The sequence below is a fragment of the Ambystoma mexicanum genome, chromosome 5p (genome assembly GCF_040938575.1).
Source record: "Ambystoma mexicanum isolate Mex_15411 chromosome 5p, UKY_AmexF1_1, whole genome shotgun sequence".
Lineage (NCBI taxonomy): Eukaryota > Metazoa > Chordata > Amphibia > Caudata > Ambystomatidae > Ambystoma > Ambystoma mexicanum.
Genome location: NC_090930.1, coordinates 87,886,809 through 88,030,987, shown reverse-complemented (window position 1 = coordinate 88,030,987; position 144,179 = coordinate 87,886,809). Strand labels below are relative to the sequence as shown.

Genomic DNA, 144,179 nt, shown 5'->3' with positions numbered 1-144,179 from the left:
CTCTAAACACATCTACAGAACAGCGTAGAGGTGCCCAGTGGAAGACACTTTTGAATAAGCAGAATTCCACCTTTGCCTTCATGTACTAGAGGATAGACACAGGTGAGCAGCTGGTAACCTCCGCTTGTATAACTCGTGCATACATGTTGCTGCAAATGTCTGTCTCACTGTGGTTCAATGGTGGATTATGTCAAAATCAGGTTATTCCATTCCACTGAAATTGAATCCTTGGTTGACCGTGTATAGGCAATAAATCCATTGCTGTTCTATTTTGTGCAACTGAACTGACATGTTGCCACCCTGTGGATGAGGTTTCAATGTTTGTAAGATGAACCAACAAAGATCTTTATCAGGATGGCCCATCTTGGTGTAGTGTTCCACTAGGGGTTTGTCGCATACTTTATTTCTAAAGCATCAGAAGTGTCTCAGAAGTGGCTGTTGGCCTTGGAAGACTGCGTGTTTGCTCCTACTGCGGACCCTCCTTCGGACCCTCCTTGTGGTTTCTGAATCTTTTGGATCCTTTGGAACATCGCCATCAGCAAGCAGAAGCTTTCTTGGTGCCATAACACGGTACAAAACTAACAAGTAATAACTTTATTTCGCTGGACTTTGTAGTGTAATCCTGCAAGTGATTTCCTTTCTTTATTTTTATTTCTGTTTGTCTCTGATTCTCCCACAGCTCTATCGCTCTCGCACGCCCCTCTGCCCGCCCCCATCTCCACGTCATCAACTATATCAGGGAGGTGCGCATGCATCGCTCGCGCACATCGGAAGTGCCTCAGAAGTGGCTGTTGGGCTGTTTAGCGAGGGGCGAGTGGTGAAGCAACCCCGATTCCCACTCTGTCACACACTCGTTCACCTCTGTTGTGACTACCTGAGTGTATTACATCAGTTTTTCTGTGTTTTGTGTGACTTATATTGCAGAATATTTTAGTGCTGACTTGTTTGCATACAATTGCATACACCTTGTAGGCACTCTATTTTCTACTGTTATATTGTAGAGTTCACAATGGAAATTACATTGAGGAATTGGAAGCTTTTTAGTGACCCTCCTAAAAAAGCACTTTGTAGTAAACTGCCTGCTCCACATGATTATTCCAAGAATGTTCTTCTCAGCTGCAAACAATCACTACTATCAGTCTCTGTACAGGATGATGTGTCCTTAGCACCCAAAGCCACTTCTCCCCTAACCTCTCCCGCACTTCGAACACAAGCACTTGATGTACAGATAGAGGCAAAACAAGTTCAATTGAACTTGCCATTTTCTCTAAAAGCAGCCAATGAATCAGAAATAACATGTAGAACTACTGCTACCGGTGTAATGCCTGATGCTCATAACAAGGAACAAGGAGCAAATGATGTTACATGTGCGCCTGTTTCAGACACCGCTATGCTCGCGCCTGGTATAATAGCAGCACTAGAATGACGCATAAGACTCTCGCTTGGGCCTTCGACTCCAGCTTCGTCCTCAAGTGCATTTCGTGAACAGGTGCACTTTCATCCTGTATCTCTGCCTCCTCCTTCCTCCCTAGCTTTACCCGCTAACCGCACTAAACTTACCTCTTCATTCCGTCCTTCCCGCAGGTCTGCAAGTTCGCCCTCAAGAGAACTTTTTACACAATAGGACATACTTTCTCTCGATAGTATAGTGCTTGAATCTTCTTCTAAACACAACAATTGTGATTCATGATCTGATCCCACTTCGCCCCACTCTCCTGTCTCCTCTATTCTTCAAGATGGGGATTCGTCTCAAGCACTGAAACAAGAGCTACATAATTTTCCGGTCCTCACTAGAATCCTCACCCTTTTGGATAAAGGACATGAATATACACATCACTTGCTTAAAGAACTGGGAGGCATTTTTACACTCAATACAGAAAAGCTCTCCAGATTGGAAGGCTTTATTCTCGCACAGGAAGCATGCCACACATTTCATTTAGCATGTCCAGAAAGAGCAGCTGTTGTAAGCAGGAGTCACATTCCAATGACTCCCCATGCAGTGCTGTTTACCTCAGGCACGCAAACCTGTGATGATCTCTTACTGGCAAATGGTATTCCTACCTCCTTTGCCAAAATAATATCTCAAAACAATGGTTCAGGTGAAGTACTGCCCTGATCACCTTCCATAGATCTCTTAGCACTCGCAAAACTGCAACATGAGAGAATATTGCAAGTGGAACAAATTTTGTTCAATGCAAAGCTAGTCCCTCCAGTTTTTCTCCCAATTCCTTCGTTGGCTCCTGAAGACGCTCAAGATGTTGACTCGCCATATAGTCCATCTGCCATCACAGATATTATAGATCAAGTAGTTTCAGCCCCTGTGACAAATAGTGAGTTGCCAGGGACTGAAAATGCAACATCAAATGTCTATTACACATCTCGTAGAATTAAGAAAGCTTATCAAAAAGCTTTAAAAAGAAGACACAGAGCGAAAATCAATAACAAAGTGTCTAACAAGGAATCAAATGCCGGTTCCTTTTTCAATCGGTCGACAAATACACATAATTTGAAAACTTGTTCTGATAAAGTTGGTCTGTCTACTTCTGAAGACCACCATCTGAATCTCAGTCAACTTAACGAAGAAAGTACAAATGCACTACAAATTAAGACGAAGAAAGTGGTCCAGAGTGGTGCTTCGGTAAACAATTCCATTCCTTCACATTCGACAATACATACTGTTGTTACTGAAGTTGAGCCTGAAAGAACTGCACTTTTCCTGTGATACCTACAAATCTAGTTCAAGAAGCACCTACTACACTAGTACAGGCAAACACGAGTACTTATTTTTCCATCATAGAGAACAAAAAAACCTTGCTGCTGACTCATACAATTCCATCTAAGGTGACTAATATGGGATCGGTTCAACCCACCCCTATTTCAGCGTAGGTAGTCCTTCATGCGCCCCCTTCTTTTACTATTACTGAACGCGTTGGTCCTTTACCTCTCTTAGTACCATCTCTTCCAGTCCAGAACTTCAATGCAATTTGAATTTCAATGACAACATCTCTACACATGATGCTCCAAGAGGTCCTCATGTAATGTTTGCACAACCCTCTGTCATAGCTAAAGTTGAGAATATTGCCTCTATTACATCACCTTACTTTCCTTTGGTTATACATAATGCTACACTTCTAGCTTTCCATGAAATTCCGTGTGAAATGCAAACTACCATCGGATGATTTAGCAATTCTCAAATTAATGGCTTGCCCCGCATAAACCGTGCATTCTTAATGAACTTGCTTTATACATTTTCATCCTTGCAGAATCTTATTTCTCAAGATGTGGAATGGTTCCAACGTGCTAATACCAACAACAATCAAATGCTATGTAAAGTACAATCACCAATCATAGCAAAACTACTTTGGGAGTTTAAATCGGACTTAGGGCCTCATTACAACCTTGGCAGAGGACCATGGTGCTATTAGCACCATGGTCCATGCCGCTAAGGTTATGATTCCGCCATGGTGGATGGCGGAATTACCGCCCCATTCCAAGGTGAGTGGGGCGGTAATTCCCCATTCACCATTTGCCCTTCCCCATTCCCATTTTTGCCCACATAGGGCATAATGGGAATGGGGAAGGTGCTAATTACGGCACCGTAAATTACGGTGCCGTAATTAGCTCCAAAGTCCCTTTGCGGGTTGGATTTTTAACGCCTGCTAAAAGCAGCCGTTAAACACCAACTCGCAAAGGGACACTTGTAATCAGGCGTTAAGGGTTAACGGTGCCGACGGCGCCGTTAAACCCTTAACGCCTGAATTGTAATGAGGGCCTTAGCCTTATTAGGGCTTGAACTTCAGGCATTCTATTCTCTTGAAACTGCTTGGTCGTTCTTGGAATTTCAACCTCCGGTTGCAGATATTTATCCTCCTGAAACAGAATCTTCTTCCTCTAAATTGAACGATAACTCTCAGATTCTTGTACAATTGGCTTCCCTCACGACCGCACTTAATGGTTTAATAGGGCTAGCTCCCTCTATGAAAACAGTAGCTACAAATTCATTAGCTACAACTTCTTCACAATCGCAACAATTGTGCATTCAGTCTTGGAATTGATGCGGTTTTAAAAACCTTAGCACATGGCTTTCTTCTACTGCTGCTCATATAGTCCCTGCTATTCTATTCATACAGGAACCCATGACTATAAACGACATTCGGCTTGATGGCTTCACCTCTTTTCACAATCCAGCTATTCAAAAAAAGCATTGGGCGACCCTCTGGAGGTCTCACAATACTTCTCAACAATAACCTGCATTTTACAATAAATCACACTTCCTGTCTTTCTTGGTTGCTTTTGGTTGATTTCAGTCTATTTACTTTTCTTCCTAAAAATCGTATACTCATTTCCCTCTATTAGAATCATTTTACTCTACCTATTGATTCTGCGATCAATGCACTTAATAACATTTTCCTTGAACTTTTGATAAGTAGTCCTCACACAGAAATCCTAATAGGTGGTGATGTCAATGCCTTTCTTAATTCAGTACCACTCTTTGACATTTTACCTCTTTTGTATGCACATAATAAGCGCTCTTTCTCTAATGGAATAATATGGTCTTCTTTCCTCAAAGACTGGGACTTATATCCTATACCTCCTAAATCATTTGTATCATTCCACACTTGGCAGAGAGGATCTGCATGTTCTATGATTGATTTTATAGTGGCCTCAAGAAATCTATTGCGTCTATTCTCGCCTGTTGCCATCTTTCCATGCCTGACCATCGATCATTTTCCGATTAGAATGGTGATCACGTTAACTGTCCAGAAATGCTCTTCCTCATCTAACCTAGCTTTAGCTCAAATTTATTGTGCTACATTGTCAACACACTGGAATGCATCAACATGTAGACGACTAACCTTTCTTGTTAACCGTGATCTCTGGTCTTATTCACATGAGGAAGCCTGTCTTTCTGGAAAAATTCTTACATGAAATCTCAATATGATTCAGACTCATCTTGTTTCTTTATTCTCACTACCTAAACCTTGCTCATTAGCGTATGCTTATTGTGCACCTTTTTCTATTACCATTGCAAATTTAAAAGCAAAGAAGAATCTTGAAATTAGAAAATTAAAGAAAAGGTTTCCTTTACTTAAATATGAGGTCTAAATTGGCGCTAAGAAATCTCTCATACAAAAATATAACAACAAAGCAAAAAGATTATGCTTCCTTGTATCTCTCGACATCAATCAGAAAATGGTTTGACGTATATGCAACCATAATGCCAGTGAAATCTGGAGGATTTTACTACAACAAGTGGCGTGGAACCTGCCACCTTGGACTCTTCCATCGACAACACTACTTGGTTCTCTTTCTTTGAGCAGAAATACTCTCTACCACCCATGTTTCCTTCATTTGAGATCTTTAAGATACTTCATCATATTCGGCTGAACTATTTAAAATCTCCAAGGAACTGGCTAATCCTGCCGCAGTCTCTACCTATCCTGTACCTTTCCAGGCCTTCTGTATGGCACTGTCTTCCCATTTCATTTAAAAAACACACGACATCCTGTCCTCACTCTCCTCCAATCGCCTCCCTCCCTCCATCCCCTGCTCTTCCTCTGGCCCTTCTGCAGCTCCCCTCCCTCCTTCTCTCCCTTTCCCCTTTTCTCTGCTGACAAGTTTTCTAGACAAAGTCTGATCTATGAAAGTCTTATCAAAACAGGTTCACCCCTGTTCCTCCAAAACTATCAAGGACCACATTGGCTCCCTGCCTCCTGCCCTGGCTGATTTCTGCAATCACTCCCTCGACACTGGAGTCTTCCCATCCACCCTGAAGCACTCCCTTGTGGACCCCCTTCTTTAGAAACCCGCTGCCGACCTCTCCTGCCCGGCTAACTATCACCCAATCTCCATCACTCCTTTCCTGGCCAAGCTCCTGGAGAAACTGGCCATCTCCCAGCTTAATCTCCATAATGAATCTGTTGGTTGTCTTCATGTCATGACCATAAGTCTGGCTTCAGAGCTGCCAGAAGCATGGAAACTGCTCTCCTGAACATCCATGAAGACCTGCTCTCCAACCTTGACTCCAACTCCCTGTGTGTACTCATCTTGCTTGATCTCTCTTCTGCCTTTGACACTGTCAAACATGGCATCCTGCTCAACCGTCTCCGTGATAACCTGGGTATCACTGGTCAGGCTCTGGCGTGGCTGTCCTCTTTCCTCTCTGACTGACCCTCCCCGGTCCAACTTGGGTCCTTCCTCTCTGATATCATCTTCTCTACCTTTGGTGTCCCCTAGTGATCTAACCTCTCTCTTTGGCTGTTCAACCAATACCTGGCACTCCTAGCCCACCGCATCACTGCTCTCTGCTCCAATTTTCAGTGCTATGTGATGATACCCAGCTCAATGTTTAAGGCTACCCTCGGCCTCCTCCTCTCCTTCCCTCATCTCTGACTGTCTGTCTGCTATACAGGATTGGTGTGCCACCAATGACCTCTGCCTTAATGCCAGTAAGACTGAGATTTTACTCATTGGCACACCCAATCCCTCCTTCTCTGCAGCTCTCTGGACGGCCTCTCTTGGCCCTCTTTCTGTTCCCACCTACAAGGCTAAAAACCTCAGGGTCATCTTCAACTCCACACTCTCCTTCTCTCCTCACATCTCTGACGTCTCTAAGAAGTCACACTACCAGCTACACCTCCTCAGAGGTATTCTTCCTTTCCACTCCTTCCCCCAGAAGCTCACAGTCTCCAGAGCCCTGGTTCTCTCTAGGCTGGACTATTGTAACAGCCTCTATCTAAATCTGCCTGCCTCTATTCTCCGCCCCCTGCTACTTATCCAGGACAGGACTGCGAGTTTTGTCCTTGGCCTCAAGCCCAGGGATCAGATCTCTACAGGACTGAAATCTCTGCACTTCCACCCAGCGGCTGTGAGGATTAAGTTCAAAACCCTCTGCATTCGCCACAAGGCCTCCTGGGGCCTGGGGCCGCAGTACCTTGAACTCTCTCTTCCCAAATATCTTCCTTCTCGAGCTCTTTGCTCATCTGCCTCCAACTCCCTCAGGGTCAGTCGCTTCTCCAAGCAACGAGTTGGTGGTAGATCTCTCTCTTCGGCAGGGGCCTCCCTCTGGAACAGCCTTCCTGTCCCCTGAAACTTGAGGAGAACCATCTCTGGTTCCGGAAGCACCTCAAAACCTTCCTCTTTGCTTCTGCTTTCTCTCCACCTCTCCCCTGCTGAATTCCTGGTTGAAACTGCACTGCTTACCTGGCCACCCTTTCTGATCTCCGGCCCAGGTCCCTCCAATTGCACACCTGTACTGCCTCCCTGGCAACCACCGCACCTGGGGACTGTTGTTTTGTAGCCCTACAGTCCCCCTACCATTACTTATGTCTGCTCTTACCTTGCACTTGCCACCATCTTGCCGTTCTATTATCGTATTTATTCTATTATCCCATGTACTGCACTTTCCCCTCTCCCTTCCCCCACGCACGTTTCCCTTTCCCCCTTCTAATGCACTTGCGCAATCTGAATGACACCTGGCCTAATAAGATCATTGTCTGTCTTCCCTCTGTTCCCCCTCTTTTGCCTCATCACGCCTCCAAACACTTGTGTGTAGGCACATTATAAATGCCATATCATATCATATCATTCCTAATATATGTCCTTGGTCACAGGCTGATACTGTCTTTGCTATCACCAAGTTTAAACCATCAAAATGTGCAGGGCCTGATGGTATTCCGCCATGTGTGATCAAAGATGATCCTTTATTCTGGGTGAATATTTTTCTAAAACAATATCAATCTATCTTTAAAACCAAATGAATTCCGAGATCATGGTTAACATCCATCATTATACCCCTTCACAAAAAGAGTCAGCTGAATGACTCTCTGAACTTTTGCCCTATTACGCTCATTGACGTAGCAGCCAAAGTTTTCGGACTCTTTATTCTTCATGAGGTAGACATTTTCATAACTAAGCAATCTATACTTGGTAAAGCAAACATAGGTTTCTCAAATCAATGGCGACTCAATTGAACGCTACAATTTTGGCTCATTTGACTGCTTCTTCGCGCTCTTCCTCTTGTGGTCCTATTTATATCACCTCGTTGGACCTCTCGTCCGCTTTTGATAGCATAATCAGAGGAACACTTTGGAAAAAAATGTTGGACTATACATTTCCTCCGTATTTGGTTGCACTTATAGCATTACTGCACCACAATACTAACTTAAAAGTGCGGATCTCAAGAGAGGGTCATTTGACTGAAGCCATTCCAACTTCCATTGGTGTCAAAAAGGGGTGCAACCTCGCCGCAGTATTGTTTAATCTGTACTTAGCGGACATCGATTGAATTTGGGATGCTAACAAGTCATTCGCTGTCTGAATAGGCAACTTACATTTATCTTGGTTGGCATATGCCGACAACGTTCTTCTTTTGGACCGCACTTATGTAGGCCTTCAAAACAAGCGTGGATGCTTTTTTCGCTACTGTATTGAAAACAACCTTTCTGTGAATTCCTTAAAATCTAATATCTTAATCTTATCCTCACGTAAAAAATTGTGCACCTTTTATTGTTCAATTGACTCAAAGGAAATCCACTTGGTCACACATCTAACATATCTGGGGTATAATCTTTCCAATAACACCTGGGCTTTGCGCTGGCAGACATTTCTTGCTGGGAAAGTTGCCCCCCCTTATTGGACAAATTAAACACATTTTTCACAAATATTGTAGATGTTCTCTTTTTCCCTTACTTGAATTCTATGCCAAGAAAGTGGAGGCCATTATTCTTTATGGATATAGAAAATGCAAACACTGACAGGCGATCCAAAAGAACATTTCTTTATTAGTCTCTGTTTTCTCCACAGTTTAGTGACATCATTTGCTCAACGTGTTAAATAATCTCAATGGCCCCCAACATGTGTTTCCCCACTTATCATCAGTGGTTCAGAAGGAGGGATAATAGAATCAATCTTTTGATTTACTGCAAAAATAAAGTGAACAAAAAAAGACTCTTGATTTATTTGATTACTCTTCTAGTATGCCTAATAACAACCAAAACATTTGTTTAAATGTGTTAAATAACATCAAACAAACACAATTTTATTGAAGCATATGTTAGTTGTGCTAAATAACATTTAATAAACAAAAGTAATTCATATTTGAAAATCTGCTAGTGCCTTAATAGTGAAAAGGGTAATAAAATAACCGTTTGGTGTTATTTAATATTGTTTAAATGTGGTCCTCACATATTTGTTTAGTCACATTTCCTTGAAATAAAATTATAGGTTGCCTTCATGTTTCTGGTTTATTTCCGGTTGTTTGTTTGGTTTACGTTATGGATTCTTGTAAGTTTGTAATCTTTTGCACAGTTCCTAGGGTAAAAGACCATGGATAGTATTAATGGTTCTAAGTTAAATTCAAATTGAATGCTATTTCTCTCATATTTTTGTTCATAGCTCTTAAAGCATACTATGCCTAACTTAATAGTACCTGGTTTTCCACTTTTCTTCCTAGCGTTGCTCTCGATTCTGGTTGATGCTGCTTTCACTGCTACCCCGATTCTGGAACTGCTGCCATTGATCCAAAATGGCTGCGTTTTATTTTCACGTTGCAATGTGATGATGTGTACGTGACATCACGTTTGCGGCTGTCATTTTGGATCAGGAAAGTGTCTATTACCTGCCGTTCATTAGGATTAGATTAATTAAATCAACTGTTTTCAATGAGTTGATGTTTTGTTTAGGTAAAATTACGATTTGTAGAGATTTGTTGCTTTGAGACTTAAGCTGCATTTATTGGTTGTTCCACTGAATTTAATTTGGCATCCAAGCAGATTACCTTTTGTAGAAAAGGTATCTACTTTTTAATGCTCTATACACAACATTTCATTTAAAATGTAATGATCCTATTTTTTTTTATATATTGATCCTATTTTTTTCTATTATGGAAACATAACAACATACTGCCTGAATCGGATTTTTTATGATTAAGAAGCATATCAGTGAACATCATTAGGTATACATTGTAATTACAAATGAAGAAATAAATGCTAGAATACATAAATGAAATAATTTAAAGTAATTGCAAACAAAATAAGATGAAATTATGAAATTATGAGAGGGGTTGCTCGCTAATGTATCCTAATATATTGAAAAAGCTATTCTGGTGATAAAAAACCCAAACTGAGAACAAAATTGACAAAGAAATGACAAAAAATGTTTTTGTATAGTCAATAACATGCAATAACATGCATAGATACTGCTTCATAAGAAATGACCCAATTTGTGATCCAAATGTAATCCTGTTGTGCAGCTGTCCATAGAATAAATCCAATTAGCTTCTGTTTGTCGTAAATGTTTTCCTCTGTTGCCTCCTCTTTTGGGAGTTGTCACGGTTTCTATACCAAAGTATTTGATCAATTTTATCTGTTCTTTAGTGTGGTTTTCCAAAAAGTGTTACACACTTAATGGCATAAACATTACATTTTTTATTGCAATTGAGGAAGTCTTTGATGGTATGTTTCATGCCATTTGGTTTGATGATTTCTTTTAAACCATTATCTGAATAGGGACACATGTTGCAATTTCCACATTTGTAATATCCTTTCAATGTGTCTGTTGACCATAGTTGTTCCTTGCCTCCAAGTGTTTTACTTTTTGAAAAATGTGAGGACAAAGAATATTCTTGAGATTAGGTGCTCTTCTGTAGGTAATAAACAGAGTATTTGTGAGAAAGGGCATTAGGTCTTGGTCCATCATTAACAGATTCCAATGTTTGTTTAGCATGTTTTTCAAAGTGTTAGCTTCCATGTTGAATCTACCATCCAGCACATATTAAAAATAAAATCCCATACGGGGAGTACCTGAAGATTAAAAGGAACTGTACCGAGGAAGATGAAATGAAAAGACATTCAAACTTCGCAAAAGAAAAATTTCTCATGAGCAGGTATAAGTATCAACACCTGAACCTGTCTAAAAACAAAAGCAATGAACAAACCAGAAAAGATGTGCTGAAAACAAAATCAAGCAAAGACAAAGAAGAGAGGAGGAATGTGATATCAAAAATCAGATTTATAACATCTTTCAACACGGAGGTTAACACTTTGAAATAAATTCTAAACAAACATTGGAATCTGTTAATGATGGACCAAGACCTTATGCTGTTTCTCACAAATACTCAGTGTATTACCTACAGAAGAGCGCCTAATCTCAAGAATATTCTTTGTCCTTCACATTTTTCAAAATGTAAAACACTTGGAGGCAAGGAACAACTATGGTCAACAGACACATTGAAAGGATATTACAAATGTGGAAATTGCAACATGTGTCCCTATTCAGATAATGGCTTAAAAGAAATCATCAAACCAAATGGCATGAAACATATCATCAAAGACTTCCTCAATTGAAATACAAAATGTATTGTTTATGCCATTAAGTGTGTATGTTCAAAACTTTACATAGGAAGCACTATAAGGTCATTGAAAATCAGAATTGCAGAACATATTCGGATGATTAAACAGCATGATATACGTTATCTTTAAGTAAACACTTTTTGGAAAACCACAATGAAGAACAGATAAAACTGAACAAATACTTTGGTATAGAACACGTGACACCTCCCAAAAGAGGAGGCAACAGAGAACAATATTAACGAAAAACAGAAGCTAATTGGATTTATTCCATGGACAGCTGCACAACAGGATTAAATCTGGATCCCATATTGGGTCATTTCTTATGAAGCAGTATCTATGCATGTTATAGACTAAACCAAAAAAATAAAAAATGTGTTTCTTTGTCAATTTTGTTCTCAGTTTGGGTTTTTTATCACAAGAATAGCGTTTTCAATATATTAGGACACATTAGGGAGCAACCCCTCTCATAATTTCATCTTATTTTGTTTGCAATTACTTTACATTTTTTCATTTATGTAGTCTAGCATTTATTTCTTCATTTGCTATTACAATTTATACCTCATGATGTTCACTAATACACTACTTAATCATAAAGAATCTGATTCAGGTAGTATTTAGTTTCGTTTCCATGACAGAAAAAATGTAGGATCAATATATAAAAAAATTAGGATAATTAAATTTTAAATGAAATGTTGTGTGTAGCGCATTAAAAAGTATATACCTTTTCTACAAAAGGTAATCCACTTAGATGCCAAATTAAAGTCAGTGGAACAACCAATAAATACAGCTTAAGTCTCAAAGCAACACATCTCTACAAATCATAATTTTACCTAAACAGATAAAACATCAACTCATTGACAACAGTTGATTTAATTAATCTAATCCTAATGAACAGCAGGTAATAGACACTTTCCTGATCCAAAATGGCGTCCAAAAACGTGATGACGCGTACATGTCATCACATTGCAACACAGAAATAAAACACAGCCATTTTGGATCAATGGCAAAAGTTCCAGAATCGGGGTAGCAGCGAAAACAGCATCCACCAGAATCGAGAGCAAAGCTAAGAAGAAAAGGAGAAATCCATGTACTATTAAGTTAGGCATAGTATGCTTTAAGAGCTATTCTCAAAATTATTAGAGAAATAGCATTCAATTTGAATTTAACTTAGAACCACTAATACTATCCTTGATTTTTTTTACCTAGGAACTGTGCAAAAGATTACAAACTTACAAGAATCCATAACTTAAACCAAACAAACAACTGGAATTAAACCGGAAACATGAAGGCAACCTATAATATTATTTCAAGACAATTTGAATAAACCAAATATATGAGGACCACATTTAAACAATAGTAAGTAACAGCAAAACGTTATTTTATCGTCTCTTTTCACTGTTAAGGCACAAGCGGATGTCCTAATATGAATTACTTTTGTTTATTAAATGTTATTTAGCACAACTAACATATGTTTCAGTAACATTTTGTTTGTTTGGTGTTATTTAGCACATTTAAACAAATGTTTTGGTTGTTATTAGGCATACTAGAAGAGTAATCAAATAAATCAAGAGTCTTTTTTTTGTTCACTTTCTTTTTGCAGTAAATAAAAAGATTGATTCTATTATCCCTCCTGATGAACCACTGATGATAAGTGGGGAAACACGTTTTGGGGGCCATTGAGATTGTTTAACACGTTGAGCAAATGATGTCACTAAACTGTGGAGAAAACAGAGACAAATAAAGACATTTTCTTTTGGAGCGCCTGTCAACAGTGTTTGTATTTTCTATATACATGTATGAGCTCTGTGCAGCCATTAGAGCAACAAATCAAAAATGAAGGCAGCACCAACTAATTAAACCACAAGTAACAATTTATACTTCTAGAAAATACTTGCATCAGTTTGTCATTTAAGGCTGCAAGTTTTGATATTTAGTTATTTGTTATGGGTTGGATCTTTGCCTCACAGATTTGGACTCGTTTTTGAACAGGCTCCAAGGGAAAATCTGGAAGTCAAACCATGGTCTGCCAAATTATCTCCCTAACGCATTATTGAGACATGAACTAGGTCTTAATTCTTTACCATCTCGCTTTCATTGGAGAATGCTAAATACATATATGAAAAAGCTATTTCCACCTTTGAATTCCTTATACGAGGATTTCTCAATCATGCTTACCAAATCTAAGCCAATCGCGATTGAGCTTTTTCAGAAACGAGTTCATACACTGTTAGGGCAAATTAATATTTTCCCAGAAGAATTGCAATGGAAGATAGGTCTTGCAAAAAAAAAAGATTCTTTTTGAATGAGTGGGCTGTAACTCTGCCTTAATTTCGACTTATTCTTCCTTTTCCGAATATTCCAATTTCAGGCATAGTCAATGTCCTTGATTGCCATACTTAAACCTATGCCCCACTCCTGATTCTCGTAAACTATATATGAGATTTAGACTCGACCTGTTTCACACCAAATTGCGAACCAAGCATTGGTTTTCGAACGCAACGCTAACTTGTGATCTGTCCTGTCATTTTTGCTGTAATGTAGAGGCAGAGGAAACGTTAAAACATCTCTTCCTCTTTTGCCCTCATTTTGAACAAAACAGATTATATACATTGAAAGATTTTCAAAATGCAAATACAGCATTAGGAGACAATCTCATATGGGCCAGGTGCATGTGGGGAACTTGCAATGCTATACTATTGGAAACTGTTGAATTCTTACAGATCATCGAAACAGCTCTTTCTGCAAAATGGCAGAATGAAGATGACATAAACAGTCCAAACTAATGTTGTGAAACCTACAGGAAACCTTTTTTGTGTATTTTTACAGGTTTTAGAATTGTGAAAGCTAAATGCTATAGATACATGATATTTCACTGAAGTTTCAGGGAAATATGTTTGTTAGAGCTATTATTATTGATGTATTTTTCTCTTTTTTTCTGTTCTGATTAATGATGCTTTGCAAAGATACTATGTTGTGTTATGTTTTAATGATGTTTTACTCTATGTATATTGTTGTATCTTCAATACGTCTTATCGTTGTTGCATAACAAGCACATGTTTTTAATCTGTAAACAATATTTTTTTTGTTCTTGTTTCTTTTTTGTAAAGGTGCGTAAGTGTCAAAAACAAAAATATAAATGTTTAAAAAAATCTAATGCACGATCTGTGTTCATATTTACACGTACATTGTTTTATGGGGCGGATAGCCTTCCCGACATATATCAAATTACTTGGAGACATGACAATGTATATGGCATTCTTTGTTTGACAATTGGTGTGGTGCCTAAGCTCCCACTTGTTGTGCCAATGTTTGAACCTGTGTTTGGTATTGGTGTACTTCTACAGGCTACACAGTTACCACACTTATAGAGGCCTGTTATCGGTGGAAGCCCCCATTGGTTCAGAACTGTCTGCTTGCTTTTGATGTCAACAAACTTATGCACCAGATTCTGTTTCAAACTCACGTTTTGCTTAAGTGAAAACATTGTTTTTGTGCTAAAGTTTTTGTTCGCAAACTTCTTGATGGCATTGCTTATGCGACGGAATGTTGTTACACAGATCAGTCTTTGTGTCTCTGTTTCGCTCTGGTCATAAGGCACATGTCTCTGTTGGTATTTGCTGCACTTTTATAGTTGTTCCTGACCATTGTTTATGAATACCCTCTGTCCAATAGTCTGATCTTGATTTGATCAGCATGTAGTTCAAAATCCATTTTGTCCGAGAAGTTCCTGCGAATGCGCGAAATCTGCTTGTATGAAAGTTTCATTTTCAGACTGGTTGGATGAAAACTGGTGAAGTGGAGGAGACTTGTGATCAGTAAGCTTCCTGTAGAGAGTTGTGCTGAGTCCTTCTGTATCTTTAAAGATTTTTAAATCAAGAAAATTCACAAATTCAAAATTTCATTCTATAGTAAATTTGATGTTTGGATCGCATCTGTTCAACCATCTATGGAATTCAATAAGTGATTGTGCTGTTACTTTCCACACCATGAAGACAACATTTATCTATCTTCTTGTTGATCTAGAATCCACTCAAGTACTTCCAGACTCTCCATTTGGGGAATGGAGGTGTATAATGCTTCAACTTTCATGTTGACTAATATTCCAAATAGAAAGCCTGGCAGTACTTAAGCAGATTTTAGATCAATGAGAAGCTCCAAATACCCCCCATCCCCCGACAGGGTTTGTTCTGGAGTGTGCAGGGTTAGCCATGATGGAATTCCTTTTCCTGTTTTAGAACCAAATGTACAAACAACAGAAACGGGTAACCATGGGGGCTACTTTTGCCCCGGACATAGCAAACCTACACATGTCCAATGTTCATGAAATATTTGTATCCATAGCAACCAATCTATTTGGTAATTACAACACTACATGTAAAACATATATAGATGATGTCTTCAATATAATCAGTTCTGTCCATTACTTAATGTTTTGATGTATTTTGTGTTTAAATATATCAATTTCCAGGGTGATCACAACTGTACCAGGTATCCTTAGAGACTTTAACAACTTCTTATGACAGAGTAACGAAGCCAGAAGCTAATAGTTCATGCAATCAGAAAAGCACCTGGTTTAAGAAGAGTGCTTCTATTGCTCAATGATGTAGGTTTGTGGGCAGTCGACCCATGTGGATATCTGATGAATAAGGCGCCAGTCTCTGCTATGATCCTAAAGGACAATTGTTGCATAAAGCATACGACACAGCGTGACATACCAAACCTGAGAGCGCATAATATTTCAAAGCAGGGAAGGGGAATGGGAAGATAGTAAAGTGTGCACACATAGAAAACAAGCATTGGCAATGCCAATAGTTTTGGCAATTAGTGTTTATTGCATTTTCGATTTAGCATGGAGGAAGGAATGGGGAATGACAGCACAGTGAGGAAGACATGACAGCATGGGAGGGAATAAAGGGCAGCACCAGATGTTGAGGGAAGTACTGTGGGGAAGGAATACAAACTTAATGCCAGGACTGGGGAGAATAAAACATAATAATAATAAATGAAATCTAGGCCAGCAACAGTACACAGAAGCATTTTACAGCATTTGAAGGAAGGAGTGACAGCCCAAATGCGGGCAGCAGCGACAAGACAAATGGGTTGTCATATTTCGGCACCATCAGGGTTAACTGATGCTGTACGGCCAGCGTGCTGTACGGCCTACGTGCTATGATGCTACGGCTGGGGGAGAGAACTGAGCAGGTGCCAGGTGCGGCCGTTATAGAGAGAGGGAATGAAGATGTATTTCATACAACCTTTGTCTCGGTGGGCTATTGTTCTTAAAAGGGATGCACTATTCATGCCAATATGCAACATACCCACAAAGGGTGGAGCAACAGCAGAAAGGAAGGGGTATCAACAGCGCTAAAGGGGGCAAGGGCCGACAGCGCAAGGGGAATACGGTTGGCTTCAATGACATTTAACAATGGTGGGTGCTCCTAAAGAGGTCTCCTATAGCCCCGCCCCAAAGCATACATCTCGAACACGTCACGTACTATACATTTTCTTCAATGGTGGCAACAGGCCCTCGGGATAACATATTTCTGCAATATTATATGATATTTGGGTAGATACTGAATTAACAGAGAAATCCGTTTTTGCAAAATAGAATGAGCAAATCTTCCCAACCCCTCTGGGAATGTTTTTCAATAAACCAGAAACAGAAACCTGACTTATGTTATGAAAATATTTCTATCGGCTGACTAAGAGATACAAGCTGTGGATCTTTGTGATCTGATTGGTGCTTAGCAGTATCAGGGTAAAGCAGAGTAACAAATGTTATGGAAGACAGACCATAACCGTGTATAAACATGCAGTTTCAACAGAACAGCCCAATGTTGTGAAATATATGGTGGGTTATATGTGATATAATCGATAGAAAAAACATCAAAGGTGACTCAATGTTTTTTTTAAAGGCACTAAACACCCTTCCCAATATATTTTAGGACTCGTGCAATTATATAAACAAACTCCAGTGCTAGAATATTTGGTTAAAGTGTTGGATAGTGTCTTAAAAAAAAATATTGAGTCACCCTTAATGTTTTTTTCTAGCGATTATATCACTGGGTACCGTATGATGCCGTTTAGGCAACACACCAAAATCGAGTGAAATAATTATGCAGGGTGCAGGGGAATGGGCGCTGGAAGAGTCCAGGTCTGGGCCACGCCCTAAATCAGGAGTGGCAATGGGGAGCCTGTCTGCACCTTGTACATCCCGACCGGCAAAGAGCAATATACCCCCATTTCAATAAAGTAATGCGTTTCTGACAAACTTGGAAACGATCACACCCAAATTCATGTATTCCCACACCTTCATTCACTGAGAAAATAAAGACAAGGCACTCGTTGAAAAACAAACAGGAGGTGGGTCGCAGCACGTCTCGTCATATGTTGGTGAATGAATTAAGTGTGCACTTCATACTTCTTCCATCATGAACAGAAGCCCACAATAAAATTCATCAGCTTAACAACCACTAAAGAAAGCAATGCATTTTCAGCCATCCATCTCCCAATTTCAACAAGACAAGGAGGGAAGACAGAGGGAGGTCAAAACAAACAATCTTAATTGTATTTGTGTCATTCAGATTGTGCAAGTGGGAGAACGAGAAGTGCAAGGGGAAAGGGAGAGAGGGATGTGCAAGCGGGAGAGGAAAACAGGGTAGGATTACAGTTACAGCCCCTAATGGGTAGTAGACCTGGAGGCAGTGCAAGGGTGACTGATCAAGAAAGAGCCTGGTACCCAGTGAGACTTTGAAGGTCGCCAAGCAACCAGTTGGTACAGCAGACAGGTAGGTCAGCAGGGGGGAAGAAAGCTGAGGAGAAGAGGAACATTTTGAGCTGCTTCCGGAACTTCAGGTGGTCCGGTTCAAGTTTGAGATGAGCAGGGAAGCCACCTCAAGGGAGGCATCTGCAGAGGAGAGAGATCTACCCCCGCAATCTTTGCCTGGAGTAGCATCTGACCCTTAAAGAGTTGAAGGTAGCTGAGTGAGGGGCTTGAAAAAGAAGGTATTTTGGGAGAGAACGTTGGATGTAGTGCAGACCCCCAGAAGGCATTGTGGATGATTGATTCAAAGGGTCTTGAACTTGATCCTTGCAGCCACCGGGATCCAGTTGAGAATTGTCAGGGCTGGAGAGATACGGTCCCTGGGCTTGAGTCCAAGGATAATTCTAGCAGTCCTGTTCTAGATTAGTTGCAGTGGGCAGAAAGTAGAGATGCAGAGGGCAGATTAATTCACAAACCTTCTGGGCAGGCCCTTCCCTTTCCCACTATTGAGGCCTCATCTATCATTTGATTTGATACATGTGCTTTAATTACACTTGCCCACTGTCCCCTCGAATGTGTTACAGCAAACTGCAAAAACTACAAGAGCTGTACTGTGTATTTCACTTGCTTAATGCGTGTACTAGCGTGAAAACCAAACGCATTCCAATAATTAATTGTGGCCGGTTCAAAGAATTAGAATAAGATCACACAATGTTAAGGTGTGGTACTGCCATTATTGTTATTTTATTGTTCATTTATAACACGCTTAATACCAGTAAGTAGCTTCTAAGCACAGGATTGGCATTCAAACCTGTGGTGCATTCGAACCTGTGGCGCGCCGTGTTTCCTTTCTTCAAGCCAAACGCATTGCCACTGGGCTATCCATATGACTGAATGCAGAACACATATTGCAGCCATCTGAGCTACCCGATCCTGCAATCACAGCCAGTGGTATAATTTCAGCAAAGAAATACCATGCTTCTACACAACTGAGATCAAAGCATGGCATACTTCTGAACGTGAAAAGGCCCCTGGGCCTGGTGATTCTTCCGTTCAGCACGGTAAAACATATTGTGCCAATGTCTGCAAGAAACATGTAATCTCCCATCTCACGACTGCAATGTTATAGTCATTTGAGGGGCTTGGGCGAAATCACACAAAACAACTGTCGGCAAATCACGAACCAAGAATATAGATTGTAAGATTACAATGCTTAGATGTGGAATCAGGCCATCGGACTTCCACTGACATTAACAAACAAATAAGAACTTTTGCTGCGCAACAAACCTGATGATGATGCGCATAGATAATGCCCTCCACGTCGGTCGCCACATACAATGACAACATTAAGTTGGACAGAGTAGCCCGACCAGGCATGTTCGAAAATAATTTGCCTGTTAGAATTTGTGTCCCTGCCCTCTGCAACCCCTAACTAGTGCCAACATGTTTCCTGAGGAAAGAATATACCCAAGCATAGATCCCCACTGCAACGGCATGAACATATTTAAAAATAAATAAATTGGTCCCGCATTTACAAAACTCTGGCTTGCGTCTCTCCTGCGGCACTGCTACTCATCTTTACGTAACAATTCACTGGCAAATCACCTAACTCTTATCTCCTAGCCGCAAGCACTGTACACAACGCAGATAGAAACGGGCGGTTTGACTCCGGATCCCCTTTTTCCTCTGCCTAAACCAACACAATGTGGTCCGACCATCTGTTAGGAAAGATTTCATAATTGTATGTAATTTTCCCTCCATGTGTCAACCCCCAAAATTGTTGCTGCTGTTTAGACACCATTGACTGACTTTGCCAGAGAAGCACAGACTTCATCTGCACTTCTCTGGGCTTTTGCTCACTTTTTATAGGGAAACTGACATGCCCTTAAGACAGTCAGTACAGGGAGACTTTGTTTCCCTTAGTCCTTTCCTCATGTTACAAGTTTTGTGCAACATGTAAGAAGTGTGCAATGTATCTTACCATACAGCACACTTGGGTCTATAGTAATTTCCAAAGGCCCTAGAAACTCTCACCGGACTTTTTATGAACTGTGCAGATGTGTCATAGACAGGACTGGTGGCAGTATTTATTTGCTTTTTTTAACCCTTTCCTGCCATGTTAACCGCGTTAACCGCGTTTGGCACTGTGGGATGTATTTACCCATGCATCCGAGCCATACCTCAAAACTGTGCAGTACTGACATGGAAAACATCATGATGGCCAGAGCTTCCCAGAAAATGCACAGGGAAGTGCATGAAGAATAGGCTGCCATTCATTTTTGCCGATGTTATGGGCACAGATGGAAACTGCCTAAAACCACCATTGGACTACCCACACAGTAGTCTGAAACCATTGGGAATGGCAATGCTGATTGCCAAATGCAACCTGGAATTGTTGGGAATTCATTTTCTTAAATCCCAAAAATGGGTGCAGTACCAGTACTCACCACTATCCAAAAGCCGGCAGTTTAAAACCACCCTGTGTTTCTCTGAAGGCAAGCCAAAGTGCCTATTTCAAACATTGCAATATGTGCAAAATATTCACTGAACACCAGCAGACATTTGGTAGAATGGAGTTTTGTGTGCCTACAAAATCTGGGAAATGAAGAGCCCAGAACAATGCTTATAACAAAACTGGCTGAGCTATGGAGTCAGCAGTTTAAGTTGCACTGGATTTAAAGACACTAAAATCGAAAATGTTAGATTAAATGAGTGACCTATGTTTGGTGTCACATGCCTTTGTAACTGCTTAAATGTCATAGTTTTAAACTTAGAATCAGCATTCTAGCTGCATGTGTAAAATTGCAAGTTAAGTTAAAAAGCAACAAAAAACCTGCCAGTTAGCTGAAGGTCTGGCTTAAGGAACTTGATTTTGCTTGGCAGCTACCCCCATCAGGAGTGAAACTTGAGTCACCACTGTGTTCCCAGGCCAACCTTCCTTTTGCTGCCCACACTAAGGATATGCCATCTATCTGATAATTGAATTACCTGTGCTCTGCAGGAGAGTGAACAAAGCCCTCTTCACTCAGGCAAAGGTTTTTATTACCGCAGTCGTAAAATGTAGCTTCCTCTTGGCAGGAGCTGGGAGGGGCACTGCCTGTGAGAGCAAGCTGGCTTGGCAGAACTGGAAAAAAACCAGAAATTCAACCTTATGCTGAGGGTAAACCACACCCCTTTGGAGCCAGAACATAACTTTAAAAAGATGAATAACTCATAGAGCGGACATGTGAAAATTTTATAAATGATACCATAATTCTTGTGATTTTTCTGCCCACAGTTTAAGAGGTTTTTAGAACCGGTGGTATGTTCAGGGGGGTGTCAGCGGAAAAGTGGGGATAACTCTAAATGTATGCATGTTAAAAATCTGAAACTTCATCAGTGAATGTCCGTACTCCCTGCGCACATGTATGTAAAGTTGGGTCAATGTCAGAAATTGCAAAATCAGTTAAAAAGTGAAATATGTGCCATTTCTGAATGCAAGCTCCCAGGAAGAGCAGAGTTTGAACAGGGGATACCTCCTGTAATGCATGATGGGTGCATATGATTTTAAAACAATATGTACCTCTGCAAACATGTATTTGTTTCAAATCTAGATTTGTGTGTAAGTTGACAGGAGGAGTGGACTTTCTGCAGGCTGTAAAATGACATCACTCTGACTCACAGTTCATTCCCCAATCAAATGTTGAATGGAAGTTTGACCAATTAGAAGCTGAGAGAGAGGTAGGGTCAGTGATGCTAGAACACACCCACATTCTAAACACATAAAAGCAGACAGACAGGACAGATAGGGACCTTCAAATTCCATCTGCAGCGGGACGCTCTGCCGGAAAAATACATACTTTACCTCCATCAAACCTCCAGAGAGCCAAACTAGAGACTTCAATCTATCCAGAACTAAGAGACCAGACCAGAGAGAAAGCAGTGCTGTACCCAGAGAGACCCAGACCAGCAGAGAGAGCTGACCCAGATCACTGTGAAGTGCAGAGGCCAGACCAGACCAGACCAGAGTCCAGTTTAAAACCCTGACCAGATCCGTGATGAGGCCCATTTCACTCAAGAATATAGTGTGAGTACATAGCAAACTGTGCAGAACCAATCTCTTAGTTAAAATAATATAATTCAATCCTATTTTAATCTAAGTAGAACTGCAGCTAAGAAATTGTGTTATTCTGCCATCATTTTTCAAGCTGAAAAAGTGTTGCGTTTAAAATTTGCAAAACTAAAAACGACCTCTACTAAATCGCTCATATCTCCGCAACCGTTTGTGCTAGAGACTTGCAGTAACTTTCATTTTGAAGCTGAGATCCCAGGCTTTCCTAGGACCCCAAAACGACAGAGATAGTCCTTGTGGTTCCTCTGTAATAGCGCTCGGCGCATCCGCGAATTTTGCCGCGATTTGCAAATTTCTTCACATGTAAAAACTGCTGCTGCTTGCCTTCCATTTGCCAGAAATTCGTTTAACCTGCTAACTATCCCTGCATCATTGCTAGTGTGAGCCTGGACTAATATTAACTAGATACCACTCACCCTGAACCTCTGAAAGGGAATCAAAAGCATTTCCAGCATATTTCTCATCCATTGCTAGCACATATCAAAGCATTTGCCTGTGTTTTCAAACTTCTGTAGTCTAAGCTTGCTGGGGTGAACTGAATCACATTTGATTGCATTTCTGAGAACTGTGTGTTTCCTTCTATTTCCTTGCCTTGCATCAAGGGGGGGAGGGGATTGCCAGAGAAAAGTGATTACATTGTTTTGCTGAAATCATATCAAGTTGTTTTCTATACTACATTTCATTCATTCAACCTTGCATCCATTTGAACTCTATAAAGCATTTTGTACCACCTTCTTCTTTTGTTCCTATTCACCTGTGTGCTACCTTATCCATTTCATGTCAACTCCTTATTGATTATAGAGAAGCGTGTTAGTGCCAGATTCTCCGTTGTTAATCTTTATCATATCAGATTAAGTGTGCTATTCAATTATTAATTTATTATAAGGTGTGATATATACATCTCTTGTTTAAATTATCAAATAAACCTTTTAACTTGCAAAACAGAACTACTTCTTGGCTCAGTGGGGTCAGGGGGATTCCAAGAGAGGGGTGTTATATAGGGGTAGTCATCCAGAACGCATGAACTGGACCTAAAGATATATCAATAAGGGTTTTCATTCAGTATTATAGACTAGGCGTTGACTTAGCTGTAGTGTTGAATTGAATCCTCTTACAGCACAAATAGGTGGCCTGGCTCCAATATGGCCATGCCACAAGGTTCTTTGTCCTGTCCTTTGGCCATCTTGCCCCTTCACCTTCCCCAGGTTGAGTCAGTCCTTATTTGGTCATCCACTTTCCTGCAAATCCCACTGATTTTGTGGGCTTCTGCATGCCTTGTGTGTGTGCCTCCAGGATGTGGGCTAGAATGTCTGGTTCCAGTACACATCCTGGGTGCCAGAGAATCTGGAGTGCCATGAATGACTGGGACCACCGTGGTCCGTGATGGGTCCACGTGTGGAGTGTGTGTTTGTGAGCAGATTTCCCATTGGGCCCTCTCCGTTTTGGCACAAAGGGAACTTTGGATAAGAGGAGGCTGAAAACACCACTACCATGTCGATTTCCTGAGTTCTCACTGAACAAAGAATAGGATCCAAGTATCTTGCAACAGAAAGCCGAGTTGAGGAACCGCTGGTGACCCGTTGGAAGGTTTGGCACCCTGAGCCAGCTGTCGTCCCGTAGGATCCCTCTGCATCTGGTCGTCCTAAAAGGTCTGCGAAGACGCTTCGACCCATTGGAATAGTGGGACCAACTAATCTTGGCAACTTCATCAAACCCTGCAAGTAAGCTTTCTCAGAAGTGTCCTTGGGCCAATCAGTGGACTGACCAGTTTACCCAGTTGCTTTGCTCTGTCACTGCTGCCGTTTCGAGGAGGCCCTTGAAACTTGCTATACTGCTAGCTCTGTATCCCCAGCACCCTCACACCGAATTTCATACACTTGGCATTCTCAGGTCTGAAGTGAGACGAGTGCACCAGTACCGAAGTAAACGCGGTTACCGTGGTGCCCTGCTGTGGCAATGTCCTTTGCAAGTCCTCTGCATTTGTGACCCTCTTGCCCCTGAAGCCGGCTGCAGTGAAACTGGGTCGATCCATCCACCCAGAGCGGAGAAATTGTCACTGTCCCATTTGGGAATCATCGCTGTATCTCAGGAACTGAAAGGTGCTGAGACGTTCTTTTTGCCGCATTCGAACCTGCAAGCAAAGTGGACTGAACTGATGAAGTTAGGGTCCACTTGCTTTGGTGACCAGTGGGTACTCCATACCCCAACCGGTGGCCCCTAGATTTTAAGTTTGGTAGGCTGGTGGTTTGCGGCTTACAAGCTGGGAATGAAAAGCATTTGTACAGGGCAATGCCTAGAACTCAAAACCTGATGGACTCTACCCATCACACATTTGTTTATTACACCCTGTAGCAAATTGCTTTTTCCCCAGAAAAAAAGATCCATTATGGTCAATAAATGTAAAATGCAATTGGACAGAAAGCGTAAAAACATTCCCCTGGTTTTACATCAGCTATAGGTCAAAGATTCTGAAAGATGTTGCCCTAATTGTCGTTTTCAGAATATTATGGTCGAATACTTGTCTGTGGTTGGCTAAGTCGTTTGATAGTGCATTGTCGGTGTTCAGCAGTGTTGTATCATGACACTATGAAAGGCTGAGTGATGCTGCGGTTGGAGTGTCGATTATATGCCATTAGGCAGGCGGAAGGGAGGCCTGGACAATTCTTAACAAATTAAGAACCCTTAATTCATGCTCTGCTATAGCGGAACGTGGTTTAACCATCCTTCTATATATCATGATGCTATTAATCAATTAGCATTCGGGGAAGGGCCATCAGCCAATCAGGTGGCTGGAACAGAGGGTGAGAATAAGCATTCTCTGTCCGCTACTTCCAGACACGAGAGGCCGTTCCCTAGGTTGCAGTATTTTGCATTCTATTTAGTGTGGAAAGGCAATAGGGAGCTTCTCCCTGTTGAATCCCCACCTGCACCAAAACAAACCCTTCCTCATTTTGTCCCCTCCCTTCACCCCCTGGGAGTGTAGTGGTTTAGAGTAGACACAAGTTGATTTTCTTGCCCATAAGGCGATGACAACCACTGATTGTTTTTTATATCTTTTAGATAGCAAGAGCAAATGTTTGATTGTGTGTGTGTGGCTGTGTTTATTCTTAAAAATGTGCAAGTGCAAGTGTGGAAAACAAGTACAACAAAGCCAACAGTGTTGATGTGCATATAGTGATGTTTTCTTTGTAAGCTACTCTCTATATGGATATCACATGCCCATGTACTCTTGTTTATTTATTGTTTATTTATTTATTGTGCATTCATAACGCACTTATACATCAAATACATTGTGTTACAAAGCACCCACAGGGCAAACGGGAGGGAACATGGGAGAGAAAGGCAGATATAATAATGAAAGAGAGAGGTGGCCCTACTAGGCCTTGTGAGCATTAAGTAAGTGTAGTGCGTGTAAGTGCAGAGAGAGAGGGATGAGGGGGTAAGTTCTAGGGGTAACAAGGAGGGAAGTGCTAGGGAGTAAGTTACAAGCTGTTAAGTGACTGGCAGAGATCATTTGGTGAGTGGTCAGCATCCAATAAATAAGTGCAGGCCTGTGAAAGCACAGGCCAGTGGGCTCCTAAAGCAAGTGGAGGCTGAGAGTGATTGGGGTTGTTAGGCCAGGGCCCAGGTGGACACATAAGGGACCTGGTCACCAACCTCTGTGACTGTGGGATTTAGCAAAGGAAGGAGGAGGTGAAAAGGAAATCATTGAGGAGCTTCTGGAATTTGTGTAGATCTGGCTCAAGACATATAGGAAAGGGGGAGCCAGCAAAGGAAAGAGATCGTCAACCAGCTCACTGTTTAGCAAATCGCTTGACAGAAAGGAAGTTGGGCCAGGGGAGCGTAAAGATCTGTAGGTATTGTATTTAGTGAGAGCCAGTGGTATAAAGCGTGCTCCCTGGCCCCAGACAGCATTATGGATGATGCAGAAGGTTTTGAATGTAATTCTTGCAGCAACCGGGAGCCACTGCAGGGTTTTTAGGGCTTGCAGCTCTATTCTGGGTTATCTGGAAGGGACTTAGACAGGAAGAGAGTAGATTAAGGAAGAGGCTACTGCAGTAGTCCAGCCCAGAGAGTCCCAGAGCTCTAGAGACATTGGGCTTACTGGGAAAAGCGAGGTAAGGAAGGATACCCTTGAGGAGATGGAGTTGAAAGTGGGTTTCTTGGCAAGGTCCTGGATGTGAGGGAGGAAGGATAGAGAGGAATTGAAGATGACTCCAAGGTTTGTGGCTTCAGATGAAGGAGAAAGGGGGAACCCATAGAGGGTGGCTAGAGTGAGGGGAAGAAAGAGGGAGTGGGAGTCCCAATAGGAAGGATCTCAGTCTTGCTGGCACTGAGGCAGAGATCATTGGATGCACATCAGCACTGCATGGCAGATAGGCAGTCACGAATGATGGAGAGATAAGGAGTGGATCAGAGGGAAGTGTGAAGAAGAGTTGTGTTTCATCTGCATAACAATGGAAGTGAGGTGGGTGGGTGCAAAGTAGGTCTGCAGGCAGGGCAGGATAGGTGTTAAAAAGCCAGGGAGAAAGGTTGGAGCCCTGTGGGATGCCACAGGTGGAGATAGAGGTGGGAGATGAGGAGGATCCCAGGATAACCTGGGAGGGATGGTCAGTGAGGAAGGAGGTCAGCCAATACAGTGCCCACTTCGAGATACCTAGGGTATTGTTGAGCCGTTTTTATTAGGATAAAGTGGTTAACCCTGTCAAATGCAGAGGAGAGATCAAGAGAAGAGCAGTTTCCATGCCTGTGGGTGTTTGGAATCCAGATTGATGGTTGTGTAAGCAACCAACATGCTCAGTATGCTGGTTCAGTTGGGGGAAGACAAGCTTATCCAAGAGTTTCCCAAGGAACGAGGCAATAGAGATGGGATTTTAGTTAGCCAGACAGGAGGGGTCTGCAGAAGGTTTTTTCAGTGGGTTTCACACAAGAGACTGCTTGAGGGAAGAGGGGAAAGACCCAGTAGCAAAAGGGTGATTGCAGATATCAGCAATTGCAGGGGCAAGAGAGTCAATGCTGTCCTTAATAGATCTGGAACAGCAGGGGGCGGTCTGTTTGGAGGAGACCTTCATAGAGCGGACGACTCTAGTGACCTCATCAGATGTGCTAAGCGAAAAGGAGGAGAGAATGGCAGAGGGGGGATGGGAAGTCATAGGTTGCACAAGGGTGGGGGTAGGGGAAGGGGAAGGAGTAGCGAGGAGGATCAGGATGTCCTGAGTTTTAGTAGTGAAGTGTGTGGCCAGTGCATTGCAGAGGGCATGAGAGGAAAGAGGTGAGGTGGAGACTGTGGAAGGGTTGGCTAGTTCCTTGCAGATTTTAAAGAGACACAAGTCTGGATGCTGGCCCTTTTCTTGGAGCGAATGGAGAGTCAGTGTTGCCTTTGGAGCATGCGACAGGCCAGTTTTTTTCTCAGGGTGAGCCTGAGGTCTTCCACTTCTGTTCCGCATCCCTGCACTTCCGTTTCATTGCTGCAAGTTCAGAGTTATGACAGATGTTACGCTTGGAGGCATGTTTCAGGCAAATCCTTGTGATTGGGGAAAGAATCTCAGGAGTGTTAGTTATGGCAAGATGGAGGTTGCTGAGAGGAGAGTTAGTGGTAGAGTCTCCAAAAGGGTAGAGGGGGGATGAAGGTAGATGCAAAGGCAGCAGCTGACACTCATTTCATTGGACAGATGTTCGTGAATGAGGTTGGCATGGCTGGGGGAGGTGCAGTAGGATGGCAGAGAGGGCCAGCAGAGAGGAAAGGAGAGAGTGGTGTGACCAGGAGAAAGGGGTGGTGAGTTGGGAGGAGAGCAAGAGATCAGTGTGGATGATGGCATCAAGAGGGTGAGAACAGAAATCCACCAGTTATTTCATAAGATCAATTTGAAACAGTTTTTCCATGAACATACTTATGACAAAGAGTTAAACAACAGTGGTCTTAAGAACCATTCAAGTTTTTGCCCCCCTACAACAAGTCAGACACCGGAAGCACAGGTCTTTGAGAAACGAGTTCTGTCAGAATTGAAACTGTTGGAACAGAATAATACCACTGTACAACAGTTTCAAAATTTAACAGGAGCAGAACGCTCAGCCCTAAAATGTTTGAAGGACAATACTGAGATAGTAGTGCGAAAAGCAGTCAAAGGCACTGCCATAGTACTTTTAGATCGTGATGCTTATATTTCAGAATGTAAACGCCAACTTGAAGACCAGACATTCTATAAGAAAGTTCAAGAAGATCCAACACCACGATTGAAGTCTATGATAAAAATCAATAAAGCACTCGCTAGAGGTTGGATATGTAAACAAGAACATTAATTTTTACCGACCATACCACAGTTTTATATTTTACCCAAAGTTCATAAATCATTATCCAACCCACTTGGACGCCCAATTGTGTCCGGTTTAGGTTCACTTTTAGAACCTTTGTCTAAATTTGCCGATGCCTACTTTAAACCTTTTGTGCGAGAAATGTATTCCTATATGCAGGATACCACAGAGGTCATTACACTAATTGAGAATTATCCATTTGATAACCAGACTCTCGACATTGTGTCATTATACACATGTATTCCTCAAGATCTTACTTTAGAGGTACTTGAAGATGTTCTTTTAACTAAAAGAACAGAAGGTGAGTGTCCCAACAGCTTCATCTTATGGTACGCTTCTATGGCCTTGAAAGAAAATTCTTTAGTTTTAATCAAGAATTGTTCCATCAAATCCACGGGACAGCGATGGGGTCATCGGTGGCACCGTCGGCAGCTAACCTGTTTGTGGAGCATTTTGAGAAAAATGTCATGTGCGACCTCTCCAATCCGTTTTTTTCTCATCTACAGATTTGGCGAAGGTTCATAGATGACATTTTACTAATTTGGGATGGGAGCGCTTCAGAATTGGAAGCCTTGTTGAACTGGCTCAACAGACAGAACAAATTCCTGCAATTTACAGCTACAAGCAGTGCAAGTGAGATCAACTTTCTTGATTTAACCATTTGGGCTAACACCACAGACAACAACTTAAAGGTTAAACCATACCACAAAGCAACGGACCGTAACTCTTTGCTCCAGTTTGACAGTTGTCACCCGAGACATACAAGAGAAAATCTCCCTGTAGGACAATTTTTTAGATTAAAGCGTAACAGTTCTGATACCAGCATGTTTGAAAAAGAAGCAGCAGTCCTAGGCACTAAATTAACAGCAAGAGGATACCCTAAAAAAATCGTAAAGACAGCTTGGAAACGCGCAAGGAATAATAACAGAGAAGCCCTCTTAGAGTACAGAAAAAAGGTGAAAACAGAAGATCAAACAGTTTTCGTGAGTACTTTTAATCCACTTTCTAACAAGGTTAATGCCATTATTAATCGGAATTGGCATATACTTAGTGGAGGCGGATGTTCTCTTCAATGCCCGTTATGTGCGTTTAAAAGAGGTCCAAATATTAAAGATCTTGTGACAAAGAATGACATCTCCGTCAAACAAGTCCAGAAGACACTCACTGAATCTTGGGGCATGATCAAACCCATAGGTCATATTCCTTGTGGCACATGCAGTTGCTGTGCCAGTACTCAACGCATTAAAGAGGTAGATTTGGGCCTGAAGAAACCGTGGGTGCAACGCCAATTCACGAATTGTAACTCTAAAATGGTCATTTATGTTATTTAGTGCCCTTGCCGGAAAATCTATATTGGGATGACAGAAAGAAAAGTAAAGCAGAGGATCATAGAGCATAAAAGTTACATACGCAATCGTAACTTAACAGCTCCAATGGTAGGCCATTTTTTAACTATAGATCACACACCCAAGTCACTCACGTGGAGTGTACCTCTACAGTTGAATTCAACATAATCAACATCAGTTAATAAGAAAAAACTATTAAACCAAGAACAAAGACTAATCTACATTTGTAATTCAGTAGAAACCGGTCTAAACAAATTGATAGACTGGAAATCTTTGTAAGTGAGGCGAAGTAGAGTTTCCATACACTGTAGAGTAACATGCCAAAACAAGCGTAAAAAATATTTTTCCTTGTTCAGATATTTTGATAAATACTACTACCGGATCATATCAGCAACTCGCAGAATCCATTATGCTGAATGAGGCAGTTTGTTGATAGTTTTCAAATTTTGGTAGAGAACATAAAAGAGTGTCTCAGGTAGATATGCCACATGTCCAATAGTAAAGTAGTTTCAATACTACATCCATTTGAAAGAACATAGCAAGTTTAAGTATTTTTAGTACATTAACATATCCTTACCACGTTACGATTGGTGACAAACTGAGATGCAGACCTTGTTTCCACCAGGTCTTGCTACATTCACCTTATACTAGGTGTATACTTTTACCGTTTTCCATATGGAGACCTGGAAAGCACAAACGCGCATTGGGTTGCACATTCTAGTGTTTATGCCCGCACGGCCGTCACGTGAGCTCCACTCCCCACTTCCGGTAGGGAGAGTGTTTTACGATGCAGCGTTGCAGAGGGAGCCATCAGATTAGATTTGACTGCAAGCATGGTGTAACAGAGAACACCAGGAGTCAGCAGTAATAACAACCAGCTGCGAGGTAAGAAACTGCATGCAACACACGTCCGCATGAAGGTAGTTGCAAAGCCTGAGTTTAAACTCTCGTACGAGCACAATGTAACAGCTCGGTATTGGAAAACTAAAGCAGCATGATATTCTACCAGCACACATGCTGGCATTCGATCTATCCAGCACAGCTGCAAGTACCCGTGCTGGCCGTGTTACTGTTACTGTTTAGACCGTGCAGAGTGTCTACATAACAAAGGCACCTTAAATATATTAAGTAACAGATACCAGTACTGGAAAGTAGATATGCAGACACGCTATTTTTATTCAGAGGTAGTGTTCATTTTGCCTCATTTCGTTTTTTCAACAGCTTGATTGAAAAAGCTTGTTAAAAGGACCAGCCTAGAAGAGTTCCACTACAAGTCTTAACTCCATGGAAAATGGCCATAGGGACCAGTAGGAAGACTTTACTAAGACGGGATCCCTTTTCACGACCATCCAGGTATGATTATAACACACTACCCCATTTTGCGAGGAATGACATGCACCAGTTGCACCCGAATTCAATTAGACAACTGGGTATCACTGTTATTACAGTAACATATTGATGGCAGTAGAGATTGCAAACCACTTGCTATATTGGCTTTCAAGACTCTTATTAGACCCTTTCACTGCCTAGGAGTGCACGTATGGCGAATGAGTTCCTGAAATATAAAGTAATCTGCATCATCTTGATTCTCATTGGTCCTGTTTACGATCTGGGCCACCCCCACGGCACTCCATTAACAATTCAACCATTATTCTTTGCCCCTTTTATGGCTCTAATTTTAGTCTTAGAAGGACAAGTCCTATTGGTGTACTTCAGTACATCATATGTACAACCGATAGTTGTCCGGATGACATTTACATCCTGAGCTGTATGCAGAAGTACATTTCAACTTGGTAAATGGTACTGCAGAATAAGACCACCTTGTCCATCCATACAAAACACTGACCGTGTGTTATTTTCTTTTTTTCCCTTTTAGGGAATCAGCACCTTACTTATAAGAAGCGCACCCTACACCTCTTACTATTTATCAAGTTTGCAGCGTGGTAATCCTCACCGAGTCAATTATATACTCAGGTTGAGATGATTGCTCAGTCATGTTTTGAGCCCAACACAACCGACTTTATATGTTGTGTTCATTTCTTTCCCCCGTTTTTTCCATCAGGTTATAGTTAATTCATAACAAGAAGGAATCCCCCGAGGGCTGCAACACCGGCCAAACCAAAACGTTTTTTAAAGGGAATCGACATTATACAAGTTTGATTAATGTTATACTGTTTGTATATTGAAGCAATACCCCTGAATCATTTCCCTGCAAAAGATTTACAGATTTAGGGAATGAAACATGTTGGGACAATGATACCGTGTGATCCAGACACTTCCACAAAGAGCACTTATAGCTTGTATTTATTAAAATAATACTGAGTAATCCTAACCCATATAAGGATTAAGTACTAGACGGTTGTAGGTTATTTGGTCGAAAACCAAATGATCGAATGCCATTGATCGAGAGTCAAATAGTTGAAAAAATGGTCCATTTTTTTATTTTTTATTTTTTTAAAAAAAATGTATGGGTTTTATGGGGGGGTTGCCCTCCCAAACACCCTTTTTCTATATTAATTTTCTTTTTTTTACCAAACAAAACTAAAAAAATATATAAATGAAAAAATTCGACCATTTTTTTTTCGACCATTTGACTTTCGATCAAATGGTCATTCGATCTTTTATTTTCGACCATTTGACCGGACACCGTACTAGACAGCTAAATGTGTTACCAATATAGCTTTACTAGTAGGGAAAATTGCTTTTCTCTGAATTGTATAGTGGGTTCTTAATGTGTTTTTATGAAATCAAAGTGTATTATCTTGCTTCTTTGTGATTTTGTAAATGTGTTGATGAATTTTGTTAGTGGCAGAATTTAGGTGGAGGTTGTTCTGTGTTAAATTTGGTATAATCAGTTTATCTATTCACCACACCACTCTCTTTTTCATTTTCATAATTTGTGTTGACATTTTGTTGTTTTTTATGTTAGTAATTAATGTGAAATTTGTTTTAAAAAAAGATTCCATTGTACACCTATTGAGGTTATACGATATTTAAGAATAGAAGGAAATTTGGTACTATTAAATAAAATAAAATATATATATTGTTTCTAATTCTATGGTCCAGAACTGTGATTTGGTCTGAGCCGTGAAGTTGCACACCCTTAAGGGGACTTTGTGAGTATTTATCTCACCAGAAAGGGGTGAAATGTGAGACACAGGATCTCTTCTGTAACCTTTTCATATCTGGTGCGAGGGGTGCGGGCTGGCCTCAGTTCCAAAAAAAACCCAGTCCTCATCTAGTTGTATGGGCATCAAGAGGGTGTCCAGCCGAGTGGATAGTTTAGAGGTGGACACGAGGAGAGAGCAGGAGAAGTCATCCCATGCAGAGAGGAACAGGGTGGTAGAGCCAGGTGGCCTATAGATAGTGGCAATAGTCAGGGAGGAGGTGGGAGAGATGACCAGTTTACAATCCAGTCTCTCAAAGGAAGAGTAAGGCTGGGTGGGTATGAGGGAAGAAGGAACACACTCAGGGGATATTAAGGCAACCCCAACGTCTGCATTGTTAGGGCGAGGCTTAGAGATGATTTTGTAGCCATCAGGGAGAAGCAAGTCAAAAGCAGCAAAAGCAGTGACCGAGCTGGCATTGAACCACATCTCGGTAAGAGCAAGGATATTCAGGGCAAGGGATTCAAGGAGGAGACAGATGGCGGCCGAGCTCTTGATAGCAGAGTGAGCATTAAGTGTGGCTAAATGCAAGAGGGCACTGCTTTTGAAGGTTTTCCAAGATGGGTTACAGGAGCATGGTCCACCATTTGGAGGAGGGGGTACAGAGAGAGTGGGAGAAGGAGTAGCAGGTGTGGGAAGGAAGTTGAAGAGGGACTACAAACGCCAGTCAAAGAGGAGGAGGTTGGGTTGAGGACCCAGAACCAAGATAGTGCCATTGTGATATACATTAATGATACATCAGGATGATGAGAAGCCCGCCAAGAGTACTTCCCATCTATTGCCATCATTAATGGGTGAAGATGTGAGAGGAGAGAGAGTAGAGATAAGATGAGGAGTACATTGATCTGGAAAGGGGACAGAAAAGAGGATATCAGTGAAAATCTGTATGGAAGTTGTGCTGACATAAATGTCTGCGATAGGTAGTCCAGAGTTAATGGTCATGATGTATTTTTTAAGCTGTTTTCTTCCAGACGTTGTGAGAGACGAAGGATAGGTGATACTATAGCAGTTAGAAAAGATAAGGGAGATGGTGAGTGCCATAGGGGTGGCAGAGGAAAGTAGGAAGATCGACGGGGGGCTGCACAGCACAGTACAAACACATCCTATTAGGCATGGGAAGCAAGAAAACAATGCAATGGAAACACTTTAGTAACGACAATGGGGTGCAGAGATATTAAAAGCACACCAGGATTTGAATTGGCATACTGTCACAGAATGCAATGCAAAAGGGGGTGCAGAGATGTAAAGAAACACACCAGGATTCAAATTTGCTCAAGGGCACACAATGGAATGCAAAATGGGGTACAGAGATATAAAAAACACACCAGGATTCAAATTTGCACAAGGGCACAAAATGCATTGAAAGAAGGATTAGGTTGGAAGGCAGAATGGCATTGGCACACCTTGGTTCAACAACTGTTTAGGTTAGTGGAAAAAAAATAACAGTGTCCAGTCATGACTCGCAGGTATTCTTAAGGGGTGCACAATGTTCTGTGTGCCTTGGCTCATGGGGTAACAGGCTACATGCCTCATGGATGTTCCATGAAGTGCTTGGGGTTGAAGGAAGGGCCCTCCAAGTCCCGGACAGGCAGAGATATGGGCATTTGATGTGGGCATTTGGGGGGTGGTTCGGTATGCAGGTCTGCCGGCTCTCCTATTGTTTGTTTGTTTGTTTCATTATTTATAATGCGCGATCATACCCGCGGGTAACAGGGCGCAGCAGTTACATGAATATGTGAAACTTAGTTACAACAGCAGGAATATATACATACACAAAGTAGTAGCAGGCTTATAGACAAATAAACACAGTAATAGCAGGCTTATAGACAAATATACAAGTATATACATGAGGGTACATTGTATGTGGGGGGGAGGAGTACGAGAGACTTAACACCAGATTGTGTTTAAGCCTATGTGTTCAACCATAGTACAACCTCGGATCAGAATTTTTAATAAGGCAGGTCCATTCTAAGAGTTGGAGGTAAGGAGTTCCACAGTTTAGCAGCTTTCACTGGGAAGCTGTTGCCCCCTATGGTGGCACGTTTGAAATTGGGGACAGAGAGGCAGTCTTTGTATACTGTTCTAGTGGGTCTCAGGGAGGTCTGTCTATGGAATCTATCAACCATGTAAGTAGGAGCAGCGTTATTGAGAGATTTATGAGTAAGTGACACTGTTTTTAAGAAAATGTTATCTTTGATAGAGAGCCAGTTATTTTGTTGGCTATATGGTGTGATGTGGACTAAAGCCACTCTCAGAGCATTATTTTAAAGAGTTTGTATTTTGCTAGTGGTGGCTTTGGAGGACCCAAGATAAAGAGCATTACAATAGTCTAGGCGGGACAATATAAGGGCTCTGTTAATAGTCAAGCAGCTAGTATCAGAGAGAAAGGGTTTGGCTGCACGAATCAGTTTACATGTGTAGGCTGTGGAAGGTTGCTAAGGAGTTCACCTGTTTGTTAAAGGAGAAGTTTGAGTCTAGGTAAAAGCCCATTGTTTTGACCTCATGTCCTACTTTGATACTATTGCCATCAATTATGAACGAGGAATAGACAGGGCCTAGTTTCTTTAGGCTAGAGGTAGTGCCCAAGATGATAACTTCAATTTTATCATCATTCAGGCATAGTCCATGTGTGGCCATCCATGCCTGGATGATCATGTACACTCTATTCACCAAGGCCAAATCCTTTCCATAATCCCCAGAAAGCGGAAGGAGGATCTGGGTATCATCTGCATAGTTGGTGTAGGTGATACCGAGATGATCCAGATCATCAAAAAGGGGCTTGGTAAAAATTTTGTACAGTGTGGGCTAGACGCAGGAGTCCTGTGGCACACCGCAAGTGATGGGTATAGGGTATGCTGCTGCTGTGGGTGAGAAGACCCTCATAGTTCTACCGTTTAGGAATGATCTAATCCAAGTGATAGCCTCAGCAGAGAAGTGAGCAGATGTATTAAGGTGGTTGCATAGGATAGAATGATCGACCAGGTCAAAAGCCGCAGAGAGGTCTAGGAGGAGGAGTAAGGCAGCTTGGCCGTTGTCTCTAAGCTCATCGACCTGTGTCTTAAGGTCAATGAGAGCAGTCTCAGTCCCATGTTGGGGACGGAAGCCTGATTGTCTTGCTCCTAATAGGTGGTGTGCTTCCAAGTACTTCTGTATTTGTACGTAGGCAACCTTGTCCAAGATTTTTAGGAGAAATGGTACGGTCGTGATGGGTATATAATTTGGAGGCGTGGCTGGGTCGAGTGTGGTTTTTTTTAATAGTGGAAGTACCCGAGATTGTTTGAGTTTAGTTGGGATAGTGCCAGAGGAGAAGGAAGCATGGATTAACTTTGTGATGAAGGGGGAAAGGTCTCGGGCAGCATCCTTAATGAGCTGTGCGGGGCACAGATCACCCTGACAGTTAGAGGGTTTCAGTGACAAAATGATTCTTTTTATTTCAAGTATGGTGACTTTGGAGAAGTTGAAGCGGGTGGATTCAGTAATAATGGGGTTCTCTATAGGATTAGAAGGGAGGGGGTCATTCAAGGAGGCTTTTTTGCAAGAAATTTTGTTTTGTAAAGGTGGTAATCTTGTTTGCTAGAGCATTTTGGAACTCTGAGCACCCATTGATATCTTTAGAGCACGTATCAGGTAGTTCTAACGGGGTCTCTATTTCTTTGAGGATGGAAAATAATTCCTTCATATTTGATTTGGCTTGGGATATGCGGGAGTCGAAGGAGGTACGTTTTGCTAGGCAAATTTCTTTTTTGTAGAGGGCTGAGAGTTTAGTAAATTTAAGTTTATTGGCTGCTGAAGGGAGTTTTTTCCAGGTGGCTTCACAGTTTCTTTTTTGCTGCCTTAAGTCATTAAGGACTGTTGTGAACCATTTATTCCAGTGCGTTTTGGGCTTACTTGATCTAAGTTTAAGGGGGGCAATCAGGTCCAGCGAGGTGGACATGATTTTGTTGTATTCCTCGTCCAAAGTCTCAGGATCAGAATTGTCAGGGAGTGTGTTAAGTTTAGGGAGTAGGTTTGGGATGAGTCTCTCCACAGTGATACTCTTTTTATTTCTCCTAAGTGTGGGCGGAGTCCTAGTGACTGGTAGGGATGAGGGTCGGATAGTGGAAAGTGTGAGGATACCAATTGGTGGTCAGTCCAAGCTAGGGGTGAGATGGCAGTGATATTAGCTAGACAATTGTAGTCAGCCACCCAATCGAGTATTATACCCTTGGCATGAGTGGGCTCAGTACTTCTTTGGGTAAATCCTAATTCAGAGAGGGTATTGAACGCGGTACTGGCAAGCTGGTCCGACGGGTCATTGAAGCCCATATTAAAGTCCCCAAGAGTAAATACCTGTGTGAAACCTTTGAGATTACTAGACAAAATTATGTTAATGTCCTCATTAAATGTGCCTATTGGGCCAGGGAGACGGTAGATCAAGTTGATGTTGAGTGTTTGGGCATTAGTAAGTGGAACTTTGACAGAGAGTAATTCCCATGAGAGGACATTAATAGGGGTAGCTAATCTCATGGTGAGGCTACATTTGTGGATAATACCAACACCCCCTCCTCTGAAGTTAGGTCTGTCTTGTCTCAAGATGGAGTCATTATCTGGGACTGCTAGCATGAGCATAGGGCCTGCTGGCGGGTGTAGTCAAGTCTCTGTGATGGCAAGGAGGTCAAGGTCTTCTTTAAGGATTAGGTGTGCAATTTCTGTTGCGTGAGCTAGTAACGATCTGGCGTTGATTAGGGCTCCCTTGATCTGGGGACTCACGGTGGTTGTTTTGGGGTGGTGGGCTTGTGTTATTTCAGGTTTGCTCTGATTGGGGGGGCTATGTGGAAGTCTAGGGTCGGAGTTCTGAGGTGGGTTAGATTTAAAGGTAGTTTGGTGAGGCCAGGCTGACATGGTTCTTAGTCTATTATGTAGTAGGCATAGAGCGGGCGGGAGGGTCATGGATTTTAGCTAATCTAGCCTTAAATTCCTATCAAGAGTAGGGCAAGGGTTGCAAGTAGGTGGCATTGGTTGTGAGTCGTTTATATCTAGAAGTGAACTAATAGACGACTTGTTCTGAGGTGTGGATAAGTACATGGTGGTGGGTGAGTGCGGTGACATGCTGAGCAGTGAGATGCTACTTAAAAAGAGCAAGCGGCAGGCGAGCTGGCTAGTGGCCAAGGGGAACATGCTAAGTAGTAGTGGCAAGTGTGTCTAGGTGTCTAGGTGGTAAGCCTATCACTTGGATATGTGATCAGGACCTAGGCAGGTACGGGTTGTACTTTCCTAGGGCAGACTGGGTCAAGGCACATCCTTGCACAGAGGGGCGCGGGCTGCGTGGTAATATACAGCACTGGAACTTAAGCGTTGGGTAAATAGGAGCCAGGCAATAACGAGGCAGACAGTGTGGCAGAACAGAGGCACTAGCCTCAGTCAATATACAGAGGAGTATTAGTGCAATACCATTTCCCTAACAGTGTGGGCCTAATGCTTGAGCAATAAGGATGGGGCGGTCAGACATTTGGAGGTCCTAACCATGCTTTAACAATATTATACCAACATGACACAGTGAGGCTCATGTCATTGATTGATTAAAGCCCGTAGTATGGGGGCACAAGGGACTTTAGCCGCATATTCATATGCAGTATTGGCCGGTGAGCATCAGGCAGTTTAAATACAGGGAATCATAGGTTAGAAAGAAGCAATGCAATCAGGCAGAGGGAGACAGTAAAGGGACTGGGCATTGGATATGTGGGCTAGTGCCCCAAACTCTGATACAGGTCTTGGCCACCATAGGAGGAGCTGTGCAGGCTAGATATAACATTATAGTCAACTGGTAGTGTGAGCAGACTAGCGGCATGACCAAGCACTGTTGGGTGGGCAGATAGTATTCATTCAATATATAATTAAACATAGGGCATCAGCATATTATGGATGAAGCTGACCAATATATAGTAGGCAAGTTTAGGCAGGACTAGGCAAATGCATACAGGGAGCATACATACAGGTTAGTTAGAGCAAAGTTTGATACCGACATGTAAATGTCTTATAATCAAAGACTGAGTTGAGTCGTAAAGGCACCATAATATTATACTACCACATAGTGGACAATAAGTAGCAAGCTGTGCAGGGTTAAGGAGTGGCAGTTAGGAGGGGTTAGAGAGCACACAAATGCAATACAATACAACTGGTACATATATGGTAAAATCCGGTGCTACTATACTACAGAAGCTAAAGCTATAGAGCATCCAAGGCTATTGCAATGTGACGGGCGCGGGTAGGTGAACAGAAGTATATGGGGGTAGATGCTGCAGTTTCCTGTAAGCGGGGGCACGGTAGGTCAATAGAGGTGTACTAGATTTACTGGGAGAGTCTGGAACGGCCTGGGCGTAAGGCCGCTCTGCGCATTTTCGGTAGGTGAAGAAGGAGGGGCACTCCAGTGCCTGGATGACGAGCAATGGCAGTGGCCATGATGAAACAAAAAGAGTGCCCAATGATGGTAAAGCCCAAGCGGGCACCATGGGCACTCTGCCGCAGCAAATGGACAAACACACTAAGGCGCCTTAATGCAAGTGCCCAGTGTTATAATTGCATATCCAAGTTGCCATCAATAGCTAGTTATTTCCATGATGCATTTACATATTGGTACTATATATTACAGCTATTGCCATATGACAAGGTACTGGAATCCTTACCAGCTACTGAAAGTAATTGCCTTTAATATCAGACGACAGCAAATTGCTTTGCAAAATAGAATAATTTCCCCTCATATTATTAGGGGATTGATTGGGTGTGGACCTACCTTCTTGAAGCAACGTCAAGTCATAGTGGGGAGCACAAAGTGAGGGAATAAGATTGCAATGGATCAATACAAGCTGGGAATGGAAAGCTCATACTTGCATCACATAATAATTATTAATGATTTGTACAGAGCTTCATGAAGACAGGCCATTGGTGTTCTGGAAAAATAAATCAGTGTTATTATTACCCACTCGTGAAACTCAATTTATCAACTTGGGAAGGGTGAACAATTTAATCTACTGGGCCGGGGTTTCAAATCATTTCATTCCTGAAGACCTTGTTGCACATGTACTTCCTCCATTCACCAGAGGAATAACACTTTAAGCCTGCCATTAAAACAAACATGCTACTAGTTCTGGGATTGGGATTTGATATGTGTGTAGCAGCTATAAATTAATTTGCTCTCAAAGAGGAAATGTCAGAAAATATCAATGTACCATTGATTTTCTGAGGTTATTTATGTTTGAGATCATTCATTTGCACACGGAATAGTCTGATCTTTAGACATTGTCTTTGTGAACTAATTTATGAGTCTCACATCATATGTGTGTTTGTGGATTTTGACATGTTTTCCAATATTTTCTCTTTGAGGGCAAATTAAATTAGAGTCTGTGAATATGTATAGTTTTCAATTGAGTCCTTCCTTTATGTCATTAACATATATGTCTGCTTTGTTTTTGTTGTGTAATTCTATGCTATCTCCAATAAAATAGCTGGATAGCCTGGGAACCCGTTACTAATTAATTTGAAAAAGTGTGTTATTGTTTCCTATGCAACACCATTTTATGGCATATTTATATATTCATCCCCTGGGTGTCCATGAGTTTAAGGGATTACCTACTTCATGTATCATTGAGTATAGTATACCATGACACAGTACACAAGTGCTCTTAAATGGGCATACTGGCCTACATTGCATCCAGTCTAGACATGTTTTGACAATTACCAGACTGGCTACAACAAAGTTGGCTTTATCCTTGATAACAGTAAATAATGTCCTATAAGACACCTCTTCAGACTGTAAGCACACATGTGGCCAGTATGGCCTCTTAAGAATGCTCATTACATTGGCTTTACAGTTGATGCCAGTAAAACAAATGCTATTCCACAGTTAAAAAAGTGTACAATGTAGGCCAGTGCAGCCACATAAGAACACTCATCATGTTGGCATTGCCTTTAACGCCAGTATAAAATGCTATGCCACAATGAGGCATGATGTCTTTGATGGCTGCAAAAATGTTCACATGCCTCATGGAAAACCACACATCATATTTTCTTTGCCATTAATTACTGTATATAATGTCATGCCACAGTAATAACACATGTCTATACTGGTTGAAGCAATGTAGGCCAGTATAGTCATGCAATAAAAATAATTATGCTGGCTTTTCCCTTAGCGTCAATTACAAATGTCATGCCTCAGTAAGAAAACATATTTTTGCTGGCTGCACAAATGTATCCAATGTAAAATCGCTCATCATACTGGCTTTGCCCATATGCCATAGAAAGAAAATCTGTCCAGATTTGTTGCACCAATAAAGGCCAGTATGGCCATCTGAGAACACTAGTCATATTGGCTTTACCTTTACCGCCAGTATAACATTGTGCACCAAAGTAAGAACACATGTCTTTGCTGGCTACACAAATACTCTGCCATGTAATAACACTCATCGTGTTGTTTTTACTCTTAATACCAGTATAAAATGCCCTAACAATGTAAGAAAACATGCCGCTGCTGGCTGCACAAATGTCCCCCTTCATGTGAATGAACACTCATCATGTTGGCTTTGACCTTAGCAGGAGGATAACATGTCATGAAATCATGAACTTGTTGGGCATAAGCGTCGCACCCCCTCAGTGCTACACACATACAAAAACACACACACCTATTATTCAAACCCATTCACACAGTCATGCACACTTACAGGTTCTCGCTGAATCGTTCACATGTGCACCTAAAATGTTCACACTCTATTATTATTCAGAAACACACTCACAAACATTCATACACACCATTTACACTGGTAAGTCATACGCTTGCATACAAAGAAAAACCTGTGCATATATGCCTACATAAATACATACATACAGACACATCTTCATATGCTTGCACTCACACACACATGTGTTTTTACCTGCTGTGCTGTAACTCCGGACATGAGGCCACCTTCTCAGCTGCTCTCCAGGCCTCCAGCTCACAAGCACGATGCAGACAGGAACTAGGAAGAGTTTGCTGGTTCCTGAAATGGGCGGTGGAGCTGGTAGATAGATTCTGTCTCACTGCCCCAGGAGAACCTAATGTGTGTGGAGGTTCAGCAGTGCCCCTCCACACATGTGGGCTTGCAATTCTCCAGAATGCTCCCCCAACGGGCCATGCAAGGCTAGGAAAGCAAAACACTCCAGCCTCCCTTTGCCCATTGAGCATGCATCCTGGGGAATTGAAATGTAAAGGGAATCCCCATGTCCATGCTTTTGGAGGCTCCTCCGCAATAGGAAGTTGGTTGGCACCATCTTTCATTATGGGCAAGCCAACACTGGCTTTAGAGTAGCACAGTTTGATGCAAACCAGAGGCACCCTTTTCACCCTCACTGTCAAAACTAAACTTGTACACTCACCGGAAGATGCATCACCACCTTAAGCATCAAGAGCCTGATCATTCCCCGGCCCAACATCATCAACTCCTGTCTCTCAAATGATACTATCCCCTTCACATTCAAGACTAGACAAAACCCGCTTCATCTCCTAACTACCGCTCCATCACTATCCTGCCATACCTCACAGGGATCAGGCAACACTTCATCACAACCCAACCACAGACAACCTCCTCAATCCCTTCCAGTCTTTCTTGTGGCCTGGCCACAGCACCAAGACTACCGTACTTTACAACCTTGATGACCTCCACAACATCAATGACAAACCACACAAAGCCTTACTTGTAGTCCGCAAGCTCTGCAGCCTTTAAAACCATTGACCACACAATTGTTTTCAACATCCTATCCCATAGGATAGGATGTTGAAAACATGCACAACCCTCAACTGGTCCACCTCATTCCTCACTGGCAAAACACACTTTTTCCCCAAGCCCTTTTATTGATCCAAACCCCATACGAGTCAGGTAGGGAACCACCAGAATCCCATCTGTAGTGTTTCTCAGACAGACCCTTACAAATGAAAATATCAATTTCTATCAATAATCAGATGGCATGTAAATATAATTCTGAATCTCATAACCCTTCAAATCCTTCTCTCCACTGTCACAACGTGATGACCACTCACTTACTCAAACGCAACCCTTCCAAAACAGAATACCTCCTCATCTATCCCACAGGCACGAACCTGACCTCACCCTTTGGTACAAGGAACTTGTCACAGACAACCAACACACATCTCTCAATACACCGCTCCACTGGCTCCCCGTACCATAAAGGATTGCCTTCAAATGACTCTGCAATGTATTTATAGCCGCCCACTCCACAAACTAACATGCACACAACAACAAGCATTTACCCATTGGGCAGCCAGAACATGGAACACACTACCACTTCACCTCTGCACTGCACCCTCCAACACCACTTTCCGAAAAAGACTGAAAACATACCCGTTTCCCGAAACCTTTAACCAATCTCTCCATTTCACCTGCAGTCATCTGTCTATCGTAATCTTCCGATCCTATCCGGAAAACATTTCAGCTTCACCTCCCACCTCTTGCACTTTTGTACCTTGTAAAGCCATCTTGTCTAGGACCAACGCTGAACAAATATTTAAATAAATAAATAAACCATGTACCCTGCATTTATTTAAAGGAGCTCGAAATTGACACTTTTTCCCCATCACCTAACTCCTTCCCTTTCATTCACACACCACTACCATCCTCCTCTGGAGAATTTGAAACTGCTTCTGAGCGCTGTGTTCACCAGCTGAAGCCAGCTATTGGCTCTTGCTGCACATTTGACTGAGACCAGAATTATTGGTAAAATAGATTACGCTGCACCAATAGGAGCTTTTGCGACAGCTGCCTCTAGGAGATTGCCCTTTATTTAGAGAATTACCATGGACATGGTATAAAGGAAATTAATTTATGTTTGTAATATTGTTGTGTACGCTATCTACTTCCTACTTTTAAGTACAAGCCAATGAAACTTTATTTAAATATAGCGTTCATGCCCTGCCTGGGGGCTGACATGGGCTTTAACGGACTGCCAGCTCAAGCTTTGGTAGGTGGGCCTCAGCTCGTGTCATGAACCGTCGACTGCGTCCCTTCTGGACTTCCTGGCCCCTGGCCCATAGGGGATTGAATACAGTGATCCTTCCAACATGGCCGCTTGAAACGGAATGCTTCTCTATGCTCCACACTGTACGCTCTAAAAAACAGACACGCCCCGCGTCTCAACGCTACCGCTTGCTGTAGTTGGACGTGTGTTGCCAGAGTTCGCTCGGGGCTTTCTTCTGATTCCTGGTTCCCAGTTCCTTGAATTCCCCTTCCTCCCTCCCATTCCTCTACCTTACCTCCGAACTTCCTGTATTTTCTTCCGCGCTCAGGTCACGGCGTTCCGTGCCTCCGAGTGCGAGCATCATTCCTTCCTGGTATCCGCCCTGGACTTCTGAACGTTCCTGGAAGTTGGATTGCAAACCTCACGCTGGAATCCGAGGACCAGCGCTCGGATTTGTACAAATCCCAGACTGTGAGAAAGAAGACATCACAGAAGGTCGCAAGCAAACAACAAAAACAGGTGAGAAGGGGAGAGACTTGTGACAGCTCGGGCTGTGGGCCGTTAAAGCCCATATCTGCCCCTCAGCCGGGCCGTGAAAGTTATTTGCACCCTGGGTAGAGAGTGCAATGTAGTGGTTCCCCCTGGGAATAACATTGTCTAAACAAGCCCTGGTCATGGAACCACCCTATGGCATTCGCTGTGTTGAAGTTTACTGGGGATACCTATTCACTAGTCCTTGCCAATTGTTCTCGAAGAAAGAAAGAAAGAAAGAAAGAAAGAAAGAAAGAAAGAAAGAAAGAAAGAAAGAAAGAAAGAAAGAAAGAGAGAAAGAAAGAAAGAAAGAAAGAACAATGCATTAAAAGTGGGTAATCCTGTTCACTTGAATGCCCACACATGCCACCACGGACGACAGAAAAGAGGCAAAATATCATAAAAGAGTGAGGCAGGGAATGGGTTGGTAGGTTTCCCCAGAATTCGAGCATGCGCCATTAAGCATTGGGCACGAGCAGACGGTTTGACAAATAGCCTGGAAGTCCCTCTTAATAAAGTCATCAATGGCTCCTCGCACTTGGAGCGCCACCGTTCACATGGTGGGCAGGACGGCAGCCAGATCCCCTCGGCCAGCTTGACGGCTTTATCCTCTCCTGGGCTCGAGAAGGAGACAAGTGTTTCCCAGCTGGCAACAACGTCTGCATTCATTGGCTCTTTGCCAGTCCTGAGGCAGCTGATTGGAGGAGTTGGAGAATGTGAGATGGATTTTGAGGACCGAGATGTAGTGGAGCCGCAACGTCTGGGAAGACAATGTCGGTATGACAGTCCTTAGTGACCCTATCCCAACTATTGAAAAGGTCAAATGGAGTATAATTTGGCACTGAATTAATTTTGCATCAGATGCTGCTCAGTGGTACTATGTCTGCTACTATCGACTTAAAAGGCATTCCTAGTGACATCAATCCCTAGCGATACTCATATTTTTTCTCCATTTACATTTTAGGAAAAAAAGAAGAAAGGATTTTCCTATTTTCCTAAGCATAGACCAGGGCACTATTGTGGGAATTTTAGTTGACAAATGGAAATTGTTTCTTCTTGATCAGTTGCACCTTAGTGATCTGAATAAAAATAAAAAAAAATAAAAAAAACAAGCTAACTCTTACTGGTTAATTTCAAATTCCTGCTCAAACTGACAGACACAATTCACTCCTAGTAACTAGTTACACGAGGTGGAAGGTTTCTTATAGAATTTCTCTATTGAATTTCTTCGAAATGCGAAAGCAGTTTTGGGACTACTGGATTTAGGAGAGACCCTTTGTAACATCACAGCAGCAGGCAAGTGTGTGCCCCTGTTTCCAACTGTTTACATGTAGACACTTGAAGTATCCATGATTTACCATCACCTGTACATTTACTTGTTTAAAAGTATAATTATGAGTTGAAAGGGGCCATTGTGAAAGACTGCTCAAAAGAGACCAACGTGTTTTGTTGTGTTATTGTAGAGGAGCAGGTGGACACATCATCCCTAGCTCCCGCCCCCTCACCTCTGTCATACTGTACCAGCGAAAGAGCCCTATGCGGGACACCAGGTATCATCCCAATACCACATTGAGTGTATGAGAGAAAACATGCACTCAGACAACCGTCTCAAATGTACCCTCACATTTAAAGGGTGGAAGGATGCCGGCAAACACCATTGGACATCATGGAGCTGTAAGTGAAATCTGATGAGGGCAGAATGACGTCATGAAGGAAAGATACTGAGACACACTGAAACAATTTGCAAATACTTAAAGAATGAAGATGCACAACACAAGAAACAATTAATCGAACATGAAGAAATCATATATGCTGATTAATAACTGTATATATGCAGAAACGCAAGGCAGATTAAATGTATAGAAGCTTGCTGCAGAAGAAAATGTAACGTGGCTAGAGCGGCCACGATGTAAAGTTGGACGTCGGACTCATATTAAAAACCAATCAAGCTACCTCAGAGACAGACCACGGTGGCTATTTATTCATCACACAAACAGCTTTGTGTGATGAATAAATAGGAGTCTATTAGCCTTGGAACAAGGATGCTACTTCAAGGAATAGTTGCAAGGCACAAGGGGAGTCAAAATTATAAGCCATGTGCGTCAGACTTATTTCTCTTAGATTAAGTAAGAAGAAAACATCTACAAGAGCCAGGTATTGGACAATTAAAGATGTGAAAAGCCTATGTGAGGTGCAGTGAGCAAGCCCCTAGAGGCCAAGGGGAGTAATGACACCCAGCACAATTGAATCAAATATCAGTAAACAGAAAGTCGAAATTGACAAATCCGTTTTCTCCTCACATGTGATTCAGAAGTCAAAAACAAGGATATTCATTAAGCTCCTGATGAAGATAATGGTGTACCTACACTTCCTTAAAAGTCCTAGAATCAGGAACAGGCTGCAAGGTCCACTACAAAGGAGAAAACTTGGCTTAGTGCCGGACCGGTGACAGATGATGTGTGAAGGATTCCAATCGGGCATCACACACCGGACCAGGATCCTTGGATTAGCCTAGGATGTAGCGCTCACTGAGAATACTTTTTCTTTAGTTTCTACAAATTCGAATTGAGCTGATACCCAACCCGTCTCACACCCCCTTTTACAAATACCCCGGGTCACAATGGACCATGAACCACGCCAGTGGGAGGTAATAAAATATTTATTTATTTTAAATTCAAAGAACAGTCACACAATTTTTATATTGGGCAGCAATCACCAATGGGTTGATACTTACAATGAAAACCACTGAAATACACCTGGGTAACCTTCTACAAGAACATATCCAAAGCACACATGATTAGGAACACTTATTTCTATTTGGGCAGATAGCACCCGAGTTAAGGTTTCACCCTGCAATGTTCATTCAAACCCCAATTAATGGAATTCTGAGTGGATAGAAAGAAGCAGCAGGGAGTCAGGGAGCACACATAATTAAAATCTGACCTTCCCTCACAAAATAAGAGGCAAAAACAGATTTCAAAACCCTTTGCAATGGCATAAAATGACACTTGGACTTTGAGAAATAATTAATTATATGTGTGGTTAAATAATAAGGTACATATGTATTATCACAGAATCAGGGATGCAATATCACTAGCAACTATAAAGCAATGTATCACAAATGGCATACGGTTCAAAAGCAACTTGAAAGTGAGAACACAGTGCAGTCAAATCACACGTGGAAAAGTTGCATTTCCACCTGTTTGCAGTTTTAAATGTCAAACGGTTTTAAAAAAAGAAACAGGTGAAATATACAGAATCGGAATGTGGTTTTTAGGCTGGGGAATAGAGGCACATCACATGGACAATATAGAAGTGAAAGAGTGACTCTAGATAAATAATTGGATGAGATTTTCAAGGTGAAAGAAATTCGGTTTTGGTGAAATAAAGCAGTTAAAATGGGAAAATCGGTTTGGAAAGAAAAAGGACACGCTTTACTTAAACTAGATTATCAAGAAGATAGCGCTGCCCATGAAAACAGGTTAAGCAGCCACATTAACCTGCTTCATGCTGCATATCTCTTATTGTGGAAATTAATTAAATTATTCAAAATATTGCTAAGGAGTTACAAAATGGGATGAATGGAAGTATGGCGCTAACAGTAGGAAAGCAAGGACAGGATGCACAGAAAATTGTAACAGTCTTAAAGAAGTTACCAGGGTATGGATAGGATTACTTAGAGAATAGGACAAAGACAAAGGGTTAAGATGGGGTAGGCTATGTGTCGCTATGGGATGGGGAAATACAATCCGCACTTGAGTTTGGGATTTGGGACAGTCAACCGGGTTCTGGACTCAAAGGGCTCTGGTCACAGCACTGTGGGCACCCCTTACAGCAAACAGCTTGGCAAGTCTGGTCACTGGATGGCAAGGGTGCAGCGGGCATGCAGGTAGTGCGCAAATATCTGGTCTGGTCACAGGATGCTCCCCACAGCTTTTCCCCTTTGTTATTGGGATTTTAGTGAGGTTTCTGGATCAATGTCCTTGCTGAAATAGGATCAGCTATGCTTTGGCCTAGCAGTAGAATCTGGAATCTTTCAAAGGTGGATCTGGAATGTCATGATACACAGGCGCTGGAAATTCAGGCGAGAGAGTGTCCTGTCCCTGTGAGCTTCCACCACTTATATAAAGCGGTTGATATCACCGGGTTTATTATTGGGCAGAACTAAACTAGACCTACCCCCAAATACCGGATAGGTCAGCCCATGCTGGTCGCCTCCTCTAGGAGGGGACTCCATTTAGAGGGTTGGGTTTTATGAGGTGAAAAGCCATCCCACAGTCCTTTTTGACAAAAATCCACTTTAACATAAATCAAACATTTATACAGTTGCAGCATTTTTGCACATTACATAAGCAGATTACATATTTCACGCAGAGCATGGCAGTCCAACTCTCTAGTTTGTAGGACTTGTTTCTTCCATCTAATAGATTTTCGTTATTTTTAATGAAATTATTTTACCTAAAATTCTATAACTTTATATGTGTGTATAGATTATCATAAGGCATGTAAGTATTGGATTTCAAAGTTGCATTATGTACATTTTCCTCAGAATATCCAATCCTCTGCCATTTCTGTCTCCAATATGCCAGTGAAGGCGACCACGTCTTAAATTAAAGCCACCAAAATTGCATCTAGATTGTGAACTTTTCACATTAATGCGTTGTCCAATTCTGGAGATTAAAAAAACTTGAAATGTATTAATAAAATAGCCTTTTGAGCCAGATGGCAAGCATTGTCTACCAAATAAGGGCATAGCTTATAAGGCTGCTCTGGAGTTGGCTTCGAAGCTCCCCCGTAGAAGTTTAGGGGAGATGATTTTCCAAAAGTCACACTCAAGTGTCCCAGAATCTGTTGTCTCAATCTGGAGCACAGACAAAAGTCTGATGAGCGTGTGATATGCTGCCACCTGGTCCATTCAAAGTTTCATTAACACAAACACATAGGCGTCCCAGAAATCCATTGTGGCTTCTCTTGGGGGTAGGGTACTCCTGTTGTCAGCACCTAAATGTCCCTTGAGCCATGGCAGAAAACCTGTTTGTGCTGATTTCCCAGTACAGCCAAAACATGTATTTCTTTATTTTCTTTTATTTTGTTCTGAGTCAGGAGCAAACCTGTGGAAATAAAACATTTAATATGTTTCCCAGCAAAACCCCCTTTACATTGCTAGGCAGAGATAGGGCCTTATTCAATATTACACTTTTAAAACAGGTATTTTTCCTTATTTGCAAAAGCACATTTTAACACATGGTGAAGTCTGTTGGGATGTCCCTTTCAAAAGGTTTTCTCTTCCATCTGACTTCCCAACATTATTTTGCAGCCCTAGTCAGTTTCTCTCATCCAGCAATCTATTCAGGACAAAGGTCCACTGAAATTGACATATGCCCTGAGAGCTAGGGTTTCTTTTGAAGCTTTGATTTTTGACATTTGGTAGCCCAAAAGTCAAGCGGTTTTCCGTGTGGCTGAAAGTAAAGCTTCTGTGATTTCCCAGATCTGGTCTGGCACAGCCCGTCATTCAGGGATAATGCTTTCTTCTGCTAAAGCACAATCTGAATATGGATGGGCATGACAGCGCCTCACTGATAAAGGCAGTGTGATGTTGAACAGATGAAAAGATCATCAGGGCAGCATCCATTTCAAAGTGAAATATTCCCTTTTCAATGGGAACTTATCGCAAGCAGAAGAGCAGCGCTGCTTTTCACTTTGCTTCTTTAGTATACACAGAACACACCATGGCAGCCTTTCTCGGTGTGCTCCCTGTTCCAACTTGCCCAATGGTGCTTGGCCAAACAGTGCAGCCATCATTTTGTAGCTGCAAAATTCAGTTTTGGTGCAGGGCAATGGTGCTCAAAGGAACCAGCACAGCCATTTTGCTGTTAACTGCTGAAATGCTGCTTGGTTATGGATGGGAATTCTGCTGAGTGGGTGAATGTATCCCACAGATGGACTAATTGGGAAAGTGGGGAGCAATCTGATGTTACTCTTGGTACCTGGGTTCCATTTTACTTACATGCTGCTAATGACCCGAAAGTCCAAGGTTGGGAAAGCATGACAGCCAATCAGAGGGTCTATTTAGCAACATGCTATACAATGTTTCATAAGCCAATCCGCTGTCATGATTCTGCTATAATCAGTATTTCATGTATTTAGATGCGGTTCAAAGTGTGCCAACTAGATAAAGGGCAGCCAATGATGTTACATATACATAAAATAGCTACATGTGTTTGTATTTGTATTTATTATGTTTATATAGCGCTTTACTCCAAAACGCTGTACAATTTAACAACTGGATACATATAACATTATAACAGTAGAAGCAATTTAAAATTATGAATCAGACCAACAAAACAGTAAGTAGAGAAATTAAACTGAAGAGAAGAGGGAGGGTAGGGCAGTAGAACTGAGAGGGAGGAGGGAGGGGTAAGGAGGAGGAGAAGGAGGAGGGAAACAGAAGGGTGGTATAAGGGCGAGAATGGGGGGGGGGAGGGAAGGGAGATGATCATGGCGAAAAGATAAAGGAAGGAGGGGGAGCAAGAAGGGGGAAGGGTTTCATGGCTGGGGATGGAGAAGGAGAGATTTAAGGGAGGTGCGGAAGGAGGAGAAGGTAGGTATAGAGCAGATTGAGAGAGGTAAGGAGTTCCAGTGCAGGGGGGCTAGGAGCTAGAAGGAACGGAAATGGGAGGGGGCACACAGGTATGGAGGAACAGTGAGAAGGAATTGGTCAGCAGAACAAAGGGAGCGGGAGGGAGTGTAGAAAGAAAGGAGAGAGGAGAGATAAGGGGGAGCAAGACTATGGAGAGATTTAAAGACTAAGCAGAGGAAATGAAATTTAAATTGAGAGTGAAAGGGAAGCCAGCCAAGGGAAGAAAGGGAAGCAGAAATGTAGTCACGGGAGGTAAGGAGACAGAGGGTACGTACGGCAGAATGGTAGATAGATTTGAGGGAGGTGAGATGAGAGGTAGGTAGTCCAAAGAGTAAGTAGGAGCAGTAGAAGAGGCGAGAGAAGATAAGGGAGGAGATTAAAAGTTTAGTAGCATGGAAAGTGAGAGAGGGGGCAGACTTTGTGAATATTAAAGAGGTGGTAGCGACAGGCATGAGAGGTGAAAGAGATATGATGGGAAAAGGAGAGAGAGCAGTCAAAGTGAATGCCTAAATTGCGAGCGTGGGCAAAGATAGAGAGATTAGAGGGAGGAAAGTGAATGAAAGGTGGAGGAGAGGGAGGGGGAAGAGAGTTGGAGGGGAAGAATAAGACTTCAGTCTTATCAGTATTGAGGGAAAGAAAGCAGGAAGACATCCAGTTTTTAATGGCAGTAAGACAGGAAGAGAGTTTAAGGTCGAGGTCGGTAGAGAAGGAAGAGAAGGAAAGGAAGAGCTGGATGTCATCAACATAGAAATGGTGATAAATACTGAATGAGGAGATAACAGGGGCAAGGAGGGAAGTGTAGAGTGAGAAAAGTAAAGGGCCAAGCACCGAGCCTTGGGGTACGCCGTATTCCAGAGGCTGGGATGGTGGGGAACGACCTCCCCAGGATACAGTGAAAGAGCAGGAGGAGAGATAAGAGGATATCCAGTTAAGAACATAACCTTTGAACCCTTTGAATCCTTGAATCCTAGAGCCTTTGGAAGAAAGAGTGTTGAGAAGAAGGGGGTGATCGACAGTGTCGAAGGCAGCAGAGAGGTCAAGAAAAGTAAGGATAGATGATTGCTTAGAGTGTCGAGTGGAGAGGAGGGAGTTATGGATGTAGGTGAGGGCCGTTTCAGGAGAGTGTTTTGGATGGAAGCCAGATTGAGAGGGGGTAGGAAAGAAAGATTGGTGACAAAGATTGAGAGCTGTGAATAGGCAAGCCGTTCGAGTAGCTTAGAGAGAAAAGGGAGAAGAGAGAAAGGACGGAAGTTAGAGGTGAGAAGGGGGTCAGCAGAAGGTTTCTTCAAGATCGGTATGATAGTGGCATGCTTGAAAGCGGAGGGGAAAGTAGCCGAGGAAAGGCAGGTGTTGAAGAAGGAAGTTAAGTAGGGAATAAGAAGAGGGTAGATCTTAGGGATAAGAAGGGAGGGGTGAGGGTAAGTTGGAGCAGACGAGGGGTGGGCACTGGAGAGGAGGATGGACACGTCAGTGGGGAGGCAGGCGAGAAGTCAGACATGCAGGTTGAGGGAGAGTAGGGAGAGGGGGAAGGGGGAAATGTTCCCTTAACCAATCCCTCCCTTCAATAAGTTTTACAGTTTGCCACGTAGGATGATGCCATAGGGAGAGGGGGAAGGGGGAAGGGGGAATGTTCCCTTAACCAATCCCTCCCTTCAATAGGTTTTACAGTTTGCTACGTCAGATGACGCCATAGATGACGCGTATTGAAGATTAAACCTTTGTATAATCATATGTGTGTGTGAGGGTGTGGACTACAGCTTGTTTTTTGCCATATTGCCCTACTATATTTTATGCTAATAATAAAGCAGTGCTTTGCCATGTTCTTTGAGTCTGTCCGGTTATTTGGGTCAGAGATCTTTATTGTCAATTCCATCTAGCACATGAGCTGCTTCAATTTGCTAGAGCACATTATATTGAGATGTTTTTATTGAGCTTAACAAGTGCCAATTTGTTGCTTTGCTTCTATCTGCTAATGAAACTGCACAGGCTGAGGGCTGTCCTGAATTGAACAGGTTTTAGGGAACATTTCAGTTTTAAGGAGTCTTTTGGAAGTGGAGCAGAACCTCTGTTGCATAGGGAATACCGATGAGGTTGTGTGAAACTCCATTGTTTTTACTCTTAGTACCAATGTGTTGACCTTAAAGTTTATAAATGACTATAGGGAGTGAATATAGTGTCTCTATTATAAATTATTCTTTCTTACAATGGAGTGCCTTGGAGTGCCATCATGCTGAGTTCCCTGTGTGATTACCTATGCAGAGCCAGGGCAGAGGTGACAGAATAAGGGAAACATGATTGCAATGGTTGAGACGGTGTGGCATTCGCCTCAGAGCATTTGGAATTAATTGCGGATGAGATTGCAGGTATGGAAGGAACCCCCGATAAAGCAGTGACTTGATGGCAGGATCTCTGTGTGGGAAGGAGTGAAAAGCTAATGCTATTTTCAGGATTTTAAATAGTATTCAGCCTTTTTAAGATCAGTGTTATTATGGTGAGCCCTAAATCAAGGAGGGTACATATCTCTGATATCACTAGTACAGGGTGTGAGCAGTCACACAGATGTTTAAACCACTCCTGATCTGACAATATTTATAGAGTGATGGCTATAATCAAGAGCCTCATCTTAGAAGGTTGAGCTGAAGGCTGAGCACGAACAGTGGCAAGAAGAAAAAGTGTCTCGTGAAACAGTCACTAGACCTGGAGACGGCAAGGCTGTAGTGACAACGACTGTATATTAGTGCATATGTTCATTCCATAAACAACACATTTCTAGATGCAAAAATACACAAGCGCCTAAGAGTTCTTTATGTAGTAATCGCCTCTTTTATTTTCATTGTTTTGCGTGCAGAAGCCCTTGCCGATGCGTTTTGGACGGAAAGTCCTTCTTCAGGGTGGGTTCTATAAATATACAATATAATATCGTCTTGTAAATGTATGACCTCATAAACACATGTAGTTAGCACATAAGTTGAGTGGTAAAAATTAGGAAACTCCATGCTAGGACCTCTCAATCATACCTGTTTTCTGCAAATGGAGAAGTACTGACGACATTTTGGTGGTCATCGATACAGGTTTAGTGGCTAAAGTAGCTCTGGATATTGTCCTCTTTTGGTGTCACTTCAATGGCTCTGTAACATATTCATGAGCATCACCCAATCATGTTTTTAGAGCCAATACAATAATCTCAAAACCGTAGTTATGTATGTGCATGCATGGTGCTATACATGGCAGCTACCACTCTTACCTAGTAAGCTGGCAGGCAAGTAGAAAAGAGATGTAGAGCTCAAGCTTGGTGGCCATACATTGGGCCTCAACACCAGTTTGGTGACAGCCCTTAAATGTGGCAGTAAAGCTATTACTGCTGCATTTGAGAATCCTTCAATCACACATCTGGCAGCATTTACCCCCAGCTCTAAGCTGTGGGTAAATATGTCAATTTAATGCCAATTTTCAGGCGGAATTAGTGCACGCTAATTGTCCCGAAAATGCCCCATTGTGCATGGTGAATACCCATTACCGCCCAACCCTAGAGCTGGTGCTAATACCGCTGGACAGGGTGGCAGTAACACTATACCGGCAGTAATACAACCGGGGTACCGCCCAACTCGTGATGAGGCACATTGTGTCAGACGAGAGAGTTACCATTCTGTTTGAACACAATGAGCAGGTGGGTAAGGCTTGAGAAATTATGGACCTTAAATCACATCTCTTGAATTTTCTAAAGTAAAGGAAGAAGATGACATCTAAACAGCAGATGAGAACTCAACACGCCATGTGCACTCAGGGAGAAAACAAAGTGTGCTTTTAGATGATGTGTACAGGTCCCTTCAGAAGAGATCTGGTCAATTTAAGATAACACGCTTAATCAGAGTCTAGTTTAGCTGCTGAGGAATACAGTAGGATGGCTCCAGTCTGGGTGGGAGGCCTTGAAAAGGAAGTAGCCTTCACACATCAGGGTGAGGGCGGCATGGATGAGATGGAAGTCCATGTGGAGGAGGCTCAGTGATAGGACAGGCTTGTAGAGGTTCTAGAGCAGGTGGATGACCCACTGGGGGGTGGCGGGTGATGAGGAGCTGATAGAAGAGGGGTAGCCTCTTGCTTTACATGCCATTGCGGGCAGGTGAAAGCCATGCACAAGGGAAGGTCCTGAGTGCTGATACCTACATAGCCCACATGACCCTCTGACACCAAGGAAGAATGTCTTGTGCATCGAGGATGGAATGGGAAGATGGTGAAATGGTCAAAGAATGGAAAAGGCGAAGATCACACACTGGGTACGTCGGACATGAGGAAACATGTTTGCTTTTGGCAAAAGACCATTTGTAAATCAAATGAGTCCCTTGAACCCTCAAAGTCAGCTAGCAGCATAGCTGACACAACCACCCCCTCCAGCATTCCTAGTTCTTCCCAGGGCAAGTGTGTATCACATGGGTGGCATAAGGCAGGCTATGCCAAACACGTGTATGTATCAAGCCTGCCCAATCTGTGCCAGTGGCACTGTGACTGTGGCAGACAGTGGCAGGCCCCTGGTGCTGGGACGTTCCAAACAAGCAGTGTTAGTGGTGCACCACTGGCAGCACCCCCCTTTGGTCAGGATACACTGGACCTCATCATGAGGCAGGCCGGTATTCAATGCATGTATGGTAGTCAGTCATACTGGGAGAGCTGTACTGCACAGTGATGGCGCCCCACTTGGAGCACATACGGGACCGTCATTATTCATGCTTATATGACTTTGGGCAGGGAAATGTATTGAACACACACACAGGGAATCTCCCCACTTATGACTGTGGCAATAGGCTGTGGTACATCTGGAGAACTTTAATAAACACTCTGGGTGAGAGAGGCTTGTGAGTGTGGGATAATACTAGGATTCAAAATCATTACTGGCACAATGGTCATCTGACAGGGCCTTACAATGACCAATAGACTTATCAATTAACCCAACTTGACTTTTCCATATCCAGTTTGTTGCAATTATTTCATGTCGGTCCACAGTCTTCTGCAATGAAGCGTCTGTTCATTTTTTAGAAATATCAAGTGTTTCACACGCAGCACTGAGGAGCCTTTCCTGCAGTTAGAGAGTCAAAACCACAGTTGCACAAACATCTCTCTCTGGCTGCATCTTGTGAGTTGGCAGCTTGTGAATACAGCAGGAACTCACACAAGTCAGCTTGACTGAGGGAATACTCGCTAAACCAATGCCATACTGTTCATGATTCCTTCCAATGGGGGCAGAGTCCAGTAGATTGGCATCAGGCATATGCTCAATTGATGGTCTGCTGTCTGTTCCTGTAGATCACTATTCTGTTTTCAGAATGCCCAAATCATAAAGGAGGCTGTCTCACATTGTCTACTCCCTGTACCATTACCTGAACTGTTCATAATGTTTTCAACATGTGCCATCAACCTTAAGCTTGACATTTCCAGTGGAGTTGGGGACTGGTTGATGGTCTTCCTTCTGCAAGCTGTCTTACTCCAAATGACTCCTCAGGCGTGGCGACAGAGTGTCTTTGCAGATGTGCACAGTGTCTCTTCATTCCACATAAGCCCAGTAAACTGGGTTTTGAGAGAGTCTGATTTTCCCAGTCACTAATGGTTTCTGATTCCTACGTGTAGGAACGGTACCCTTAAAAATGGCTCTTCCCATAGCTAGTACAATTGTACTACCCCCTTCCCTGAGAGGGCAACTTAGTGATGGTGACCAGGGGAATCTCACAATGCCGCCTCTGGACCAATCATCTGCTTTCTTGGCCACCCCACTGCAGATCCAGAAAACAAGTCAGGGGATATCATTGCAGCTTGAATATGAAAGGAAAGCCAACCAGTGTGCTGTGACAGCCATTCAATCAATGCTCTGACCACGAGCAACATGTCCAAAGGGCAGTTCATTGTTTGTCCATGGAGTACTATAGTACCTGCATCACTATAGCCATAACCTTGTCCTTCAATTCTGGCACTAACATATGAGTGGAAAAATGGTGGCTCGGAACCCGATAAACTGCATTAATCCAAGGTTTTCCAAAAAGCAGCAGGAGGTCTATTGACATCATTATAGCAAGGGTAGCATTGAAAAGGTGCTGACTGTCAGCGGACCAGATTTATTGTCAATGCTCAAAAGCTTCCACAGCACTGTTCAGCGACAACGGGGGATCACAGCTGCCATTGTAGGTTAGTGGCATCTATACATTCATTTTGGTTTTACCAGTGGTAGCCCAATGTACCTTTTAGGTAGCCATTGGGATACCAATGTATTTTTTTAAATACTTCTCTCCACCCTTTAGAGTTGCTGGGTGCCCTTTGCACGTGGGGACCATGAGGGAGCCTGGCTGATTTAATTAATAATTCATCCTTTAAAGCATGGTCAAAACGGAGACCAGTCTCTAATCAGGAGACCAGGATTTGAACCTTTGTTGCTCTGTGTGTTTTGTTTCCAGGCCAGAAGCGTTGCCCCCAAGCTATCCTCACGGCCCGTTTAGGCAAGTACAGGTCCCTGGACTTTCCCTCTCACTTCCTGTGCAGTTGGCTATTGTTAAGTGGCACTTTGACTGACCAACCAGATGGGTGGTCACCTGACCCTCTGCCCCACCCATCTTAAGCGATTTGTTTGCTGGCCTTTTAATAGCCTCATGGTGCCTGGGTACATAGGCATTGTCCTGTCCCTGCTTCTCTTTCTTGCTGATTTGTTCCTACAACTTGGAGGTGGCAGTTCTGCCAACCGGCTGAAGGGGATTTCTCTCTGATTCCCGCCATGTTTTGCCATTTCTAAAACTCTCGCTTGTTGAAACTTGCTAAGTGTAGTGGTTTGAGCATATTCCAATTTGGGATTTGTGTGCCTCTTCAAAGGCTGTTCATGGATTAACATTAACATTGTGATATGAAGAACCCTAATGACTGGGGCGGATATATACAAGTATATGTGATTGGACCATACATCAATTATTAAGCTCCTGGGTTTAAATACTTAAAGACAATTTAGCACAAATAATGTCTATGGTGACACCCTTGAACATCCCAGTTAGTGCTTAGTAAACATTACATTAATAGTCCTGAAGAAAACGTGCGGAAGATAAGTCTCATTATATTGTGGACCAAGTACCTTTACCACAACTACTGGCATTGTTATGTTCAAAGATATTACGTAATTTCAGATTTCACTGCAGAAAAATATGACTTTGATTTGATTTTCAGATTTCTTACACGCACCAAACAGACTAAACTGCATTCGGGCACAGATGTTCACTATATACCGGACCTGAGGTGTACACATATTGCAAATGGGGAGAGCACCAGCACATTTATTTAAACAGGAACGTTTTTAGTCTCTTCCTGAAAAGTTCCAGTGATGGACCGACTCGGATGTCCCAGGGAAACTTATTAGTCCGAGGTATGCACATCAAGAGTTTGTCTTCTGAACGTATATTTCTTGTTGGGTGATAGGCACACACTTTGGTTGATATGAATGCAAACCTGAAATTCAGCTCTAAAAGTTGCAGTAAATTTGCCTTTTCCCCAAAAAATAGGATGTGTATAAACAATCCAAACAATAAAAAATGGACAGCCATACATTGCAGTATAAACTACTTTGGGCTGCGGCGTGCTTCACTGGTATGTACTCACCAGCAGAGATATCAAGTGATAATGTCACCATGAAAAATGTCCGCCAAGTGGCAACATTTGCCTAAAAGAGCACCCTTCAGACAATCAAACACTTTCCACAAATATTGTAGGATTGGATGTAATAATATATAACTATACCCCTCCTAGAATATTTGGGCAATAATTATCGGGCGACTTTTACACAGTGACATTATCACCTGGAACCCCAGCAGAACCTTTGTAAGCCCAAGGATTCAGAGGTCCCAGGGTCGTTACCAGAGAAACCCACACCAAGCTATGGTGGTTAACACTATGAACAGTCGTGGCCATCGTCATTGTTCCTGTAGTGGGGTGGCAAGTGGCCGGGATCCTGAGTTGGAGTGGGAAGCAGACGCATCAAGATAAGTGGAAGGACAGGGTTGTGGTGTGCGGTATCGGGGGAATACTAGGCGATGGGAGAAAAGAGTGGTGCGGGAGGCAGGAACGGAACACAGGTTTATACCATTGCATATAGCCCATATTCAACACCCCCAGATCGAAAGAGGCAACTCATCCTTCCAATATTATTATAATTCGTCTAATGAAAGGGTCATATATATTTGGAACTAGCTTCTGTAGAGAGCAAATGCATTTGCTTTGGATCTTTAAACTATTGCTCAATAAAGTCTCGTAGATCTCTGATGGACATATTTTGAACACATATATATGCTAAAAACATGGAAAGTTTTTTTTTTTAGAATTGGTCCTCAGGCTGTTTTCTATACTGTCATATTAGATGTACCTGTGTTGAGGTATTCATACAGACAGGACAAAGGTAATACATGTAATGTGTACTTGTATTTGGGACTTTACATAGCATGGAACTGAATTCAAAGGAGCACTGTTCATGTCTTCCAGTAGAACATATGAGATGTGAAGTGGGAGGTTACAATGCGCAGGATGCAATATTCCAGCCTTTCGGGTGAGGTGTGATGCTGCAATCCAATGAGCCTTTGCATCATCTAGGTTTTGACAGATGGTTAAGGTCTTGATTTCCTTCCTGAAGTGCACAAATAATCGTGATGATCATATTGGCAGGACCAAAGCAGGATCAAAGCAAGATCTTGGTGTACTGTTATTTTCCTTGGACACCACCTTAGTCTGAAGTATAGCGATGGCCTGGCTCTTGCAGGAGCATTACCCTCAAGAGCTATAGAGTTGTGCAGCCATCACGTAACATCAACCATTTGCAAATCATTCAAAACAATGCCCTAAGAGCTCCACTCAATATACCTAAATGTGCCCACATTTTGGCAGCAAGGACAAAGGTACACTGGCTACCAATCCAAGAGCACATCACATTTGATACCTTAGCAATCATGCATACACGACTCTCCAACTCTGCCCCAAATATCTCTATCAAAATATCTAAGTTCAATCATGTAGACCGACTCAGTCCTCCTACGCTCACCAGCTCCTCATCCCTCCATTCAGACGCAAGAGAGTGGGTGGGTCCAGCTTCCTGGCTATAGCCGCTAAATCCAGGTATGTATTACCTTTGTCATTGAGAGCTGAACAATCTTACTGGGTCTTCCAGAAACAACGTAAGACTCTGCTCTTCTCGCTCGGAACACACCTCCCGTTTGACTTCAATAAAACCTCCTATTCTTCTATCCTGTCTGCTTCTTTATATTTCTCTTATTGTTGTAAGCAGAGCCTTGAAGACTCTGGGCTTAGTGTTCTTAATAAATGCAATAAATAAATAAATAAATAAATACATAGGGGGTATACATTATGACGTACTAGGGTCCAGAGTTTATCAAGCATTTGGGGCCAGAGTTTATTGAGTACTAAGGGGCAGAGGTTATAGAGCACAAAGAAATAGAAACCTCTCTACACATATTTATGCATGTACAGAACTATAGGAATTATACCGGAGGGGATATGCAAGAATAGCCCCTAATACAGACTTCATAGAAAAGGACCAATTTTGGAGCAATCTGTATGGGGCGGATTCTGAAGTAAATACCGCAGCCACCTTCCACACATGGAAGGCAGCCATACAGAGGTTCTAATTTTAAAACTGAATATTAATTATGGGATGAATTCTAGCAAAAAACAGAAACTGTGAATTTTTAAATGTTAAAATGTTTTTTTATCAGGTGTTTTTTTCATTTTTAAAAGTGCTTAAAGTTTGTATATATAACTAAATGCACAATACAATAATAAAAAATAAAAAATAAAAGAGCCAGAGGTTCCCGAGTCTGTAGACCGAGAATGTTTGTTTCCAGGTTCTTTCCATTTTGCATTGCTCCTGCTCCAGTGTAATCCTGCTGTTGGGATTCTGCGGGAGAATGAAAAGTTCCCACCGGAAAAGTTTAGCGTTTCTACCTCATTCCTTTTTTAGGTGATGCTATGATGCAGCAGAATTTGAGTAGAAGGCGAGATTGCAGTGAGAGCATGGGCTATGCAGTCATTATTGGGGCCCTATGATAAGATTTTCGATGATGTTTCATTTGTTGTTTTTAATTTGCACAAAACATGTTTGTTATGGGCCAGAGATTATCGAGTACTAGGGGCCAGAGATTATCCAGTACTAAAGGCCAGAGATTATCAGGTACTAGAGGACAAAGGTTATTGAGTACTAAGGGCCAGAGGTTATTGGTACTAGCGTCCAGAGGTAACTAGAACGTAGGGGCCAAAGTTTAACATGTCCTAGGGGCTAGAGGGTAATGAGTTGAAGGGGCCGGAGGTTATTGAGTACTAGGGGTCCGAAATTATCGAGCACTAGTGGCCAGAGGTTATCAAGTATTAGGGACCAGAGGTTATCAAGTCCTAGGAGCCAGAGTGTATTGAGTGCTAGGGGCCAGAGGTTAACGAGTAGTAGGGGACAGAGATTATCGAGTACTAGTGGCCAGATTTTATTGAGTACTTGGGGCCAGAGATTGCTGAGTACTAAGGACCAGAGTTTATGGAGTCTGTAGACAGAATAAAAACTTCCCACTGGAATAGTTGAACATTTCTAACCCTAGGATTTTCGATTCGGCTTTGTCATTTTTAATCGACCCAACACATGTTTGCCAGGGGCCTTACAGAGTTCTAGGAGCCAGAGATTATCAGGTTCTAGAGGCCAGAGATTATCAAGTAGTGGGGGCCAGCGGATATCAGGTACTAGCTGCCAGAAATTATCAAGCACTATGGGCCAGAGATGATCAAAAACCTGGGGCCGGAGGTTATTGTATGTATGGTAGGAAAGGTCTTTAGGACCCCCGCTCCCCCTACACTCCTCTCCTCTGTGAGGCTTATGACTCGTTGGCAGCCACCCATGCGTCTGGGCCCGGGATGCAGGATGGCTGCGGGCCGATGCATGAGACTGCACGGCTCACCTTGTAGCATGATACAGACTCCATTTTGTAATACACTTAGACTCCATTTTGAGTACACTAATTCAGGCCTTCGTGGAACAAGCAGCCTGCAGAGCTGCAGCTCTCCCACACTTGTTCGCGCACAGCGAGCCCACACTTCCCCCAGCCTCCTCCCCATGGCGGCTCCACTGAAGGCCTGTTCTCACGAGCAACTAGGCGCAAACAAGTAACAGATCAAACACTGTATCATTTACCTTCCGCAGTACATCATTGACCTGATGGTTTTACCGGAGCTTAACTTGAGGTCTGGCAAAAAACAAAGCTGTCCCTATAAAACATGCCTTGACCCCTTGCAGACCCCCACATTCATGCTGTATGTTGTGCCTAACCCCCTCCCCTGTTCCCCGCTTGAAGTGTCAGACCTGAATATTAAACCCATGTGCCACCCAGTCTTACCCATGCTGCTAAGCCATTTCTGAGGAGGCTCAAAACTCATAATGTTGAATGTTCATATTAAAATGGATGTTCATATTAAAATGGAACAACCATTGCTCACCCCAGAACACTTACATGTAAAGTTGTCCTACATATGTATATTCAAACCTATTGTCACCGACCAAAGGTAATTGCTACTGTGCAATATTTAAAAGGCAATGTACAAAATCCCTATGCGTGATATGATTTTAAGTGTTGTAACATATACCAGCCATTTAAAGTAACACACCCCACGTGTTGTCAAATGAGATGTCGTTTGAAGTTATTGTTTTTACCCTTGAGCATGTACATCAGTCCAATCATAAGTATAACGTTGCAACTTGTCACTGGTGTTGACGTATACACCAACTTCGTTCTACCTCACATTCTACGCTAGCGTTCCCCATGTGCCCCCGCAACAAAATGAAGAACTGTGAATGATGTGATGTTAACAAAAGCCTTTTTATTGATTCTGTGAACCCAGTACTCATGAACCACGAAGACGTGTAAAATAAACATTGCCCATAAGCTCATATGATATATCCATAGATGAATGCATATATGTAAACATGCAAATGTGTACACATACCTCAGTTTTCCGTCTCTATAATGATGTGCATGCTACTTGATAAATGCAGACCCGTGAAAAATTACAAGGCCATCTCCCCCTCCTCCTAGCGAGCCGCATATTCAACTCCTTCCCTCCTCCCTCCAAGGCCCGGCTGGGGCTTGAAGGTGCCTGGTTTACTGATGTTAGAATAATACAGCTATACCTCCCTGAATTGCTGTTGAGCCCGCACCAAGTATTCACCTTCACCCATGCCTCCTGACACCTGATGTTACCATAAAAACACAGTGTACCGCCATGCCATGGTTAAGAAGAATTATGAGCAACACGACCCCACAGCTCACCGCCTTTTGAGGTGCCAGCTATGTGCCCCTCTGACCCAATGGTATTTCAGTTCACCCTAACCTCGACTGACCATGGAGGTAGTTATTCACTGTTGTACTAACATACCGTAAAACTGTCTCTTACTACATCTAACAGAGTAGAATTATAAAGGAACCCTAACCCGTGCCCCCTGATAAAACACCTGGACTCATGATACTGGATCCTCTGTTAACAGCAGTTTTATGATGATGTATTAAGGAAGCTCAGAGTTGTATACTGTTTTTCTCTGTCTCTTTTATGGTATTAGATTAATGAGTTGTAGGATTTATATGTTAAATTGACATAGAAATTAGTGATGAATGTGTATGTGTGGCCACAAGGGCAAAATGTTAGTGCAGCAGCAATGTATCCACATGGACAGCTCATGACCTGATACTCCACCCCGATGAGCCCAGCTGACCCAAGCACTCCACGATACCACCACGTGGATCTCCACCAATCATGGAGCGCTGCACCTACATTCTACATAGTAGCTAGTCTTCACCGCCCAATCCCCACGATTATGTGCCCCCTATAGCTTACCTCATCCATGACATGTTTTTGTAATAAATATGACTATCTTTGCTATTGACAGACAGAGCGCTCTCGGAGTTTGCAGAGTCCTTCGCATGCCCTATATTGATTTAGATAAAGCCTTTTATATCTCACCCGCACTTGGTCTTGGTCTCATTCCCTGCTGGGGTGTGTCCATTATTGCCTCTCATTGTAGAGTTTAACTGCCTTTTTGGGGGACTCTCACTTTCATGTACTAGGGGCCAGAGTTTTTCAATTCCTAGGAGCCAGAGTAGTAGGGTCCAGATAATATTGGTTACTAGGGGCCAGATTTTATTGCACACTCGGAGCATGAGATAATTCAGTGCTGGGGGGCAGACATTATCCAGTACTAAAGGCCAGAGATTATCAGGTACTAGGGACAAAGGTTAAAGAGTATTAGGGGCCAGAGGTGATCAGGTACTAGGGATCAAAGGTAACTGGGTACTAGGGGCCAGAGTTTAACAATTCCTAGGGGTCAGAGGTTAACTAGTAGTAGGGGCAAGAGGTTATTGAGTACAAGGGATCAGAGATTATCGAGTGCTACTGGCCAGAGGTTATCAAGTATTAGGGCCAGAGGTTATCGAGTCCTAGGAGCCAGAGTTTATTGAGTGCTAGGAGCCAGAGGTTAACAAGTAGTAGGGGACAGAGATTATCGAGTACTAGGGGCCAGATTTTATCAATTAAAGTGGCCAGAGATTGATGAGTACCAGGGGCCAAAGCTTATCAAGTACTATGGGCCAGAGATTGAGTACTAGGGGCCATAAATTATCGAGAACTAGATTCATGTGTTAAGCGAGTACTAGGATCCATATTTTATTGAGTACTAGGGGCCTGAGTATATCAAGTACTAGGGGCCAGATATTATCAAGTACTAAGGGGTAGAGTTTATGGAGTTTGTAGACTGAACATGCTTGGTTCCAGGTTCTTTCTTTTTTGCATTTCTCCTACTCTAGTATTATCCTGGTGTTTGGGATTCTGTGAAAGAATGAAAACATCCCACTGGAAAAGATAAGCATTTTTACCTCTAGGGTTTTCGTTTTGTTTTATTTGTCATTTTGTTTCAGCCAACACATGTTTGCTAGGGGCCAGAGATGATCAGGTACTAGGGGCCAGAGATTATTGAGTAGTGGGGGCCAGCGGATATAAGGTAGTAGCTGCCAGAAATGTTCAAGTACTATGGGCCAGAGATTATCGAACACTTGGGGCCAGAGGATAATGAGTACAAGGGGCCAGAGTGTTTCAAGTCCTAGGGGCCAGATGTTAACAAGTAGTAGAGTACAGAAAATATAGATCTGGGGTAAGATTTCATTGCATACTAGGGGCGTGAGATAATTGAGTGCTGGGGGCCAGAGATTATTTAGTCCTAGGGGCAAGACATTATCAAGTACTATGGGCCAGAGATGACCAAATACTAGGGGACAGAGGTTATTCAGTACTATGGAACAGAGCGCATCAGGCCCTAAAGTCCAATGGATAATGAGTAGTAGGGCCAGAAATTATCAATAAATAAGGGCCAGATTTGATCAAGTACTAGGGACCAGAGATTAGCGAGTACTAGGGGCCATTCATTATCGAGTACTAGGGGCCAGAGGTTATCGGGCACTAGCTGCCAGAGATTATTGAGTACTACGGGCCAGAGATTATCGAGTACTACGGGCCAGTGTTTATCAAGTATTAGGGGCCAGAGGTTATCGGGTCCTGGAAGCCATACTTTATTGAGTACTATGGGCCAGAGGTTAACGAGTAGTAGGAGAAAGAGATTATTGCGTATTAGAGCCAAGAAATGCGTGCTATGTGTCACAGATTGTTGAGTACTAGGGGCCAGAGATGATCAAGTAGTAGGGGCCAGAGATTATTGAGTAATACATTATTGAGAATGAGGGTCCAGAGTTTAGTGAGTACTAGGGTCCAGATTTTATGGAGTACTAGGGGCCAGAATATATTGAATACAGGGGACAACATATTTTTGAGTACTAGGGGCCAAATGTTATAGAGTACTAAGGGCCAGAGTTTATGAAGTCTGTAAACTGAAAATTATTGGTTCCAGGTTCTTTCCTTTTTGCATCTAGTATAATCTAGGGAGAATGAAAAGGTCCCACTGGAGTAGTTGAGCATTTCTATCCCTAGGATTTTTAGTTCTGTTTTATTTGTTGTTATGATTTGCACAACACGTGTTTGTTAGGGGCCAGAGAATATAGAGTACAAGGGGCCAGGGATGATCAGGTACTAGGGGCCAAGATTCTCGAATACTAAGGGCCAGAAGTTATTGAGTAGTAGGGGGCAGAGTTTTTCAAGTCCTAGGGGCCAGATGTTAACAAGTAATAGGGGCCAGAGATTACCAAGTACTAGGGGCCAGATTTTATTGAGTATTAGAGGTGTGAGATTATTGAGTACTAGCGGCCATAGATTATTGATTCCTGGGGAAATACATTATCAAGTACTCTGGGCCATAGATTACCAAATACTAGGGGGCAGGGGTTATTAAGTACTAGGGGACAGAGTTTATCATGCCCTAGGGGCCAAAGGATAATGAGTAGTAGGGGCCAGAAATGATCAATTACTAGAGGCCAGAGTTTATCAAGGACTAGGGACCAGAGATTATCGAGTACTAGAGGCCATTAATTATCGAGTACTAGAGGCCAAAGGTTATTGGGCACTAGCTGCCAGAGATTATCAAGTACTAGGAGCCAGAGTTGATTGAATACTAGGGGCCAGATGTTATTGAGTACTAGAGGCTAGAGTTTATCATGCCCTAGGGACCAGAGGTTAATGAGTAGTAGGGGCCAGATTTTATTGAATACTAGGGCCGTGAGATTATTTAGTACTAGGGGCCAGCGATCATAGAGTTCTAGGGGCTATACATAATCAAGTACTATGGGTCTGAGATTATCGAATTCTAGTGGACAGAGGTCATTGAGTACTAGGGACCAGAGTTTATCAGGTCCTAGGGGCCTGAGGTTAACAAATAGTAGCGGCCAAAGATTATTGAGTACTAGGGACCAGGGATTATCGACTACTAGGGCCCAGAGATTGTTCAGTACTATGGGCCAGAGTTTATCAAGTACAAAGGGCCAGTTTCTATTAAGTACTAGACCCCAGAGATTATCAAGTATTAGGAGCCAAACATTATTGAGTACTAGGGACCAGAGATTATCGACTACTAGGGCCCAGAGATTTTTCAGTACTATAGGCCAGAGTTCATCAAGTACAAAGGGCTAGTTTCTATTGAGTACTAGACCCCAGAGATTATCGAGTAATAGGGGCAAAAGATTATCGAGTACTAGGGACCAGAGATTATCGACTACTAGGGCCTAGAAATTTTTCAGTACTAGGGGCAAGAGTTTATCAAGTACAAAGGGACAGTTTCTATTGAGTACTAGACCCCACAGATTATCGAGTAATAGGGGCCAAAGATTATCGACTACTAGGGCCTAGAGATTTTTCAGTACTAGGGGCCAGAGTTTATTAAGTACAAAGGGACAGTTTCTATTGATTCCTAGACCCCAGAGATTATTGAGTACTAGGGTCCAGAGATTATTGAGTCCTAGGGGCCAGAATGTATCAACTACTAAGAGCCCGATTTTATCGAATACTAGACACCAGAAATGATCAAGTACTGGGGGCCAGAGATTATTGAGTACTATGGGCCCGAGATTATGGGGTATTAGGAGCCGGAGATCATCAGGTACTAGGGATCAGAGGTTATCGGGTACACTTGCTTGTCCAACATGGTCCCTTTTCATGGTTGAAAGAAAGAGAATGTGCAATGATCCACTAAGCCTCAGATATGGCTTAGTGGATCAGAGTCAGTTAGAAACAAGAATGATGTGTATGTATGTTTGTCTGTGGCCTTGTGCAATCCGAGCTGGGGAGCAATTGACCTATTCTAATGATAAAATAAAGGCTACACAATTGTGTACTTCCATCAAATGGTGTCACATGGTAGGTCTGTAGCCTAGACCAAGGGTTGGTTCTCCCGAAGCGCGAGCAAGTAATTTGTAATATGAGTTTTTAATTAAAGTTGATTTTTGAAGTTGATACCAATGAATTTACCACAAGGTTGTAGCGCCTGCCAAAAACAACCACATGAAGGAGAGTCAGGTGTGCATTATGGGGCGGTGGTAGATATTGGTGATACATACACACTCTGTTTTAATTGGATATTTGACTTCTCCATTTAGAAACAGAAGAAGCAAGGTTTTATGTGGTGGACGCCCTTGTTTGACTATACTTCCAAGTAGAGCTGCCATCAGCAGTCTTTTCCTTGATGACTATGTGTTGATTGGAAAGTTAATATCCCAGAATATCTGTGTGAAGATAAATGAGTACTGGAGGAATGAGGATGTCCTGTGATACTGCCCACATTTCAGAGAAGTAGGAGTCCCGGATGGGCAAGTGGGGGTCCACGATTGGCCATTCTTGTCATGTGGTGATAGGAATAGGAAGCAACAGAGGCAGTATGGGACCTTGTCCATAATGCAAGTCCATGGAGCGCTTAGTGGTCAATAATATTGAATGTTGTGGAGACATAAAAAAGAAGCTGATAGAAGGGGATCGGCTGTTGAGAATGTGTTGGACGTTCACTACTTTTTCTATGATTGATGCCATTGTCCCGATCGGTATGCACTTATACCCCACTCATGGCATCTAATGCCCTACAGGAATGACTAGGTGGAGGGTAACGGTAATTACAAGTAAGGTGTCACGGATCATTCAGGGGTTTGCTGTTTTAGGCTTTCAGATAATTAGACACCGCCGACCAATAGCTCATGCATACAAAGGTTGCAAAGAATGCTTGCATGACAAGGATGTAAACTTGTTCCTTCAGGGATTTTATTTCAGAAAGCAATTGGTTGGGTATCCTCTCTTTGAGGTTTGATATACAATATCTGGGCATATAATGGGGTGGGCCTTTTGATTGATAGTAGCCATGCTCTCCTCTAAGTTCAGCATTTTTAAAATGTTATGATAAATAACAATCTTCCTTCACGGAAACAGATATGGAGTAATGGATAGTGTCATATGAGGCTCATTGGCATAACCTCTGTCTGGCAGTTGCCCTGGCTTCTGTTACACTAAGGGTATTGGTGATGAAGAAGGAGACCCTGACTCTGCTACCTTTGGCTCTCCAGATTCTATGGACTACAACTCCCATCCGGTATAGTCAGCACAGCCAATGATGAGGGATCGTCAGAATTGTAGTTCAAAACATCTGGATCGCTGCAGGTTGCAGATCCCTGCCCTAACTATTGAAACATAATGGGATCTGTAGCATCCATTACTGAATGTTACGTAGTTAGTGAGTTTGCAAGAAATTTGCATGATATTTTGTTTTGTTTCAGTGGCTCATGTCCAACCTATTAAATGTCAACCCCACCACACACAACAATTGAATTTGGAAACAAGAAGTCAGAGGGACTTTCTTTTATTCATGTTGCCATCATTTATTTCAACATTAACTTGAGAAAGCGTCCAGACATTTGTGGATGCAATTAGTTTCTGCAGTGAGGCATCCAGGGCGGTTTCCATATTAATATTAACTTGGCCGACATTAAACATGCAAAGTGACTTGAGCCAATGCGATGGAATGAGACCAACCCGTCATTATAAAGAAAAAAGTAAATAGAATTCTACGTAGACAACATAGATTAGGAATCCGCTGCATGGGACGTCCAGCAATAACCAAATGCCAAAAAGCTGAGGTCAGCGTTGGAAATCGTACTGAGCAAAAACCAGTGCAGATGAAGAGTGGCTCAGATGCTTAGGAAAGAGGTTGCTATATCCATTGAAGTTTTGTGGTCTGAAGATAAAACTCTGCCCTTCAACCGTATGTAGCGCCTATGTGTTCAGTGGTTAGAAGCTAGCCACTACATGGCAAAATCTGTCCTAAAATGGGTCCTGCATGCCGCCAGTAAACACAGAACTCGCCTACATTTTCTACCAGATTTAAAGAGAAAGGTTTCAAAATGTCCACGGCAATCTTTTCCCTTAAGCCTACGTGTCTGCGGAGAGCTGCCGCCCTATTCCGGAAGTCCTCGCCTGTGCGATTCACCGGCATCAAAAAGACTGCACAGTCATCACCCCCTCTTGATACACCCTCACAGACACAAGTCAAGCCCTTCTTCCATTGGGATGCGTGATAGAGATGGGGTACTGCTTCTTTAGCTGGGTCCACTATTGTCCCCAGATATCCCAAAATGTATTCTGACTCAAGTAAAGTTGCATTGAATCCTTAGCCAATCAGCTGCTTTCTGGAAACCCACGTCCAGTGCAGGGAAGAGATCACTGTTGGTCACAAGGACTGATGGTGAGTGAAGCTCAGCATTGCTGCGGCGGTGGGTGCCCACATGATCTTCATTGGGGTCTGTTCCCCGTAAGGGTGGCTAGTTAGGCTGTATAGGAGACTCCCATTATATATTACTGTTGGAGAAGAGTAGGCTACCTCACTCATAGGAATCTTAACCCCAAATCTAGGCAACCAGAGTTGCATATAAACATTAATTGGGCACAGATGTGTTCCTGGATTCCTGCATGCTGTATGTGTCGGAGGCTGCTAGCATCTCCCTGCATCTGCGCACACCTTGCTTGCACGATAACCCTTGTGTGGTTACTCCTGCAGATGTTACACACAGAATTCTCCTCTCACAATGAAAACGTGCCTGCTCCCTCGCTAGCTGCATCAAACCATCCCTGAGCAGGCTAGTAAGGTACATGAGAACATGGGGTTGAAAGTGGGATGGGGGGTTGGCCGACTAAGCATAGACATTGATTCAGGGTGAAAATAAGTAACACAGAAACTAGGTAATAGGCAGTACTGGTTCAAATGCTATGAATGAAAGCACATTAATGTGTACATGTTTTCTAAACAACACTAGCATAATGATCCTACCATGAGGGCTTTGACCAGTGAGTCAGTGCCCTCTGTTGTCTTGGGCACTAAAGCGGGCTTTCCATCACAATGCAATGGCACACGTTTTTATTTGCAAGCAAGGGTGCTCTGCACAGGCAATTGGCAGGGTCAATCAAGGCAATTCCTCTCCGCTCTCACTGCGCAGGTGCAAGAGTCACGTGTGCTACCATGCGTGCATGTCCATGCGCAACTTCAGTTCCAGCGTGTAGGGTTTGCTTGAGTTCAGCATGGAATACCTTCACGGTAGTTTCACCTGTGTATGTGTGTGGGGTTGAGGGGGGGTCTTCCAAAGCGCTATATGATGCGCTGTGCAGCTCTCTGGCAACTCATGCCTACAGTAAGAGCCGAGTTAAAGAGAATTAAATAAATAATTTTAAGAGCAACAACATTACAGTACTCCATACGTTGGTCATGGGTTCTATAATAATGCATTTTGTAGTCATTTAAAAAACAATTGGGGTCTTTTTAGCAAACATGGAGGCAATCATCAATTAATGAGGAAAGCCTTGAGTAAACTCAGCAGTACCTTCTAATGGGACACTGATTTCAATTAACATTGCTGCTACCTGTTTTGAACTATAGAGAGGGTCCAGTACAGAGAATAGAGTGAGTCTGTGGGTGAGTGAGAGTCAGTCAGTTGCCAAAGTATTAAAGGGTAAACCAACTTCGATGTTCTTAACTCCCCAGCCAGGGACCTTTGCTTAAACTAACTAACTAACTAACTAATTTAGTAGATTTTTATATAGTGCAACACTCACCCAAAAGTCCCAGGGCACTCACAAGGACAAACAAACAAGAAACAAATCGGCTCAGAGTAGGGGAGATTTTAAAAATTCACTGAGAAAAGTGACTAGCAGGGTCCTTTCAGGCGTCCGTGTATGTCAAATGCTCAGGAATGACCTCTGAAGACGCTTTCAAAACTGCTGTAATGTTACACATTGTTTTAGGTAGAGTGGGATCATATTCCAATTTATTGGAGCCCAGGCGGCAAAACTTGCTCCACCTAGTTTCTTCAGAATGATGCGTGGTTGAGCCAGTAACATCTGCCTGTTGGAACACAGAGCACACTTTGGTGTGGCCATTTGTAGCCTAGATTTAAGATATTCCCGGGTATTACCTGAAAGACATTTAAAGACTATTACTAGCCCTTAAAAATGTAGTTGCTGCTCTATCGAGAGCCAATGTAATTATTTCAGATAATCTGTAATATATTATTGACGACTGAACCCAGAGACAGCCCATACTGCTCCATTTTGTATGGTCTGAAGACTCCTGATATTGCCTTTAGAGGTTGCTATAAGAAGGCTATTGCAGTAGTCTAACTTGGTGTTGACTATGTATGCTGCAATTGACGCTCTATTGTCTCTGACAATTAGGGACGTATTTGTCATAGGTGTGTAAAAAAAGTACATGCCAATTTAAGATAAGACACATGCTTCTGAAAAGTCAAATGAGCATCAAAGAACACTCCCAGAGTCTTTACATTTTCGGATACCAACATGTTATTGCCCCCTATTTTAAAGGCATTATAACATGCATCCATGTTTTTTAGCCTGTGAGGTGTACTGTTGGGTGTCCTGACCCACGTTTGAGCTATCATGCTGCAACATTTGGTGCTGTGGGCTTAGAAAATCCAAGATGGTCAAAAAGCCCACATGTACGCCCGAATCCAGGAGAACCACGCAGTTTGTGCACACTAAAATGGTTGCCTAACTTGCCACCCACCAGTGCGAGCAGGATGGGCCGGGGTGCCATGAGTGAAATGTGTGCCAAAGGAAAAACCGCACTTTAAAATCACCTTTTGTTTCCCTGAATGCCAGCTCTAAATGCCTATTTCAAACATTGCAACATATCCAAAAATCTCACTGAACACCAGCAGACATCTGGCAGAATGAAGTATGTGTGCATACAAAATCTGGGAAGTTGAAGAGCCCCAAAACTATGTTCATAACAAGACTGGCTGAGCTCTGCAGGTCTGCAGCAGCCTAACTGAATCTGGATTTAAAACTACCAAAAATCGAAAATGTTTAAATTAACTGAGTGACCTACTTTTGAGTGTCACATAGTTTGTCACTGTTGAAATGTCATAGTTTTGAACTTAGAATCAGCATTCTAGCTGCATATGTGAAAATTGACTTGACTTAAACTGGGGAACAAAAAATGACATTTTACCTGAAACCTGGCTTAAGGAAACTGGAATTCTGCCAGACAGCTACCCCTGACAAGAGTGGGGGCTTGCCCAACAAATGCATTCCCAGGCCTGGCTGCATTCTGTTGCTCCTGCCAAAAGGAGGTCACACACTCTCTGATTGAATTACCAGGGGATTGCAAGAAACTAAAGAAAGGACCCAGGCAGATGGTTTATTGGGGGGAGGTCATAAATGGCTTCCTCTTGAACAATGGGCCTTCCAGGGCCCAGGCAGATGGTTTATTGGGGGGGCCGTAAAATAGCTTCCTCTTGGCATAAACTGGGAGGGGCAGGATCTCTGAGCTTGGCAGAAACTGGATAAACTGGTTTCTACACCATGTGACCTGGGAAGACACACCCCTGTTGGCCAGAATATGATTTTAAGAAAGATGTATAACTCATGGTGTGGACTTGTCAAAATTATCTAAATGATACCATAATTCTTGTGATTTTTCTGCCCACATTTTAAGAGGTTTTAGGACCTGGTGGTATGATCTGGGGGGTTGCTAGCGGAAAATAGGGTTTCACTCCAAATGTATGCATGTTAAAAATCTGACACTTCCTTATATAAATGCATACATGCCTTGCGCACATTTGTATACATTTTAATGACAAACCAATGTTGCATAGCCCACTAAAATCGAAAATATGTTGCCATTTTTTAATGCAAGCCTCCAGGAAGAGCAGAGTTTGATCAGAGTATACCTCATGTGATATGTGATGGGTGCATGCAATTTTAAACAAATGTGTACCTGTGCAAATATGTATTTGGGTCAAATATAGATTTGTGTGCAATTTGACAGGGGAGTATCCTTTCTGCAGACCATAAAACAGCATCACCATGACACACATTTCCTTCCCCCAATCAAAGCAGTGCGGAAAGCTTGACCAATGGGCAGTTGAGAGAGGGGCTGGCTAGTGATGCTGCACACACACCCTCTTTCAAAAGACATAAAAAGAGCCACTGGTAGCTAGAGAGGACATTCAAATCCAGTTGCTGCAACGTGCTCTGCCAGACCACACAACATCCAGAAGATACCAGATCCAACAATTAGACTTTAAAACTCCAAAGAACTTGATTCAGAACTCAAAGCAAGGGCCTAAACCCACAAACTGAGAACTCTTCTCAGCAGGCCTCATCATCCAGCAAACCTAACAGCGGTAGCAGCATCCAGGAGCCGTGCAGATCAGCGCTGTGTCCAGAGAAAGCTGTGCAGAAAGATCCAGGAGCTGTGCACAGACGCTGTACCCAGAGATCCAGGAGCCGGGCCAGGAGCAGTGTCAGACCAGACCAGCAGAGCAGAGACCAGACGCTGTGCGCAGAGACCGTCCGGGGCGAAACCAGAACCAAAGCCATCTTGACCCGATCCGTGAGACCTAGACCTTCCAAATACATTGTGAGTACAGCTAGGACGGTGTGAAACCAAATCTCTTAGTTTCCAGTGATATAATTCAATCTATTTAATCTAAGTAGAACTGCCTCCTAACTGTCACTTGTCAATTCTGCAGCAGCATAGCTGTCACCTGTCATTTTTAAAAGCTGTCACCTGTCAATTTGAGTTACTTTAAATTCGGTTTAGCTTTCTTCTGAAAGCTTAGAATCTTAGCTTTCCAACGAACCGTCTTGCTACTTATACTTTTGTCGTAATCATGATTCACGCATTCGCAAATTTTGCCGCAATTCGCTATTTGGTTAAAAATCCAGCCACGTGTGAAAACAGCAGCTTCCTTGCTTTCCTTTGCCAAAAATTTGTTTAACCTGCTAGTTACTCCCAGAGCATTGTTAAAGGGAGCCTGAGCTCATCCCAAGTATCTTTCACTCACCCTGAACCTCCTAAAGGGAATTAAAACCATTTTCAGCATATTCCTCACTTCATTGCCAGCACATATAAAAGCATTTTGGGCCTGTGTTTCAACTTCTATCCGTAGTCTAAGCTTGCTGGGGTGAACTGAATTACATTTGATTGCATGTCTGAGAACTGTGTGCTACTCTTCATTTCCTTACATTGCATAAGGGGGGGTGGATTGCCAGAGAAAAGTGATTACATTGTTTTGTTGAAATCATATTGAGTATTTTCTGTACTGCATTTTCATTCCACATTGCATCTATTTGAAACCAGAAAAGTATTGTTGCTATCTTATCCATCCTATACCCACTCATCATTGATTATAAAGAAGTGTGCTAGTGCCAGACTATCCATTATTGATTACTGCTCAGATTAAGTGTGATATTCAATTATTAATTCATTATAAAAGTGTGATATATATATACTGTTTAATCTTTTTCAAATAAACCTTTTAAACTTGCAAAACAGATCTACTTCTTGGCTCAGTGGGGTCAGGGGGATTCTAAGAGAGGGGTGTTATACAGGGGTTGTCATCCAGAATATGAACCTGGACATAAAGATATATCAATAAGGGTTTTTCATTCAGTATCCCAGGCTAGGCATTGACTTGGCTGTAGTGCTGGATTGAATCTTCTTACAGTACTAATGACCAGTAACTCTGTTTTCTTGTCATTAAGGGCATGAGAGTTTATGGCCATCCATTTCTGAATTGCCTCATGGATCCCATGAATAGTAGCCTGATCTTATTTGTAGACCCCAGATAGTTTAACAACTGAGTGTCATCAGCATAGATGGCAAATTGTATGCATATATATTTTAACAGGTTGCATAAGCATTTAATATATATGTTGAAAAGTAGAGGGGAAATACATGATCCCTGAGGAACACCACACGTGATGGGGACTTTCTGAGACTTTGAGTCTCCCTTGGCAACGCAAGCACTCCTAGGGCCAAAGGATTATTTTAACCATAGCACAGCTTCTGGGGAGCATAGGCCTATTTTCTGAAGTCTCTCTGCTAGAAGGTTATGATCGACCAAGTTGATCCCAGAGGATAGGTCCAACAGACGCAGGAGAGCAGAGTTTCCTTCCTCAACAATTTCAAATCAAAGGACACTTCTGACCACCCACTCACTGAAACTTTCATGAGAATTTCCTAACAGCAAAGCCATTAGGGGGTTTATCAATTTGGAAATATTGCCATGTTTTTTACAGAATCATTGTTTCAGGTAACTAGAACTAGGACTGGACAAGAAACATCTGTTCTTTAATATATAGATGTCTGGCTATATTTCTGCAAAATGTATCTATATATATATATTTTTTTTTTAATTTAAAAATAAATGAAATAAAACATACAGTAAAAGCTTGATTATCCAGCACCGACAGGAATCTAAGTTTGCTCTCTAATTAAATATGCTTGATAATATTTTTTTAGTTATGCGGATGCCAGAGAGTCGAGGTAAAACAGACACAGTCCATAGATGCACCTCCTTTGCCTTTTGTGGTAACGTGGATAACTAGAAAACACTACAAAAAAAATACACACATGTAGAAAGAACACAGTATATGCAAAGAAATAAGATACAGTAGTATGGGACATAAGACAAGGGGAGAAAAGGCAATTAATGACCACAATGTTAAAATATATATATATATATATATGTTTTGGGTGCAAAGGGGTAAAAGCGGCATAACCACTCTCTAGGGCCCAGAAATGAACCATGGGAGCAGTTAGCAGTCACTTGTCCCTTTTGTAGTTCTTGGTCGTCCTGCAGCACTGAATCAGACTTGTTGGTGCTCTATGAGTAATTTGAAGAATGAATGGGTGCAAAAAGCAGCACAGAAGGGTCTGGGTGGTTTCAAATGTGTCAAACAGTTCTTGAAGCACAGCTCAAAATAGTTCAACAGCAAAAAGCACTAGCCTCCTGGCTATCTTGACACTCAGGGTGTTTTGAGTCCCAATCCCAGGGCTCGGGGACAAGATGAGTCATGCTCTTGTGCTCTCACACATGGGGGAGGCTAGCACATAACTGCAAGGGTTCTTCAACAAGATGAGATCCTAGGTGCAACTGTGGCAGACAGAGAGTCAGGGCTTGCCCTAGCAGCAGGTGACTTCACAGGTTGCTATGACTCTCTCTCCATGGACTCAGTGACAAGATGGGTCCAGTTTCTCGAGCTCTGAAACACAGGTGAGGCTGGCAAACAAATGAAGGGGTCCTTCAACACAGTGAGCTCCTAGGTACCACTGTAGCTGTCAAAGCAGTTTCACCCCCAATGGTCCATGGGGATGGTTAGGGGACAGAGCTGGGCTCTGCTTTGTGACACCTGCCTTCAGCTCACTAATGGAGGACTCTGGAAAGGCCTACCCATCCAAGGTCCAAACAAAGTCTTCTTCAAGGGTTGGAGCCCAAACAATTATTCAAAGATGATTCAAAGAAGTGCTATAAAACCCTTCTTTTAAAAATAAATGCCTGGGGTGTTGCTAGGTCTGGAAAGGGTCTGGGGCTACACTAATGTCAGCACTGTCTGGACCCGGAGCTAGCAAGCCTTTTGGCCCTGACCTTCTATCCAGGGCTATAACCAAAAAACCCAGGGCTATAGCTATAGCCCCCTTACCCGTCCTCCCTAGCAACGCCGCTGGTAAATGCTCGCAGAAAATGAGACTAAAACTAGACTACCTTAGTGGTCCAATCCCTGCTCTTGAAATGAGCGGAGTTTGCCGTTCTGAGTGGGGTGGAGAGGATTGACAGAGAGGCAGAGAGAAACAAGTTAGTGTAAGAATGTCTTCACTGTAAAGAGATATCCTGCCTACACTAACCATGCCCCCCTTCACTTCTCACTAGGATCAAAGACCTTGTGTAAGATTACTCCATTTCAAAAGGTGTGCTCCTTCGATGCCTGTGCAGAGGACAGCTGTTTGTTGTGCAGCTGTCTTGTTATCTTCCCTCATAAACTGATCAAAGAGAATAAGAGTTCAAGAAGGCATGGGAATTCTGGTTCCTGTCCGAGTACTTTGGCAGGAGCAGCCTGTCTGGCCAGAATACCCATCACTTTCCAGATCTGTGCTTGCTCACAGGGGATGACACATGTGTGATTTCAAATTAGATTTGGCTGCAATGATTATTAGTGCCATGTGCCATGCCTTAACTCATGCATGGCTTATTTTTAGTGTTTACGCTGCCACTAATTCAGGCTACTTATGATCATCATCGTTTTGGTACAGGGGTGTAAATCTTAAATATAGCCCCTGATCTGCGAGACGTGGCAGTCACGGAAGCTGTCAAATAGTAAACGGTGGCATCTGAACCTGCTCTGAGCTACTGGTAGAGCAGGTGATGCAAAGCAGGATACTGATGCAGCAGGGCACAGATACATACTATGCTTTTGGCATGGATCTTATGAAAGAGAAATTTGACAAGCAGACTTACTTTTCAGAGCTGCAATTACCTATATCATTTTATTATTTCAAATGGATTTTTGTTTGTAGAAGGGTGAGGGCTAAGTGGGCCATTTTAGCCCTACTCATCCTTGTCCTCTTGCGGAGAAGAATCCAATTTGTCACACTGGTGGCAGAGTTGGGATTTGATACAGACTGTGCCTACAGCCCATTATTAACAAAAAGGGGTTTACCCCTAGTGATGCAGCTTTCGGTGGCGGTCTAACAACGTACAAACGTAAGGTTTCCAAAAGGCTGCTGACAAAAGTATAATTTTTGCCCAATTTGTGAAAATAAATTCAATCTAATTTGTAAATTGAGTATCGTTAGATATCTCTAATCTATTGGTACCTTTGTACCTGTTAAAATAAACAGTCAGCTGAAAAAGAAGAAAGTGAAGAATAAATCTTGGATATTTTTTTATTGTATAATACATAAAGGAATGAACAAAAAAGAGAACCTATTCTAAAGCATATAATGCAGATGCTTTAAAGGCAACAGGTTGTTCATGAAAATCAGAAAATAAAACAAAATATGAGACAATGAAGTCCGGAAAGAATTACAGAAGTTATGCGAAAAACCTACTGTATTAAACAAAAAGACATTATGATTTCAGACAGCATAAAACAATAGAACAAAGAAAACAATTTACAGTTTATGAACTTATTGAATGCAGGATGAATATTCAGAGTCTCAGTTGCTAAATCAAATTTGCCTGAATATCCAGAATCTCAATTACTGCAACAGGTTTGCCTGCTGAATTAGGTTTACCAAACAGTTACTAAAGCAGGTTTGCCAGCAGCCCAGCCAGCCAAATGGAAAGTGTACAGTTAATGTTAGTTTTTACTACCAAGGTATTTTTATAACAATGGAACGCGACATGAGCAAAGTGAAAACCTTGACAGCAAGCGTCTTGAGTGACCTTTACTATTATGGTATTATTATTATTATTATTATGATTATTATGATTATTATTATTATTATTATTATTATCATTGTGTTTATTGAGCACAGACCTATCTTCAAGAAGCAATTCAGCGCTTTATAGGGGTATACACTACAGATGCATAACAGAGTACTTTACAGAGATAACAATAGAACGGATTTACAGTATGGGGTATGTTACAGAGGGACAGAGAGGAGGGGCACAGACCTTTGTAGAGATAGTGGTCTCCCTCATAGCAGTGTGCAGTAGCACCTTTGGATGTTCTTCATAATAAATAATCTCTGACCCAAATAACCAGAAAGACTCAAAGAATATGGCAATATACTACTTTATTATCAGTTCAATAAAGTAGGGAAACCTGGTGAACAACAAATCATCACCCACAAACCAACGGGCTTGTTGAATAGTCAAAAAGACCCCTAAGGGCATGATAGGTGGCTTGGAGGAGCCCCTCAGCAAAAACGGAAATATTCTCCTGCCATGCTTCCTGTTTTCCTACTGGGAGGTGCCACATAACAGTTGGGTTCAGTCCCTACAGGTTCCTGTTTGACCATATGGGTAGGGGTCCACTCAGTCTAGTGTGGGAAGGAGGGGCGGGCAATCTCCAAACTCCTTCCCACAACAGTGAACTATCTGCTTGGTCTTTGATCCAAGATGGCTTTGTACAGGGAACAGAGCACCCAGAACCAGAAGGCAAGCCAGGAGCTCATGCAGAACTGGCATGACCAGAAGGCCACCATGACAGAATATATGCAAGGCCAGATGATCTGGATCTTGGAAACTGTCAAGCCCAGTGCCTTGCATGTTATGTGGACTGGGCCCTTGATGGTGCTGGAAAATGTCAGTGAGGTTAACTACCTCATTGACATTAAGACCCTGAGACAGACAAATCCAGTCTTCCATGTCAACAGGTTTGAAGCCTGTTACAGCTGGGATGACATAGTGATGGCACTGGTCACGGATGACTAGACCGAAGAAGAGACTGATGCCATCCCTGACTTGTTGCATGCAGAGCCTGAGGGAGTTAAAATCTCTCCAGACCTCACCAAACATCAAATTCAGGAGTGCCAATGTTCGCTGGATCAGTTGACTGTAATGTTCTCTGTGACTCATGGGAAGATTGATGGGTGAGTCTATAATATCGACACTGAACACAGTAAACAAAGATGTTGGCCTTGTGGAATATCAAGTCTTTCGCTGCTCCTGGGCTAGCACAGTGGTGCTGGTCCCTCAGAAGTCATGTGGCAGGAAAACCAAGGTCCACTTTAGCGTGGATTGCCGGGGGCTCAACACTGTCATGAAGACAGATGCACACCCCATCCCTCGGGCAGATAAACTCATTGTCCAGTTAGACACTGTCAATGTCATGAGTACCTCTGACATCACGGCATGATACTGTCAAGATGACTGATCGATCTTGCAAAAAAGTGGTTGCATTCTCCACCCCATATGGGCATTATCATTTTATGGTTATTTCCTTTGTATTAAAGAATGCCCCTGCCATCTTCCAAGGGATGGGGAACCAGGTCCTAATGGGGTTGGAAGACTTCAGCATCACCTTCCTAGATGATGTCGCAGTATTCAATACTTCGGGAGACCATCTACAGTATCCGGAACAGGTGCTTCAAGCCATGAGAAAGGCTGCATTGAATATCAGAGTGTCCAAGTGCCGGGTAGCACACGGTACTGTGACTCACCAAGTAGATGGCAGTGAGAAACAGCGTCTCCATATCAAAGTGCAGGCGGTGAAGGATTGGGACACCCTGCCACCCAGACTCAATTGAGGGCCTTTCTAGGCCTCACAGGTTACTACTGGCTTTTTATTAAAGGGGTATGGGCCTCTTGCCCCTTAAACAATATAACCTCATAGAAACTGACAGAGAGGTTATCTTGCTCCCATGCCTTTCAGTTGTCTCACTTGTTCTTTAAGGATGGCCTGTGTCAAGACCCAGTTCTAAAGACCCAGGATTTTGGGCAAGATTTCATCATCTAGACAGACCCTTGTGAATGTGCAATTATTGTAATACTAGCACAACTGAACTCTGAAGGGGTGTAACAACCTTATGCATACCTAGGTAGGCGCTTGACCAAGCAAGAGCACATCTGGCCCACCATTGAGGAGGAGCCATTTGTGTTACTTTGGGAGGTACGCAAACTGAGGCCCTATATTTTTGGGTCTCACATCACCGTACAAACAGACCACAGAACTCTGAGGTGGCTTATGGCCATGCAGGTAGAGAACTGCATTGGGCTATATCCCTACAGGGATTGGACATGGGCACCCAATACAAACCTAGGTTGCAGCACTCCAACTCAGATGGCCTCAGTCAGTACTTTCCCCAGGAGGATAAGCCAGATCCTTAGAAGGGTAAGCCTTAACCTTTTTGATGGTGACGTGTGAGGAATTGCCATCTGGCAAGGGTGAAAAACCCTAGCTTTATATATTTGTATTAACTAATAAAGTGATGTGGGTAATTCCATCTCTGAAAGGGTAATCTGCCGATCAGATACCGTTTTATAAACTCCATGCCAAAAGCATAGTATTTATGTGTGTCCTGCTGCATCAGCATCCTGAGTCACAGCACCTACTTAAACCATGGCATTGAGCAGATTCAGAGGTGCAGATATCCATTTAACAGCAGCAGAGAAAGACAAGTATCAGCCGCACAGGTGCAGCTTTTAAGATATCCACCCCAGTACCAAAACTATGCTGATCATAAGTAACCCATGATGGCAGGACTGGAACCTGAAGGGCCAGAGGTCCTCTTTGATCTCTTTGTGATGGCAGGTAACACCCTCTGCCAGTCTGTACCTATTTAAGGTGATAAAAATGACTGCACTGTAACTTGTGTGTACCACCTTTGCTCTCCTGGCTGGCGCAAAACTTGTTGCATATTGTTGCATACTTGAATCTGGGAGCCTGCGACCAGCTCTCTTTTCCCACCGCTCATCGGTGTCCATTGTTTACTTCGGCTGCGTCGCGTGTTCAAAGACCACGAATATGAGCTGTGCAGCTCTGAATTATGAATAGTTATTACTATTTTTTGCAGCTGGTCCCTTTGGCATCTGAGGATTGGAATGTCATCCGTACGTCTTGACCTTGGCTGTGGGTTCTGTCTCACACATCTTGCTCTCTGTCTAGCCTGAATCAGCTCAGATCGTCTCTTGCTCAGAAACATGAGGCCTGCTGTAAATGCCCGAAACCTTATAATGCGGTATCTACAGTGTCCGTGCTATACTTCATTTCCATAGTTTAGGCACACTTGGCTCTGTCAGGTCCCATAGGTGTTCCTGCAGTTCCATAAGGTTGTTTGCATATAGCATCTTCAAGCTTTACTCAGGATCTCTTGCTTCTTACGGTTTCTGCGTTGCTGCGTTTGGCTAATGGCAAAATAATAAAAGCAACAACAGCATTTATATCTGTCCACTAACTATAGAACTGTCCCTCATGTATTTCATGTGCGTGTTGTGTCCCAAAGTACGGCTGGCCCGTTTGCTTCATGTCTAATAATGCTATGTCGTGGTGTCTCTATCGATGTCAGCAATATGGCTTCTTGGTTTTTAGTCCAAGCTGTCCATACAGGTGTCTTTAATCATTGCCTTTGACTCTTCATCCACCCATGGATAGATCTGGATGTCCTTTGGTCGGTATGGCTGGCTGAGGGGATACTTCTCGACATACTTGTCAGTCATGGGTCTGCTGGGACTTCGTCCAAAATAGAATGGGTGCTTGCAGTGTATTCTGGCCTTCTATCTTGTCATGAATTTAGGAGGAGGAGGGGGTGGCATTCTTTCCCATCCCTCTTTACTCTCTCTCTCTCTCTCTCTCTCTTTCTCTCCTCCTCCTTTTCTATCTACTCTTCCTCTCTCTCTCTCACACACACTATCTTTCCGTCTCTCTCTTTCTCTCTCTCTGTCTCTCTCCTCTCTCTCTCTCTCTCTCCCTCTCTCTCTCTAACCCCCTAATTTTCTCTCTCTTCTTCCTCTCTCTTTCGGTCTCTCTTTGTCTCCCTCTCTCTTCCTGTCTCTCTCCCCTCCTCCTTCTCTCTCACCTTCCTCTCTTTCTCTTTCTCTCTCTCTCTCTCTCTCTCTCTCTATTTAGGTTGCTCTCATTCTCCCCCTCTTCCTCTCCCCTTACCTCGGTGATGCCAGCACTCTGAGTTACCCCCAGTTGCCCGCCACTCAACCTTCCTCTCAGCACGTTGCTGTTAGAGTGTAGGCCTCATAGATCAACACATTCCATCTGTTGCCCACTTTGAGGAGAAATAAATGGTCTCCGTCTCTTCGAGGCATGAGTGTCACGTCCCCGATCCTGCCCTCCTCCCGACACTTACCCGGCACCATCCATTCCCGTACCCACCACCCACACCAACGGGGAAGACACGACAGGCGGGATGTCCGAGGGGGCAGAACCACCTCTTTCCGCCCATTTCCATGCTGGCGCTTGCCATGGCGTCTCATCCATGCCCGACGGCTTCGGTGTCGTCGGCTCCAGCTCCCGCGCACAGGGGAACCCGATCGCGTCTCGCTCAGACGATCACGTGACTGGTCACGGGATCGTCTGTAGCCGACGCCGGCATCCACATTGGACAAACACCAATCACTGATGGCGTCCGACCTCACGTGACGCTCCTGTGCGGTCACGTGCCCTGTCACGTGATCTAACTTTCCTTCAAAAGGAGCTGAGAGGAAACACTCAGTGCTTCACAGCTGTTTCTACCAGAGACCTGTTCGGCATTACCCTCTTTCTTCTTGCTACAGTTTGGAACTCGACCACGGAACGTTACTTGGACTTGTCTTGGATTACCCTTTGGATTCGACGTATCTTCTGGACCCTTGGAACTCTTGACCCCCCTTTCTGGCCCTGGAATTGCTCTGGATTACCCTTTTGTCTTGGCGAACTTCTAACCACGCAATTCCTGTCTATCACGTTTTGCCTCCTGAGTCATTTGGGGTTCACCACCTGGACCTTGGATGGACTTGCTATCTGGTCACGCTCTGGCTACCGGTGTGAGTTGGAGGAAGTGCTGTACATCCCAGCCTGCTGTCGGTCTTCCTCGTTGTCTATTCAGGTTTCCCACCTGTCCTCTCATCCCCAGGCACTCAGGGGTCCTTACGGTGTTCCCGGTATCTGACTGACGACGCCACTCATCACCTGTGGCCTCAAAGATTGCTAGGGCAGTATTCTTTACCTGCTCGAGCGGTACTTGGGGACGGAAGTAGTTTATAGCTGCACGACCATAAAGGCGGATCACCAAGATCAGAACAGACTGTGAAGCCTACTGGTCGTCCAGCTATGGACACCTCAGCCGGGGACCCCGTGACGGCTTTAATGCAGGCAGTGACAGCACTCAGGGTCGACATGGCAACCGCTACTGCAACCCTACGCGCTGATATGACCGCTGCCACCACCGCATTACACCACCGCCTCGACACGGTACTAAGTGCACGCCATCCCTTACCTGCAGAAGCTGAATTTGATGAAACCGTTCCACCCCAAAACCCTCCTCCTGTCATACCCCCTTCCTTCCCGGCCGCTCCTGTGGTGATCCAAAACCCTTTTCCCTTGGCTGCTCCCGAAAGATACCAGGGCGACCCAAAGAAATACCGTACTTTTATCAATCACTGTAAACTTCATTTCATGTGTCGTCCTCAGGCTTTCCCCGATTCCGTATCAAAAGCAGCCTTTCTTCTCTCCCATCTATCTGGGGTAGCCGCCACATGGGCCAATCCATTGCTGGAAAACAACCACCCTGCGTTGTACGATTTTGAGTTACTGACCCAAGAGATGGCAAAAGTATTCGACATCAGGCACAAAGCACAGGCTAGAGACATGGAATTCCTAGATCTCACGCAGGGTCGGTCAACCCTCATAGAGTACATCACCAGGTTCAATCAGTTGTCTGCTGAGACCTCCTGGCCAGAAAATAAAAAGGCTGTGGTGTATTACCGGGGTTTATCTGGGGTCATGAAAGATGCCTTATCTGTAGTGCCTACACTTCCCACCGTATATGCTGATTTGGTGGACTTAACATTACAAGTCGATGCCAGACGATCGGAGCGACGCGGAGAAGGTTCATCCTCGTTCCCACTTCCATCCACGGCCACTGCTAGCCCCAAACCTATGCAGATAGGCGGGATCCGCAGCCCTATCTCACACGCCGAATGAGAGCGTAGGAGAACGGACAATGCCTGTTTTTACTGCGGTCTCAACGGGCATTTTATAAAAGAGTGTCCTCGCCGTCCAAAAAACAGAAACCCGGGTTTTCAGAAGGCTCGCCCCTAAGATCAGAGGTGGGAGCGAGTACTATCCGGAATACCTCTGAACCTACCTTCGGTCCTGTGCGGCCCATTATAGTGCAGGCCTTTCTGAACCATCCTACAGGTTCTCACGCCGTATCAATAGTGATAGACTCAGGTGCTACAGGCTGCTTCATCGACATAGCCTTGGCCGGTTCACTGGACCTGCCTTTGGTCACGAAGGAATGTCCTGAACCGGTCTAGGCAGTGGATGGTACTTCTCTTGCCTCTGGTCCGATCCGGCAACAGACCGCTCCCTTAGAGCTGGTTGTTCAGGAAAACCACAAAGAGACGATCTCATTTGATCTCATTGCCACCCCTCAGTTTGGAGTAATATTAGGCATTCCTTGGCTAAGGCTGCACAATCCCCTCATCAACTGGGGGACGGGTCAGGTTTCATTCGAATCCGAAACATGTCAACACTACTGCCTACTGGCAACACCTCAGTTCTCCAGTCCCGCGGGAATCCTGGGAAGCGTCACATCCATGGCTATAGGCGACAACACTGACCACCATGATACGCACACAGTAGGGGCTGTCACGGGTGGGATACCTGCTGTTTACCACGATTTCCAGGCGGTATTCGACAAAGGGTCTGCAGAAGGCCTACCCCCGCATCGACCTTACAACTGTCCTATCGACCTGATTCCTGGCGCATCTATCCCGAAGGGTCGTATCTACTCCCTGACTCAGGTGGAAGAGCGGACCTTGCAGGAGTATATCCAACAGGCTTTACGGCTAGGACATATTCGTCCATCAACTTCTCCGGCTGCAAGCCCTATATTCTTCGTTCCGAAGAAGGAAGGGGACCTCCATCCCTGTGTCGATTATAGGCGCTTGAATGCCGTCACAGTGAAGAACCGCTCCCCCATACCTCTGATCACTCCCTTGCTGGACAAACTCACCCATGCCACAATATACACCAAACTCGACCTCCGCGAGGCATACAATCTTATTCGCATGCGTGACGGTGATGAATGGAAAACGGCCTTTTGCTCACGACAAGGCCTATTCAAGTACACTGTCATGCCTTTTGGTCTATGTAACGCCCCGGCTACCTTCTAACACTTTATGGACGACGTTTTCAATGATATCTTGAACACTTATGTAATTGTTTATCTAGACGACATTCTGGTGTTCTCCACTTCCCTTGATGAACACATAACACATGTCAGGGAAGTATTGTCGCGACTACAAAGCAACGCCCTTTACGCCAAGCCCGAGAAATGTACGTTCCATGCCAATCAAATCGAATTCCTGGGGTTCCATATCAGGCCCAAGGGGCTCTCTATGAATCAAACCAAGGTTCGGGCGATCGACGAATGGCCGACTCTGACCAATCTCAAGCAGCTGCAGTCATTCCTAGGATTCGCGAACTTTTATCGGAGATTCATATCAGGGTTTTCTTCGGTTGCGGCTCCACTCACGGCACTCACTAGCCCTTCTGTCCCCTATGTATGGTCCACGGCTCAGCAATCTGCTTTCGATATACTGAAAACCCTGTTCACCACCGCTCCGGTATTACAGCACCCTGACCCCGACCTTCCGTATATTCTAGAAGCAGATGCCTCTTCCTATGCATTAGGTGCGGTGTTATCCCAGACCTGTCCTGCCACCAACCGTTTGCATCCAGTAGCATTCCACTCCCACAAGTTCACGACTACCGAACTACACTACACGGTTACAGAAAAGGAACTGCTGGCTATTAAGGATGCACTACAGGTCTGGATACACCACCTTCTGGGTGCCAAACATCAAACCACAGTGTTTTCCGACCATAAAAATCTCCAGGACCTTGCTTCCTTGAAGTGTACAAACAGTCGCCAGGTTAGGTGGCATCTTTTCTTTGCCGCGTATGATTTTGTGGTCAAACACAGGCCCGGTGTTGGACACGGTAAAGCCGATGCCCTGTCCCGTTCTCCTGGGGGGGAGACCCTTCCCTTTTTTCCGGACACCCTGTTGGGAAAGAAACATGTAATCTGTCTATGCACACCGACTCCCTCCTTGTTATCCACTATCCGCCAATGGGCCTCTCAGTACCCGCAATCACTGGCGGAATGGGACCCGGTCATGCAAGATGGGTTGCCTTTCGTTCATGGGGGTAAACTCCTTCTACCCACAAGTGAAACCCGGAACCAAGCGCTGACCTGGTCCCACGACGCTGCCATCAACGGTCACCCCGGACAACTTCGCACCTTAGATCTCCTTAAGCGTTGGTGCTGGTGGCCTACGATGAAGCGTGACGTACGAGACTATGTCAATACCTGTGCGGTGTGTGCCCAGGGCAAATCGCGCAGGGGTCGGCCCTTGGGTCTACTCCTTCCTCTCCCGATCCCTCCACGACCTTGGCATACGATCTCCATGGATTTGGTCACTGATCTCCCCCGCACTCATGGGTTTGACACTATTTGGGTCATAGTTGACTCGTATACCAAGTTTGCACGTTTTATACCCTGTAAGGGAATACCTTCAGCCACTGTCTTGGCCAAACATTTCTTCAAGCATGTATTCTGTCTTTTCGGATTGCCCCATGTGTTGGTCTCTGATCGTGGTTCCCAGTTCACTTCCCGCTTTTGGCGGGCCCTAACCGCTCTGTTGGGCATAGATGCCCGATTTTCCTCTTCGTATCACCCGGAGAGTGACGGTCAGACTGAAAGGGTCAACCAAACGTTGGCACAGTATCTGCGCTGCCTGACGCTACAATACCAGGACACATGGCTCAATCTGCTACAACTTGCGGAGTTTGCCTACAACAATGCTCTGCACTCGGCTACCGGTTACTCACCTTTCTTTTCACTCTACGGTCAGCATCCTCGTACCCTCCCCATTCCAGACTTTTCCTCTTCCGACACCCCAGCCGCATCTGCTTGTGCCCGAGACATCGTATCTGTCCACGCTCAGACCTTGGTCCACTTACGTGAGGCACCGGCTTCCATGAAGGCGGCTGCTGACAAAAAGAGGGCTGTTCCGCCCGGTTACGGGGTGGGGGATAGGGTTTGGCTGTCCACTCGTCATCTACATATCCCTGGCTGCCGCAAGCTGTTGCCTCGTTTTGTGGGTCCTTACAGAGTGGTCAAGGTTCTGAACCCGGTGGTGTTGCGTCTGGCGGTTCCCTCCGCCTGGCGGATCCACCCGGTTTTCCACGTTTCTCTCCTTTAGCCTTGCCTTGGCCCTACCCGCTTGGTTTCTCCTCCTGCTCCCATCTCTGTCTCTTCTCCCGATGTGTTTGAGGTCCGGGCTATTTTGGGTTCTCGTGTCCATAGGGGTGTCCTGCAGTACTTGGTGGACTGGTTGGGTTATGGCCCTGAGGATCGATCGTGGGTTGCTTCCCGGGATGTTCATGCCCCCCGTTTGTTGGCCCGTTTTCATCGTGACAATCCTTCGAGCCCACGCGGTCGTGGGCCTTTGGGGGGGGGCTCTGTCACGTCCCCGATCCTGCCTTCCTCCCGACACTTACCCGGCACCATCCGTTCCCGGACCCACCACCCACACCAACGGGGAAGACACGACAGGCGGGATGTCCGAGGGGGCAGAACCACCTCTTTCCGCCCATTTCCGTGCTGGCGCTTGCCATGGCATCTCATCCATGCCCGACGGCTTCGGTGTCGTCAGCTCCAGCTCCCGCGCACGGGGGAACCCGATCGCGTCTCGCTCAGACGATCCCGTGACTGGTCACGGGATCGTCTGTAGCCGACGCCGGCGTCCACATTGGACAAACACCAATCACTGATGGCGACCGACCTCACGTGACGCTCCTGTGCGGTCACGTGCCCTGTCACGTGATCTAACTTTCCTTCAAAAGGAGCTGAGAGGAAACACTCAGTGCTTCACAGCTGTTTCTACCAGAGACCTGTTCGGCATTACCCTTTCTTCTTGCTACAGTTTGGAACTCGACCACGGAATGTTACTTGGACTTGTCTTGGATTACCCTTTGGATTCGACGTATCTTCTGGACCCTTGGAACTCTTGACCCCCCTTTCTGGCCCTGGAATTGCTCTGGATTACCCTTTTGTCTTGGCGAACTTCTAACCACGCAATTCCTGTCTATCACGTTTTGCCTCCTGAGTCATTTGGGGTTCACCACCTGGACCTTGGATGGACTTGCTATCTGGTCACGCTCTGGCTACCGGTGTGAGTTGGAGGAAGTGCTGTACATCCCAGCCTGCTGTCGGTCTTCCCTCGTTGTCTATTCAGGTTTCCCAACTGTCCTCTCATCCCCAGGCACTCAGGGGTCCTTACGGTGTTCCCGGTATCTGACTGACGATGCCACTCATCACCTGTGGCCTCAAAGATTGCTAGGGCAGTATTCTTTACCTGCTCGAGCGGTACTTGGGGACGGAGGTAGTTTATAGCTGCACGACCATCAAGGCGGATCACCAAGATCAGAACAATGAGGCAATAATTGAATCTACCCCCCCACCTCTTCACATTCAGCTGATCTTTTACAATGTATTCAACCAACACTCACAAAGCTGCCAGCTCGACCCTGCCTCAAAGCAAGACATTAACACGCACATAATGCACAGTTCTATTTTCTGCAAGCATGGCCAGATAACAGCAAGACTTGATACCGTTATGCACACTGCCCCTCATTGCACAGAACCCACAGGTCTAGGCAGTTATCCTCTCTGCCACTGCTGGGCTGGAACCTCATGCCTAGGCAGCCCTCAAACTTAAGGAGACATTGTTGGCCTTCAGGGCACTGTCCTTGCTTCCCATGCACTGAAAGCCTTCTGAACAGCGTGCTTACATGTGTACTCACACTTATCCGCACACTCTCACACCTGCATTGTGACACGATTAAAAACCTCAATGGCATAAAATACAATCACCATGGCAATACCAGACAGACCTCTCATTAATTACCAATGCTTTACTCGTATAGTTCTCCGCCCTACGTCACCCTGTGACATAGGAACGCGATCAAGTCATCATAACACAAAACCACTTTGAAATGACGCGAGATCATATCAGAGAGACACACAATCAAATGGAATCAGATCTTGACAGCAGATCAGAACATGACACAAGATCATATTATCGTAAAACACATGCCCATGTTGTCTTAGCACAACATACAACCAACATGACACAAGATAGCCTAGCTAGATAGCCTAGCCCTGGGATAAGGTCATATCATCATAACACAAAATCATATCTCCATGACACAAGATCAGGACACCACAACACAAGGTCAGATCATCACGAGACAAAATCAGATCACCACGAGACAAAATCAGATCACCATGAGACAAAATCAGATCACCATGAGACAACATCAGATCATCATGAGACAACATCAGATCATCATGAGACAAGATAAAATCATTGGGCGACCATCTCCAAACAGCATGACAAAGGATCTATTCACCGTGATGCAGAATCCTATTGCCCTTTCACAAGATCCAATCCACCATAAGACATGATTAAATCACTGTGATAGATAATAACATCACCATGACACAACCATGCTAGAAGTGGCTTGCGTCCTGTACGCATAGGTAGCTGTAAGTACAGCCATTGGCCAGCATGGATATAGGTAAGCATATATGTATATATCTATATATCAGTCAGTGGCATAGGCAGCTGTAGGTGGCATACGGCTTGCGCCGCAAAGCGCCCACACACAGCCCCTATTAGACTGAGATGAACTCTGCTTCTCATCTCATGCACTAGCCCTTTTTCAGACTTTTGGCTCCCAGGATTTTTCCATCTTTGAACGTTCTTTGCTCCCTCCACATATTTACTTTAGAATCCCACAATCCCTGATGGATTCCAGAGAGGAGCCTGAAAATATCCCCGTTTTGGACCAGCCCTCGTTGGGCTTTCAAGCTAATCTCGCGTGAGGCGCTCACATCTGCAACGCGTTAAGCATCCCTCGTACACGCTGCTGCAGTCGTGTGTCTCATAAACGGATGTACATGTCCAGTGTTCATTCAGCACAGTCCAAGTTCTGCCAGGTGGCAGGGCACAAAGTGCTCACAATCACACGAGTTGGTCATGCGCTGGAGCTGGGATGTGAACTCAGGTCTCCTGGCTCTTTTTTCAATTTAGGCACAAGACTAGCAACCCTACTCCATACCTACTCGCACCCTGCAGGGCAGCTTTTGTCACACCCCCAGCCAGCTCCTTATTTACTAAAAGTCCCCCTTTAGTGAGATTAGAGGCTTTCTTCCTAACAGCCTCATATGCATGGTTTAAGGATGGAAGTAGGTTGGCGTGTTGCTACTCCATGTCCTGCAATAGTCAACCTTTCACCATCATGGCACACTGCAGACCCACCATGATGGTCCCCCTGTAACTGGCCCATTTAATATGACCGGACACACTCCTTCTGGTAATGGGGACTGAAGTGCGCGTACATTTCAATTAAAAGAATACGTGGTTTAAGCGCCACCAATGAGCCAACACTAGTACATAGACTAATAAGCACATGCTGCCCACGATATTTAAAATACAAGGTCAAGATTCGAAGAGTGCAATCTCAGAGACGCGGTGTCACCAGGTCTGAGGCACACGGCATGTACACATGTGCATAGGATCACACAATTTGGTTGAAGTCAGGAAGCAAGGGCCCAGAAACAGAGGTCTGCTGGCTCCGCAGAGTAATGTTTAGCGCACTTCTCACTTCTGCAACTAAGCCTGGCTGGGGTTTATATATTTATTTATTGGAAATGAAACACCGTAGAAATGGCATACATTATTCCGAAGGGTGGCGGGGGGTGATCAGGAAACAGTAAAACAGGGACAGCGCACGTCAACTGGCCACTCCCAGCATCTAGCAAGTCACATTTCGCAGGTCTAATCCGCCCCTCTCAGCTCGCAACGCTGAATCCCTCTGAATTAAAAAATGTGTCTCCCCTCTGTGTCTCAAGACAATATGGTCACGCGGCGTTGGCTTGTACCAACAGGGTCTGGCATGGGGGAATATACTTCAGCATTGATAATTACCCACTCACGGAGCGCATTGCAGAACGTTTTATAAATGATGTATTGCAATTGAATGCTAAAACGACTTACTTGGAGCAGGGCTTCTGGACCTGGAAGCACTTCAGACGTAGTCCCAGAGCAGCTCGAGGGAACGTTCCTCGGGCCCGTTCCAGCCGGCACGAGCTGATGTGCTGAGAGGCTGGAGGAAGGGAAGTCTGTCGTTTAGCTTGTCCACCCGGCTGACTGGCCTCGCATTGCCTCTGGCGCGTTCTCCGTCTTCATACTCGATGATGTCTCTGTAATTCACTGAAGGTTTTGGAGATGGGATCTGCAGAGGCCGGGACTTTGCCCGCCGTGCGCGCTACATGCAGAACCTGGGTGCTTTGGAAACAGGGTAGCTGACTGGTATATTGCTTGTTTCTGTGAGAACGACGCACAGTAAAGTTTGTTCAAACACGGGTTCCTTGGAAGAGGCTACAGCTTCCTAGGAGTCTGCCTTGACTCGTGCCCCGAGGCCTTGGGTTATAGAGAATTCACAGTTGCTTGACTTGGGACTGGAAATCTGTTCATTTCAGTATGGTCTTGCATTGGAGACGTATCTGGATCACTGTGTTCAGTTCTAGAGGCCACATCTGGAATATGTGTATTTGCATTTATTTTATTTGTAGCGCGCGCCAGGCCTAGGGGCATCCGGGCACGAAAACTTAGAAGGCACATTTACATATATTCCACAATGTATACAAAACAGCAATAGCATATTTACAAATAGTACACAATAAATACAAAACAACAATGGAGCGGAACTTTACAGTATAGTACATAGGTGATCACACTGGTGTTATCATATGAGCACAATCGGTGAGGCAAAATTAGAGGATACAGAAAACACAGGTGATTACAGCAGGCAGAGGCTACCTCAGATTTGAGCGAAAAGCCAAGATTTGGTTTTCAATTTGAAAGAGTTGAATGATGGTTCAGTCCTGATATTGGGTGCAGGAGTGTTCCAAAGCTTGGAAGCCAGAACAGGGAAGCTTACGCCCCCAGCCTTTTGGAGTTTGAATTTTGGCAGGGATAGGCGGTGTATCTGTGCAGTTCTTTGAGGTCGAGAGGAAGTGTGAAGGGAGAGGCGGTGGAAAGGTAGAGAGGGGCCTTGTTTGTCAAGCATTTATGGGTGAGGGCAAGTGTTTTCAGCCCAATTCTTTGTTTGACGGGGAGCCAGTGCAAGTTGGTCCTAATATCAGATATGTATTGGTTTCTTGGAAGATTTAATGCCGCTCTAATGGCGTTGCTCTGGGTGATTTGTAGTTTAAGGTTGGACTGGCTGGTCCCCAGGTAGAGGACACTGCAGTAGTCAAACTTAGACATGATAAGAGTTCTGGCTAGAATGATACGTTGAGGGTGGTCAGAAGAGGTCTGCAGGCCGCAATAAGTTTGCAGGTATATGCCGACGCTGATCTCACGGCATTAGTTTGTCTTGTCAGGGACAAGGTGGAGTCAAGATAAATGCCCAAGGTTTTAGTATCTTTGGACACTTTAATGACATTGCCATCAATGAAGGTCTGATACAGGTGATCTAATTTATTGAGCCATTGAGAGGAGCCCACGACGTGGAGCTCCGTCTTTTCATCATTGAGACAAAGTTTGTGTTGGGCCATCCTAGCCTGGATTACCAAGTATACTTTGTTCAATGCCTTAGTCTCTGCAATGCGATCACCGGTGCTGGGGATGAGTATCTGGGTGTCATCCGCATAATTAGTGTAAGAGACACCCAGATAGTCATGAACATCAAAGAGAGGTTTGGTGAACACATTGTAGAGAGTAGGTGACACGCAAGAGCCTTGTGGGACCCTACATTGAAAAGGGGATGGGTCAGCGGCTGCTGAAGGGGAAAAACCCCTCATGTGTCTGTTGCTGAGGAAGGAACTGATCCACGCAGTGGCTGAATCCGAAAAGTATGCGGCAGAGCAGAGGTGTTGACATAGGATTTTGTGATTGACCAAATCGAAGGCCGCCGATAGGTCTAGGAGTAATAGCAGGGCTAATTTCCCATTGTCTTTCAGGACTTCGATTTGGGTTTTAACATCTATCAGAGCCATTTCCGTCATAATTGTGTCCTTCTTTTCATGCTTCATCGACTGTTGAGAGTACAACACTTATAACCCCTTACAGTGCATTTTTTTTGGTACTGATAGATGTTATATCAATGTTATATCCTGCTTCCCCACCTCCTGGCTTATCTGTGTAGATCCGTCCTGTGTGGCTGTGATGTCATGGAATGCACAGCACACACTATTGCACCAGCCTGGAATGTTATGCCTTCAGTCTGGATTCAACTTAGGGACAGTTGGAGAGACTTGAAGCCTGGATGGTGGGAGCCAGTGGGCTCTCCATGTAATACGTAAGATTCTGCCTACCATCTCCTGTACCTGATGTTCCAGATGTATCCTGTATGCGTGCAAATAAATGAAGTAACCTAAGGACTTACCATGCCGTCTTCAAGAACCTTGCATTACAACAATAGCCTCATCAAGAGTGTTGTAGCATCTCTAGAGACCACATCTGCAGGCAGATTTATGTTCAGCTCTGTTGGCCTCATCTGGAATATGTTCTTCAATGCTGAGAGCATCAGCTGAAGTGTTGTGCTCAGTACTGATATCCTTCAATGGAGACTTATGATCAGTTCTAGAGAACATATCTGGACTATGTTCGGCTCGCTATGCCTCACCTGTACTATTTTGTAAACTAATTAAAGCCTCATCTAGGGAGTTGCACTTATTACTGATAACCACATCTGGAGCATTGTAATCAGTTCCAAAGACCGCATCTGGACTATTATGATCAGCTCTGTGTGCCTCATCTGGAGCATTGCAATTGATTGTAGACAACACATCTAGACTATTATGATCAGTTCACCATGCCTCATCTGGTGCAGTGCGATTCATTCTAGAGACCACATATGTACAATTATTATCAGCACTGTATGCCTCATCTGGAGCATTACGATTCATTCTAGAGACCACATATGAACAATTATGATCAGCTTCATATGCCTCATTTGGAGAATTGCAAATAATTCTAGATACCACATATGCACAATTATGATTAGCTATGTATGACTCATATGGAGAATTGCGATTAATTCTAGATACCACATATGCACAATTATGATCAGCTATGTATGCCTCATATGAAACATTACAATTCATTCTAGAGACCACCTATGTATGATTATGATCAGCTCCGTATGCCTTATCTGGAGCATTGTGATTAATTCTAGAGACCACATATGTACAATTATGACCAGCTCCATATGCCTCATCTGGAGCTTTGTGATTCCTTCTAGAGACTGCATATGCACAATTCCGATCAGCTAAGTATGCCTCATCTGGAGCATTAAGATGAATTCTAGAGACCACATAGGCACAATTATGAGCAGCTTCGTATGCCTCATGTGGAGAATAGCGATACATTCTAGAGACCACATATGCATAATTACAATCCACTCTGTTTTCCTCATTTGGAGCATTGCAATTAATTCTAGAGACCACATATACACATTTATTATCAACTCTGTATGTCTCATCTGGAGCATTGTGATTCATTGTAGATACCACATATGCACAATTATGATCAGCTCTGTATGCCTCATCTGGAGCATTGTGATTCATTCTAGAGATAACATATGCACAATTATGATCTTCTCCGTATGCCTCATCTGGAGCATTGTGATTAAATTGAGAGACCACATATGCACAATTAAGATCAGCTCTGCATGCCTCATCTGGAGCATGTGATTCATTCTAGAGACCACATATGCACAAATATGACCCGCTCTATATGCCTCACTTGCAGCATTGTGATTAATTCTAGAGACCACATATGCACAATTATGATCAGCTCCGTATGCCTCATCTGGAGCATTATGATTAATTCTAGAGACCACGGCATCATCAGGGGGTGGGCGGAGCAGTATAAAAGTGGCAGCAACGCTATTACTGCCACATTACCACTCTGCCCAATCCCGAGTTTGAGAGGTAAAAACCTCCCCTTTTTTGGCACTATTATGACTGGTGGAAATAGCACTGAAAAGCCCAATAGAGTCCTATGCACTCTGAATAAATGGGGAATAACAGTGCCACCCCAAATCAGGATCCGGCGCAAATTGTGCTGTACTAAGTTCTGGTAATGCTAATAGCACTGGGATGTTTCCCGGCACATTTACCACCTTGATATCACCTAACTCATGATGATGCCCCACATATGTGAGATTATGATCAGCTCCATATGCCTCATCTGGAGCATTGCAATTAGTTCTAGAGATCACATTTGAACTATTATGATCAGCTCTGTATGTCTCATCTGGAGTATTGCAATTAATTGTAGAGACCACATTTTTACTATTATGATCAGCTCTGTATGCCTCATCTGGAGCATTGTGATTCATTCTAGAAACCACAAATGTACAATTATGATCAGCTCTGTATGCCTCATCTGGAGCATTGCCATTAATTCTAGATACTACTTATGCACAATTATGATCAGCTTCATATGCCTCATATGGAGCATTGTGATTAATTCTAGATACCACATATGCACAATTATGATCAGCTCTGTATGCCTCATCTGGAGCATTGCCATTAATTCTAGATACTACTTATGCACAATTATGATCAGCTTCATATGCCTCATATGGAGCATTGTGATTAATTCTAGATACCACATATGCACAATTATGATCAGCTCTGTATGCCTCATGTGGAGCATGGCAATTACTTCTAGAGATCACACATGCACAAATATAATCAGCTCTGTATGCTGCATATGCAACATTGTGAGTAATTCTAGAGACCACTTATGTACGATTATGATCAGCTCCATATGCCTCATCTGGAGCATTACAGTGAATTCTAGAGACCACATATGCACAGTTATGATCAGCTCCAGATGCCTCATGTGGAGCATTGCAATTCATTCTAGAGACCACATATGCACAATTACATTCCACTCTGTATGCCTCATCTGGAGCAGTGTGATACATTCTAAGACCACATATACACATTTATGATCAACTCGAAAAGTCTCATTTGGAGCATTGCGATTCATTCTAGAGACCACATATGCACAAGTATGATCAGCTCTATATGCCTCACCTGGAGCATTGTGATTAATTCTAGAGACCACATATGCACAATTATGATCAGCTCTGTATGCCTCATCTGGAGCATTGTGATTAATTTGAGAGACCACATAGGCACAATTATGATCAGCTCTGTATGCCTCATTTGGAGCATTGCAATTAATTCTAGAGACCACATATTTACAATCATGATCAACTCTATGCCTCATATGGAGCATTGCGATGAATTCTAGAGACCACATATGCACAATTATGATCAGCTCTGTATACCTCATCTGGAGCATTGTGATTAATTCTAGAGACCAGATATGCAGAATTATGATCGTCTATGTATGCCTCATCTAGAGCATTGTGATTAAATCTAGAGAGTACATATGTACACTTATTATCAGCTCTGTAGGCCACTTTGGCAACATTGTGATTAATTCTAGAGATCACATATGTACAATTATGATGAGCTCTGTATTTATTTATTTATTGTTCATTTATACAGCACTAATACACAAGTGGAGTATTTCAAAGTGCTTCATGGTGGGAAGGAACCAGTGAAATACAGTAATAAATCTTAGGCCTTGAAGTTTCTGAATGATTGACAGAAAATCTAGCATACTTGACCTGACAGCATTTCTCCTAGTGCAAGTGCATAAAGTTTTACAGTAGCGACCAAGCTATGGAGGGGGGACAAAAAAAGGGGGCAGGACAGAAAAAACGAACTAGTCCTAGTACATTTAGGTCATGCATGCATACAGCCATAGGTGCGTGGAAGGGTGGGCTGGGGGGGGGCACAAACAAGTCCAGTCCAGCAGTGCCCTGCCTTATGTGCTGATAGTTTGCCTCGCTCACCCGTATGCATCATCTGGAGCATTGTACATCATTCTAGAGACCACATATGCACAATTATGATCAGCTCTGTATGCATCCTCTGGAGCATTGTGATTAATTCTAGAGACCACATATGCACAATTATAATCAGCTCTGCATGCCACATCTGGAGCATAGTCGTTAATTCTAGAGACCACATATGCACAATTATGATCAGCTCCGTATGCCTCATCTGGAGCATTATGATTAATTCTAGAGACAACAAGCATCATCAGGGGGTGGGTGGAGCAGTAAAAAAGTGGCAGCAACTCTATTACTGCTGCATTACCACTCTGCACAATCCCAGGTTTGAGCGAAAAGCAGGAGGTGGACCTCCAACTTTATGCTGGAGGTAAAAATATCCCCTTATTTGGCGCTATTACAACCGGTGGAAATAGCACTGAAAAGCTCCATAGAGTCCTATGCAGTCTGAATAAATGGGGACTAACAGCGCCACACCAAATCAGGATCCAGCGCAAATTGTGCCAGACTAAGTTGCGGTAATGCTAAAAGCACTAGGCAGTATCCTGGCACATTTACCACTGTGATAACGCCCAACTCATGATGAGGCCCCATACATGTACGATTATGATCAGCTTGGTATGCATCATCAGGAACATTGTGATTAGTTCTAGAGACCACATTTGGACTATTATGATCAGCTCTGTATGTCTCATCTGGAGCATTGTGATTAATTCTAGAGACTACATATGCATAATTATGATCAGCTCTGTATGCCTCGTCTGGATCATTTTGATCAATACTGATAGTTTCATTTGTATCGTTGTTGAGTGTTGTGTTCAGTATTTATAGGCCTGGAACATTTTCTTTGGTAACCCTCAACCACAATACTCTGATAGCTTCAAGTGTAACATGTCCAACACTACATGACAGATAGTGAGCACCACGTGCAGTCCTGGATATATAGCATTAGGTTCTGGATGGCATATCAAGAGGTTTGGTTTTAGGCATGTGATCGAGATCTGCAGTGTTTTGTCCATTCATTTCTGGAGTCATATTCAGAGTATTCTTTTCTGTTCTGGATCTCTCAAGTGGTGTGTTTGAAGAACATCGACCCTTGAGATTTCATTTAGTCAGTCTACACTTCGATATTGTTTCTATTCTTATTGAAGGGGACCCGTGCAGATGTGCCAGAGCCAGCAAACTACACCAAGATACACCACATTGAATTCTGGCCTCCTTCCAGCACTCATAGCTGAATATTCTCATCATCTCATCATAGTTCTGGAAACCCAGAAATTACCTCCACATAAACAATACAAAGAAGAGGGGGCTGCATAGAGTGCTGATGGACTTCAGAAGGGTACCCCATTCAGAGAGTTAATGTTGGCTTCTGGCTAATGTAAATGAATTTCTACAATATGGGGCCTGTAGCCTAGGATATAGCCAATCAGTCCACCTCTGATTCTACCCCATCCTGGCCTTAAAACATTTTCGCAGAAGGAGAGGCTGAACCAGCTCAGAGATCCACAGATCCAGCAGCACTACGCTTGCTGACTGACCTCGTTTAGACCCGTCTTAAGGTTTGGGTCAATTGTTAGAACATGAATGCCACCAGATTGATGCCCAGGACCGAAAAGACGTGTGAACGAATATATGCTGGTCTATTGGTGGCAGGTGTTGAACAATCCACGGATCGTTCAACACACCATTGTTTGTTGTGCCGTTGTGACTAGACATAGAAATATGTATGAAGTTGCAGTAGCAAAATCCAAGCTTCTCTGGGCATCTCCTGATTTGTTTCAGTGAAAATCACCTGGGGGAATACTGGGGACCTCTGCAAAAAAAGGAATGCAATTAGTGCTAATTGCTGGAGGCACACAAATGGCAACATTTTGACATAGAGCCAGTTAGCGCACTTACTAAGTGGGTGTCTGCTTAATCCAGCAGCTGATTGGAGCCATGAAAGGGGGGTCATTTGCTGAAAGGAGAAATTAAAAATTGAAACTTAATAATAACATCCTTTACTGCTGGACTAATTATGATTATGAAGACATGATTTGGTGAAAATGTGTTACATCTCACCTGAAGGCAATCTTTTAACATTGCATAGTGCCAAGTGGCGGTAAATTCTGCGGTAGTGTGCTATATAAATAAATTCACCCACTCAGGTACACGACGGCACAATGGGGGTAACCACGGGAGCTGCACATGCAGGAGATTGTTGCCTGTCTGCCGCATTTGGGTCTTGACAGCACCCTCCTTATGCATGCGCATGCACCGGACCATGCTATTAGCGAAGACACTGGGGCCGGTTCACAAGTACTTTCTATAATACCGTCAAACTCATTTACTGTTACCGCGTGCGGTCATTACTCGGTGCCTGAAAATGCCTGTATGATTCCAAGACATGCAAACCTATCTGTTGGTCCATTATTGGAGACCCGTGGTACTCCATGGGGTCCAGTAATTAAAACATGCAGTAAGTACCCGATGTGGTATTTATCCCATGCGGTACTCCTTGTGAGTGGAGGAAATTACATTTACAGATGGCGGAAGCATTCCCACAAAGGGTGTCTGTGAGACAAAAGAAAGATGAGAACAATTGAAGAGCCACTGTATGAAGCTGTAAAAAGAGAGACGTATGTCAGGTACACCATTTACAGAAAGTATTGTATATAAGACAACAGGTGACTTACGAGGGTAACCTTAACCTAAGGGGGCATTACTTCCCCACAAAAGCAGGCGGAAGTAAGATTTTCGGAAACAAAACTTGGAATTTGGAGGCAATAAAAAATACCTAGTAATATTAATTGCTCAGGGCTCACGTCCTTAAAAATAAAGTGTGGGGACTCTGGCGAGCACTGTGAAGTGTCGTCACAGGACGTCAACGTGAAATATGCACATTTCAATCAGTCTTGTCTTTAAGGATTGAAAAAAGACACACACGACAAAAGAAACCTTTGTCAAGGGAACATGTTTTCATGGAAGCTTGTTGCTTAGGTATAAAATGCACTCTCTTTTAGACTTGAGAACCTGTAGCAAAACAAGTCTGCATAGAAAGATGTCAATATGAGACATGTTGCAGTTGCAGTGCCAGTGACTGCAATGATCTTGCGGTTCCGTGTCTCGTTTCAGAGGCGCATAGGCCAGGGTTCGAAACCCGGCAGCTCCACTGCAGCCTGTCATTCTATACGTTTTCTTTTAACTCACAGAAGGGATGGCTTCCACCCTCTAAATAAAGTGGATGGACGCCGTCCACCCACGTGGTCCCCCGACTTGAGCCCCACTACCGTTGTAATGCAGCAATTATGGCCAGTTTTCAGTTTTTACTGATTTTTACACATAGAGACAGAAATCAATCTGCTGTATGTCTGTATGTATTTATAAAACTGGAAAAAGATGGAAAAACAGGTATTTCTGCCTGGTTCTTTCTGATGTCACTCATACATCGCAGGCCAATCACATTGCAGATTGGCAGCATGGAACGTGAAAAAGGTGTATAAAAATAGCATTAAAGTTCTTCAAATTACAGACAGCACATACCTCAAGGCCGCAGCAGTCACAGGAGCAACCGTTTGCGGTTCTGGACAAAATGAATCTAGCTTATCTTACATACTTGGCGGCATGTGTGCTTTAATATATGCATTTTGTATTAGAATAAATGTAAAAAAATACTGGATGCAAATTATCTTTTTATATGGTCAAATATAAATAAGGATAAATACAGAAGGACATTGCAGAAAAATAAATACCATAAAACCGGAAGCCTTATTCGCAATTCATTCATATTCCAGTGAGGTGTCAGTGGCGGGCTGGATACTAAACACTTGCCAGCAGGACTTAGAGATGAATATGTGTAACTGCTCAGGCACCACAGAGCAAGCGTGTCCTGAATGCATATGTCATTGCTTGCTGATTAACCATTAATATCAGGCGTGACACTGACACTAAGCCTCAGCCTTTTAACCTGCCAGGACACCCGAGAATACACGTGGAATAGGTCTTGCATTCATTGGGCAGACATGGAAGGCAATTTACATGAGATAATGTATGTGCATGGGAAGAAGCAATCCGTTTGGAGATTAGCTATGCGCTGTGCATGTCTCACTTGGATTCACTTGTGAACACATGTGTTCCCCCTGTAGCAGATCTTGGCACCTGGCACTTGAAACAGGTGAGATGTGTGCTATTAAGGACTGTTACATGTTATTCACATTGTAAATATAGTCCTTTAATTAAACATATGCAAAAGACCATAATCGTTTATAATGCATAATGTTGATGATACAATACTGAGATACTTTAATGGCTGACTAGCCACCTGGACTTGTCCGAGAGGCTAGATTTGCATTATTTCTGCTGGGCCATTTTCATTAACCTTTTTTCACACCTCAGGCATGATTTTGAGTTGGGTGGTAACAGAAAAACAGGTGATCTTTCAGAATGCCCTCCACATTATTATGGCTTTTGGGAAACATAGGTTCTAAACACCACAGGCCTGTACGGGGAAGCTATTGACCCAGGCGCTATTACTGCATTTGGTAATGCTACGTGTCCTTCACCCAAGTCATCTCGAAACGCATTACAGTCTCACTGCAATGTGTCACTGGATGGCTCTCTGTTGTCTCCTGTAGTCTCACTGCAATGTGTCACTGGGTGGCTCTCTGCTGCCTCCTGCAGGCACACTGCAATGTGTCACTGGGTGGCCCTCTGCTGCCTCCTGCAGTCTCACTGCAATGTGTCACTGGAAGGCTCTCTGCAGCCTTCTGCTAAACCTCTAATGCCATTCCTATCCTTCCCTCCCCTAACTCGTTCCCTCCCCCCATTCAGCACTATCTGAAATGTCGTAAGGCCTAGTACGATAGTCACTTGATTTGTTCCTTTCCCCCCTCTCTCCTCCCCTCTCCATCACCTCTTGTAATATTCTGGCTTTACCAGAAATATCGCCAGGCCTAGTACGGTAGTCGCCTGTCGGTATCCAGTTAAAAAGTCGAAAACATTTGGATCGAATGCAAAAATGTCCCAAAAAAAATGTCCCAAAAAAAATTCGAATGTGTTTTTTTTATTTGTAGGTTTTTTTGGGGTTTAGCTAGTATAAATAATTTGTAAATAAAAGAAAAAATGGGGGTTTGGGGGAATCCCCAATTAAACAAATTAAAAATTAAAAAAAACATTTGAATTTGCATGAGCTGAGATGTGGGTGAACAGATGCCTAACCAATGGGAGGACAGGAAATCATGCCAAGAGAGAGTAAGTATGTATGTATGTATGGAATAAATATAGCGCAAAACTAACACTCCAAAACAGACCGCTTTACAAGAAGGTACATTTTGAATACAGGACACTTACATTCAAAATAACTGAATGTAACAATTCAAAGAAAGAGGGCAAACAGAAGCAGATTATAACCTGCATTGTCCAAGCCCAAAATGGACAATTTATAAACAAAGTGAATGTGGCGTATGAGAGAGAAGAGGCTCAAAAAGAGAACACTGTAACACTCATTTCCCAAGCCAATAAAGGGCAAATATAAAATCAAAGGGATACCATTTTACCAAAGGGGAGTATTCAAATAAGGGTCACTGTTTCCCGCCTTGCCAAAGCAAATCGATAGCAGTACAAATTAAATGTAGCAAACATACAAATTGAAATCACATTGTCAACAACCAGTGGGTTGTGTGGAAAGAAGTCAGATAAAGTAGTGGAAGAGCCCTTGTTGTAGAAAGGATCAAAGGGGAGAGAAATTAAACCTGCATTGCCAGTGGTAAACAAATCGATGCAAGAATCATCATCCTCTTGTGTATGAAAGATGTTATAAGCCAATTGTTTTAGAAGTCAAATGACTTACTCCAGAAGATGTTGTTGGTTTAACTTTCCCATTTAAGTAGTTAAATGTGGAAATTTGTGAATAAGCCTTACCACAAAGTACGGGTAGTAGTAGTGAAAGCTTTATACTTGCAGGCGAGTGTATCAAGAAAGGGACAATTAATAGTTAGTCCTGGCAGGCCAGTGGACCAGGTAGAAAAGAAGCTGAAGTACTATAACTGTGCTAAAAGGTTGTGTTTGAAGTAGAAGTTGGAACAACATTGCAATTCCACCACTGTGTTCTGATGAACTGTTTCCTAACCATCCTGACTAAAGTACAACTTTTGAATGATCTATCCTGGTTAAGGTGTTGTCTATGAAGAATAAATGCAACTAGTGGAAACTGATTTGTCTCCTGAGAAATATATTGCTTTTTGTCATTGACATTCCAAGTTGATATATGAAGAAAGGGACTTTGATTTGCCAAGTGGAAACCATAACAGCTGTTATAAGAGTGAGAATCCTTGTAGACATAAGGAAGTTCCCTTGCCAAGTGAAGGATGCATTGGATACAAAGGACTGTATATTCTACTTGAAATTGAACTTGAGCTAACATTTTCTGAATTGATCCAGGGGAAGTGGATCCAACCCTGATCATAAGAGTTCTTGTTTTCTTTATATTTGCCTGTATGATGAAGTTGCCAAATAATACCTTTATGATTTTGTTGCATTAGTGTGAGAGATAGGCATTTCGGACACTCTGTCATTTTCCTTTTAGAACTAGTTTCACAGGCAGAGAACGGATTGTCAGGTTAGGGAAACATAGGCATTTGTCACGTCTTTTTTATGTAATCAATGGCATTGTGTGATACAACCTCACTTATGTGTCTGTCTCCCATGTCTGACTCTTCACCAGTCACAGAACTCGTCTGTGACTTTCAACATCATTATAATGTACAGTAGTAGGCAGTTTATCCCATATAGCATTATCCAAGTTCATAGTTCTTTATCAACCTTGTTAGGAGAAGGTATCGAGATGGCAGATTTCAGACCTGTAAATGTTGGCTGTACTCGGATCTCTGAAGTCATTATTTATCTCTGGAATCAATCCTGCAATCTGGGATGAACTATAAAACTAATACTATAGCAACAAAACAATGATGACAATGATATAGTTTTAGATATATAGTTTTTGTTGCATTAATGAGTTGCTATTATCATTGTCATTAATGGATAAAGATAGTCAATACATGTGTTAATTGGTAATTCAAGTGTACATGTTTGGTTTAACAATATTTTATATTTACTTGTAAATGGGTAAATATGAACAAAGGAGAGATATTTTAATTATGGGCTTCCAAGAGGTATATGTCAGGCAACTGGAGCAACGTTTGTGTTGTCTATGATGTCACTCAAAGTGGTTGACTCAAGCTTGAGTGATAGTGCCCTCTTCACGTGTGTGCTGTCAATGCCCCCGGATGTCGATTTCCCTGCCACTGCATCAGCATTAGATATATAGACAAGCAGTGCAATGTGCTGAGAAGGGAGATATTAGGGAGCAATAAACATCATTGTCGGCCAACTCTTAAGCTGAAATCCTGACAAGACCACACATGTTCCCTAATGATAACACCGTTTTCCCCTCACCCAAATACACTTATTTTAAGGCATCCTCACTCTCCTCTGTTTCCCCCCACATTACCTCTTCACCACAACACAAAGTAAAATAATACCTACTGTGTTGCCACACTCCCTCATCCCCTCACTTTCCTGTAGTAAATAGTCTCCTGCCGCCATCCCCCACATTTCTGGACTTTTCCCCCCTCACCAAGAATCAAATACATGCATGCGCGTTGTTTCTCTCGCCTCTCCCTCAGTGTTTCCTCCCATTGCCACTGTAATGGCAGTGGAGGTGACAGCTGCTAACAGACATCGCAGGAAGAGAAAGACCTGTCACAACTGCAATGGCTTCCTTTATTGCAAAGAGGAATTCCCAAATGGTACAGTTATGATCCATGAAGGGCCAGCCCATTTTCCTCTGCCATCAAAAGAGTGACAGGCTAAGGGTCCGGTGAGGGGTGCACCGGAGGCCATCCTGCATCCACCACTTCCCATGCCACTGTCTATCTGCCAGGCAAATAGAAGAGATGACTGAGAGTCCACTGGAGAGAATCAGAAGAAGATTATTCTGGAGAATAGGACCCTGTGGGTATATATGGTTCCCTAATGCCTTGTAGTTGAAGCAGCCAGTGTCATCGTTTGTTGATTTACATTCCATGCTAACGTGTTTAAGAATTTGCTGTGAGACGTCTTTATTGGTATAAGAATGTGTGAGGTTTTACATTCATGGTACACACCAGTCTTGTTCTTGAAAGAATGGAAGGACAGAGCCTGAACATCGAGTTTTGGAGCTAGATGTTGCATGTGTATGTTAGGTTCCAATCTGATTTAAAGCTGGTAGGAGTTGGTGACCACCCAAACAAAAAGTGTCTACATAGACTTACCCAGCCACCTGAAGCCTGTGTGGACGTGAATGCTTCCATGCCGTACATACAGGTTGATAGGAAGCTGAAGGGGCAGGAACGAAATGCAGGTGTTCGAAGAAATAGAGGATGAAGTAGTGAAATATAGAATGTGTTTTTTTCTTCTCCAGAATAAGATAAAGAAAGCAAGAGGACATCAAAGATGTGACCGCAATAGACAAGAGGAGAGGTATCGGTGAAAAGAGTCATTAAAGGAGGAACAAGTAAACACAATCTGTGTATCATCCGCATTTAGATGACACCATGGTCAAAGACTAAAGAGTCCAGGGATGACGGATGGAACAGATATACTTCTGTATATCTCTATATCTCCTATTTATGTTATGCATATGCTATGTAACTGTATCCCCAAGTTATCTGTATTCACATGTTTAGCCTATCCAGCCTGTCGCATTATATACGTGTGCTGCTATGTACGACCCCTGTCCTGCTCTCGTGCTTGGTTGCAGGTGCTTTACTGATAACCACCATATCACACTACTATGATTACTCTCCCCTATACACCATCATTCAACTAGAACACAGCTATGCTATGACACATTTGGCCTAGCTGTTCTCATACTAACATGACCTCACAAACACCTCATCATCCTAATAAAACACAGCTAGCTGAGCACATACCGGCTAGCTTAGGTGTCTCCTCAGGCCTAACACAGTCAGAACTCAGTCTGGGTGTCCACCCTCCAGACTGGACACATCCAATTGATTTCCTCAGCACCACACCTACTATTTAGAAGCGGCTATCATGCAACAACCACACCAGCTGCACACATATCTGGTGTGCCCACGCACCATACAACACTCTCTCTCTCTACTGACTTGTTCAACCTACCAGCGTTTTGAGGTCATAAAAATGATACATAAGGCGCTATATAAATGCCAAGTAACATAACATAAAATAACATGTGTACAGTATATATAAAAGAGGACCTAGTATTGATGCCTGGGGGATACCATAGTGAAGAGGGAGGAACCTTGAAAAAGATACATTCAAGCAGATGACCAACGAAAGATTAGAAAGGTCAGAAGAAAACTACTGGGTCGCAGTAATTGAGAGACCCACAGAAAGGATGTAGAGTAAAGGATCATGATCAACTGTAAGAAAATATGATATTGAAGTCAAGTATAACCAAGATGGAAGAATGTTTAAGATGCCAGGCATGGAAATTGAATTTGAGAAGGGTAGAAGAGCAAGTTCGGTTGAAATACCTGTATGCAAGCCTATTTGAGGGCAAGGGAGAAAATTATAAATGTTAAGTTGGACAGTAATTATAGAATATGCTAGGCAGTCAAGCATTTTGGATAAATAAGGAGAATGGAAATTGGGTGAAAATTGGAATGTTCTGAATATTTCTTTTACAGAAGAATAATGATAGCAACTTTAACGTATGAGTGGGAGTGACCTGATAATTAGAAAATAGACACAATGACAAGAGTAGATAGGACAGAAACAGGGGACCCGGATTTCATTAAACAAACAACAAGGGGATTCAAAGGAGCAGCATTCGGATGGGGATGGGAAATAGAGGAAATAACAAAACACTCAGAAAACCTATGAAAGGAGAAGAAAGGTTGATTTGGGGCTGAGACGTGTGGAACTGTAAGAACATGAATTACATGAGCCGAAGAATTATCACGTTCAAGTGAAAATCTAATGTTTTCAATTTTTTACAGAAAAAAGTGAACAAAGTCATTGTGAATAAGAGAGGAATTAGCAGAAGGGTCTGAAGTGGGAGAGATCAGTCGTTTGTTCAGTGTAGAGAAAGAGGTTTAGCAATCAGACTGTGACTATATAGGTGTTTGAAAACAATTAGCCTTAGCTTGTCTAAGAGCAGACTAATACAAATTGATTTTTTGTAATGGTTCAATTTTTTAGCCATCGATTCCTGGCTCTAAGGTGTTAAGTTCTTACCAGTCTTAGAGAGCTAGAGGATCAGCGGCATGTGGGCTTTCCTCTAGGTTTGAATTCAGACAAAGGACGTAAAGAGTCATTGATGAAGGAATGGGTGAATAAAACATACTGAAAACACTATCAATATTTGAAGTTACAAAGTCGGCCGGATAAAGTAGACTGGACAAGACAAGTAAGTAGTAAGAGCAGAAAAATCAAGATTGCCAATATCACAGCGTGATGTGAAAGGAAATCCAGCAGATGGACTGAAGAGGAGGTATGCAGAAAAGATCCTGCAGGTGGAGACTGGTGACAAGGGCAGGTCTCAAATATGTTGTGCTGCAATGGAATATCCTCAGGCTGAAGCCCAGAATAAGGACTGAAGAGGAGGTAGGCTGTAGTGTTGGTTACGGTCTTATAGCACTTATCAAGGTTGTTACTGCCTGTCACAGTCTGTGTTTCTCAGAGTCCTGTTGATGCTCTTGACTGTTAATCCATGGGGTCCAAAGTATGTGTGTGATAAAAATATAATTTTTGAAGCAAGATAGGACATGAATAATGGTCCAGGAGTCTGGCTCTTTTTTGTTGTTTTTGGGACATGATCAAGAGAGACAACTAACAATTTTCTTATTGTCCCATTATAGGTGAATTCTTGGACTGGTGAAAACGGATCCAAAGGGAAAGCATTTGCCAAGCACAATTTCATCAATCACGAACTAAAATCGGAGGTTTAAAGACAATTAAGTATTGTCGTACTCCTTACCGTAAAAAGTTCATGTCAGCACTGCAGCAGTGTAATCATCCTTCCCCACTAAGCTGCTTCAGTGAAACCAAAGTGCATAGTTTGTGGGGGGAGAATAGCTACAAAGAGGAAACGTGTAGGGCTTGAAGGCAGGGCCTAGCAGGAGTGAAATGACCCAATACAGGAAATCTCACCTTGCCTGGACATGAAAAGGACATCCATATTGATAGCTCTTCGTCAATTCGGTGGGTTTCGGTGCATGGTCACTCTTAGTGATGGAGTAATTTGCCTGTTTAATTCACATAATTAACTAGACCTCTGCTTGCTAGAAAGCCTTACAGCCCAAAACAGTCCTCATTTAAACTTCCTTGAGGGAAATGTGACATTAAGTCAGACAAGAGTACATCATAAAAAGGCTGTGATGCCTTCTGTGGCTGGGGTTGTGCAACCACAACACTGATCAGACAAGAGTGTGCTTGCACTTTGTTGACATGTGCACGTCACCCCCTGAATCCAGCTTGTGATAGGGATTCGGGTTTCCATGTATTTTTCATGAATTAATTAAGCAATATGCCCCGAGCGGGACAGAAAAAAAAAATGACACAGAAAATGGCTTTTTTCCCTTTCCATGGTGGCCATCGGGAGCGGACGTGATGTGAACAGAAGTGCTCCCAAAAGATGACAAAATAGACGTCAAGTGGGGTTGGGGGGACCTTTGGGGAGGTAGGAGAGGGGGGGAAGAAATTTAAAAATAAAAAATGTACCTGAATCCCCGGCGGGGGATGATGGCAGCCTCCAGGCGTGTGGAGGCTCGCAGCGGGGATGGCCCCGCTCCGAACCTCCTCATTGGCTGGGGGGCTGCCAAGCCCCCCGCCGTGGACAAAGTTGCTGGAATCCCGGCAGAGAATCGAGGGATTCACGGCCGGGTAATGACTGGGCGAGAGCCAATCAGAATGTGTGTTACATTCTGCTTGACTCTCGGTGGGTACTAATAATTCTTATTACACTTGAGTAGTCAGATTGCTTTGAATACTTCCCTGCCATTTATACACAATGTATTTTGCTATTACCAATTGGAAGGATTGTTGAGAGGTCTGGATCTGCCGCCTGGGTGTTTTCTGATGGCACTGACAGAGAAGATGACCATAAATGAAACTCTTCAGGATGTGAAAATTATAACACTGTTTCTGTAGGTGAAACATTTGCATAGGAACCCTTAACACGAGAGAAGCTGGCGAGGTCTATGCAGACCAAAAGACATTGCACAAATGCATAGTTCGTAAAGCCCCTTACACTAGAGTTCACCCAATGCAGTGGTTCATTGAGAAAGAGCTTGGGGAACAGATGCAACACTGACCACCCCACCCTGAGGGCTTCTAGACCAAAGCAAATACCCTTTTCTGTGGGGGTACAAGGACAGTGTGGCCAGGTTGAGTTATCCTGCTTGTCCCTGAAAATCAAATGTTAGTGCTATTGCCAAATGGATTCAGATACATTGTTCTGTTGGATGCCTATCTCCACCCTCTAACATGTGTTGATAGCACACCAATCGGATGGGGAGGCCCCAGGGGGAGTAGCCAGGAAACAAAAATATCATTGGCTGGTCTTGGACACTGAATCCCAGGTGATTTGTGCTGAGACTGTGAGAATGCTCTCAGTCATACCACATGGGCGCATTCTCGAAGGGTGGGTGTTGGGACTGTACCTCCCCTTTTGAGGGGATCAGGAAAAGGCAGCTTTGTCAGAGCCATTGGTGTCCCTCCAGTATTTGGAGGTACTTGTCATTCATCTCAACGTGGTTGGTATGTGGTGTTAAGAGTGTACCAGCAGTAACTAGACCCATGCCACGTCTAGCCTGTCTCACCACTAAGACATGGCCTATATAACATTATGAAAAGTAACAACCGAGAGCACAGCTACATTTTCCACTGCCCCTATTTTCCGCCAGCAAAACCAGTAATAATGGGTTCCTGGAACACACGTAGCTAAGATCATTTAGCAAACCCAGAGGCACAAGATCTGGAAACCTTGGACATAATCTGCCTCCAAGAGACTTGGTTACAGGAAATTCCAGCCCTAGATGGCTACGAGATCCAGCTATCCCCAGCCATGAAAGGCCTTCTAGGATGTCCCTCTTCGGGCCTCCTGACAGCCGTTCGATCAGGATCAGGAATCAACAATGAAAAAAAAGTTGTGGCGACCTACGGAATCCTAGCTCTGTAAAAGCAAAAGGAAATATCGAGGCTGAGTACCACAAAAGGAAATACACCAAACACAAGCTTATAAAGATTCACAGATCTTTATTCTACTGCGCAGTTACAAAGAAACAAATTCAGATCTGATACAGATAGCTATCTGGCCCTCAATACATCAAAGTGAGTCCCAGCCCTTCAGTGTGAGGAGTGAGAGGTACTGGACATCTGGACACTCGTACATTTATACAATTCAGTAATAATGTCCAGCCCCTCTGCAGTTAATAATCTATGGTCTAGAATGCGTGCCGAGTTCACTTATGGCTCATACAACAATATGCACACGGATTATTCGGTTTACATTTAAAACAAGTCACAATGGCAAAAGTGTATTCCAGGAATTAGCAGTAAGCCTTAGCACATATTCCTTCACAATGCAGTTCAGCCAGTGTCCATGCTCGACATTTGCATTACATTGTCCTCGATGTATGTTCGTGGATGAGGCTTGTTGTTGCAGACAATCCTAGGACCACAAGTCATGTATGGGACAAGGTCTCATTACCCAGTCTAAACATTCGGCCGGCGGACAGTCTAACCATTAACTAGATACAAAGGTCAGGAAGGCTCGGTTACGAGTTGGAAACACAGTCCACCATTTTAGAACACAGAATTACATATGAACAGAAATCAAAATGGCAGATGATCCCAAAATGGTGGTGAAGTCAATCTAAAATCGGAACTTTGCAATGCGGTTTTCTTTGTAGAGCGACTGGGCTTAGGCCAATATATAACAGAAAGGAGGCACAATATGATGAACAGCTCTCTTAGCCTCATGGAACCTCACAAATACAGACATAGCAAATCGATCTACAACGAATGTGGCAATAATAATCTTTATTGGAATCCGCAAAGAACTAACAACCTAATTGAACTTGCAACCAGCCACATCATCATCTGCAGGGATCTAAACGCTAACTGTGAAACAGCACCTGATGGCAACACCCAAAAACAACTCAGTCTGGCCACCGTGGAACGAGGAAAGATCTGGATGAACTTCATGAATTCAAGAGACTTCCACAATGTAGCAATGCTATGCGGACATCAGCCACGCCTCCCAACATGGGAATGGGCAAACTCAGCAGCGACCCTAGATTATATCTTCGTGACACATGCCTTGTTACCTTACGTTGACCATTCCGAAGTCTGTCGGACCAAAGAAAGTGACCACAATTTATTACGTATGACACTGACTACCGTCTGTCCACAAAAACAAGTCTACAAACCCAACATGGAGCAAAACACACAACAGATGCACCGAAGACTAACAGCGGCAGACATAAAACGCATAACAAGCAAATACAACGTGGAACCTACAAACACTATCCTTGGTACCACAATGGCTAGGCCAAACTACCTTCCGCTACTGTTCACTTACAAACAAGAAATTACAAAAGGAAAAAAACGGAGAAGAACGGTAGACATGAATATGATAAAACACTTGCAGCCAAAAGAAGAGAGCTAAGAATATTAAAGCAAACCAGCTGATTGTCAGACTCTGATGAAGTGAGAAATACACTTAAGGCTGCAACAAGGAGCTACAAAACTTGGCTAAGAAGTTACAAAGCAACTCTATACCAAAATGATGCTGAAAACATGTTAAGGATATTAGCCAACAAAAACTCTCAAGACTTCTGGGCTTTGATAAAGAGTAAAGATCTGCAAACTAACAACCAGCTAATTAACTCTGTGCATACATCTGAATGGATAAGCCACTTTGCTAATCTTTTTGCTCCTTTAACATAGGGTGTAAGGGTGTTTGTCCCACAAAACCTTCGTGGCACACATTTCTGTCCCCTTCATTCGGCAGGGGCCGCTTTCCTTTAGATGTCATGTGCCCAATAAACATTTTCAACAAAGTTACTCCACTGATATTGACATCATACCAGGATAGAGACATTTAATCCATAGCCTAAACACACTAGAAAAGTCAACTGCAAGAGTCATTACAATGAGTAGTTTTCAGTACAGACGTAAGGAGATGGAATGGTTTCACATCAGAGTGAAGTACCAGCAGGAAAGTCAGAAATTGACTAACTTCACAAATTGCATAAGTATCAGGATTGTTCAGGTTAAGGTCATCTCTTTGAAAATTAGACAACACATCACCCAGACACCTCAGAGTGGTCTTCAAAATACTCAAACATCCAAAACAACTGAAGCATAGCAGGGATCTTTTGTGTTTTCTAAAGCCAGCAACTGTGACCCAGACCACAGGTTCAAAGGAAGTGTGTGAAGAGAGCGTGCACAGAGCACATACCAGTCTAGGCAGAGCTTCCTTCATATTTCTCAGTCACCTGTGTGTGGAATTCGCTATGCTCAGTTCCACCAAACCCTCCTCATCTATCAGCCCAGGACGCACGCTGACTGCAAGGACCTCTGGACACGTTTCCAATTCCCGCCTTTTTAGTCCCGAACACATGAGAATGCTTTAAGTCAATTCATTCATGGGCGGGTCGCCTCATGACCCCCACAACCCCCCACTGCCTCCCCACTCTTATTAACCCTACCTTCGTGACCTTAGACTTCTTGTGGGCACTTTTAAAATTGTTTTTGTTTTTTCTTCTGATTAAATTGTAAATATGTTTGAAAACTCGTCTTAGTCGAGCCTGCCAAGTTCACCCTCAGAGTTCTATAAAGTATGAAGCATATTTATTTGTCAAATCTGTATCTATTGATGAGAAGTCACGTGCTTCGATCAGCAACATTCTATGTAGCAAGATAACAGCTTGGGGAGAAATCTGTTCCAAGCGCTTTACAATGATAGGGAGCGATTGGAGAGCACAATCTGATCCATTTGGTGTAGGAGAAAAGGTACAAGTGGGAGCATAGAATCAGCACTCCATTGACTAATTAGACACTTTAGCACTTGGGGCATTGGTGCCAGCCAATCAGGAGGCTGGGAACGTTGGCTTGTGCTGACATTATCAGTCCTCATTCTATTTCAGCCTCGTGCACAGCTCATTGAGTTATGCCATCCCAGCAACGTAGAAAATAAATCTGTCCGTTTTGAACACCTGCCTACATATAGCATGCAGCCTTTGAATTTTGTTTTAAACAGAGTCTAAAAGCAAGGCATAGAGATGATTCTGCTGTTATTAGGCTGTGTTTTGCAAATGTGCAAAATGTACAGGAGGGACCCCAAAACACTCAGCTGCTAACATTGGCAATCGCCTCCATGAATGATAATGATGTTTTTATTCATATAGGGCCTTGATCCAAAGCGCTTTACAAAGCACATATTTACATACAATATCACCCAACCAAAACTGGTACTCATTTATCAATCTCGGAGGGATGAAAGGCTGAGTTTGCCTTGCCGGGATTCGAACCAGTAGATCATGCTCAGATCGCAGCCCGATGAGCTATCTTACCGGCATGATATGACCACTATTTATAGTATGAGCTCAGCATCAAACAATATTGAGCAGACACAATTAACACAAGGATGTTTTGTAAGTTAAATAATCACATTATTATTAGTATTAATATTATTATTATGGTCATTATTATTAAGCGCAGACCTAGGGCCTCATTACACGGATGGCGGTGGATGCCGGTAAAATACCGGCACCGCCTTGGTGGAAAGGGGATTTACCGCCCTATTCCAAGGTTGGAGGGGCGGTAATTCCCCTTTCCCCCATTGCCCTTCCCCATTCCCATTTTTGCCCCATAGGGCATAATGGGAATGGGGAAGGCGCTAATTACGGTACCGCAAATTGTGGTACCGTAATTAGCTCCCTGGTCCCTTTGCGGGTTGGTTTTTAACGCCTGCAAAAAGCAGGCGTTAAATTCTCCAACCCGCAAAGGGACCTCGTAGTAAGGCGGTAAGGCAGTAAAATACCGGTAAACCCTTACCGCCGTCCGTGTAATGAGGCCCCTAGACTCGAGTAGTAACAGTTCACCTTCCAGTTACAGCAGGAAGAATCAGATGAGAGGAGCACCGCAAGCATGGAGTGCAGAGCTAACAGCAGGGGAGGGCAGGGTGGGCAATCTACCAGCAAGGGATCTACAAGCGGGGGGAGGTGGCCAGGGGGGCAGTGGGGATCCGATACCCAGTCACAGGTGGGGAGTTGGAAACGTATTTCTTCAAGACCGCTATTTATATTTTGTTGTATTATTAGTGCGCACTCAATTTAAGAAGCATGTTATTGAAAATGGATGCAAACAAAGCATATTCAGCCAAATGAAAGGAGTGAAAAATTACTTATCAGGAATCAACCAACACATTGCTGCACAGCCATCTCTTAATGACTATATACAAATATTTTTAAAAGATCGGGCCATATAGAATTTTGGAACTCACTCATTAAAACAAAACTTGACATTTTGCAGAGACAATGGGCATAATTTATAAATGAATAGCTAAATCCACGCTAAGTAGTTAGTGCAAGCAAGAACATTGCATGGACAACATGCACAGCTCTGGGAGCCGATTCATGCAATCAAAAGCACGCAGAAAACTGCACTGCAAAGAAAAATGATTAGCACCCGTTACACACACAACACGCCGCCATGGCAAACAGAACAAAGTGATGTTAAATAACGTTTGCGCTGGAACCCATGGGAAATATGTAAGCAAAGATGACTTACCAACAATCTCCATTACTTCCACTTCTCTACTGCTACCGACAAGTCCTTGCCTCTGTATCTCCACTAATTTGCACCCCAAACCTCTGCATTGGGCAGCACCCATAAGTCCACCTGCTTCCCAGTACCCCCACAAACATGTACCCCAACCCCATACATTAAGGCAGAACCAAACAAGTCCACCCTCATCCCAGTACCCCCACTAATCTGCCCTCCAACCCTATACATTACGGTAGAACCGACAAGTCTGCCCTTATCCCATTACCCCCACTAATCATCGCCCCAACCCCTTACATTAAGGCAGCACCCACAAGTTTCCTCTCGTTCCGGTGTCCCTACTAAACTGAGCCCCAACCCCCTACATATAGGAAGCACCCACAAGTCCACCCTTGTGCAGTGCCCCGACTAATCTGCGCCCCAACCTTGCAAATTAAGGCAGAACCCACAAGTCTGCCCTTGTCCCAGTAACCCCACTAATCTGTGGACAACCCCCTACTTTAAGGCAGCACCCACAAGTCCACCCGCATCCCAGTACCCCCCTAATATACACCCCAACCTACTATATTAAGGCATCACCCACAAGTCTGCCCTCGTTTCAGTCCTACCACCAATCGTGCCCCAAAATCTGCATCACTCTATGCCCACTCCTCTCTGACACAGTACTTGCCCCAATAAAGTTGCACATCACAATAATGCATCCCAAATACACATCAACCCAACACCCACTCTTAATCTTTCAGTGCACGGTACTGACACCAGGAGGTGGATGAAATGTGAAATGTCTGACCAATTTCCAATTGAACCATCTTGCTTGCAGAGGTCCATGATGAATCCACAGTCCACCTAATAAGACAACATACACTCCCACGTAATTTGGCTACAACACCTACCTGACAACATCTCACTGGATGTCCCTTGTACATAGGGACACAACAGGCTCCCACAGTTGTGCAAATCGTGTTGCCTGGTGAGCAGACAAAACGGTATGCTCGCGCACACTCATGATTTGGTCACATACCCAACAGTATTGGATACCCAGACCAATTTACCATCCCTTCAAGGTGACAAACTGGATTGCAGGGCTTGTTCAGTATGATGGTGGTGTCAGCTTTACAACCATAGTAACAGAAACAACACTTGCCAGCAATGCATCTTAAACACCCATGGCCCAGTTCACTGTGGATCACTTACCTTCCCCAACTTCTCTGGCTTGTGTCTTCCATGTATAACACCTGCCAAACCACCTCCTCCAACATGATCACTTGTAAGCAGTGCTGGTAAATCCAGGAGAGTCACCCCTTCCGTGGCTCCCTATTGGATAACACTCAGCTGCACAACAACAGCCAACATTATTGTTACTGCAGCTACACTGTGGTCCCTTGAATTTCAGGTGAAATAGTCCACATGTGCGGTGTGTAGCCAAGTTAATCAGAGTGAGACCACATCCCTTCTCATCATCCCCAATGTCAATATGCTATACCTGTTTTGGAAGTGTGAGCACATCCAAAAGGACATGCAAGTGCAAAAGGTCCACCTGAACAGCTGTGGTAGCAAAAAGGAACACAACCTACAGGAAACTAAATTCTGGAGAAGTGAATGGCAAAGGTGAATGAGTAGTCACCAGATATCTCAAGTAAACATGCTGTATGGAACATCTGGCCAGACACCTAAACAAATGAGTATCCATCCTCAATGAGAGACCCAGAAAACTCATCATAAAATATACCTCTCATCTTCAAATGTCTCCTCACATAGCCACCAGTAGATACACTATCCAAAGCATACTCAACCAACACTGATACACCAACAGCAAACATGCAATATCCATGCACAAGGAAGGTATCAGGCAACCATCCCTTGCTACCCCCCTTTCTCAGATTGTTTTAGCTCTACAACAACACGTCCTGCCAATAACAACAACAAAAAAAGCGTGGCCTACTCTATATACCTCCCTCATCCTAGACACAATCTCCTCCACTGCAGTGCACAAATCCTCAATGATGGCAGCACGCATCCGTGCCAACCTCTCTGCAGTCTCATGCACCCACTACCACTCTTCCTCCTGATGTCTCACAAAATTCATCTGTGACAACACAAGTGCAGGCAGGTCCTGTCGAGCCTCCTGCCTCTCTAGCACCATGTTTGCACTTCCTTGCCTCCTACTCCTTGCAATGCCATCCTGGATATGTCTCCTCACCAATAACATCTCCTGCTGCCTGGCAAGTTGTCTGTGATGGAGGTACACCCTCTGACTGGATGACAGTCTAAATCAGGGGAGCATAGCATCTGCACTGCCATCAAGTGCCTGGTGTTTCTCCACAGCATCCTGTTCCGAGGCAGGCTCAGTGACCACCTCACCTGTCACGGTACAGACTTCCACCCCCAGTATTGAGACAGGCTCATCCAGACTGGCCAATGGCGGGACAAGGGCACAGTAGACCATGGTGGTGTCTGGCATGGAAGCCTCATTTGAGGTTGACTGGGCACAGATGAGGAGGAGGGGGTAATTTCAGTGGCCAGTCCAGAGAGGCCACCGTAATGTATTGCTGTTGTCAGCTGGGACAAGAGGCAGCCCATCTGCCCATGATGCTCTTCAAGCAGCTCATGAGTTTCATGTGCAGCATCATGGATAGACAATTGCCATTCAAGCCACCCACCAGCAGTGGCAGAACTGCTGCATGGATGGCCTCATCCACCGGAAGGGCGGGCCACGTCTGGGTGGAGACATTGGTGAAGGTGGGTAGTACTGCAGTAGATGGCCTTGTGAAAGGAGGTTGTACTGACCCCTCCATGGTGGGCTCTGTCTCAGGGCCAGGTGTGCAGCCTGCACATTCCCCTTGGTACCCCCACCACGCACCATGGACAGGCCTGCAATGGCCCCATCCTCCTTCTCCTCCAGCATCATCTCAGATACCTCCAATGAGGTCTCCGTGCCTTGGGGCTCCTTTGTGGTAACGTCACCACCAGCACCCTGTGTCTCTGCTGCTGAGGTGCCCACCATGCCGATGGGATCCTCAGTTTCCTACTCAGCAGCATTGCCATATGAATGGGACTCCCCCCAGGCACTTCACCCTCAGAGGAAACGGAAACAACTGAGCATGTCCGGAGTTTGTGCCTGCATCTGGAGTCCTTGCCGCTCCTGGGATGCAGCTCCACAGCACAGGTCTTCTACAGCTACTGCAACTGTGGGAAATGGAACAAAAAACATAGACATCATTCATATGTGCCAATGCATGTGTACTCTCCCCAACTGTATCAGTAGCATGCTGTCATCATGAGCCAAACAGCAACTGTCTCACACACACACAGGCCCATGCTCAGAAATCCAAACAAATCCAGTCTCATAACTGAAGGCAAAATGACAAGTCACATTTATAAGACCTGCACATGTGAACATATCACATTGATGTCTGGCCATTTGCAGATGACAACAACTCATTTCACATCACAATCACATTGACGCTGCAATCCAAGTGTATCCTGCAGGCAGGGTCATGGAAAGGGCACCTTGGCACATGTGTCGGTAGCATAGCAACATAGTCACATCTCCGTCCAATCACATCTACCAACATTCACACCTAACAGTCCATAATGAAAGCATACAACATGTGCATGCAGCAATTGCTGAAGGTCAAGCAGCAATGCTCTCGCTCCCAGCACTAACAAATGTTATGATGACATACCATGTCTCCCCTCTTTCAGTGGCCGGCCAGGTCCCAGTGTTGATCCAGACAGTTAAATTCACTAAATTGTCATGAACACACATCCATGAATATGTGTCATCTCAGCTGCCGAGTCGGGATGTGATCATCATACACAGTTGACGACCCATAGAAGACCATGTATGAACTTCCCTCACATGCACTCAGCATCTCAGTCTGGCAACTGGTCCTGTCAGAGGCCTTGCCATGAGGCTGCATATGTTAAGTATTGTACAACACACGTGCCGTGAAAAGCACCAACTTGCTCAATTAATGAATTCCCAGGCAGGAAATACAAAATCTGTAGAAATGTTCAACCTGTGAGTACTCACCAGTAGCTTGGATACATGCCTGCATGTCAAGGACCTGGGCATGGGCCACTGGGTTGATCCTCTCCGGGATCCGGAGGTGAATGAGTGACACCCGATAGCGGCCTGTAGAGTGCACTGCCACACAGGCAACTGCCTCAAGGGCATAAGGTTGTTCAACACTTCTTTTCATGATTCACTTAACGGCCTGCCACCCCCTCCATGTTGATGGCAGCCATGATGTCCACCCCGAGCTTCTGATTGCCAGACATGCCTTGCTGCTTCTGTGGAAAGAAGAGGGCATCATAATGGGTGAGGACCTGTTCACCCAGGATGCCAATGTCTGCAGCAGAGGATTTGACAGCCCTCAGCCACGCCTTGGGGGTGCTTGTCTATGCTGCTGACATGATGTACCAGAGGCTGGTCGAGTGTAGCAGAGTCATGACTATGCATACTGTGGAATTGTGGTGGTAGTATAGAGGTGTGGAAATCCGTATATGGCAGATGAGGTGTTCACAGAGCCTGACAGGTGAGCCACAGAAGAACAGGCTATGGAGGAATAACAGGAGCTCTAAGGGAGAGCTAGTGGTCAGCAGTCAGTGACACACTATCAGGCAGCAGGATATGTAGAGGTTTGGAGGCAAAATATGGCTGCAGAAGGCAAGATATGCCACAAGGCAGGAGTAACAGCAGGAGTCTCCAGTTCATGCTTGAGGCAGCAGCATTAAAATATGAGGAAAGGCCCTTTGTTGTTAATTTGGCTCGCCACCAAGCACACATACGCACATAACTCTGAATATAATTTGTTCACAAGCACCTCCAACCTGCAGGTACCTTCTCTGGTGTGTGTGAAGGCAGGGATATTTAGGCGATACCATGCAGATTTCCTGCCATGCACGGAGGCAGCGATATTTAGGGGATAACACATGGAGTTCCTGCCATGTGTGGTGGTGGTGATATTTAAGGGGTACAATGCAGATTTTATGCTGTGACCGTGGGTGTATTTACGGGGTTCATTGCCATAAACGTGCATTAAATTGTGCTTTGGTGATCAGTCAACCATCCCATTGCACCATGAGTTGACGGGCTCCATGGAGAGGACAAGAACGGGGACGAGGGCAGCAAAGCAGAACTCCCGAAGGTGCGGTTGTGGGAGGCCTAAATGTTTTTCTCATGTGTCATGAGTAATGTTGTTGCTGTGTTCCCGTTGATGAAACCATGAACTGTTGATGGTGAAGGGTTTGTAACCTTACATCATTTATTTATGTGTGTGTATTCTGTGAGTGGCTATATGGCTTCATGACAGGACAAGGGACATGTTGAGGGTATCAGAGGATGCATGTGGAGGGGTGGGTGGACAACTGTTGATTTTCCCCATTGCAGAGCAAGTAGATAGCAGTGGTGGGTGGAGGTGAGCAGGACCAGCAGCAATGGTTTAGAGGGACCCATCTTCAAGATGGCAGTCATGTGAGGTATGTTTGTTACACTTCATGCATGTGACTCAGCGACACAAATGCTCTGGATACCTTGTGCCAGTGGCTAGCTTTACACCAATTAGAATTGTGGGCCTCTAAAATGTAACTGTATGTTTCCACGTGAAATGACTGTGGCCGTAGTTTGTGCACTTTATGTGATGGATGTCGATGGGGTAGCATTGTACTTCAATTATTATAAGCACACAGTGCTTACTAATCCAAGACATTCATTCTCAGGGTGTTATTATGGGCAAGGTGGATTATTAGCCCGATTGCATCATTGAAGGCCATCCGGCATGTGGCTTTAATGTGTGTGTTCCACAGGGGTTGCAATTAATGTGAAGTAGTTTTGTACTGCCTGGTTGCGTTTGCCCTGTCCCTGTGCCCTTTGGTCTGCTAAGGCAATGGGTTGTGCCTGTGGATGAGGTCAGAAGCCCTCCTGCATCTCTACTGCTATGCCATGATGTGTTGCAATATTTGCCAGGACACAACATGCCACAATGGTTTTGCATGCTACACGTGGTGCTTATAGCAATACTCCATCTGAGTGGTCATGGGAGTGGAAGCGTGATTTGAGCACTCTGAATGTGCGCTCCACTATGCCCCTAGTGGCTAAGTGTTCAGCGTTGTACCACAACTCACTTTGGGTTGTCTGAATTCCTGATCAACAGGAATGCTGACAGTGGGTAGGCACTTTCCCCTGCAAGGGAAAAAACAGTTATTATTTGCATGTATTTTCATTTCTTGTGTTTCTGTGTGTCATGTGATTGCTTGTATGTGCGTGATAGTTGATACTAGATGTTTCCAAAGGTTCCCGATGCAAGTGCCTAATTTCCGGAGTAATGCCGGAAGATACAATTGTCATGAGTGCATCCGGTATAATTGGCATTCACATGCATGATGTGTCTCTTGGCATCACAGATCACTTGCACATTTCTGGAATGCCAATGTTTCCTATTGAGACGGATTTGCTCAGTCTCTCACAGGGGTTGCAGCCTTCCATGGGTGCAGTCAATATCTCCCAGGACCCCTGGCAAGTATGCAACTGCATGGAATTCCTGCCACCGTCTCTGCCTTGCCCGCAGTGTGCATGGCATGTGAATGTGCCTATGCACAGATAACAGGATTCAGCGCAAGACCTGGAAAAGGCACCTTGATTGTGTGGTCTGTTTATACCCCCAACAATGGCTGTGATATGCTGTAATGATCCAGTGCTCAGGAAGTGTAAGGCTTATAGCTCGTTGACCAGAGGTGTCACAGCCTGTGAGCACATGGTGAGTGATACCAGTTCATAACACGGGGAGCCAAAGACACCTCCTCATCTGGCATGCCATATATTGTTATTTGTGGATGGAAGATTCAGGCCATTCTCCTCCTCATCCTCCTCCACCTTCCATGTTGTAATATCAGTGCTAGCAATACAGGAGCCGGAATTGTGACAATCGTATGTTAATTGGGGTTGCATTGCCTTTTTATGTTTGGGCATTCACTGCACTTTTTACTTTGCGACGGGTGGTGGTGTGATTGTTCTCCTTTGGAGTGAAAGCGATAGCGCGATTATTTCAGTGAATAGTTTGCTTTGTGCTTGATGGGGTGTGTTGATTGTTTGCAGGGTGCCTCCCTCCCCACGTCCATGTGTTTCCTCCTTTTCCTCATTGACGAAGATATGTGATGTTCTGCCCCCTTTTTATTCTTCTTGCTGGCCCTTCCTGTGGGTTGCACTCTGTCCCGCACAAAGCACTTGTGCAGATCTCTAAGTCGGAAGGGCCAGCACAAAGTCCGATCTGTGAATTGGAGAAAACCAGTTAGTGTGGCGCAAAGTGTACATTTGTGGCGCAAATTCACTTTGCACCATGCTAAACTTTGTGTAAATTAGGCCAAATAACTTCACTTGTATTTTAGGCATCCGGCATCAAAGACCACATAGGTCTCGTCCCCAGGCATTTATAGTACAATGAGAAACATAATGATTAGCAAAGACAGATAATGTAATCACGTGTGTGAAAGATAAGCGCATGCAACAAAGTAAACAGGGGCAGTAGAACATGTTTCTGTATTGTGCATTCTCTGTGACGTTATGTTAAAGCGCACTGAAGGCCAATGCAAGTCTGTTTCATCCACCCCGTAGGACTGCATTTAAATGTGTGTGGCAGGTTGCGTGTGGATTACTGTGTGCTATATCCAGGGATTGTTGCCCTATTGTGTAGCCCCCTGCATAATGGCACTCCAGCGCCGCCATGCCTGTGTGAAGTTCCTTAAGCTGAGGATCTACTAAAGGATTTTCGGAGCAAAAAAAAAAGAGTTTGCAGTTCTATTTCTGACAGCAATCTTTTAACCCCTTAAGTGCCAGGCTATTATGTAAGTCTATGCAAAAAGGACGAGCATACTTGTCCTTGGCACTTCAGACTCAAGATAGTTGGGCAGTCAGAAATGTGCGTGTTCATGATGCAAAGTGAGACAATTAAACTCTTGTCAGTTTGTTACCCATTGTGTAGAGTTTCAAATCCAATTCATTTATGCATTATAATGTCTTCCTGTCTCTGTGTGTTGCAGTTATTATTCTGCTTTCCTTAATGCTATGTGCGGTGTGGGAACCTGTGCCACGGTGGGGTGTGGTTATTCTTGTGGGTAAAGCTGTAGCACAATATCACTTGGTCTTTTGGAGCCCGCACTACAACACGCCACATTGGTGGGTGCACAGGTGGAAATAAAACATGCATGTGTTTCTTGTTACTATGTGTGCGCATGTTTGTCTCTCCTTTGGGTTGTTACTGCTTGGTTCGTGAGTCAGCCTTTTCACAATCAAGTTCCATATTGTTATTTTGTCTGAAGGCTAGCAGTTGGGATCCTTTGCTCTTCATTTTGCTGAAAGATGGGTTGGAGGAATTGTGTGCAGGACTTGAAGTTGGGGATGGGTGGCAACTACCAGTGAGACCAGTTTAGTTTTTGCTACTAGTTATATTTTGGGTGCAGCTGGTCAACCACAGTACTGTAACTGTAGTCGTGATTGATGATGGTGGTGGTGGTGAAACTGTATACGGCTGTGTCCGACTGTAGTCAACATCACAAGTGCACCAACATTACAACACTTGTGTATGAGCGCAACAGAAATAAAATATCAATATCAACATCAATACTTCAGGTTATGGGGGGCAAGATATGCAGGATGTGTACTCCAGTTGTGGCGGTGTGAAGTCATTGTCACTTTGTTGCATCGTGATGGTAAGCTTCTGCAACAGCTACTGAGAGGCTCTTGGCTCACCACTGGATAGCGGTAGTCGAGTTCAAGGCTGACTCTGAGGTCAATACTAGGATTTGCAAGGGAATGATAATCCCTCAACACTTTAGACTGATTAAACAATAAACAATATAAAGTCCAAGGAAAGGTGATAATAGTTAACACAACTTTAATGCAGAATTCAACAAAAATGTAAGAAGACATAATGATGAAAATAAACTTCATTTAGTGCAGATCATGTACCTCTGTGTGCCCTACATCTTCTCACAGGCCACATGGGACATTTATCTCACAGATGACCAAAAGGATTTAGGAGCCTCGCTTGACAATGAATATGCCATATTGTCATTGCTGTAATTTCCATGGCTAAAGCAGGGAGGAATCTAAATAAACTTTGGATCATCAAGAATTAAAAGCTTCTATCGCGTGCAAGGAATTACCCAATTAGTAACAACTAAGGTGGGGGTAAATCAGGGGTCAAGTCCTAAAAATTAAAGTGGGGAACTCGTTAATAAACGCAATGGGATGTGATGTCGCCAGAAATTAGCATATGAAGGTGAAATATGCACATTTTTATTTTTTTAAATGGCTTTGCAAGACCACCCAAATTGCACAGGACGAATGGCATTCGCCTTTCATAAAATCAACACACACACGAAACCAAGAGAGGTTATTTTTTTCTAATAGTGCTTTTGAAAACTTTAAAAGGTGTGCATGTTTCAAACTCCAAGAACCAATACATATACGTACCGAAATGCAACATTTCACCTATAGTTTGTTATTTTTTGTCACGTTATATAGTGCAGTGGTGAAGTAGCCGGCCTACAAAAATGACGACTGGGGTCAGCGTTAATTCATACATTCAAAGAGAGTATTCAATGCTTCTGAATTAAGCTAGGGGGTACTGAGGCCACCATCAGAAAAAGGTGGGTGGACTCTGTCCACCCGCGTGTACCCCCGACTTGAGACCTGGGGTACATGAGCTAACATACAGCTTATCGCAACTCAAGCTTCCTCGTGACATCTAAGATGTCTAACTTGTATATATAATACTCTTGTCTATGTGGTTTCAGGGTTGCCTTCACTTCTCACCAACCTGTCCACTGAGGTCTCTGAATGCTCTCTGCACTCATATGTCATAAGTCAGAGTTCAAACATACACTATTCCTTCCAGTGAAGCCACCCATACCTGAACATTGAACACCCCTCGAGTAGACATCAAACATCAGAAACTGCACCTCCACAATCGACGTATGTGGCACACCACGGTGAAATGCATCCTGGAACCATGGGCACACAAGTCTCCCCTTTGGACTCAATTGACTCTATGCCCTCAATACAGAGCATCTACAAACGGACCCACATGCCAGTCTCAGGGTACTTACGGTCTACATGTATGAACACAACAGTAAAGCCAGCGTAAATGATTCCCTCGTTTCCCACTAACCTCAGCTGTCCCTCCTCTCCTTCAGGTGTGCTATATCTCTTAGAGAACAGGAATATGGCACCATGGGCAATAAACATTCCAATAACATAACCTAAATGCAAAGTCATTAATGTGGCATGTTTCTAAATGCCTTCTAGTTAACTCTTCATGTAGTATTGTGCAATATCATTATCGTTGAATAACCCACTTCATTTTGTTATCATAGTTGAAACACATTGAGTGAATGGCGTGCCACTCTCTGGAGTGACCAGAAGACCATTTGACTTTGAGTTATTGTAAATGCACAACATCAGAAAGGATGGTTTCTTTCCTTTTTGACAATAAGCTTAACATTTGAAATCACCTGATTTATGAAAGCTATTAATATGCATGGATAGCAGAATCCTAAAACAGACAACAAAGTTACAATGCAACAGTATATTTGTGTGGTGCTATGTGATCTGTTCTGGGTAGTCAAATGTAACACCTGGTATCAGTTTGTATCAGGTTAACGAGTCTTGCCTATGCACGAAGCTCAAGCCAAATAGCTCTCAACTCCTGCCTATTTTAATCCTTGCTAAATTCGTACCCTTCCCTAAACTGCTATTTACCCATTTTACCATCGAGTGGTACCATGTTGAGAGAGCCCAGACCAAACTCCCCAATCCTCCCCAATCCAAGATGGCACAAACCTTTGCTCTGTCTATGACAAGAGGTCTGGCCTCAATAAACCGATACTCTTGTATTTCATAGCAAGGCTAAGAAAACAGTCCATGAATTGTAAGGGCACACATGCCATTCTTGAAAAGAACAATCCAGGTGCAGGGCTGTGCCAATGATTGTGGACATAATTACCCTGACTTTGCATTTTCAGGTCTGTGCTTTGGGTTAACATTCCAAACAGGGCTCCCGTTTACTAAGATATTGTCATGTCCAGTTCAGTTCCAAACATGGTTTGTTTAATGTAATAGTTGAAGTAAAGAAAAAAAGAAAAAAAAAACATTGGCAAAATTATTCCTTAAAATTAAGACACACGTTTATTTACAGATGCAAAACATACTGCAAATTACTTCGTTTCCTGGTAAACAACACAGCTGAACATCTGAAAAAAAGTCTTTATAAAGCTGATTAGATATGTATCTGACCTAGGGAGCATCGGCTTTGATGAGACTTTCTGCTTACAGGACAAGTGGGCTGGTTAAATAATGTCTCATGCTTTTCTTCCATGGGGATACACAGTCTTCAAGAGATTTGGTCAATTGTTCACAAACAAAAGTGGTTGAAGCATAATTACTGGGCTCAACCTGTAGTGGAGGTCAACATGCAGTGGAAGCAACCTGCAAATCTGGTATTCTCAACCAATAAAATTAGGTCATAATAAATGTAATCGGTGTCACGGGAGGGGTTCTATGTGAACATGTCCCATGGGAAAAAGTCACCAGGCATGCCACTTTGCTCCCGGCACCCTAAAGGCCCGCCCCGACATATTCTATGATGGGTAACATGTTTTATTATAACGGCAGTCCTAGACTATTTGGGGAACGTGCTCTATTTTCATGGGAGTGCACATTTGGGGAAATGTCGCACCATGGCAACCGTTTCCCAGGTGACTTTATCAACGATGGTCTGGAGGGTTGCCCCGAGCAATGCCAGTGGTTAAGGTTCAGTCTAAACCTTCCAGCCATCACCTCTTTGTTTTTGCTTTGTCACCCCGAGTGGGACGGGTATGCCCAGACGTGAGTCCCGTGCCTGCTGGGCCTAGAGACCCAAGCTACTCCTCACTGATGAGCCCCAACAGGGTGAAACATGTTTGGGGATGCTTGTGGTCTCGTGCAGAAGGGATGTGACCTAGCAGTTCGGGCTGGACTTCCCCTTTAGGGTTGGGGCTAAGCCTGATTTGCATATGGTCTTTCCCCTTCTGTAATGGCTTGGCAGGCGAAGAACGATGGTCTGGAGGGTTGCCCCGAGCAATGCCAGTGGTTAAGATTCAGTCTAAACCTTCCAGCCATCACCTCTTTGTTTTTGACTTTATCAATGGATACCATAGAAGGATGAGCATCATTGAGTTGGATGGGTGGACTGGTGTAAATCAGGGCCGATCTTACTCATGTTATTAGAGACTTACAGCGCAGTCCTTGCGGCTAAGGCTCAGGGAAATAAGAGGGAAGGAATTGTACTGGACAGGGAGCATATATACCCGTGGCAAGACCCCTGGCAGACAGTTTAAGCAGCATCAATCTCCATAAGTTAGCCCTTCTTCATCTACGCCAATGGAATCCCTAAACATGGTGTCCAAAGACGCCAATGAGATCAATTCTAACTGCGGCCCTTGCAAGATGGCGATAGCAATGTCACCCATCCTGTCAACCTCTGCGTCACACTATGAAAAGCAGATGAGGTCCAGTAAAACACGCCTTCCACCTTATAAACCTCAGCGTTAGAATGTGCATTTCAGGTAGGACGATTTAGACCCGGCATGCAAATATTCACCTTTCCAGCGAGATTATGGGCCTCATTACACGGAAGGCGGTAATGGTTAACGGCCACCGTTAATGGTAACGGTGACCGTTAACCATTACCGCCTTACTACGAGGTCCCTTAGCGGGTTGGTGCTTTAACGCCTGCTTTTTGCAGGCGTTAAAAACCAACCCGCTAAGGGACCTCGGAGCTAATTATGGCACCGCAAAATTGCGGTGCCTTAATTAGCGCCTTCCCCATTCCCATAGAACCCTATGGGGAAGAAATGGGAATGGGGAAGGGCAATGGCGGAAGGGGGATTTACCGCCCCTCCAACCTTGGAATGGGGCGGTAAAACCCCTTTCCGCCAAGGCGGTGCCGGTATTTTACCGGCATGAGCCATGGCGCTAATAGCGCCATGGCTCACCGCCTTCCGTGTAATGAGGCCCTATGTTTTCGATCTAGGTGAGCCTTCGAGGTTTGACACTCTTGATTAATAGCATGATTATCTCAGTGGAAAGTCCCACCCTGCAGTATCTGTGTGCTGAATTCATTATTCTTCGTGCTCATCAGTCTGTATACTCGTCAGTGCTAAGGGACCTGTACACTCTGTTATCAGCATATTTAGCTTGTGATGGACAAGTTCAGCATTGGTGTACCATCGTCATGCATATCTCTCTCCATTATCAACATATAACAGCTGCTGAACTCCTGGCTGAATTCCTGGCTGAAACTGCATTGGTTACCTGGCCACCCTCTCTGATCTCGGGCCCAGGCCCCACCAGTTGCACACCTTCACTGCCTCCCTGGCAACCCCTGCACCTGGGGACTGTTTTTATGTCTCCCTACAGTCCCCCTACTGGCACTTATGTCTGCACTTACCTTGCACTTGCCACCAACTGGCCATTTTTATTTATCTTATTTATTCTACTATCCCATGTACTGCACTTTTCCCTCTCCCTTCCCCCACGCACTTTTCCCTTTCCCCCTTCCCATGTACTTGCACGATCTGAATGACACTTGGCCCACTAAGATAGTTGTCTGTCGTCGCTTTTGTTCCCCCTCCCTAACACTTGTGTTTAGGCGCATTATAAATGCCATATCATATCATAAAGACCATGGCATGCAGCGATATTTCAAGTACAGCATTGTGCAAAGGGATAACCTCAGTATCCTCCAGTGTGCTGTTACAAAATATGAACTGGTTTGAAATAAGCAATATTTTCAGGAGCCCTGGTCCATGCCTGTTTTTAAGAGCCCAGAAGCCAGACGTAGGGGGATGAGTGAAGCAAGGGCACAACAAGATGGCTCAGTGGTCTCAGCAAACAGTACAGGCTTGGGGATGTGTGTAATAGGTCGATGTGCACTAAACCACAGGGCTGAGTGAAATACAGAGATGTGGATATCCGCAAGAAAAAACCAGAAGAGCGAGCTAGCCGTTTGGGTAATTGCTGCTGCGCAATAGATGATGAATGACCTCCTTGCATATGTCCCTTTTCTGTTTTAATGCATAACGATTGGTGCAAAGGACAGCTTTGGCTTTTCAGAACAAGGATTGATGAATGCAGGTCCATCAGAGGTCAAACAAGGCGGCCACAGGTCACTGTGGTTCGCGGGGTGGACCTGGGTCAAAGAGGAGAGGAAGCGTGGACAAAGACAGAACCCACTGTGGCACATGAGAGGCAACATGATCCATGTCTACACCAATGAATGTTGCCCAGAAATCATGGATCCTGGTTGGTTGGCAGAATCACACTGTTTATTCCATGCATTAAATAGTATTCATTAGCATAAACCTGGCACATATTCCCCTGTGTACTACACCCTTTTAGAAGGAAATCAACCCTGGCCTGTAACTAAAGAAAGTGAAAAAGATGGCACCTGATTACGAAACTCCAATCCAATCCCTCAGAAAAAAATGGTGTTCGGCCATGGCCCACTGAGATGCAAGGCCAAACTGCTTCATAAATAAAATTCATTTTGTTATTGACACCCTCCGTGAACTTTTGATGTCTATGGTGCAGTCTGGCTGATGGGCGTTGTATACATGAGAATCAGTACTGTCATGGGTTTTGACCCATGTTGAATCAATAGACTGGGTAGATGTGGGGATGAGCTGTCGTCGCCCATCATTCTATCCCAGAACAAATTAAATCAATAGACTGGATGGATGTGGGGATGAGCTATCGCCGCCCACATTCACACCAGAATAGGAGAACTGCGCAGTTGGCACGAGACCACTCCAAAGATACAACCTTCTTGTGGGGAATTCATTTTCTTAATCCCAAAAATGGTTACATTACCAGTACTCACCACTATCAGAAAGCCGGTGTTTTAAAACCACCAGACTTTTGTGTAAAACTGAACAAATGAAACAAAACCAGACCAAGGAAAGACTTGCTAAGAGGTGGATACAATGTAAAACTATATTCTGAAATGACTTGAAGGAAGTAATTATTTAATGTATATGTAAAAATTGTAAGTGATTTAAACTGGGAACAAAAAGTGACATTTAGCTGAAACCTGGCTTAATGAAACTGAATTCTGCCTGACAACTACCCCCGACAGGAGTTGATACTGGATCAACAGCTGTGTTCCCATGCCTGGCTGCCAGGCCTGGCTGCATCCTGAGGTCACATGGCCCTGTTGATTAGATTAGGGGTGGAGCAGCTGGGGACTACAGGGAGGTGAACAAAGGCCTGTTCTGGACTCAGGCAAATGTTATATTGGGGGCGTCGTAAAAGTGGCTTCCTCTTAGGGGAAAGCTGAGCTTGGGGGAAGTGGATAAACCAGTTATTCCACCCAGTGATGTGGGAAGCCACACCCCTTTTTGACCAGGGCATTATTTTAAAAAGATAGATAACTCAAAGTGCGGACTTGTCAGAATTATATAAGTAATATCATTATTTTTGTGATTTTTCTGTGAACATTTTGAGATGCGTTAGGACCCTGTGGTGTATTCTGGGGGGTTGCTAGCGGAAAATAGGGTCTCACTTCAAATGTCTGCATGTTAAAAATCTGACACTACATCAATTAATGTCCATACTCCTTGCACACATGTGTGTACATTTGGGTAAATGTCCGATATTGCAAAACCAGTTAAAAAGCGCAAAATGTTGTCATTTTTTAATGCAAGCCCCCAGGAAGATCAGAGACGGACACGCATGGACCATAAGGAATATATAATGTGCACATGTAATTTCAACAAATTGTATATCTGGGAAGGATGTATTTGAAGATCAGAGGCGGACAAGCATGGGCCATAAGGAATATATAATGTGCACATGTAATTTCAACAAATTGTATATCTGGGAAGGATGTATTTGAATCAAATATAGATTTGTGGGCAAACTGACCAGGGGAGGTTCCTCTGACCATAAAAGCTACAGCATCACTCTGGCTCACATTTCCTTCCCCCAATCATGGGAGAGGAGAGAATTGGGCCAATGAAAAGTAAAGAGGGGCAGGCTTAGCTAGGCCCAAGCACACACCCATTTTCAAAACACATAAAAAGAGACTGCTGGGACAGGTAGAGACATTCAAATCCAGTTGCTGCGGAGCGTTTTGCCGGACCACCCAACATCCAGAAGATACTGGTTCCAGACTGACTCCAGCTACATACTCCAGAACCTAGAACTTATACTTTAGAACCTAAATCAGAGGCCTAAAACCACAAGCTGAGTTCTCTGCAGCAGGCCTCAAATCATTGTAAGCTACTCACAGCCGGGCGAGCTGCTTGAATCCCTTGCCAAGAAATTTTGCCAGGACCAGTGCAGAGATCCAGGAGCCGTGCAGAGAACGCTGTATCCGGACAGACCAGAGATCCAGAGTGACCCAGACCGCTATGAGCAGAACCAGAGAGCTGACCCAGATCACTGTGAAGTGCCGAGACCAGAACCGGAGTCCAGTCCAAAACCTGACCAGATCCGTGGCGAGGCCTATTTCAAATTTATATTGTGAGTACCTAGCAGAACTGTGCAGAACCAATCTCTTAGTTAAAATAATCTAATCCAAACTATTTTAACCTAAGTAGAACAGCCTCCTAGAAATCGTGTCATCTGTCATTTGTAAAGCTGCACAACTGTCACCTGTCAATTCTGAAGCTGCAAGCTGTCACCTGTCATTTTGAGTTTACTTTAAATCCGAAAAACTACCTTTATTTAATTGTCCGTATCTCTGGAACCGTTTGGGATAGAAACGAAATTTAACTTTTCTGAAAGCTTAGAATCTCAGCTTTCCAACGAACCTAGAACCGACTTGCTACTCCTTATACTTTTGCCGTAATCACGATTCACGCACTCGCAAATGTTACCGCGATTTGCGATTTGGTTAAAAATCCAACCACGTGTAACCATCAGCAGTCATTTCTTTCCTTGCTAAAAATGTGTTTGCCTCTTAATCACCATCTCTGAATCATTGCTAAAGTGAGCCTGAACTCATTCCAAGTATCTCTCACTCACCCTAAACCTCCTAAAGGGAATTAAAAGCATTTTCAGCATATTTCTCACTTCATTGCTACCACATTCAAAGCACTTGGGCCTGTGTTTTAAAACTCATACCGGTTTTCTCTAAGCTTGCTGGGGGGGAACTGAATTTCGTATTGTATTTGATTGCATTCCTGAGAACTGTGTGCTCCTCTTTCCATCTCCTTCCATTTCTTACATTGCATAGGGGAGGGGGGTGAATTGCCAGAGAAAAGTGATTATCTTGTCTTTTGCTAAAATCATATCAAGTATTTCTGTACTGCATTTTAGTCCTCATTGCTTTTCCCTTGAAATCATAAAAGTACTTTGCTACTTTATCCATCCTATACTAACTCCTCATTGATTGTAAAGAAGTGTGCTAGTGTCAGATTACCCATTGTTGATTAACATTATATTTATAAGGGCGATATCGATTATTAATTTATTATAAAAGCTTGGTATCTATATTTTGTTTTATTTCTCAAATAAACCTTTTAAACTTGCAAAACAGAATTCCTTCTTGGCTCAGTGGGGTCAGGGGGATTCTAAGAGAGGGGTGTTATATAGGGGTAGTCATCCAGAACTCATGAACTGGACATAAAGATATATCAATAAGGGTTTCCATTCAGTATCCCAGACTAGGCATTGACTTTGCTGTAGTGTTGAATTGAATCTTCTTACAGAACGTGGAAATAGAAATCAATGATAGATGGAAATTAGAGTCTTGTTTGACACGAAGTGGGCATGATTGTAATATGCTCAGATGGTGAAAGTTTGATGAGGCACTCATTGCTTCTGACATTTGTTTGGAATGGAACACAGGGACCCATGTTTGGGGCGATGACGTAATCAGATTCGTCCTGATGAACGCTGTCTAAATTAGAGCGTGGATCAATTGCTTATGAGGGCGAAACACTTAAGTGGCGACATTTTTTCTATGACAACTTCTGTGACATGCATTGTAAAAATGAGATGGCCTATGAGGTCTATGGTACATTAATATCCTTGAAATAAACCAAGGGTGCATTAGGCAATATTTGAAAGCCTTGTAAATTGACAGTTAGTAGCTATACAGTAATTTCATTTCTTTGTATCTTGTGTTGATTTATTTGTGAGTAACGTTTGTGAAATATCTGTTATTTCTAGAAAGTAGTGTGTTGATATATTTATGCAGCATTTATTGTGTGATAATAACACATGTGTTATTTTTTGAAGAAAACAATTTTTTTGCAGGAGTTAAATTAATATATGCTGTGCAGAGTAGTGAATTAATGAGACAGCATTGCTAATATAGACTTATCCAGAGTGTCAGCCTGATCTGTTCGTCTATCCACAGCCTGGCTGATGCCACACATGATGCCGGCCATGCACTTAGAATGACAGCATCCACAGGCTCGGTGACAATTGAATTGGGAGAGTGCTGACGCCCAAGAAAACTTCAGTGGGGAAGGAAGATGTCATGGGTGGTATTGTCTGTGCTGCCGACTGGACTTCAGAGCCAAAACACAAAATCCCCACCAGCCTGAACTTGGACCTTGCGTGGTCCTGGCACTGTTCTGCTCTTTTCTTTTTCCCAAATCCTGGGAACTCTTCCAGTGCGCTGCCTGATGCACTTATTAAAGATAATTCAAAGAATGAGACTTTGTTTCAGTTTGGTTAATAAGAGAATACCATTGAGATGAATACCTGCATCTAGTGCGTGGTAAGTACTCCTGAGACAGGTAGTGGAGCATACTCACAGTCCACACGTTCTGCATCCCAATCTTATAGTGCGTGATGCACGACAAATTCTCACAGCTCTTTGCGTTCCAAAGATTTAAATGAGGAGGGCGTGGAAGGGGCTTAGGTGAATAATTGCATTATACTTTTATATATTCAGTGCTTAATTTAATGTTCTTCTAGCTAGATTCTTCACATTTTGAAAAGCTCTTTTTCAGCGTGGTGTTCCTCTGAGTGAGCACCCTCTTTGATGATAATGGCCAGATCATTTGTCAAGGCAGTGGGTGGAGTAATAGAGAACATTTAGAACAAATCACTGTACACTATAATGGATAGCGTGATACTGAATGCATTTAATGCAAAGAGCAGTGCATTGGAAGGCAATGGTTGATGTACTACAGGGAGCAATGCCAATATCATCGCAGAGAGCAAGGACTAAAGCCATATGGAAAGACATCTGTGTAGTATTAAGGATGTCAATCAGCATACTGATGACGTCCAATGATCCCTATGACTAATCCTGCCATCTCACCTGCCCATGCCTTTGCTCAAACCTGACATACTAATATGTAAATATGTAAGTTCAACCGAACTGTCTCTATGCACAGTACTAAATATGTAAATATGTAAGCAATCTATTGACTATGTGTATATATGCACATTCCACGCAATGTAATGCTGTGCTCTTTTTCATGTGTGCCTTATCCTGCAACTAAGTTTTTATGTGATCCTACCTTCCTGCTCTCTGTTGCTCTCTGTTGCGCCGTTACCTCTGGGTTTTGCGCGCCATACTAAATAAATAAACAAACAAACAAATAAACATACTAGTGTAGCATTATGGCATGAAGAATTATTGTAAAATGGCACAGTACTACTGTACAAAAGCATGTAATGATAATTTTCATTTATATAGTGCTTCAAATCCTCAGGCATCTGAACGTTGTTTATTATTACTCACAGTGTGTGGTGCTCATTTAACAATCTTGGAAGGTTTGGCTCTACCAGGATTTGAACCTGTATCAACAGGCTCTGCATGGATGTCAAAGCAAGCGCTCTACTCGCTGTGCTATCAGACCGGCTAGAATGAGTACGAATGAAAAAAGAGGAAGGACTGCTTTTTTTCTGCTTTTGTTATAGACTTCATGCATCATCTACAAAGCAGTCAAGAGTATTACACCAGCGTCCCTGGTGGCTAAGCTCCACACATCTTCTGGCACACGCTCCCCACACAGCAAATCGACCAAACTGGCTTGCATCACAACTCGTCTGCAAAGAGAGGACCCACAAACAATCCTTCTCTTGTCACTCACATCTGGATCTTGATCCTGGTATTGGCAAGGAATTCTCACACAAGTCTCCGATTTCACAAATCTCTCAAAACATTGCTTTTGCAACAATTCGTGACCAAGGACTAATTTGGATTGACGCACAGACTGAAAAAAACAGACCGCAACTCACAGTACTGAGCTACTCATACGAACACCCTCGTCAGCAGTCCTCTCCTCTCGAGCTAGGTTGCACTTTAAACAATAACATAAATAACACTAACATACATACTATGCTATTTGTTATAACCTCAACTTCATTTTGTCTCCAACATTTGTAGACTTACAGTACATATAGTGTGCTCCAAAGGAAATCAACAACTTGGTACCTACATTAGGCTTACATAATCCTTTATCTGTGTGTGTTCACTATTTTCCCATCAATTTCCCAGGCAGAGATAGAATGCAGCAATAGAAAACCTTGTAACTTAACATGTTCCTTTTGGAATGTCTTATCTGTGCTCCAGATGTGTAGTTTTTCCACAGATAGTAAAGCGTCAGATAACCCAATGCCTGGTACATTCTACACTCTCTACAAGTTATACGCAATAAGCACTACCCTGGATGGCCAGTCATCTCTTGATCAGGCACTAATAGGGACTATCACTGACTGGATTGGGAACAATGTAACACCACTCATAAGAGAGACATAAGAGTGACCCTTATCAAATCACTGAACTAACTGGATGGTATATGTTCCCTCCCCAGTGGTGGTTTAGGTTATGTTATGTTATTGTATACCACTTTACTAGCAACTGTAGACAAGGAGTCACCATACACAAGCATTCCCTACATTGGTAATTTTGGGGTATTTCAGAATGCTCTCAGTGATCATAAACCACTTCATGACACCACAGCTAGGCGCATAGAATTCATCTTCAATCACAGCTATTTCACCTTCGGTACTGACACTCATCTCCAAGGGATTGGGATGGCAATGGATACTGGCTTCGCACCTTAGAATGAATGTTTAATCATTGGGCAACTGGAGAAATATTTCCTTGCACCTGTGACTGCTGACCATTAATATATCTCAGGATAGCTCAGGGGAAACGCGTTTGTCTTGGAAGCAAGACAGCTCAGAGCAACACAGGGTCGATCCCCTGCTCCACACTTATAAACCTGTGGGTATTAAGCATGTTATAAATAACCAATTACAATATCTGAGCTAAATGGTGTTTGACACCTGATTTGGGCCACTGGGTGAAGAGGACCTCATAAACACCCACAAATATTTAATGAATTCCACATATTCCTTGTAACTCCATCTCATAGAGGATCACCTAGCCTTTAGGAAAGCTCTTAAAACCTGGCTGTTCCCTCCCACATCCTGAACCCCCCCTTCACTGCACCCAATCTGTCCCCACTCGCACACTAGCTTCTTCCAGCAGTCACCCTCTTCCCCTGCACACTCCCTCCCACATGTCTCTCTCTCAGCTATCTGTCTCATCTATACTTCATCTTCTGTGCTCTGCCCCCCAAACCCGCTGTGGGTGCCGCCAACCACATACCGAGGACTCACAAATGTATTCCAGTAAGTTGCACATGATAAGAATTCTGACAGTGGGTCGGGTATTGCACTCATATGGGCCCGGAAGGTGGGCAATGCATGTGCTCAACATGCAATTTAGGAAAACACTGGGATCTTCCTGTAAGAGAACAATCGTGCACTTCGGATCCCTCTTTCGTAGTTGGCACTATATGTTACTCTAAACCTGAAAGGGGCCCTGTTCACACTAGAAGGAACTAGACGTGGCTTTTATCACTCTAAGATCCTCTCAGAGCGTAGGTATTACATATCCATTTAGCACTTAGTTCCTCTGTCAAAAGTAGCACTGCTCTTTAAACATAGATGAAAACCTTAAATGTAGACACTGTTTTTTATGCAGCTAACTCATTTTCTCCCCTCGCACACCACACCGTTGTAAGTTAGCAGAAGGCACAGACTCATCCCCCACACCCTGCACTCACTTATAACACAAACATTATTGCACAACACCTCTGCCATAGGAACGAAGCCACATTTCACAACACAAATTCCAACTGTAGCTTGACACAAAATCATATATCTCCTTAAATACAATCCACACCCAGTTAGTTCATAGTCTACCTCCACTGTGCCTATCCACATGTCATTCAGACATGGATGACTAGCAGTGCCTTAACCACCCTCACATAGCTTGAATGGTTGAAATGCACACACATGTATAGCACCTCCCAATTCTCCCAAATTTGGATTCCGGTCGCTCCGAGGGCATTCAACAAACAGCGCGTTGGGACCATAATTATGGGGAAAGGCACTATACAAATGACAACATGAATGAATAAATGAATAAATGAATGAATGAATAAACCATCAACCTAAAAATCTCCTACTCCTCTGGAAAAAACTAAATGTATTCAAAACCACCATAACAATAAAAGTCGAGCAACTGGAGAGCGTTAACATTAGGTGATTGTAAAAATGTCCAAAGGTCTCCGGCAGTGGCGGCTGCTATCATAGGGCGGCAGGGCACCGCCGCCCCCACTCACTTTGCCCAGAAAGCAGAAGCAACATAAATATCATTCAGAAGAAGTTCTTTCTTCTTTGCATTTGCCAACAGCACGGGGGCGCTGTGGCAAATTGTGTCCAATTATAAAAATACTAAGGCCCGGCCGCCACAGCGGGGCGCGTCCCATTTTACTCTGAATTTCGCTATATTAGAGTGCGTAGAGCTCGTTGCTCCACGCACTCTACGTAAGCAATTTAATTAGAAGGCTGGCGGGGCGCTTGGGTGGTGGCCCCGCCAGTAGAATATGTGCGCAAACAGCGCACCGAAGAAGATTCCCTCCCTGCTGCTTAGATACAGTAATGTCATTGGCTGGCAAAAAGCCAATGACATTACTGTATCTGCAGGTGAGGGCACAGGAACGGTCGGTGCGTGCGCCTGGCTGCGCCCAGTTCACCCTTCAGAGTCTTTTGTTTCCGTGAGCTGACGGTGGTCCCATCGACAAGACTGCTGCCAGCCCAGCAGAGACGGACATTGCAGCTTGCTGGTGGTAAGTAGTAGCACCCCCCTCCCGGCCGCCCTGAGTGACTGTTGGGGCCGACCGTGTAACACGGCCCAACAGTCAGCACTGAAAGACGTGTAGGGCCTACACGTCTTTCAGTGCACTGCTGACTGTTCGGCCGTGTACGTGTAGCATTGTGTCCAATTATAAAAATACTAAGGCCCGGCCGCCACAGCGGGGCGCGTCCCATTTTACTCTGAATTTCGCTATATTAGAGTGCGTAGAGCTCGTTGCTCCACGCACTCTACGTAAGCAATTTAATTAGAAGGCTGGCGGGGCGCTTGGGTGGTGGCCCCGCCAGTAGAATATGTGCGCAAACAGCGCACCGAAGAAGATTCCCTCCCTGCTGCTTAGATACAGTAATGTCATTGGCTGGCAAAAAGCCAATGACATTACTGTATCTGCAGGTGAGGGCACAGGAACGGTCGGTGCGTGCGCCTGGCTGCGCCCAGTTCACCCTTCAGAGTCTTTTGTTTCCGTGAGCTGACGGTGGTCCCATCGACAAGACTGCTGCCAGCCCAGCAGAGACGGACATTGCAGCTTGCTGGTGGTAAGTAGTAGCACCCCCCTCCCGGCCGCCCTGAGTGACTGTTGGGGCCGACCGTGTAACACGGCCCAACAGTCAGCACTGAAAGACGTGTAGGGCCTACACGTCTTTCAGTGCACTGCTGACTGTTCGGCCGTGTACGTGTAGCATTGGTGCAACTTGGGGCCTTGTGGGAGGCTCAAGGCCCGGCCCCACAACCTGGCACGTCGTGGTTCCTTAGGTGCAGGCTCCCCCCGCGGATAAGGCAGGTAAATGGATGCCGTTATTGTTATTTTACGGGGCATTGCCCTTTCTCATTTTATTTATTTAATCATGCGTGCCTCGCACACATCCGAATTAGTCATATAAACTTTGGTAAAAAAAAAGTAAACAGAAATCGTGTCTGCGTGCTGTCCGTACGGCACCATTCTCTAATTTGTACGGAAGTGTCCGCTTTGAGTTAAGAAAAGTCAAGAGAATGTTTTCCAATTCGGCGCAAGAGAAGATGTTCTTCTCGTGCCAGCCCTTGACGAGTGCTTATCACAAGGGGTGGAAACGGTGGCAGACGCAGGCATGTCCAATTCGTTAAACTAGGATGGGAGGTGCCCACTTTCATTTTAGCCTTTTTTTGTGCACCTTGTGAGTGAGTGGTGTCTTCCATGTAAGACACGCAATAACTGATTAGGAGTGGCAATGGCTATGGGTGGCGGTCCCTGTATGCCCTTTCAATGCTTGCTCTCTGGGTGACTTCTCAGTTACAACCATGGCAGCTCGGTGGGTTCATGTAAATGCTGCAGAGATCTGCATGCCACAGGTCTTAATGAAGCCTATATGAGCTCTCATCTTTTTCAATGTTGTGAAGACGCTGGGCACCTTTCAGTGCATTTAAAAGTTGTCTGAATTGTTTTAGAAACGTGTTGTATCGTTCCCCACAAAATGCAATGTGTGAATTTGTTTACTGTGTTGGGTTTAGCGCTCTAGCTTTCTCACTTCTCACTCCCTCACACTGCTTTCCTCCAGTCTCTACTGGCATCCTAGTGCCCTGCAGGGTTCCTCCTCTATTTCCACTTCTGGTAGCAGTGACTTACGTAATAGTGGTATTTGTTACCGTCGATCCTTGTCATGTGCAACTGTTTGTACCTACCCCTCGTTGGACCGTGGTACTAAATGAGATTCTTTGCTTTGGAGCTCTCCTGTGTGTCTTTTATGTTTTAATAAGATAGCTGGAAAATGGCAGCTAGCTCAGCGTGCTGAGTGCCTGCTATGCAGATCTGCGTTTAACCGGTAGGTTACAGTTTTCAATCAAAAGTGTGCTCAACCTCTCATATTTCGGCTGTCGCTGAAATGAGCACCATCGCAATGTGCACCACATCCGCTCTAAGCAGGGCCAGTGTCATTAAAATCGATGAACATCAATGCCGCACATTTAAGATGCTGAGGAAACACGTGTGCACATGCATTTGTATGTCACGGGTTGTAAAATCCATACTCTTAAATGGCGCGCACACCCGAATCCATCGGATTGACACCTATGCCACATAAGGCAATTCACCCAAGCTCAAATTACTTATGAGTACATTGAGGCTGATGGGAAAAAGAGAGAGAAAGAGAGCGTGTGTGTGTGTGTGTGTGTGTGTGTGTAAGAGAGAGAGAGACAGCGAAAGAGAGTGAGGGTGTGAGTGAGAGAGACACAGATAGAGAGATAAAGAGCAAGAGAGACCGAGAGAGACAGAGCAAAAGAAAGGTAGAGAAAAAGAGTGTTTGTGTGCGAGGGACAGAGAGAGAGAGGGACAGAGACAGAGAGAGAGTGAGAGAAAGAAAGTGTGTGAGAGTGTGAGAAAAAGTGAGAGACTCAGATAGTGAGATAGAGTGAGAGAGACGGGGAGTGTATGTGAGAGAGAAAGAGACACAGGAAGAGAGAGAGACAGAGTGGGAATGAGACAGAGAGAGGGTGACAGAGAAAGAAAGAGTGAGACAGAGTGAGAGAGAGAGCGCAAGAGACACAGGGAGATTTCGAAACTGTCTAAGGTCACTCAGCATCCAATGGCAGAGCTGGGATTTGATTTCACAATATCTAGTCCAAGCAAAAGGCCATTTTCTCGTCATTGAACCGGGTAATTTATCTGTTTTGCAGCAAATGCGGATGCAGAAATCCACATTGCAGAACTACACAATTTTCACAAAAACTCTAAAGTTGTGGAGGATGGTGAATCCGTCATGTTAAGACTCGGGGAGATTAGGGAGAGACTGGCTGGGCGCAACCAGTTGTGTATCTGTCAAACTTCAGTCCACGAAGGATGGAGACCTTGTAGTACACAAACTGCACAAAACACATCCACACAAGAGCAGACCCTGGGGGGCGCCGCTTCTGCAGAGCAGTGTTCTGGGACATTGTGTCACACACCGATGCAATGACGATGGACAAAGCTCTGACTATCCTGGTATCCGTTCTGGACACGGAGGATTCAACAGGATGTGAGGTATACTGCCAGCTTGCCACTTGGTCTTAACTTTCAGAAAATGCCTAAAATACCACCTTGTTAAGGGGATGAACGCATGTGAATGCCAGTAACAGCATGACAAACATATATGTTTCCATCATTACTGACTATATAATGAATTTCTTTATGCATACACCATAGTTACAGCTATTCTCAATACAAGCTGCTGTAAAATACACCATCACACTTGCACACGTAAGAATAATGTAGCACCATTAGTATGTAAAACCTAATGCTTTTTTCATATTTCGGTGGGTTTTTTGGACAGTAAATTGCATATTTTGTAGGCCATTTTTCCTTGGGCGCTGCACACGCTCGTTCAAAAATGCATCCTGGGAAATGTACCCCCCACCAGCTTTCAAACACACCAGCCGCCACTGGTCTCCGGTAATAATTTTCTCAGCTGCTGAAGAAGGAGAAGGGAAATAGGACTACAATTAGCTCGAGAGCAAGAGGCCAGAATGGGTATTTTAATTAGAAGATCTTCTATTGCTTGTTTGAAAAGGATGGAAGTCCAAGAAGGCATCGAGCCTAGAAGACTGGTTGTACATATTGGCCCATGGTAATGAATGCAAAGAGACATTTGTTTTGATAGTACCCTCCTCATGTCACCCTAAGGACATTTGGGCCCCATTCAGACTATTCCTGAACAAGACTAACTCTGTAATTGAATGCGCTGGATCTCCAGATATTGCCAACTCATGAATGGGAATGTTGTAGTTGAACTGTGGGAATGCTTTGCACCAAGAATGTGTATTTATGAACGACAGTGCTTTATACATGACCATTGAATAAATAAAGTAAAAAAAAAAAGATGGAATCACCCCAGATGCAAGAGGCAAGTTGAAAAAAAGAGGTGATAGACAGTGAAAATAGGAAGCTGACCTTTAATTTCCATGTCCACCTCGGAGACAAGAGGGATCAATGTTTGATACTGAGACAACCGCCTGTCATATCAGAGTCAGTTGGATTAGAAAAAAATGCCAACATGTGATGCAACATGTGAAGCATCACAGCCCCAATGGTTCTTTAAAGGAGTAATGTGTAATAGATTGCTTCTCTGTGAAGAAAGCTGCTACTAGGTGCTATTCATGGGTGGGGCAGTAATTTCCCTGAGAACTGAGGAAATAGAGAGTTTTTAGAAATGGAAAACAATTCTTTCTGTCTGTTGTGGGAGGCAGCTTTCCTGGTGTTTTAGTTTGTTTGTTGGCTAGATACAGGGTACAGAAATGGGCATTACAGATCTGTTTTTCTTTTGTTTCATGATACTACAAGCAGCAGTGTGCAACATTCGATTCTATGTCTTAGGCTCTTTCAACTCTATGATGGAATTATTTCTCTGTCTTAAGCAGAGACACCCTGTGTTTGCGGGAGATGAGAATGGGTTCCCTTTGCATTTTTGGAGATCCAGCAAGAGCAATTGTTGTGGACAGAGATGGACCTGTATCCCACATGGTAGTGACAGACTCCAAGACTGATGAAAGATATGGAGGAGTCAGACCATGAACACATTTAAGAACAAAACAAAGAAAGGGAAAAATGAG

General features: G+C 43.7%; 1 long non-coding RNA gene across 1 annotated transcript; it reads left to right on the top strand.

The window, feature by feature from the left end:
- The first annotated feature begins 30,649 nt into the window (after positions 1-30,649).
- Positions 30,650-135,151, top strand: LOC138480759 (uncharacterized). Its single transcript, XR_011274124.1, has 3 exons — positions 30,650-30,768; positions 31,105-31,236; positions 134,850-135,151. It is a non-coding gene; the product is annotated as an uncharacterized lncRNA (long non-coding RNA).
- Positions 135,152-144,179: the final 9,028 nt, after the last annotated feature.